The sequence below is a fragment of the Magallana gigas genome, chromosome 5 (genome assembly GCF_963853765.1).
Source record: "Magallana gigas chromosome 5, xbMagGiga1.1, whole genome shotgun sequence".
NCBI classification, from domain to species: domain Eukaryota; kingdom Metazoa; phylum Mollusca; class Bivalvia; order Ostreida; family Ostreidae; genus Magallana; species Magallana gigas.
Window position 1 is genome coordinate 18,229,839 of NC_088857.1, and position 144,179 is coordinate 18,374,017.

A 144,179-nucleotide genomic window follows, 5' to 3' on the forward strand; every position below is an offset into this window, starting at 1 on the left:
TGCGAGAAAAAGTGGGGGGGCTGAACCCTCTATCATGCTATGTTTCTAATGGTTAGGTATCACTTTTCAGCCCCCCCGGTTCCGACGCCTTTGTAAAATTCAAACGTAACGTCAGGCGTATTGATTCGTTTTTGACGTTAGTATTACTATGACGTAGGCAACATTCTCTATACGATATAACAGGTTGAGACCACTCTCCCAAATGGGATATAATAGCCCGTTTGGGATATAATAGCCCAAATGGGATATAAATTTTAAGTGCAAAAAAATATTTTTTTTTATTTTTAAATTTTTGAAATAATTCCGCATTAATGTGAATAAAACGCAACAACTTTTGGTTAAGAAGTTTTTCTTTATTTCTATAGTTTGTAAGATTGATCCCCAAGAAGTTTTGGATAAACTGAGGGATCAATCTCAGTAATTGTACAGCTACAGAAAAAGTTGTTTACCAAAAGTTGTTGTATTTCATCTATTCTAATGCGGATTTATATCAAAAATTTCAAAATCAAATTTTTTTATTTTTTGCACTTAAAATTTATATCCCATTTGGGCTATTATATCCCAAACGGGCTATTATATCCCATTTGGGAGAGTGGTCCCAACCTGTATAAAATAATTTTTTACCCAATCAGAAAGCATGTTACAACCAGAATTAAATTACATACGGATCAAATTTTGGTCAAATCTTTATATGGCAATAATATAATAATTCGAATATTCTTCAAGAAGAAGAAGAAGCCTAGTACGTCATCATGCAGGATTTTCATTAAATACATGTATCACAGTCCAAGACTGGGTGACATACTGATACATGTGACTTTACATTCAAAGTTCAAGAAGATCATTATACTTATCAATGTTCATGAGCATCTAGGGAAGCATAAACCCTGCCATTTGCCTCATAGAAATCAGGTCAGTTATCGCCCAGTTACATTAAGTATGGGTTGTTTGATTTCTTCATTTCTTCATTAAAGATGTTTAGCAGGGGACCTCATATCTATGCAACCAAGTTGTGATCATTTGGAAGAGCCTTGCATTTAGTGCATATCACCAGGATATGTTCAAGACTTAATGGATGAAGTTTTAATTTACTGGCAAGTGGGTAAATTCTTCAGCAGATGTTTCCAGGTGAATAGTTGTTTAACCTGTCAAAGCAAGTGTTTTCTAGCCAAGGTTTGCTTTTGTAATGCTGATGTGATTTAGTACTGTATTTCCCATACACAGGTCGACGCTGGATTGTCAAGTACCCTCCATAAATAACAATTGAAATAATCCCGATCTGTGAATATCTGTTTTCTGTGCCCAATGTTATTGACCTGTTGTTAAAATTCTGCTCAGTTTTGACTGATGTAAGAAAAGAAAAAAACATCATTCTGATAAAGACCTAGCATTTCTTGTCAAACTTTACAAGAGAAAAAATTCTGTTATCGAAATCGTGAAAAGGTTTTTACATGGTGTACATAAGTGTAATGTTTGATATTTGACAAATATACAAGAATGATGAATAATCCAGGTTGAAGGTTTGGTGGGGGGGGGGGGGGATGTGAAAAACCTGAGGGGAATTTGTGGCGCTCTATGGCCAAATTGAAGTTTGGAAATACGTGTACTAACAAATCTGTAGTATTTACAGCATTTTTATGGCTTTCAATTTTTTTTTTAAATTGATTCCTTATATGGCATCGTTATCATGGTTATTGTCAAAATTTATATTGCTGCTGTAAGGCCCTACACTATGAGCTTCGGACTTCTTTCAAATTGGTCTCTTTAATGCAAAATGACATTCAATCTATCATAATCAGAATGCATTAGATATTGCAATTTGATAAACTTTTAACAAAAAAATGAGAGGTTAAAATACATGTATATAGACATGTAGACAACATCAGCATAAATGTAACTTTGTTTTATAAAGTTGATTAGTATTTCATTGGAGGAGGTATTAAAAAACGTTTCAGTAGAGAAGCTCACAGTTTTTGCAGGTCTTGGTACCCCTTGTATTAAAGGTTGGTTTAAGGACACCACACTGTGCAGATTAACCTCTTGTATATGAATTGTCCTTTTATGAATTCAGACAAAATACTGATATCAAATTCAATGGACATGTACACATATATTTAAATGGATGAATTATTGCAAACTTTGAATCTTGCATTGTCGAGCAGGTCATTTAGAAGTATTGAATTTAGTTTTGTTTTAAAAACCCGCGAACATTGACTGAGTCTCGAACATCAGTGTTTGGTGTTATCAATTATGAATTGGAGGCTATTTACTGCTATATAGAGACCCTGGTTTGAGTAAATTGTTTGTCATCTTGATAGCAGTATGAGATCTCGGGTAGACTTGATGAAGTTAAATGCTCTTGCAGGGGCTTTTATGGATTCATGTTTTTAACACTTGGTATATCAGTCGTTTCCGATGGATGGCTGACTAAGAAGTTTAAAAGATAAGCCCCGACAGAAGTATTGTGTCCAGTGCTAATCTCACGCAGGTAGGTTTACCTGCACAGAGCACGCATTTATTCTGGTCGTTAAGTAATCAGCCAATGGAGATTTAATATTGTTTTATCGTGGGGAGCTAATTTGAAGCGGGGTGAGGACGAAGTGTTTAGTGCCTACAGATTGTGTGTGAATGTCATTCCTAGTATTATTCCAGGAATTTTTTTCAGTAATTGTGAAGGAAGTTTCTTCAAAGGTAAGAAATAAACCGGGGTTTCGTTTTTTTAACCCAACCCTGTTCCTGATCTAAGTGATTTTAATTAACTCGATCTATAAGTTTTTGGTATTGTTGTAGCTTTTAAATTTAATATGGATCTCTTCTGAATTTTTTTTTATCTGTTCCAATTTATTCATCGGAATTGATAATGAGCCAAATTTTTTTCCAATGTACAACAAGTTTGAATACCAGATTTTTTGTTCTTGCTATAGTGTTTGTATGGGTAGATTTCGATTATTTCAACATCCGCACTTATTTTATAGCCAAGTGAACAAAAAATTAGTTGAAAGTTAAAAGTCATGTATCAAAATGTCGGCAACTAGGAGGGGTTTAATTTATTTTGATTAGATAAATGATGAAAACATTCTCAAAATTTACATATTATCTCTAGAAATGGATGAGTTGGTCACTGATTGAACAGTTGCTATCAACTTGTGCAGCATAAATGAATTTAAATGAATTTAATTTACATTAATTTTCTAAGTTTGCGTTTTGAATAAAGCATGTTTATATTGATTAAGATAAAATAAATACAGTCCATGTTCTATTCAGAGAAGTTGGCTGTGCTTATACATATATATAATATCATCTATTTAGAGTTTGAAAATTATCTCAAGAAACTTTAGCAATGAATTATTTTCTTACTGAATCATATAATGCACAGTTAATTGTTCAGTAGTTGATGATATACCAGGTACATCTCCCATGATCTGTGATGGTACATAATACATTTATACATTAAGAATATTAACTTTTATCTAACGAGTAACTGTGTGTTTATAATTCTATCTTGTTGAAGAGAGAGAAAAAATTAAGGGGAAGAAAATGCAGCAAGTTAGATAAAAGTGACATAAGCTAATAATCACCAATCTAGGGAGATACATTTTATCCCACTTTTAAACCCTTGCTTTACATATATGAATTCCTTTTTAATAGGCTTTTGAGTACTATAGAAATGATTATAATTTGTCATTGCAAGGGTATTGTGTAAAATTCATTGTCAGCGATGTCATCAGTGTGCATATGGACATGGTATATAAAAAACAGAATATTAAAAAAATTTCTTCATTTTAAACCACTTTATATGCTTAATTAATTAACAAGATTAGGCACTCATTTATGCTAAGTGTGAAAAACAAACCCAGAGCTGAAATTGTTGGAGAAATATATTTCTTTCAATGTTTTACTGATAATGATACGTAGAACTCGTAAAAGTCAGTCCTGTTAGAAAAAACCATTAAATGGCTGATCAGAGCCGTTACCATTTTCATATTTTTAAAAGACTGGAGATAGAAAGCCTGGTAAAGAATACTTAGAAAAAGGGATATCACATCAAAGTTAATGTCTATTTATGTTCGATGGAAATAATGTCCAATATTAAAATGTTCCCAAACAAACTCTGCTCTTTACTGCTTGCTCATTTTTCCTTAGATGTATTTGGAAGAGTAGGAGTCGCTTTTTTCTTTTTATGGCAGACAATTCGATGTACTGAAACATTTAATGTACACCATTTCTTTGATGTCCTCAGATCCCTTTATGCACCATGTTTGGTCATTATAAAAGTATTTTGTCCGCGGATCCTTTATGAAGGCATATATTACTATTCCAAGTTTTAGATTTACAGGTTTCAATGTTTAACTTAACATTGTGATTACCAGATCAGCTGTCTTCACAAGTAACCATGAACACGCTATATTTTTCATGTTTCTTGTTTTATTTTTTTTTAAAGAAACCTGAATCTTCTATTGATCTTGTGTAACTTTTATTTGTCTTGCTCGATTATGACTCAGGTTGTGTTGGAAATCTAGATCTCTTAAGTTGTTCTGTAGTGTTATGTAGTTTATATTACTAAAACTTCTCTTTGAAAATCGTTCTAAAGTGCACATCTATATTACTTAGTACAAGGTATATACCCCTGTAATTCCCCTCCCAAGCTGTAGATTTTCTGTGATGTTCTTTGTACAATGGAGGAAATGGTATCAGTAATGTATTAGGGATTAGATTTACATAATTGTGTGGTATATCAGGACATTTGTCTAGTCCTCAATAATGGCCAACGTGTGTTACTTAAAATATTTTTTCCTGTGTTCCATTGATCTTCAAATCTTTTGGTGTTTACTTTAAATTGGAAGAACTTTCCAAGGAATATAGCATATGGTGTTCTGTTTTTGTTTATGTAAGCTAAAAACCAGTTTACTTGCAGACTTTACATGTATATAGAAACATAACTTCCTGCAAACTGAATAAAATGAAAAAATACAATGAAGTCGCATGAGTCTATTCAGTGTGATTTTGTTAGTGTTGAGCAAAGTTGAAAGCTTATTAAAATAGAGGTCAATATTCTTGACTCATGTTTAAAAAAAAGAATGTTGTTAGAAATTTGTGTCCTAAAGCTGGAGTATGTGGAGTATCAGACATCAAAGATAATGTAAAACATTACAATAGCATACAGACATCAAAGATAATGTAAAACATTACAATAGCATACAGACATCAAAGATAATGTAAAACATTACAATAGCATACAGACATCAAAGATAATGTAAAACATTACAATAGCATACAGACATCAAAGATAATGTAAAACATTACAATAGCATACCAGACATGGACATTAAAAAGCAATCTCTGGTGTTGGCTTAACTTGATAAAATTGGGTACATGTAAATACACAGTCCTTGAAATCTAAATGGAAACTGATAGACCTGTTCAAACTTTAATTATCAAGTGATTTCCTTCCACCCTCACTCTCTCTCTCTTTCTCTCTCTCTCTCTCTCTCTCTCTCTCTCTCTCTCTCTCCTAACAATAACCTGTTAAAACTGCTAGTCTGAAAGAAGCATCATTTCTTAATATTTCATTGATCATTTTGCAAATTTCAATATATAACCGAGCTAGATTAGATAAAAAGCTTGGGACATATTGCATATTAGTCTGTAGCCCTGTTGCAAACTTAACCTTTAAACTCTACAAATTTGAGATTTAGATCTTAAAGGTCAAGGCCAATTATAAAGACTGACCAAGTTCAAGGCTATTTAGGGATAAAATGATCATATATAACTTATCAACTTTGAGCCTGATTACAATGTCACCATGCTTGGGCAAAGTGTTTAAAAGAACACATTGTTTAACTTTAATACCAGGTATTCACATTTTGTTTAACTATGACTTATACAAAATAGAAAAAAAATATAAATACTTGGAGCATTTAATATTCAAGAAAAGATTTTTTTCACACAGTTTAAAATGCTTATCCCTGTTTATCTGTTGTTGTGTGCGATTGGATTGGGTATGCAACAAGGTAGTTTTATCGAATGATAATGCCTAATCTCGGGACTGCTATTGTTTGATTTTCTATATATGTGCGTGATTCTTGTTCACAGTGGGAAAGAGTTGAAAATGTTTTAAAAGTCAAATGCTATCACAAAATAGCCAAGAAAAATTATTGATTTAGTATTCAGAAGGAACATTTATAAAGTAAATAGAAAGCTTATCTTCTCACCTTGTTTCAAACTGGTGGAATTTGAGCTATTAATTTAAAATGTTACATTATTTTTTTTTTTATCTGATATTTGAAATTAATCTCTGCATGCAGTCTTCTATAAAAAGATAGCATGATATTAAACAGTTTAATGGGATCAGTAGGATGGTGAAAGGAAAATTTTTATCCTGATTATAATGATTATATTTTGCTGGAGAATACCTTCATTGCTAATGACTGTCTGTCATCCTCCCAAGATAAATTGATCAGGGTTTGATTTTTTTTATATTTTCGTCTACACAAAAAGTCGAACGAGGTGACGAGAGTACACGGTCATTGTTTCGTCGACAGGACTTAGACTTAAAACTACATGTTCAGCGTTACAAGTTGGGCATGGGGGAAATAGTTTGGGAGTCATACTAGACGAGTCCTTGTCGATAATTAATAACCAATATATGGGGGGCATGGTGCCATGTTTCCTTACATCTGACACTGTTCGCTGGGATATTAATTGATATCCAACTGGCCGCTGTCGTTGTATATGTGAATGTCCCAAAATCTTGACAGACAGTGTCTGCTTTTTAGCTCACCTGAGCTGAAAGCTCAAGTGAGCTATTCTGATCACATTTTGTCCGTCGTCCGTCTGTCCGTCCGTCTGTCTGTCCGTCTGTCCGTCTGTCCGTCTGTCCGTCTGTAAACTTTTTACATTTTGAACTTCTTCTCTAAAACCGCTTATCCAATTTAAACCAAATTTGGCACAAAGCATCCTTATGGGAGGGCGAATATAAATTGCAGAAATAAAAGTCCGATCTGTATTCAAAGCGGAGAAAACCTTGAAACTGTAGAAAAAGGGGGGTGCATTTTTAAAAATCTTCTTCTCAAGAACTACCGAGTTAATCTTAACGTAATTTAGCATAAATCATCCTTAGGGAAAGGAAAATATAAATTGCAAAAATTATAGGCGATTTCTGTTCCAAATTTGAGATAATTGCGAAAATACTTATAAAGAATGGCTCGTTATTCCATATATCGTAGACTGGCAATTCATTGCGATAGACTGGTCTTATGACAGGCATCGCCAGTCTACCGCATCTCTAAAACGAGGTTCTTTGTTTGAAGCTGGCAGTTTGTTGTGCAACAGTTCACGTGCGAATATAATCTATGAAACATGGAAATAACCTTGGTGCCGATTATTGTGAAGTAAATTGAGGTTAAATATTTCAACGCGTTGTCATTTTCACTTGTGATGTTGGTTTTAGTTTGTTTTCATTTTTTCGTTTCATTTTGCTTTTTAACTTGGGAAACAATCGCCTTGTATTTGGAACATAGACTTCGGTAAATGTTTACCTGCGAAAATGATTAAATCTGATGCATTAACAACGTACTAAAGTGCATTTCCCTCTGTTTTTATTGTTTATTGATTAATTTTCTAATTGTTCCAACAAGGATCAAACAAGTGTGTTGGTGTTAGCTTGTTCGGATTTTCGTTTCGTTTTCATTATTTACGCTTTTAAACCTGGAAACTATCGTCTACAGGTATTTCGTGATTTTTACGTATCAATTCAAACAGATACTTCGGTAAATCAAACAGTTAACTGTTTACCTGCGCAAATTAAGCAAAATCTGATGTAGGGGTACTGAAATACAATTCCTTCTATCGGTAATTCGGCATTTTCTTTTGATATCGCTGACGGAAATATGTAGGTATATACATGTATATATATATATGATTCATTTCGAAAAAAATAAATTGTGTTCTTTATTTGTTATAGTGCATGTTTCTTGTGTTTAATTGTTTACAATTTCTATTTACTAACCATATTTGAGTGTTAAGCTTCGAATTATAAGCAAGATACAAAGATTTGCTCACAATTCTATGTTTGTACACAGATCTTAAAAACTAAAGATTAAAAAAGTAAAAAAATTGTCAATATTTATTAAGAAAATGTTCAAAGTCTGTTCTTCCAGAAACCAACTTTAACAACTTATTGTATTGTAAACTTAATCTTTTTAGCTCACCTGAGGGTGGGGCCACAATGGGGGGGGGGGGGTGGAAGTTTTACAAAGGAATATATACAGTATATCTTTAAAAATCTTCTTCTCAGAAACTAATCAGCCAGGAAAGCTGACACTTGTGTGGATGCATCCTCAGGTAGTGTAGATTCATAGTTATGAAAATCATGACCCCCTGGGGTAGGGTGGGGCCACAATGGGGGATCGAAGTTTTACATAGGAATATATACAGTATATCTTTAAAAATCTGCTTCTCAGAAACAAATCAGCCAGAAAAGCTGACACTTGTGTGGATGCATCCTCAGGTAGTGTAAATTTAAAGTTGTGAAAATCATTACCCCCGGGGGTAGGGTGGGGCCACAATGGGGGATCGAAGTTTAACATATGAATCTATAGAGTAAATCTTTAAAAATCTTCTTCTCAGAAACTAATCAGCCGGCAAAGCTGAAACTTGTGTGGAAGCATCCTCAGGTAGTGTAGATTCAAAGTTGTGAAAATAATAACCCCTGGGGGTAGGTTGGGGCCACAATGGGGGATCGAAGTTTAACATATGATTATATAGAGTAAATCTTTAAAAATCTTCTTCTCAGAAACTAATTAGCCAGGAAAGCTGGCACTTGTGTGGAAGCATCCTCAAGTAGTGTAGATTCAAATTTGTGAAAATCATGACCCCTGGGGATAGGTTTGGGCCACAATGGGAGGTCGATATTTTACATAGGAATAAACAGAGTAAATATTTAAAAATCTTCTTCTCAAAAACTAATCAGCCAGGAAAGCTGAAACTTGTGTGAAAGCATCCTCAGGTTGTGTAGATTCAAGGTTGTGAAAATCATGATCCTCAGGGGTAGGGTGGGGCCACAATGGGGGGTCAAAGTTTAACAAAGGAATATATAGGGTAAATCTTTGAAAATCTTCTCAGAAACTAATCAGCCAGATGATTCTTTATAATTATTAAGACTTTGGTCCCAGGACAATTCTTTGGCCTCACGAGAAGGTTCAGAGTTTGATGTACGTTTATATCCGATGTATAAACTATTGTTAAGGATCTTTTTGAGAACTGCAATACTCAACATATGACATGACTATAAAATCATCCTGTCAGAAAGGGGACTAATGATTATAAACATAAGAACATCCAGGGGAAAATGGATTTTATTTATACAGGATCTACATGTATTATTGTACATTGTCCAGATAGTTTGTATTATGACTCCATTAAGCTGATTTTATCATACCTATTGTTCCTCAGGTGAGCGATGTGGCCCATGGGCCTCTTGTTAAACTTGTTGTAAAAGGCATAAAATGGCCTTTTCTTTCTGTTACACCAGATTTGATAACGGTATATAATGTCTAATGATGTCTGGGTATAACAACACCTTGTAACTGATTACGATCAGTGGGACTGCTTTTTTTGTCTTCTTTTCTCTAAAGGCAAATAGATGCATCCATTTTATTGGAGTCGTTTACTGTCGTAAAACACCTAATTTTCAAAAGAACACTTTTGAAAATAAGCAACTTTTAACCTTTAATTAATTATTCTTTTTACAGAAGAGATTAATCAATTCTTTAAAATGCACACTGAAAGCCTTGGGTTGTAAATGCAAATTAACGATTTCACTGCTTGAAATAATATGGCCAGACCTTATTTTTTAAATGCTGCTGTGAATATCAAATTCTCTGATAATTGTATTCTGCTTTAAGTTTTGAACGATATTAGTTTCGAAAGCTAGAATAATTTTTTTGCGAAGTCATAATGAATAACTGAGAGGATAGATGGGTTTTTTGTTATTGTATTATGACAATTTATCCTCACTGCCCTGCAAATTAGAACATTCTGGTCCAGTGATTCAGTTTTGTGCAAATTTTCGTGGAACTCTGAATGAAAAGATTCGAGAGAAAATTAAAATGCATGCTTGGGTTGTTAGCAATTAAAAAGAATATAAATTGCAAATCCCAAAATAATGTTTATATTAAATTACCGGTTAATAGCTTGAATTTATATCAATAAGTCCTGCAGGATGCATAGCAGATAAAAGTTGTGATGAAATGAGATTTAATGTTTATTAAGTTATTTGTTGTGAAATTTAGAGGATCTTGGAAACTAGACATGGCCTATTCTAATAATTTAGCTCAATTATCTTTACATCTGAAAGCAAAAAAAAAAAAAACTCAAGAATTTTTACATCAAGAAATCTAACGAAATTTAACTTTGACAACATTGTCAGCTTCAATGATAAACTGGTATATACATGTACCAAGATGAATGGTTTCTATTGATTGAGTTTAGTGAGGCTAAAGGTTATTGTGGCATAGACTATACAATACAAAAACTGTAAATCTGTATTCTTTTTATGCAATAATGTTTGCTGTGCTAAATGCAGATCTGAAAATTTGTCCTTGTAAAATATGTCAAGGTCATATATCATATAACCTTGACATGAATCTGTTTTGATGGCAAGGATCTTGATTTGTCAAAAGATACCATTGATACTGAAAGTAGATTTTGATATCAGCTGCAATATGAAAGGCAAGAAAATCTTCTTGTGATTTACTGCAGTCAGGTGTGTCTTCGTACAGGGCATTTTGTTATTACCATCTGAAATTGACAATCTCTTGGCCAATGCGAGGATATTCACTGAAGAAGAAAGATTTGTGTTTCTGGTGATAAACAGGACATCAAAAGCTTCACACAACCTCCCCTTAAAAACAAATTAATTTGTGAAACAAAAGCCTGATCAGGCTATGAAGAAAATAAGGTGCAAAAATCAATAGGGTCATTAAATGGGGAGAAAACAAGAAGGTACGGGTAATTGATACTGCTGTAGTCTACAGCCTTGGCTATTTTTGTTTGATAATGATGTGGTGGAATAAAACCAAAATAGCATAGGTCTACAAAAATAAATATTAGTTGATATGGACCGGCTACACACAGTGACAAATCACAATTTTTTTCCTCTCACTGAATGTCCTTTACCCGTCCAGTTGAATCAGTTCATGCATTTTTACTTGAAAATAGCATTATTTTTTTTTTAAGTTAAATGAATTATTTCATATCATGATTGATGTATTTTGTAAATTAGAGATCATGCCATTTTAATTACCAGCCTCCTCCTTTCTTTTGAACATTTAAACTGATTCAAATAGCAAAAGAAATATTAAAAAATCAAAATCTGTTGAAAAATATGAAAATTAACGAATTCTTTTTATTTTTATGTTAAAATATGCATCAGTGTTTAAGTATTATTTCATAATTGATGTAACTCCTTTTTATATCATTATACATTGTATTTTTTTTATTTTTTTTTTTTTTTGGGGGGGGGGGGGATAAAACATCAATCATGAACTAGACTTAACAATCAGAGTGGTTTCTTTAAAAACCTTTCTTCAATGTATATATTCTACTTTCTTATCTATATCACCTCCAGGCAAATGTTTCACATGCTGAAAATAAAAATCAAAAGTTTTGATACCCTTTTCTGAATTATTGATCAAATATTGTTGTTTGATCTATTCTAATTATTGCACTCTCCATAATGGCACCTGATTTCAAAGTCAACATCAATATAAAATATTTTTTAATCCAATACCTATATATGTTCCTCAGATCATTATGATGACTTTTAAAACGCTGACAGACAACTAACTACGAGGCATTATTATAACACCCGTGTACTCAATAAGAATACTTCAAACAAAATGATTTGTTTACTCGCAATCAGATCTTGTAACTGTTTGATAGGGGAAGGTGCCATTGTTGAACAAAAACGGCAATCTCTTTACTCGGCAAACAATGTTGGCGATTTTTAAACAGCAGTAATCAGTCGGAGTAATTGAGGGTGTGTTTGTCCCTGTGTACGGATTGCATGGTATGGAGGAGAATTAACCACCATCGGACAATCAGTGCGAAAGCTTTTGTGTCAGTATTATTTCAAGGTATAACCGAGTGTAATATAAACGTGGTAGTAAAGTTGGCCATGGAACTTCATTTAACTAAGAGGAATATATATATACATAATGTGATACTTATAGATTCCTAATATTTGTAAGTATATATATTGTTTGTTGTGATGGTTACTATATAAATAGTCACTCCCACTCAGTATGCAGTGCTTGCGTTTATGGAATGACATTTGAATCGATCTGCTCGATATACAATGTATACCATATTTCATCGTAAAATTTCAAATTTTTGCTGGTTTTATTCATAATTCAGCTTATAAATTACATGAATAGTTTGCAATTAAAATTATTTCAGTCTATGGTAATTTTTACTTCAAGTATTCTAGGTTACTTGGTTGGTTATTAGATTTAATACACAAGGTAACATTGTAATAGATTAGACTGAAAAAAAGTTTCCCATGCTGAAAATTAACTTTCTCCTGCAATAAATTTTCTTGATTAGTTTAATTTATAAAAAAATTGAAAATATTAATTTACCATTATTTTCTTAAATCATAAATCTGTATAATTTCATAGTAAAAGAATTTTTTTCCTCTTGATATAAGTATAAGCATGTATAATGCTGAACATTTTTGACTGCATTTTGAATGGCAGGTGCATTGGTACAGAGATCGGTTTCACTGGCATTGATTTCCAATGTCCTAGGCACAGAAAGCTCTTTGTAGGTTCAAAAGCTACCTTTTCATCTCCCAAGAATGGAAAGAGACTCTTCTAGCGTTTTAATAAGAGCCTTTATTGATTCAAGACTTCTACTCAAGGGAAATGATGAAGTGAAGTCAAGGAGTAGGGACCGGAAAAATGCTCATGGATCTCATATTAATTGATATTAAATGATTAGTTTTATTGGTATTGTGTCAACAAAATTGGCTGAGAAGTTATTTTGGAACCCCAGGCAAGAGGGCCTACTGACTGAAGTTGGCGTGAGGTGGGGGTATAGTGTGTAAACATATTGTGGTAAAAAATAAACGAAATGGCTCTAAACTGGGTTTGTCTTCTAAGAACTTTTGCTCTTGAACGTTCCCAGATGTATATGATTTGACCTGATACGATTATGGAGGATTACTTGGACACTGCAGCAAAGACTCGCGATTGACATTTCAAGATGTCCATTAAGTCCTTAATCTTTGCTGGGACCACTCGACAAAACGTGGTGGCGTTTGAAGCGAATTCTTTTATGAAAATCTTCAAGTGATCTGGAATTCTGATAAAAAGGTTACTGTTTGGAATTGGCTAATCTCTATGTAGCAAATTTTTATACAAATACTTGCTTGTTTTCCCCATGGGATTGCCTTTTCATTTTGTGAATGGAAAAAAAAAGGTTTGAGAGACTATTTAAGGTTGTATAGAGGGATAAATTCATGTTGAAAGATCCTTTAAATTAAAAGTATTGCAATGTATTTTTGCACTGGCATGCAAAGAATGTCTAGTTCTAAAACGTCATTTTTTGGTTTATGATTGGAAACCTTGCATGTCTGCATTAAGTTTACATATTGATAATATTTATCTGTTTAAAGATTTCCAGTTTGTAATTATGATAATTAAATCTCTGTCATTTTAGTTTATAATCAGTTTGCGTGTGTTAAGTAATATCTAGGAGCAGATTACTGTGTTGACGACCACACAACAATGAAATTGCTGCTCTCATCAAAATCAATGGCTAGTTGTCATAAAGGCCGGTTGTCAAAAAAGCATTGAAGTCCTCAATTAATAGTGTCTATTCAATTGTTATTGTGCATTTCAATGCAGTTTCTTAATTCATTCAACCTCTTTTGAACAATGAATCTCTATCCGGTGGAGATCCCAGTCCGAGATACAGCTTCACACCTCTATGGTAAGTCCGTTCTCAGTGACGAGGGAGTCTTCAATAGAGATCGAGAGAGGGAGAGAAAAAAACTGTTGTGTTGCAATTGGTAATCATTTCTGTAAAGGTTGTATTAACCATTCCTTTAACCTGTTGTGATTGAATGTATAGGATTTTTTTCTACTGAAATAATTTAAACTTTTGGCATTTAAACTGTTTGAAGAAAAAAAAAAGGAATGTTGAATGTTGTGAATGAACAGTGCCTTTTATTTTTTCTCTCTCTAAACATATGACGGTATGTTTAGAAATATGGAATACCAACCAAGGCTGTATTTTGAGGTTGTTACTAAGGGTTTTGAAAAATTTCTTACATGGGCTACTTTCTTATGAAACAGAAGTCATTTATCTAAGAGTTTGGTTCAAGGGACACAAAAAACGTCAAAACATTTGACATTTTCCATCAAAATGAATTTTCTGTTGTTACTTTGAAAAGACTCCACATGGATCATATGTAACATAATTACAAATAATTAATGGGTTCGTTTTCAGAATGATTTTCAAAGTGTCTCGGGTTTCAAGAATATTATTGATGTAAGCTGAGGGAAAAATTAGTAGAAATAAATGATTTCTTTTCTGAGGACTTAACAATTGCAATATCTGGCACCAATCTCTCAGACACCTGGTTATGTGGCAATACATGCAGGTATTGATAATTCCATATTTGTTGAAGTGAAGTTGTTCAAAATAATCCAAATGCACTTACAAAGGTACTACATAGGAGGAAAATACAAATCTTTGTGCAGGTTAAGTGACTGTAATTTGATTTCTTCAATCTTGTACATGTACCTATGTTAACAAGTGCTAGCTGTTCAAGGTTGTTCAACTGTTAAGATATAACGCCTCAATTTAAAATATATTTCAAGATCATGCAATAATATCATGGAATGAAATTATTCTCTGTCTCTAACATGTCTAATCTCAATGAGTATTTGAAAAAAAATGATTTTAAGTAATTAAGTATGTCCTAACAGAAATTCAGTATTCCTAATTGGTTGAAGGTCATCATTTTGTGCCCCTCTTTTTTTTACCCTTATTCAGATGTAATATGGAAATCCCCAATGGTAGATCAGCTGTTAACATTCAAAATGACAACTTCTCAAATCTTTATATTGATAAGAAATATGCATGTCATACTCAAATTTTCAGATCAGGTTTCTGCTTTCAGTATTCATAAATGAGTAAAGGGTATAACATATTTACCAAGGTGTGAATTTTTGGATTGATTAGGTATTTTGTGACATAATGTAATGTAATATATATCTTCTCATTAAACAATTATAGTTTATTGTCGTCCCTCAAAATTTGATCTACTTTTCTTGAAATTATCGACTAATGAGTCGTTATTGGATTCCACAACTGTACTTGTTACCTCATGTAGTAACTACAGTCAAACTTTGATACCTCGAACACTGATATCTTGAATATAATGGATATGTCAAAGTGATTTGTAAGGCCTAACCACTTATTTTTTAAGTATTTTACCCTCAATATCTTGAATGCTCGGATATCTTAAAGTTTTAAACATTCCCATCTAGTTTGAGATAACGAAGTTTTACTGTATTTCTTTATAGGATAATGCCCTTTTTTACACTCAGAGAACATTAGTAATAAGGTCATTTAGTGTCTGAAATAGACCACATTACATTGAATGGCCAAGGAATATCTTAATAACAATTTTAAGTGCTCTCTAATTTAAATGGAATTTGGTATAATGGTCAGCTGGAAGAAAGATTTCAGCAACAATGACATCTTATCTGCCGCCCATTCTTAATGACTTTAAACTTTGATTCCAGCCTGAAGTCTGTAAATGTCTCTTCCTATCTATAAGCCGATGATCAACAGGTTATTTGACGATTTAGATTGAGTATGAAAAGCTCTTTATAATTTGGGGCCAATGAATCAGAGAAAAGTGGATTTTATTTTGGGAAGCAACAAATTGTACATATCAGCTATTAGACTGTACAGGTCTACATGTGTGTGTCCGTTACTGTTTGGAGACAAAAGTACTGATGTTATATAGGAATGTTATAGGAGTTGTTTTGATGTGTCAAGGTATGGTCTTTTTTAGAAAATGGAAAAATTTCAGCAACTGAAAACTACCTGGTTTTAAGCCATACATTGATTAGGCTAATGCTTTCCATCTGCTTGTCTTCTCAACAATTAGTATCCAGGGCATATTTTCTCCCCCCCCCCCCCCCCCCACCCACTCCTTGGCCAAATCTGGCTCATACTTATTCCCCTAAGTGTTTTTGTGTAAAGGATGGACATTGACCTTGAACCAAGTCTCTAGGTCAAAGGTTATCAATGTCAAAGCAGACTTCTGTGTTAAATCCTTGTCCATGCATTGTGTATTCCCCCCCCCCCCCCCTCCCCTACCCTCCCCTCCCCTTGGCACATTCTGCCTCATACTTCACCCACAGAGTGACTATATATAGAGTGTATGTACAGTGACCTTAAAGTTTCTGTGTCAAAGGTCAAGATCATATCAGACCTCTTTGAAAAATCCTTGTCTGAACATAATGTTTTCTCCCCTTTGCCTTATCTGGCTCATGCTCCTCATAATGAGTGCTTGTGGATAAATGGTGAGCCATGAGATATTTGGAGAGGTGAAATGTTAGGTCATAGCAGATTTATTTGAAAACAAGTTTTGTACGTATCATAATTTCTCTCCCTCATGTTTTTATGCAAGTATTATACATTTGTGACTTGACATCTTTAAGATTTATTTCCATTTACTGCAAAAATATCTATGTATACATGTATCCTGTAAACATTATACAGTTCGATCAGTCTAGGACAAATGATGCCACTGTTTAGGTGCTTGGATACCAAAGTAAATAGCAATCGAAAATTTTATCTCCAATTTAAAGGTTAAGAGCAGCTTCACTCTAGAAATTCAGCACTCTGCCACCAACTGAGGGACCAAACTTTACTGCTATCAGATCATATCGTGGTGATTATTGCCATAAACAAGCATCAACAATTCATATATTTTCAAGAGCTTTAAAAGAACTGGTCGATTAACTTCCACATCGGAAGAACAATGTGTTTTTCCAGCACTACGATTGAACTTCCGTGAAACATGTTCTCTCCATGCACTTGGATATTGCATTGGAAACCATGATTTTTTAATCCTTTAGACTGCTTCCCATTATAATTCTGGGGCCAATTTCTTTTGGGTAAGACAGAATTTACAACTTTGCAGGCATATGGGGCCACGGAATCTTTTTAGCTTAGCAGAGGTGTGAATTAAACTCTTGTTTATAGGAAAGCTATCAAGCAGATATGATAGTGATAAATTATGATTGCATGTGACATTGAGGAATCTCTAGATCATTGATGTTGTTATTTATGGACCCTCATTGTCTTGTAGACTGTACGATAGACCATAGAATGGGGATTATAGTACACCTAACTGGCTGTGAAGTTTAACAAGTTCCTACCCGAGTCAGTAGCATTTCTAAAGGTAATTACTGCTTGGATTTTATATTTTGAATTTTATATGAAAATATGTGCACAATCATTTTGCACTGTGTTATTAAAATTGATGTTTAATGCAATTCATGTAGCTGCAATTGAATATACTGAATTGAATTAAAGGTAAATCGAAGTGTCTTTATATTGCACCATATTTTTTTTTTTATTTAAATCTAAATTGAATTATGGAAATTAACCTTTAGAAGATTTCCTTTGAAATGAACAGAATCTATTTGGGTTAGAATGGAGAAGTTTTGTGAAATAGTGTAATGATTTATTTTGGATATATATATGTATATATATATAAATGAATTAGTTGCATTTATAGACACATGCAGTGTTCCATAAAACCTTAAAATAGATTTTGGATTAAAAAGGGGTGGCCGCAAGAAAGAGAGAGAGACAGAGAGAGAGAATATAGGATTGTCTAACGATCTAAATCTAACACATCTTTTCTCCATCTTTCAACATTTGACATAATATATCTAGATAATTGGATTTTTTTTTTATAATAGACCCAATTATTTAACTAACATCTTGTTTCACAGATCAGATTTTTTTTTTCTTTTATATTCAAGTTGTTCTTCATTGGATTTTTAATTTAGGTAGCTAGTTAACTTTTGGTGTACCATTTATCAGGGTATTTTTTTGGGGGGTGGGGGGGGGGGGGGAGTTACGGTGATCTAATTTTTGCGATAATTAACTTGCACAACTTTATTTTTGTACAGTCACAGAAATTATGTCTTCTAATATTGTTTGCTATTAAAACTTTTCAAATGACCAACACCTAAAATAGGTTACAGATTTACAATAAAGGTTACAGATTTACAATAAAGGTTACAAATTTACAATAAAGGTTACATATTTACAATAAAGGTTACAGATTTACTGTAAAGGTTACTGATTTACCACATTTTTGCAAATTTTGTGTTGCTTACGAAAGAAAAAAATGGATATTGATATATGATATGTGGTGATATCTGATAGGCCTCTATAAATCTGTATACTGGTATAGACAACTTTTTATTATTAAAAAAACAATTCTTTCTTTCTAGGGTTTTAGTAAAAGAAAACAATTTTGAGACAGATGAATTTCTGGTTAGATATGCACACCCTTAAATATTTTAACAAAAATCAATTCTCAAGTATATGGTTCCACAGCCAGTGGATTTCAAATACTGTCGTGTACCTTACACCTAACAAACTGCTGACCACGATTTAAACCATTTAAACCTGCAAGGCAGTCAGACTGATTAACTTACGACAGCCCCACTATCATGTAATAGTTTGTCTGGAACGACATTCATCAAATTAATGGAGAGTGACCCCGAGATAAGGTACCTCCCTGCTGAGAATTCCACATTGTTCATGTGTCAATCTCTCCACCCTGTCACCGCATTGAACAGTCCAATATATGTGTAGTACCTACCACCCCCCCCCCCCCCCTTCTTCCTTCTCTCACCCTGGTGAACTTTTCTCTGAACCAGTGTCTGAGTGTATATTAATGACAGGGGGCAAGTACTGGGCCCCCACATGCCTAGATAAATCATCTTGAAATGCAATGATTAATTTAGACATTTTTTTTCGTTTTTTTTTTGCGATTCAAAGAATTGAAAGAGCACACGGTACTTTGGTCTTGATCGTGAGTGTAGATATTTAGACAGATATTAAATCGGAGAGAGAGAGAGATGTTAGGCTGGCCGTTAAAGAATTATATAAGAGCAATTAATACTGTTACTTCATAATAAGCTTTTGAGCAGGTATTTTTGAATCAAACTTTTAATGGATCTTCAGCTTTTGTTTTCTTGAAGGAATCTCTGTTAAGATGTTTTATGCATTGCGTGTCAAAATATTTTGTTCTTTATCTGAGCTAGAACTATTAAAATTGAAACATTCATTTCCCTTTTTTCGAGGGGGGGGGGATTTGCAATGCTTGTTAGAACTAGTTTTACAATATATGTAAAGTATGTTGCAGTAGGAAATAGATTAAATATTGAAACAAGTGACATAACCTCAAACCTGCTGGAATACTTGAGAATGTTGGCAGTGCATTCTGTTATGTATTATCTGGCTTCCTGGATCCTTCACAATGACAGATTGTTTAATTAACAGCTTAATCATTCAGGGTCAAGTTATACCTATATAATTACCCGTATATATGCATGTCTGTACATTCCTGCTGTTGTGTGATCCAATAAGTTAAATGCTTACTACTTTTATAACCTGCAAGGTACCCACAATCTTTCCACATCCCTGGCCCCAAAAGCAACCTCCCATGTACCATTCACCTTCACCTGACCCCCCACCCCCACTAACAAAATTTCATACCCATTGTATATTCCGTACAAATACACTCAATGTACTTGCAGTCATATCCCAATACACAGTAGATCTATTTTTTGGGGTGTATAGATTCATTACATTGATCGGGCTGCTATATCGGGTGGACTGATTTTGTTTGATTAGGCGTACCCAGGGTATTAGCCAATTAACTCCTTTTAAGCATCACAATGGAGTTTCGATGGTATCAGCTGCTATGGTAGATTTCTATGAGGACAGACCTTTTGAATTGTGAAAAAAAAATATAATAGATAGTTTTTCTGTCCCCATGTCATGAAGAGTATCCAAATGTTGAATGTGTGCTGTCGAAGGATTCTGTTATTCCATAGAAAAAAAGGCTTTTTAAAATGTCTAACATGCTAGTATAAAGGGAGACTGTTGAATTAGCCTTTTCATGTCGGAGCCTTTCATTTCGCTGACAGTTTTAACCTCACAGCCTTGTGCTTGAAAAGGTAGTGAGGGGAGTTTAAGGCTATCACCATTCAGCGAATGATTAGGGATTAGTACTGTGAACTTAAAGAGAGGGGGAAAATACAACACTACCAAATGGCTCATTCCCTTATAAGCTGATTGAAAATTAAAACATGGTAAACGGAGTGTACATGGAGTTGATAAGACTGATTATGGATTAGCAGCCAGTGATCTGACTACTGCTTTTGTGAGGTGTTTTTTGGCAGTTTTTTTGTTTTCTCTGTATAAGGATAATTTGTGGTATATCTGGGAAATGCCTTCTAAATCTGTAGCTACAAGCCAGGTGTATTAATAGTCTCTGACTGCATGTTTAGATAGATGCATATATTTGATCATGATTTAGTGAAATGGCTGTAAATTTAAAGATGGACTTTTCAATGGTCTTGTAAATTTATAGTAAGTTGAATCTTATGATACAAGTATCTCTTGCAAAGTTTTGAAAATTTTATTTTATTTGTTGTTAAGGTCATGATATGGACATATTTATTGCTATGATAAAGTCTCTCAAAAATCAATTATTTCATTGTCTGAATGTACTTTAAATAAAAGGTGCACTTCATGAAAGTTTAAGGGCAAAAGTATTAATAATGAAAATATATCTGATTTCTTGTAATAATAATTCATTAGTACATTGTATATTATTATCTGCTTTAATAGAAATCAATTTATCTATTGATTTTTAAGCTTTATTTTTTGGAACGTTGTGATTTTTGTATTGTTTTGTGCCTGTAGGGAAAAAAAGTTAAATGCTGACTATTGTTCATTTCTGAATAGAATACATGATGAGACATAGAATGCCAGGGTCCATGGTTACTATAAAACTCCTGACATCTGTCAAACAGCATCCATCTGAAATATTGATAGGGGTCTTCATATAACTCCCTTTTCTTCTCCGTTTACAGAGCCGATTCTCAATCGTTGTCGTATTCCTGATGGCCGAAGCAGAAAGTGATTCCTAGCACCATGGACTATCAGCAGCATTAATGGTAGACACTGGACGGTGAGTATACAATTCACTTATTAATAAGGTGGTATGGGACTTCTGTCGATATTAATGTACATTAAAGTACATTAAAATTAAAATACTTTCACTGGTTTAGAATTTTCAAATTCTACACTATTTAACCAAAAAATAGCTTTTGAAAATTTTTAAGAGGTAAAAAATATAAAATTCCCAGTGGGATTCAAACTCACGACTTACAGATTTATGATAAACCCTCTAACCCACTGCACTACGCTATTAGGTGACAAAATTAAGAAAGAAACTACTTGTATAAATATACACTTCATTTATTGTTTATTTCGAAAAACAATACGTCACAACATGGAGGTATCCCATACCAGCTTAACAATTTTCTTTTCTTTTACAAAAAAATATTTTTGGTCACCAATGTCCTCTTTCTTCATGAGTTATACTCTGTTGCAGTTTTATGCATTACATTCTAGTTACTGGTAGTGGAATTTTTGCCACGCGATGCCCTATCATTCAAGCCCTCTAGACTCTGATCCTTAATTCTCATAGAAATTTATTACAAAAAGACATCTTTGTATAAGACCATGTATGTCCTCACCTTCTTTGAGTCATCATTTATTGTACAGTTTGTAGTTGTCTGAAGTTGTCTGTAAGACATATAACTGTGGTCCCTGTCTGTTAAACAATGTTGTATTATGTGCATGCCCTTCTCCTGTCGTCCAGACGTCCCCCTTTGCCGTCTCCTAGATCAGCCATTCCTTCCTTGTCTGGTTCCTGTCTTTTCACTGTTTACTTTTTCCATTCACACTTCTCCAAACAATATACACTTTTGAACTGTTTGCGAATATTCACTACTATTTACTTAGATTAAGTTTAAGTCAATAGTGGCATTTCTTTTCCTGTTGAATTCTTTTCCTTTTGGTAAAGTATTTGCATAAAAGGGAATAACCTTTTAGGGTGCAGTTTTGATTTACCTTTTTTCACCAGTGGGAAAAGTCAATTTGATTTGCGCAGTATTTGACCAATTCAGTGATTTCAACAAGTGCTTGACTTCAATTAAAATTTCCAGACGCTCGAATTAATATATTTTTTTTTTCTTGAGTAATGTCAAATAGCAAGGATTTGTTTTATTGCTTAGATAGCACGTATCCAGGATTAACTGGAAGAAATTGATAACATTCATTTTAACTTAAACTCTTGAATCTTCATAGATGTTCACACTGTCCCTTTCCTTTCAGTTTTTTCCCACATAGTTTCTGATTTAAATTGACCACATTTCTGTTACTTTTGTTTATATAACTTTGATAATTCTTTCTAACACCTGTGTATACTAACAAGAGTCCACATGTGTATTGATCTCGGTACCAGTTTGTTTTTGTAAAGATCAGAGTGAAAGAATTTGCCACAAAATGTACAAATATTGAACTTGACTTAGATGTGTTTTGATTGTCCGGGGCTTGTTTTGTTTGCAGGCTTAGGGGCGATAGATATGAAGACACGACAGGTGTCGTCTGCTCCCTTGGCTGGTTCCCCTCTCAGCAGCCGGTCAACCAGCAGCAGCAGCCTGTCGTTCGAGGGGATTCCCGACGAAGTCACTCGCCTCTCCGAGGAAAAAAGCAAAAACCTGAAAGGTAAATGCTCTTTTGATGACAGCTGCTAGAATTTCTTCAAGGGCTTCAATTAAATTTCATTTTGAAATAAATTTCGGCCAACACTGGTTCTTTTTACAATTATATTGTCATGTAAGTACACTTCAAGGGATTAAGAACTTTTGAATATAAATTACATTTTAAATAGCCAGATTTTAAATTTAGAAAAAAATTATTTTTAAAAGCATGGCTTTCTATTCACCTCCAAGTTAATCCTACAGGATTGACAAAAATTGTCGTTTGGAATTTCTGTTAACCAAATCACAAGAAAGTGTTTGTAGAATTCATGCTTAGAGATGAAAATGTATTATATATGCTTTTATAATTGGTTTTAACATTATGTTCTTAATATGTATATTAAAGTACATTTATAAGTCGGTTCACCTATAAGTCAGTCAGTTACTGTTTAAATCCCAAGTTTACGAAATTGCATTTAAAGAAAGATAACTCTTGCATGTCTTGAATTTCAAATTTTCAGTATATTAAAGTAATAAATGAAGCAGAGATTTTTTGTTGGTGTAGTACATGTACATGTATTTTTTTATAGCAGTTAAATGAATAACAGTCAAATGAAATTACTTTGACTATATAGGTATGGAGGGTAATCGTGTTCAAAAATCCAGACATGTAAACTTGTTAATCCGAATATGCAATCGTGTTGATGTGTGAGCCTGAACATGAATATGTGTAATTCTGATCGTGTAACCTATAAAACTCGGGCATAAACACGTGTAAGATTTGACTCAGTTCCTTCGAATGATGCACATTTTGCAACTTTATTGTTTACATTAGTTAATTAAACCTTCAACTTTGCACACTTTCAATCCGTAGTTTCTGCATTTGTAACTTCAGGCTCGGCAATAGCACATCTGACATGATACAAATTGACAAATGTAAAGTCTACAAGTTTGTCGAATTTTGACATGACCTTATATGGAAACAGTGACGTCACTGATAGAAAAAGGCTAGCTGCAGGTAAAGGCATGCCGTAATCGCCGGAATAGGGACGGAATAAATAAAAAAAAATATTAGGTAAGCCTATAATCATGTTATCTCTGGATAACAACATTTCATAGAGTATTATTTTTCGGAAAATTAAATTATGAGATTGGTGTACATTTTATCAAGAGAATGTATAAAAGATGCGAGTAAAGAATTCGATCGGCTTCAGATATCCTCTTAGAACTGAACAAATTACATTTAATGACTTTGGTTGAATACACATGTATAAAGATATATACGCATTTTTATTCAGAGGCGTCTGAACCGGGAGGGCTTGGCTATGGGGGGGGGGACTTAGCCCCCCCCCCCCTTTTTTGCCAAGTTAGACCTAACCATTAGGAACATAGCAACAGGGAGGTTTCAACCCCCCCCCCCCCTACTTTTTTCTCGCAACAAACAAAATTGTTCCTTAAAAGACCTTAAAGAGAATGAACTATTAATAGTGATATTGAAAATTAGAGTCATAGTAGGTATACTAGCACCCCCCCCCCCCCACCACCACCACCACCACCACCACGGATTAGGAATTTCATGATTTGGGGGGGGGGGGGGGGGGGGGGTTGGGCAGGTAAGATTGGAGTTATTGGTATACCCTCCCCCACGGATTAGAATTTTCATGATTATGGGAATTCTTGTCAATATTTTTCATGATTAGTTTAGCCCCCCCCCCCCCCCTTTCAATTTGCTTCCGACGCCACTGTTATTAGAGTACATGCAACAAATTGTTAAAGTATAGGCCTCGGCTGAATTAAGAAAATATCTCCAAATGCATCCTTATCGCTACCACAAAGTTGTGACAACCAACCCCCGCCCCCGCGAAAAATTACACGGGGTCCGTCAGCTGAGTTGCAAAGTTATCGATACGAAAAACAAACTATTTATCCTGAATGTCGGTTCAATACAGACTCACTTTGTGAAGTTAGCTGATAAAAATTTTCTGGAGAGCTAGTATAATACAGCTTTACAGCCACTTGTGAACTAGCTGCAGGTCTGTAGCTTCCTGTCTAAAAATACAGATGGACGATCTTTGAGCTATAGTGCCTCCCATAGTAAAACTTCAACTTACGGCGCACAAAAAATATGCGCTAGTTTTTTTAATTATTTTTGAAGATTGTGTTATTATTTATCTTTCACTTACACAACAACAAAAAGTATAAATACATGTAAATTAAAGTAACATAAATTTTTCCGCGAAAAATTACCAAATCCTTGCAGGTCGTTTATTCTAACTAATTCAGAAAAATAACAAGAGTAAAAATGGGGTACTCTATATGCAATGTTTTTGCCCAAAAATGACTTAAGTTCAACAGCTGATATTTTTATAAATTATCAGAAATCAAAATCCTAGCAATTTGCATACTTCTGATTTATATGTATAAATGATCTGCAAAAGAACAACTTCCTATCTTGAAAACTGTTCGAGGAGTTATCGGTACAATAAAGGTACCTTTTTGACAGCCACTCGCCCATCTGCAATTTTTACTATTTCAATAATTGGAAACCCGGTTAAAAATTCACTCTCAAAATTCTTAGAATTCAGAAGCAATGGAGTTACATGGGACCTCACGGCGGTCTTCGAACCCCATGCTGCTCAAAATATATATACCCCCTTAGGAAATTTCTTGATCCGTCTCATTTCTAGAAAAGAGTACGCATTATTCTTCACATCGGCACGATTTTTGTTTCTACATGAACCTCTTCCTGTTTGGTCCAGTTTCAATCATACCTCAATTTTTTTTCCTAAAAATAATACCGGTGTTTTCGATAAAAAAGGTGTCGTTCATTAAAAGCTTATTGCAATAGTTTAGCTGAATATTATGTTTATTTTTCGTTCATTCCGGTCCGGCGGTTACGGCATGCCTTTTCCCGCAGCAAGGCAGTTGCCATATAAGGTCATGTCAAAATTCGACAAACTTGTAGACTTTACACTTGTCAATTTGTATCATGTCAGATGTGCTATTGCCGAGCCTAAAGTTACAAATGCAGAAACTACGGATTGAAAGTGTGCAAAGTTGAAGGTTTAATTAACTAATGTAAACAATAAAGTTGCAAAATGTGCATCATTCGAAGGAACTGAGTCAATTCTTACACGTGTTTATGCCCGAGTTTTATAGGTTACACGATCAGAATTACACATATTCATGCTCAGGCTCACACATCAACACGATTGCATATTCGGATTTACAAGTTTACATGTCTGGATTTTTGAACACGATTACCCTCCATATATAGGCAATCACCATTTTAAGAAAGATCAGATATAGAGCCTAATGGAGGGCTGAGGATTTTTTCCCTCTGCAGATTTTTATAAAAATGTTTAATATCAGATTGCTTTGATGAGATTGCTGATTTGCACTTTAAGGTTCCCTTATGACATAGTTAGAAAATTTACACAGCAAATTAATAATATTAATAATAATATTTATATAGTGCTTTATCTTTAAAAAACTCTGAAACACTTTACAGAGTAAGTAAAAAATACATTATAAAACAGGACTAGTTTACATTATACCACTAAAACAAACCACATTAAATGGATTAAAATTAAGTAAGATCAGGAAGATTTTGATCAATGTCATCTACAGAATCTGAATAATTATGATATATTAGGCTTGTTTCTCTGCCTTCTTGGCTAACCCTGAAATTACTTCATTTAATTATTGACATCAAAGTGGGTGAGCTGAAAATTATCATTAATTTTTTTTACTCAACAGATCAATAAATTATAAGCTCATTGCTATCTGTTGCTATGCAGAAGAACTTAGTGTTGAATAAGAGCCAAATTTAAGGACTTGGCTGAATGCTGAAAGAAACTATCCTGTAAAATTTGAAATTACATTGTAGTTTACAATACTTTTATTATGGGTGTTTTCAGAAAGCAGTTATATATTTGTAATACGTGGGAGGAAAATTCAAGGAAGTACCCAAACATCAAATTTGTCAATATTGTGACACTCTTGTTTGTGAATTCTCCTTTCTTTTCTACTTTGTAAGAGGCTGCACTAATGCTTGTTCAGCGATAACCTTGGTTTATAAATTATGTGGGAAATGAGGAGGTTTTCTGAACTTAATTAATTTTCTGTATTCAAAATTTTCTTCTCTCTCAAAAGCATTTATCCCAAACAGATCATTGTTGTATGGATTGTAGTCCTAATGGGAGAATGATTCTTGCACTCTTCAATGTCATGTCTAATTCAACAAATCCCATAATTGTACATAAAGTGTTTATAAAAGTTTAAATGTTTGTATAAGGGTGGAGCAGATATTTGTGAAATTTACCGAAGTTATCAAGTGTGTTGACAATTTATGGGACAATAATCTGCTCAAAATCAATTACAATAATTGGTATTATTGCGGGATCCGTTGCTTCGCCTTAGGCTACCTCTCCACATAACAATGACTACAATTTTTTCTGACCCTGTTTCCTGTCACTCTTTGTAGCAAGAAAAATGGATTAATGATTTATGTCCCATTTGTTATTGAGTGTATTTCAGTCATTAAGTTTTCGGTCCCTCCTCCTTTTGAATGCAGTCTTTATTCATTGGAGATACACATCTACGTGTGTATTCAGCAGTTGTCTTTCTTTCCCTGGCAGAACGCCCTTAAATTTTAAGCACCGAGCTATCTGTTGACAGTGCCCAGGATAAAGATTATCCACTTTTAATGCGAGACATTTTTAAATGTCTGCATAGTTCCTGTCACACTTGTTTTACATGGCCGCTTTGTGACTAGTCCCTGCCTTGCCATTATGCCGTTACACAGTCTGTAAGAGAACACTATACTTATCAGTGGCAGAAGGGGTTTTTTTTGGACACTGAAACGTTGGAGCTATTAATTCATTGATAGCTGAAATAATAGAAACGGATGAACTGTGGTGATCGGCCCGGTAACAGTGGGGTAACATTTCTTGGAGACAAGCTGCAGTGTACTTTTGGATTATAGTCGAGACAATACTGTTTATCTTAGTGAGCCGAACGGTGAGTCAGGACTAATTTATGTTGCATACGGTATTTTATGTTGAAAATGTGGTACTGTAATATTTTTGACTTTGGTTTAGAATATTAGATGGTTAAAAAAAAGTTATATTTTTTACTAGGCTTAAAGCTGGTTACAAATTGATAATTGAATTTTGAAATTTCATTGCAGTTTACATAATGTGCCTGAAAGAAGAAAGATTTAGAAATTTTAAATCTAATGCCAAGTGAATCTCACTTTATATTAATTTAGTAAACCTGACTGGTAGTATGAATTCTACTGAACCCATGATTAATATCTACATATAGTGATGTCATGGGATTTTGATACCACAGAATTTTGAACCTCGAGCATGGGCTAAAAAAAAGTTATGCGATATATATTCTGAACCCAGGTTCATATATCAGTTCAAAATATCATATGACAATGCAAATAAACTTGGTTTTGATATTCTACTGCAGTGTTTGTCAGATCATGATTTTAAATTTTTGAAAATCCCCAATTATTGACTTTAGGACCTTGCTGAATTATCTAAAAACTATTTATGATATATAGTGACTTGACAGTAATGCATTCACTATAGAGTATTACCTTGCTAAACTCACTATGATGTATATTATTGATAAGCCTAATTCTGATATCTATGTTAATTGAAATCAACTGTAATATCTACTGAACCTTAATGTAATCTCTCCTGAACATAGCTGTAATATTTAATGGACCTAACCATAATATCTATGGAAACAAAATGTAATATCTACAGAAAATGAATGTAATATCACTGAACCTGACTGATATATATACTGGACCTGACTCACTCACTATAATATCTACTGGACCTGACTGTAATATATACTGAATCTGACTGTTATATCTACTGAATCTGACTGTAATATCTACTGAATCTGACTGTTATATCTACTGAACCTAACTTACTGAACCTGACTGTAATATCTACTGAACCAGACTGTTATATTTACTGAACCTGACTGTAATATCTGCTGAACCAGACTGTTATATTTACTGAACCTGATTCTAATATCTTCTGAACCTGACCATATAACTGCAGAAACTGACTGTGATATCTATTGAACCTGACATATCTACTGAGCCTAAATGTAATATTCATTGAACCTGTATTAATAACTACAGAACTGACTTTAATTTATACTGAACATGACTGTAAAGTTTATTGAAACTGACTGTAATATCTTCTGAACCTGACTGTAATATCTACTAAACTTAAATGTAATATCTACTGAACCTAAATGTAAAATTACTGAACCTAACTGTAAAATAACAAAACCTGACTGTTATATCTAAAACGTCTGACTGATATACCTACTGAACCTGGCTAAAATAAATCTAACTAGGCTGTGATATAATGAAATGAACAGCTTTGTTATATCCAGAGGCAATCACACCAACTCGGGCCTTTCATGTAGAGCTTGGAAAGACACCTTCAGTTGAATGTATTTTTATTGACATCATGCAATGTTTAAATTTTTACAAAATGCAGGGTTGCTCTCAACTGAACTATTGACTTTACAGAGTTAATGTTTATTCTGTAGTAGATATAGGTTTAATGAAGTTTAGCTCCAATCCCAACAGATTACCCAGTCCCTATATTTATTTTGATGTTTATGAAAAGGGGGATTCCCGGGATTGTGATGAACACCTTTGTAATACAACAGGTTTGGGTTTTTTTCTTGTGACCTTGTAAGATTTTCTTTGATCAATCTGAATTGGATCAGACTCCAAGTTATTCTCAAAATATAAAAGTGACCTATAAATATGCTGATCTCCTAAAATTACAGAGGAACATAATTGTGTGAAAATATATACAACACATTAAGAAATGGCAAAATGATGCAACTTAAAATGAAGTTGACAGAAAAGATGGCACATATGATAAGATTTATAACCTTAGTTTTCTGGAATAAATAATATTTTTACCATCGCTTATTATAATTTATTATATATTCTAACTTCAAACAGTTTTAAGTTTTATAACTTAAACTAAAAGAATCAAATTATGCATAATACAGTGTATCTTTGTAAGTACAGATGTATAAGTCCCTATTATAAGTGCTTGTCAATAAAACTACTGCTATCGAATGCTGTTAAAAGAGTGCAATAACATGTACAAATGTATATGAGACTGCAGATTCATCTGATCTCTGAGTGGTCTACAGAGACAGTACCTGTTCTTCACATAAATAAAATCATAATCTTCCAGTCGTGAGTGGACAAGTTTTGGAATCATGAATTTTTAAAGAGTTTAATTGAATTTACGAATCATTGACCCCTTTAAACCCAATAGTGTTCAGAGGTTTTGACATTGTAACTTAATTGTGGTTTATAAAAAAAATCTCTTAAGAAGATATAACTTGTCCTTTTCAAGGTTATTTATTAGATTGTCAGATTATTAAATATATGGTAAATATATCTGAACATTTAAATGTATTTTTACAATTGACAGCTGTATTATAAAGTAAATGCAGACCAGCATGTTCTAAATCTGGACAAATACCGTTATAGCACCCCAATTATATATGACTTTACTCATTTTAGATTAGGGGATATTATTTTTGTCATGTACGTCAATGCAAATGATGATATTAATTTTATTTAGGATTAACTACTTGATTAGTTATTAGTTAAGAAATTGTGCAGTTTGCCAAGCCAATAATGAATTTTCAAAAGCGACTAATTCACTGTTATTCCTGACCACAATGTCTAGAATTATAGATAATACTTTTGATATATCTTAAATATAAATTGATAGAGGTTTGATAATTAATGTAGTGAATTGCATGCAACCTTAAATTTCTCCACTGTTGAAATTTGATTAATGTCAATAAATATTAGATGTAATTACTGGGTGCTGTAATGCAGTGATTTGCAAATATATATCTATTATATGTAAATTTCTCCTCTGTTGGTAGAGGTCTGCCACTTAGTGGGGGTAGATGCCAACAAGTGCAAAATCTGTGTATCTATAAAGCCACAAGAGTATATATCTTCTCAAAGTTTGAAATATTGCAGGTCTTTCTGCATGTATATACTGCAGGCACAGATTAATTTGGTTAGGAGCAGGAGAATTTACTCTGAAGATTGTGTCTTTCCTGTGTATATATCTATCCTTTAAATGACCCCAGCTAGCTTTATACATGGACCAAAATATCAGTTCTTTGAAAAAAGCCTCCCAAACTATTTAGTGAATCATTTATGAAATTCAGTGCGGATTTTGTCTGTCAGTTTTGTTGGCGTATTGATTGTAGGGCTGACGAGAGACAAGATACAGGTGAGATACTGGAGAATGGCCGAGATTTCTGATTTAGAATTAATCGTTTCTAATGTATTCTATTTGGTTGGTTGGAGGATTACCAGCAGATGAGCATTCAGCCATGTTAGTGTTGACATTTATTCAATTAGTTTTATTTACTGAATTCTACAAAACCATTTTGTTGGAGATAATTCTATTTAAACTTTTAATGAAATTTTTTTTTTCTAAACAGCTACTAGCTTATAGTCTACCTAAAATCTGAAAGCTTCCCCATTTTTAATAAAATGGTTGAAGTTGTTGTTTTTGTTTCTTTTAAGGAGGGTGGGGAAGGCCCGCCGCCCGGGGGGTTGCATTACATACTTATTGTTGTTCACATTGATGTAAGCAGGTACGGTCATTATAAATTACATTGACTCTTTTAACTTCAACTTTTCCTAAAATAGAATGTATGATTAAGCTTTTTTCCCTTGCAAATCTGGATTATTTTGTTCATGTAATAAAATTAAACATGTACTTTGATTCATAAATTGATCTCTTTCCTGTTGGGGTAACAAAATGGGATATGGAGTTTATAGCACCACGTACCGGTACATGGAGCATTATTTTTTATAACCCTGGTCTCCAGGGCTCATTATTTTGTTGCTGAGGATTATGATATTTAGAGTTTTAATTATTATGTATTGATATTAATTTTCACTCTCTACGAGAGAGAATATGGTAGGATTCTCCTCTTTATTTTTGGAATATATCGTTGTTCAGTCGGTATGAAGTTAATTAGATGTGTACACTGCGATTTAACAGGTGGGTTTTACAGTAAGTGCATTTACTGCAGAACTAATGACTGCAAGCAAAGTTCATATGCAGTAAGATTTCAATGAAAGCGATTAAAGCATTAATGTGTTTGAAAACCATTACGTACTTAATCTTTGGGGTAGGTTGATAAGATTAGGGGTCAGCTATGCTAAACAATGCCGGTGAATTTGTAGAGGTAATTGCAAGCAAACTTCTGGTTTCAAAGGAGTGTTGAGAAAATATTTTTTCTGTGGAAAGTGAATGCTTTTACTGCGTGTTTTCTCAATCATAGAGACGTGAATTGAGAAGTAAGTGTGCTATTTAATTTTTGAATTTTCATTTGTATAAGAATTAAACTGCTAACTAGTAGGGAGGTTTAATTTCCTTGATTTGTTAGGCTGGGCCCAGTGAGGTTGAATTTTCTTATCAGATGACTCTCATTTCAATAAAGTAAGTTTATCTGCTGATTCAAAGTTAAAACTGGTGCCTATGTAGTGAAAAAATATAATCAATATGATTTTGGAAAGGAAGAAGGTTAGTGATCGAGAGGTATTTGAGTTTATTATGTCAATTACTTATATTATTGATCATTTACTTTAGATAAGATGTATATATTGAATTTGACTGTTTTTCTTTAGATTTGTAATGGCATGAAATGAGCGGTGCTGAACATTTATTTAATAATTTATCAATTGATTAGAGATGGAGGAAGTGATGGTTAATATTAGTATAGAATGAATGAAAAATTTGTCACTTTGATAAATATATTGAATTACTGTAAAACATTAGGCTTTTTGAGGTAGTACCAGGGTGGAACAATTTTGATTCTTATGCATCAGATAACTTTAAGATAAATTCTAAGACTAGAGGGAGTGAAACTTAGTTTAGTTTTCTGTAAGCATGAATTCAATTTAAGCATGTTTGCTGTAACTGTGTTTAACTGTATGTCTTTGAGGTTAATAAAGTGTGGAAATGCCACCTCGCTGAAAAAATTAAAGGAGTTTAAACAATGTTTTAAAACTGCCAATGTCTTGCAACATCACCTGTTACTATGTACATGTACTGATATTCTCAAAGATACATGTCCATAGAATTTTATCAATATTTGACAATGAATTAAGAATGCAAGCTCAGGAAATCTTGCTCAGAGAATTGAATCTAGAACTGCCGGTAGTTAATTATCACTCCTTAATCCAAGATTTTAAATCCATACTAATTGTGGTTTATTAAGATTAATAAGTGGAATTATACACATTCCCAATATATCTCACTCAATTGTTGAGATCATAAGTTATTTCTATTTCTAGGTTTATATAATTCAGAGATAAAAAAAAAACAAAAAAACATTGAAAGTCTGTTTGCATGATCACAGATGAACAGATATTAATCAATGTTAATTGTTCAGTTCAAATACTATTTGTTATTTGACCGTTTATAATATTAAAATGAAACTGTTATATGTAATATATGTATCTTGACTTCGTTTGGCCAAATGATGTAGTATCATGGTCAAATCATTTCTGTTCCAGAGCTTGTAAGTGTTCACAGACTCAACTCATTTGGTTTGTTGTTGAGGTTTTCATAGTTTATGTTCAGTCATTGTTTCAAATTTCATTAAATAATTTGATGATAAAAAATGTGTCAATAATGCGAAAAACAAATTATCATTGGATACTTCTTTTTGATTCAGGAGGAGATGAGACAGTATGGAAGGAGGAAATTCGGAAGCGTATGGAGGATGAGCTGAACGCTCGAGTACGCGAAGCCCTAGAGACCCCTCCACTCGAACGAGCCGAACGCCAGCGACTGTCCAATCAACAACAGCAGCAGAGTGCTCGCAGCAAACTTGAGAAACTCAACTCACATCTCCTGTTTGAACTCAACGACAAAAACCATGCATATCTGAAGGCAAGAAAGTGGCGAGCTCTTCAGGCCAAGAAGCAGATGCAAAACTTGATGAGGATGAATTACACCCTGACCCCCGCTCCAACCAGCACTATAGATGTCATCTTCAAAGACAAACTCTCTAAATCCAATCAAGATGAGTTTCCGGGTGTGTTTGGCCTGCAGACTTTTTCAGAAGGAATTAAAGACAGGAACAGTTTAGATAAATACCCCTCCCTTAAACAAATTCACAGACAGTTCTATACCAAGGATGGTTTCCTGGCTGCCTTAGACTCGGGACATTTTCCTGATGGGTCCAAATTTGACTGTAATGAAAATGGTGCATATAAAGACAGATTTGGGGTGTTGAGAGATCAGCATGGCCCCTTCTGGCCAGGGGAGTGGGGCCCACTCTTTCCCACCCCTAGATTCATGTGGTTTACAGACATACCAGAGGAGCCCTTGTTTACATCTGCTCACAGTAAGTTTTCTTTTCTGGACTGTTTGGACTATTATAATAGAGCTTTAGGGTCTTAAGCTCTCTCTCTCTCTCTCTCTCTCTCTCTCTCTCTCTCTCTCTCTCTCTCTCTCTCTCTCTCTCTCTCTCTATTTTGCCAAAGGAAGAGAATTGGCAGATTAAGCGGACATTTTTATGAGAATGAGTTAAAATAGCAGACTACTTGCAATAGTGAGCAAATTGCGGCTGGAACAAAAAAATATTGAAGTTGAAGATATACAGGTAAGTTATAGAAATTTTCTGTGATAGACAGGTCTGCCAACAGAGAAAGACGACAAGGTAAGGATTTAAAAAGTAGTTGTCTACCTTTGTACAGGCTATGTACAATCATACTGTATCTACTTCTTGACTAAAGATTAGTCTGATTAACATGGATGTTAAAAAGCAGCAGTGATGGTTGATGTATTTACATAATGATAATTAACCCAGCCAAAAAAGGAGACAGATGCATTAACTACTACAAATCACTGATGTGAATGTTTTTGATTTATGTAAACCATAACAAAATTATCAAACAATCTGAAAGTGGTATGATAATTATAGAATTTAAAAGGTTTTTATTAATTGGGCATATAAATATTTTTAAAATGTGACTGTATTTATCTCTAACACATTTCTGAGGTTGTCTAAAAAGCCATGCATTATAACATGCATTTAAGACTTAATTATAAGCCGTTTTCTGTATATAAAAAAATATTTTCTACCAATGAAAATGTATATATTAGGTACAATTAAACTGAATTATCTTTTTTGAAAGTTTGAGGAAACACTATATGAATAATACAATACTGGTCAAAAAGATGTAAATTTTTTAAATGTTCTAGATGCATCATGAACTGATTCATCCAGCTTGATTTTGTAACATTATAATTTCAAATTGTGATGTTAAATACGAACACGGAAAAACGTATGCAAATTTATTTTGTTTCAATTGGAATAAAGTTAATAAATGTGAAATTGGAAAACTATGAAAAGAATTAATTCCAGTAAAATAGTTCTGGGGGACAACTCTTGTTTGCTTATAGATTTATAGGTTTCTCTCCGAGTTATTTAAATTGATCTGGATCCTTTTCTCTGTAGTTGTAGAATGGAGTTATAATGTTAACATTTTATGTTAAATGAAGGACAATATAGAATTTTCTCATTAATGATCATGCACAATTTGATCATCTCTTCATGTTCAACTTCTCAGTTGGATACAAGGATAGTCTCATAGAAAAGGCCACATAATGTAGCAATATTCTCATAGAAAAGGCCACATAATGTAGCAACAGTCAGCAACATAATCTTTGGATACAAGTATAGTCTCATAGAAAAAGCCACATAATGTAGCAATATTCTCATAGAAAAAAGCAACATTATGTAGCAATATTCTCATAGAAAAAGCAACGTAATGTAGCAAAAGTCTCATAGATAAAGCAACGTTATGTAGCAAAAGCCTCATAGAAAAAGCAACATGATTATAAGGTAGCAATATTTGATAAGGAGGTGGATTGTTTGATAAATTTATGAGTTTCGGTTGCCTGGATAAATTCCGTATCCATTGTGTAGATTTTCTTTGGAGCTGACATTCACACGCTGCAGGTGCTGATTATATGTGTAGTTGTGTTGGGCTAATGCCGCTAAAACTATCTCTAGAATTCATGAAATATTCATACTCACTGGGATACCTATCTACGATTTTCACGATTTTGCTTAGAATAATGTTAATTCAAAATTTAATAAATATTTGAAATTAAAGTTCACTGGAATATATACTTGGTTGCTTAGATGATCAAATCCTGTAAAGCCCTATAACGGCTTCTCTGAAGATTTAATAATGTTCCAACCAATTTTATATCCATGTGAACATTGCCTATTAGTTATTTATTTTTTAAAGACATCGTGCCATTTAAAATGAATTTTATAACTATAGTTTTATAAACCGGTACATCCTAGTACTGGGATATATATTAAGGCACCAGACAAGTCAAAAGCTTAATTATACTGGGATGATCATTGTTAACAATTTTATGCAGAAATTACCATTTTTTCTGTTAAGTAGATTCAGGAACTGTAGTTTCCTTATTTTAGGCGAGTACTTAATTCTGCGATTGAACGGATTTCCAACAAACTGCGAGAACATAAAATCGCAATTGCCGAAATTTTATCATAGTTTCATGTAATTTACATATATCCGAAAATTAAAAGCGAGATTTAAAAATTCGCGAGATGGGCTTCTCGCGATTTTACGCGGATATTAATTCCTCGCGTTTAATTAGGAATTTACAGTAATGAAGATATTTACAAAGAAATATCTAAATGATCTGTTGTTCAATAAGGTATGGTGAGGAATTAACTGAGATGATATCGTGGTTTTGACCCAAGATGCCCTTCCTTTCCCCTTTTTTCTTTTTTCTTGATTGACGTTGACATGGCTTATATTGCTTTCATAAACTGTCTTGTGATCAATTTAAACCATTTGATTGATTGCCTGGGTAAAGGTATACTGGTAAATTTCCTTTTACGCCACATTCTATACATTTATTTAAAAGTACAGATTATAAAAACCATCTTCTGGAGTACAGAATTTCATGCCCAATAAAACTTAATGACATAAGTTATCTGAAAAGATAAGTTTCTAAGCAATTATTACTTAGTTATGAAAGTTAGTTTTTTTAAAATCATACATCAATCAATAACACAAAAATGCTCTGTGTATCTAATGATTTAAAACTTTAGCCACTAAATGGTGCATTATGGAAGTAGTCAATCTGCAATGCATTTCTATTTCTTGATACATGTAACAATCTAAATAAGATTCATTTTCCATATATAAAGGATGAAAATTCAAAGTAAAACGTACACATAACTGGTGTAAGAAATAAAGCCACTTTTTCTTTTTTGTATCGATGTGTTTGAACATTAACACGTGATTATGTATACTAGATTTCTGTTCTGATGTTCAACCAACGAATATAATGTAATATTCTTTTCATGATATTTTGTTTTGTTGACTTTTTTTCATTACCTTATAAAACGTGTTTCCAACTTTGACTTTTGACACATTTTCCTATTTTGTTCCTTGTACTTACATTTCATTTCATACCTCTCATTTCTGCAGTGTATGCAAGAGAGGGATCAATATAAGCCCTATGGCTTGTTTCCTGATCTTACAATTGTAATTATCATCATGTAAATGTATTTGAATCTATAATGAATAAATATTGTTTAAACTAAAATTCAAAGTCTAGATAGGTGAAAAAATTCTGGTTGGTATTGTGGGGAATTTTTGCCCTGGGCCAATTTATTCTTGCCCTATTGTCACTTACAGTCTTTGAGAAAAAAGGTTGCTTTTGCTCTATGGAAAATATTAAGGAAGTTGGACTGTCAACAAATTACCCATCAAATTTAAGTTAAAATTTCAAACTTGGTATTTTTGGTCATAATAATTTTTTAGAAATGAAAAATTCCATATATAACTTTAAAATGTGAACATTTTCTAACATAATTTGTTTATTTTTGGAACTTTTCATCCCAAGAAGATTAATATGGTCTAAAGATGGCCACATCCATCCTGCCCTCTAAATGTCCATTTCACCTCATCTTGACTGTCTAGAGCTACCCTTTTCTGTATTAGGGTTACTTGTATCTTCAACCTTTCATTGCTGCTTCAACAATTTGTTGGCTTTTCCCTGATTTGTTTTTTCACTGCTGTGTCTGAAGAAGAAGGGAGAGATTTTGGTATTTCATTTTAAAACATGTTTGTGCATCATGCAAGATGGTTATTCAATTGCTCATAATTATATATTATATGTAAGGTAAAGTAAGAAAATGCATTGTTTCTGAAGTCCAAATATTTGTTTCACTGATAGAAAGTAGATAGACTGTTTTGATAACAAATTTGTATCCAAGGGGCCGGAAACAAAGATTTTGTAGAGCGAGCAGGACAATGCCTCTGTCTTAAAGCTAATATTTAATCAGGCAATAATATTTTGAATTTCAACAGCTGTGAAAAGTTAAAGCCAGCAGAAGACAAAACAAAATTTGGGTCAGCTAGGAGAGGTAGACAAATAAGTAATTAGAATTGTTGTTCTGGTTCATAGAGAAACTATCAAGCCATGGCTTTTTACTCTCCAAAGTCCACTTGCTTTCAATTGACAGCAAATATGAATTATGATTGAAAATTCTTTCTAAGGTATAGAGTTGTTTAAACAGTGCAAATCAAATTTGACCAGGGGTAGATTGCTTCTTTATATTGGAGAATGACAGTTATTTGGTGACCAATGCCATTTTCTTTCATATGTCACCAAAATGCATTAGCTCCGATACCCCCTTATTTGAAAAAAGTTAATCTATAGATTAAATATAATGTGTTTGTTGGTAGGAGGGGAATATCGAAAAGAATAAAGGGAGGGTTAATAAAGTTTACCTTAATATATATTTCAAGTCATTTTAATGCAAAAACTATATTTTACCCTAGCGAGCATGTCTGCAAGTTAACAAAAGAATGTTGGCTGATTTTCTTTGTTATACTAGGAGCTGGGCTATTTCTGAAAGCAAAGTAATTTCCAAAGCAGGGGGGCCTCAATTTATTGAGTGTCAGGGATATTGGAATGGAAGGGGGGGCCAGTTGGTCTATTTGCAAAAGGCATTATTATGGAACTGCAAATTAAAAGTGATTAATACCATAAGTAAAAGACGTAGTCTGAACGGTTTGAAATAACACTTATTGTTCAGAGTTAATGTCTCACACCTTTATTATTTATGAAAAACGCCCATTTATATTCTAGCTAGTGCTCATGTGCCTTTTTTAAACTCTTTTTTAAATTTTGGTGGCTCATCAATCCCAATTTTTATTAGAAGTGTGAAAAAAAATTCATTGAACTGTGTTGTTGTACCATTTTTCATTTACTTAAATCTTAAGCAGCCTAAATGCTTATCATTCAATCATTCAGAAAGAAGGTTTTAATAGGTATATATCTACTGTTTGCAATTGGAATGCAGACAAGAGTGCAAGCTGCTAGCTAGCTACTAGGTAGCAATTTAAAGCCTCTAGTACAAGATTTTTCAAAATTCAAACGAATTCAGCCATTTTCATATTAACTTCCAATATGTTCATGTAAACACAAAATTTGCTTAGCATATATAACTTTATAATGTGAGTGAATGCATTTTGGGGTAGTATTTCAACGTCTGGTTCAAAAGATGTGCAGATTCTGCAGAATTTAAGGTATATTCAAAACCAGAGAACAGCTTTGACTGCAACGATGAATGTTTTAATATGGAGCGAGTCTTCGATAAATCCCCTCCATATCAGAAATGAAAGATTTTCTTGTGTGACGTACGTGTGAAAAGAAGTCTGCATGACTTTCTTCTTTGAATGAGTATGTGAAATGAGCTGTAAATGAACAAATACCTTTAGATTATTGGCTTACTTCTATCCTCATTTGTCTTCAAATAAAGTCGTACATAATTTGTTGTCCATAGGAATTAAAAGAAATATATTTAAGATCAAACTGATAGTTTGCTGAAAGTTGATCAATGAAGCAAAGACCCAAAAGAAAATTCAATTTGTAATGGTATTCATGTAAAAAGGATTTGTTCATAAAGCTGTTACGGACTAGCAGATCTGTTTGAACCATGAAACAACTTTAATATTTCTCTATATACATGTGAAAAAACAAAGTTCCATCTCAGTAATATTTCATTGTAAAGCTGTTTCTCTTAACAGACTCATAACATTTATATTATTGTACTGTTGGCCAATACAGATGTGCTAAATACATTGTACTTCTTCCTATAAACAATGAGTAAGAAATGTTTCTTTGGTTGCCACATGTGCTCTTGGTTTGACTCAATGGTTGCCCAAATGGTGTTAAAATGTTGGTTGTATTTGTTTTACTGTAGATTGAAAAATTGACGTATTTGGTAAGCCTGCTCCCGACTGATCGAGCTAGATCCGCAGGTGTGTATTGTCATTTTGGGTACCGTGTCAATAGACAGAAGTGTGCCAATTTTCTAGAATGGCTAGTGACAGTAGGAGTTCTACAAACAGTCTTCACAATACTGGCTAAATTAGAACCCAAAAACTGTCATCACTAGGGAAAGATCTTTGGAAATTGATAGCACTAACAAGACATTCTTTCCGTTTCTTTTGTTTGCCTTGTTTTGTTTAATTAATGGATCGAAACACAAAGGCTTTTTTTTAAGGGATTGTGTTAAATAGTATACATGAGAGAATGGCATTCTAATTATTAGTAGACCTTTGGAAAGCAAGGTTTTGTTGGAACAACAGGAGTGAATTGATCCAGATAGAAAAACCTTTGTATGAAACTCGCAGCTAGTCACATGACTTGGGTCTCCCCTCTCTCCGTGTTGTGTGGATATAGTCATACACCTTCGATACTTGCCATTTCGTTTAAATGGAAAAAAAGGAACTGATCAATGGATAAACTCAGTATTCATTAGCTTTGGGGATCTTGACAGGATGTCTTGGATTGTCCACTCAGTGGTCAGCAATACAACTATCTGTCTACTAGTGCATACTCAGTGTGTCAATATTTAAATGTGATCGGCAGATCCAGCTGCCAAGTTAAGGGTAGTTTTACAGAAAAACCAAGGAGAAACTTCATGAGAAAGTCAGACCTTTAGGTATGTAGTTTTCTCTGGGGCCTTCGATAAGATGATTAATATGTAAAGAAAAGGATAAAACTTTTATCTATTTATTCAAGAAATTTGTTATAATGGAATCGGATTTTAAATAAATGATCTTCGGGTTGACTCGTTTAATGTCAACATATTTATCTAAAGGCTTTAATATGTTAAGTTATTGTTTCTTTAGATGTTTTAAGGGGTAAGATATGAATCCATTGTCTTGAAATGTTGGACATTTTTTCCACAGGTTTTCATGGTGAGAGAATGAGTGAATATCTTAATGTTTTATCAGTCTATCTTCCGTGCTTGTCACTTGACAATGGGTATTACTTATTTCATTGTGTATTCCTTTTAAAAAGAGTATTTAGCAACCTGAAAAAGAAGGTGTTTTATAAAGTAGCCGGTTGACCTGCTGTTTAAATATAACAGGACTTTTTTGAAAGGGGGTGGGAGGCGAGCAAAAGTGTTCAAAGATCAGACACCAATTTTCTGTGATGTGGTTATTGCTCAGATTGTGAGAAATGCCTTTGGGTTTTTCAAGAGCCTGTCATCATGTCACTGCGTAACAAATAGTGTGCACTGAAGGTTGATTTTTCTTTCAAAAATATTTTAAGGTTCTTTTGATATCAGTTTGGGTGGGATTTTTAGAGAAGGAAGGCATGTGTTTTAATCTGAGTAAAGAAGAGAAACACTGTCTTCAAAGTTCAGATCATCTACTCTGGTCATAAGAAGTATGCTTGTATTAATTAACACCATTTGTATTGATGTATGGTTCAGGTTAAGTAGATTTGTTAGAAAAAAGGTTCTTGAATTCATGGTCCTTAAATTCATGTTCCTATGTATATATTGTATCCCACCTCTAAGCTACTCCATACATGTAAAAAGTACTGTGGACTCATTTTTATTCTTTTGGGGGAGGGTCAGTGTTCATGAATAGCCAAATTTTTCCTGGTTTGTGGGGACGTAATTTCGTTAGTAGAAAATTTGGGATAATTTTGATAAATATTAAACAAATGCTTGTATATACATGTACGTCCATGGGGATGTAAATTGGTGGCCAACGGTTACCAACAAAAGCCATGAATATTGGTCCCCCACGAACAATGATGTTCAGTATTCACAGTATTCTTTCTCATATTCACAATTTCGATACTGGTTGAATGAAAATAATGATCTAATAGATCGTTATTGAAGAGATGCTGTTGAAGTATGTAGATTGCATGGTTTCATTGATGGATTAAACAGAAGTCTTCTTGCTAGCTAATGTTGCAGTATTCTAATGGTGTTCTTTGTTACATGTATGGATTGATAAAGACAATTTTCAGTGGTGAATTGTCAATTAAAGTATTCATAATCATATAAAGCGATTAAGGCTTTAGATCTTATGATCATTGACATATGCTACATGGAGTTAAAAATATATATATCCAAATACTGTAAGTTCGTTATTTTACGCAAGTACTAAGTTCCGTGATATGGCTGTTTATTAATTTATAGTGAGGATATAAAATTGCAATGGCTAATTTATTTGTTATAATTTCCTATAGTTCAAAACCGTCTGAAAAATAAAAGCGAGATTTTAAAATCCGCAAGGGTATAACTTCTTGCGATTTTACACGGATATTAATTCCTCGTGTTTAATTAGGAATCTACAGTAACGTGTAGGAAACTATAAAAGATCATCAAAATATTTCAATGTTTTCAGATTTTTACGGAAACATACCTTGAATTCTACATCAAGTTTTGTGATAAATAGGTATAAATGCTTGTAAGTGCAATTTTGGCAAAACTTGCTTTACAAGGTGTTTCTAAATAGGGAAAGCAAATCTTTACAGCTTTAATCTTTCAGCCAAAAAAAATACTTGTGTCCGGGTGGAGCAAGATATGGCTGAATATTATCGCAAAGCAAACCTTCTGTGCATAGCAGTGTCAGGAATGCCAGATATAGGAAAGTATATCGAAGCCGTCGTAATAAACGACAATTTATACAGACATGACAAGAACCCAGTGACATTCAAGTCAACAAACCCGCGCTGATTATAAACTCTACTCATTTGCACAACTCAGGTTTTTTCCTGTCTATTTGGATGGCAAAGTAATCAAACACGACCAGGAGTTTTCAATTTCAAATTTGTTCAAATTGATTTTTGATAGGAGTAAATATTTGACTTATTTTCAGATTTGTTAAGATTTTTTTTCCTATCATGCATGTTTAAAATTGATGTGTTTGAGGTTCAGGGTTTCTTTAAGTGAAGGTTATATACAAGCTGTTTCTAAGATTGCATAAGAGGAGGTTTTAAAAATTGATTTATAGTGTTTTGAATTACTTCAGAAAAAAAAGGATAATCTCTTCATTATTGAAAAAAAATGTTAAATAGAATGAGGATACTTTCTAAATCTGCAGCATGATTAACAGAATGTTCGAACAATGTTCCATCTAAGATTAAATAGTAAAGGTTTTCGTTTGATAATATGGAATTTAAGTGTCCCAGTTTGAATACGGTAAATATTTGGAACACCCAATTTTATCATTTTATGTAAATAAAAAAAATTTTGTATGAAGGAAAATAGACTGACTGAAGACTGATTTGCACAGTCTTAAATTCGCCCGATGACAACAAGGGCTAAAGGGGTGAATATAAAAAGGAGGGGAATATTTCCCTTATCCACGGGTTAGAGAGGTTTTGTGCATGGCCAACTCCACTTAATTCACAAATGAAGACAAAATTTTGACTTATGGAGGTAAATGGCCTATCTTGACATCCTAACCTATGCTTTGTTTATAAAGACACAAGCCACTTTAAAAGTAAATGTTTAAATAACAAAATTGGACGAACAAGTTTCAATATTGAATTAATTAAGAAACAAAATATGTCATTTAATCTGGCGTACTGATAAAGTGAAATGATATTGAAGAGATGATTGAATTTGGATCGTCTGTTATTGGTAAACATTGTGTTGTTGCTAGTTTCATTGGCAATTTTGCTAGTTTAATGAGCCATCTTATTTGCTGGCTAGGGTATAAAGAAGATTTACCTAAAAAGTTTTTATTACCAGTAGCTCTATGTAACTTGTATGTTGGAAACGCCTAACTTTGGAATTTAATTACTTTTTTGTTTGTCACTGTTGAAGACTTGTAAGCGATTGTAGTATTTTAGAACAATAGTGCCCATGTATTTTCAACAGGAGTTTCCTGTATGCTTCATAAATACTTACGATACAATCGGAAGCCTATAAGGAGAACTGATGTAATTTGGGAATTGTAACTTATTCAGAATCTTCAACAGGCAGATTTGCAAGAGGAAATTCTCCAAGTATATCTCTCTTAGTTCATAAAAATTAAATTGAGTTTTAACTCTCAGAATAAATAAGGACAGGATAATGAGTCAAAACTCTCTCTCTCTCTCTCTCTCTCTCTCTCTCTCTCTCTCTCTCTCAGGGATTAATGCAGAAATTATTTATGCTAACTATTATATAAAATTGATATGAAACTTTTTATATTTTGTCTTTGAAATGGTAATGTATGTGACAAAAGTACATGAACTGGTAAAAATTATTTATGCTAAGGAATTGCAAAACTTGCCGTTTATATATATAAGCTCTAAGTTTATATTTTATATTCAGTTTATAACAAGTGAAAAATCTTTTTCCCCTTTATATATCTGCTCAACTTATGTCGGTGTATGCTAGCTCTGTAGAGAAATTTAAAGCAGTTCTATATTTTTCCCCTTCAGAAGAACACAATACTCCCAAAGGCAAGTTAAGGTGATACACAATTAGCCATTTCTTGCGAATTTGATTTCTATGTACATCTTTTGCTAAATAAACCTCCCTACGACACCTTTTGCATTGACTACCAATAAAGGGAGCATTTCAATAGCTGCCTCAAGCACCCGCACTATATTTTGGTGTAGACTTTTTGCACTTAATTAGGAATTCCTATGCATTTAACATATATTTGTACAGCAGTCTTACATTCAAAATATAGAAAGAATTGTTGAACCAATTTCTTGTGTCAATAAGCCAACACAATAAAAGAGGCCCATATAGTGGAAAGAAAGCCTTTTTCAATGAATGTATGTGTTAAGTGTAAGATGCAAATTCTAATGGTGTTACTGTTCGGTGTAAAATTAAAAGTTATACATCTGTATTTATCGTCTTGTCACGCTTAAAGATTTTTGCATCAGAAGTTGTCAGAATATTTTCACTTACGAAAGTTTCCTTCAATTGAGGTTATGTTGAGTTACATGTATATTACTGAATCTCAGTCGGCACTGTAAAGGGAAGTAAATCTTACCTAAACATTAGATCTTGCATAACATAACCTTTGATTCTCCAAGACATTATGTAAACTTGTTGAAGAGAGGAGAAACATTGTTATTTGGATTTAAGATTGTCTGTATGCGTGTCAATAGCTTGCTTTTGCTTTTAGTAAAATATTTGATCACTTTAGAATCGTTCTTTTATAAAGTTTGTTTTCCTTGTGTCTCAGGCACTCTTATCAAGTACAGGTAAACTTAATTCAGTGAAAATCATGTTTTAAAATTTTTCTTTTAAATAGTTTTTCTTTAAAGCAATTCTCTAAATGATGTGATTTCCTAATCATTTAAATTTTTATTCAAATTTGAACTGTTCATATAAATCCTTGTAGATGAACTGGTATCTACAGAAAATGAATTACCAACTAAAAGCATGATTTGATATTACCATATGAACAAAATGTACTAGCAATCAAATCATAATTCCATATACTGGTACATCTTTTGTAAATTATGTACCGTATACAAACATGTATAGAGTGTTTTATGACTTCAGCTTCTCTCTCTCTCTCTCTCTCTCTCTCTCTCTCTCTCTCTCTCTCTCTCTCTCTCAGGGAATGCAGAAATTATTAATGCTATATACAATTGATTTGAAAATATTTATATTTTGTCATTAAAATGGTAATGTATGTGGCAAAAGTACATGAATTATTTATATTAAAAAATTGCAAAACTTGCCATTTAAGATGAAATAAGTATACAAACATAGTGTTTTATGACTTTGGCTGCTCTTTGATAAGATTTCAGCAATGCGAATTTCAGTTAAAAATGAATGAAGGGAGTTGATGTAATGACAAAGGAGATTGCAAGTGTTGACTTTGCCGATGTTAAATTTGCATTTGATTACAGCGTATAGCCATAATTTGAGGCTTGGAGAATCGTTTGTCTTTTTGTCAATTTTACTTTCAGTGTTTGCAAGACTATTGATTATATTGATCAGTGGAATCGCAGTGTGATTATGTGTTTCAATGGCCCGTTTACCAGCACTTTTCCAAACTAGTAGGCGCCATGTGAACAAAAATGTTGGCAAAATTGAAGGAATATTTTTTGGGCTGATTGCATAACTGTGTAATTAGCTCTGCAATCAATTGGTTGATCAGAAGCAAACTCTTACTGTGAGGGTGGAACATTGGGAATTTCATACAGAAATACTTTTTTCTTTGAAAAATTGGCCCAGTTAGTCCGAAATATGTGTAAAGCACGTGTCTTTACCAGTATTGGCATTGTTCGATGAAATGAGTTTGTGATTGTGAGCTATCTACAACAATGGCTTTCTTTGATGAGATTTCTTCTTCCTAGCACCTGACAATTTGTCTGTTCTGGTATTAAACTAATATTTCATTTTAAATTAATCTTATGAAAAAATCTAAACCTGTTTTCATTTGTGAGAGAATCTTCATAAAGATCATTATCAGTGCAATGGGATTATGTGTCGGTAACAAGCCTTTGCTGTAATTTGTGACGGCATATCTTTGTATCTTTAATAACGATGTGATAAAATAAATAAAATATGATATATGGTGGAGGATTTGTAACAGAGACCCCTCTCTCTCAAGTTGTAATTTAGCTGCCAGTTTATCATTTTGTGATTTGAACTTGCCAGATTATTTCTAGTGAACTTTCTCTGTGGAGTAAATATAAGCGGGATTGTAGATCATGTACAGAGGTGCCGTCAGAAAACGCATTTTCTGAACGTGTCTTTCTTCAAGGACTGACAACTGACAGTCGATCAGATCCGAGTTCGATCTCCTCTGTCACCTAAAGAGGGCCAACACTGGGGGGATTATTGTTTGCTGGGTGAGAAACCAAACCCATTAGAACATGAATGTCAAACTTACAAACAATTTAATTCACTTCATTCAACATTGTCATTTAAATAGGTGGAAAACAAGGCTATAGTGAATTTAACCATGTTGACAAGAATGTCCTAGCTGTGGTGATGCTATTAAGATATGTTTTTAAAAGGACTTATAATCTATAAATAGGGCAGAATTAAGGCCTTTTCAGAGATAATTCTGCATATCTGTGAAAATATTGTTCCTTCTGCTTTTGGTAGTGTTGGGGGGATTACAACCTTTCTTGATATACAGTCGTGTTGTTTCTTTGTTGCACCTGTGAAGTTTTTGTTTTCATTTGCCTTTTGTATCACGGTGTGGGGAAAGGTGGATTTAAACTGAAGTGCACGGACGTGAGTTAGCAGGGAACAGATCTCCCTTTCTAGCAACGAGCAGGGACTTTGTTTTAGCGGGCAGGGAATTTATGGCTGTCATCTTGTTGAAAGGTTTTTGGAACTCTTGAATACACTTTCAAGTTGGCCATATATTTGGCGAGGGAGAGGACAGATAGAGGTGCTAGATTTTCCAACGCGCCATTCCATGTCTAAATTTTTTCTGTCAACGACTGGAGTGTTCCAAGAAGCCGTGAAATGGGATTGAATTTGTCTAATAACTTCTAAAACAACAGTGGACTGAGTCAATATTGGGCCAAATTTCACTTAAGACTAAGTGTTCATAAATTTGTGTAGTGTCTTTTCAAACATTTGGCTCTAAGAGTGCAAGTGCTGTTTGTCAAACGTCGTAGGGCACAAGAATAATTTTTCCAAGGCATTTTTGTTGTTTGGGAACATTGAAGTGGTTCACTTTCAGGGATTAGAGTGGCAGTTTCTGATTTTATTAATGTTCTAGAAATTAATGACTGCAGTTGTAGTGTCATTCAATGATGAATGACTGTTTGCCTTGTGCAAGAGAACTTGGTTTCTTCACTCACTCTCTCACCATGGAAGCCAAAGACAGTGGCCGATTGTCTCCGCACACTACAAAACAGTACGTTAAGATTCACAATATGTCACAGGGTACCGGAGTCACTCGGCGACGTCAGCTGACCTTTGCCCACCTGTATCTCTCGCCAGCCTCTCTTTCACGATGTCCACAACAAACGTCAGCCAATATCAATGTAATGTCCGAGGACCAAAATTTGTTTGAGAAAAAAGTGACCGCTATGCCACAACATTCTAAAAAAAGCATGTTGGAGTGATTTTTTTTTTTTTTTGGATTAATTCATTGTAGGGAGACTAAAGAATATAGAATACTCAATTTTTTGTTTAAACTTTTGTGTTTTGAGGTAAATATAGTACATTTTTGAAGAGTGATGATTAAGTGAATCAACTCTTATGGATAGGATTGTGATATTTATTAAAAGGGTATATTTAATTTGTGATGAAAAATGACATCAGAGATTTTGCAAACGGCAGCCGCTAACAATTTACTAAAGACTAGTTATTGGAATTACTCCGAGCAACTTGAGGACTTTATAGCCAGATACAAGACTCGGCCCCCAGATATCAAATTCTGGCCGTACGGCCCTTACTGGCCAAAGTTTTACGAAGATGAGGTACAAGAGACACCAAAACATCTTGATAATTGGCCTTCGTATGTGGAACCCTTGCTAAGAGGACCTAACAGAGGTAAGTGTTATATAGTACAAGCCCACAAGGACATTGACCACTTTTGACCAATTAACAGTTTACTGGTAAGTTTGTGGCTATTGGTAGGTTTGTTTAAATAATGTGGTCCATGAAAGAATTGATACTTCTCTTGACATAGTGGAAGTAAGGTGTCAATGATTCTTATATTTGCATTTGAAATTCATTAATAATTTATTGTTGGCAGCTGGGGAATAAATATATATTTGTCTAGAACATTATGTGCCAACTCTGCATGCATTCAAAGATATGAAGTGATTTTTATTTTTTTTTTATCATTTAAAAATGTTATCCTTGTTTCAGTTTATTCAATGAGTTAAAACAAACATATCCATTAAATTGATATTAATATAATAGTGTGGATCAATGGTATATCAATATTGCATGCTACTGATATGAGAAAATGGGGTGAAATGGACAGGTTTGGGGGGAGAGAGAATCATTCAAATCTATTGGTAGACCTTTGTTATTCAAACACTTTGAAACGTCTTAAAATCCCGAGTCAATACACTTAATCCCTGGGTGAATATATTGATCATTAAAATGCCAATATTAATATTGACCATATTTTGGATAAGGATGTCATATTCTTTTGATTATTCAATTGTGAGCAGAGAGTAGCTCAACTTTCTATTGCCCCTCGTCATGATCTGGGTAATTAATGTTTTCTCAAGTTTTCATATATCCTGCCATTTACTCCATTTTGTAAGATATCTGTACTCTTTCAGGATCAAAGTTCTACGTCAATTTTAATATTTTCTCATTTCTTTGCGTAAGCAGTAGTCTAGTGTTAATGGAATAAATACAGTATAAGAGGTACTTGTGGGATTCGGATCTTTAGTTCGAAGAAAGGATTTCTAGGGGGGTCTTTGGTAGAAGTACTTTTTGGTCAATGCCGAAATTTATCGCTGTTATCACAAGGAATAAATAAGGGCAAAAGGGGCATTTTCTTTGACACCAATTGAAAAATTAGGACTTTGAAAAATATTGTATCGGATAAATTTTCTGTAGTTTGCATAATAAGATTAGTGGAACACTCAATTTAATAATTTAAAACAATAATATTTTTAAAAAGTGAATAAAAAACATGAAATAGGCAATTTACAAATACTTATAAAGAATCAAAATTTTGACAATTTGAAATTAAATGTATTATAAATTACTTTTTATAGATCAGCAGTTTACAAAAACTTTTGACAACCAGCAGACACCATATACCTCAAAATGGCGGGGAGTGCTGATAGTGTACGATTCGGAGCGAAGCAGTCGCGACCACTCTCCGCAGCCGGTACCGGAGGGGTGCTGTCCGAACCTTGTCTTTGAATCCAGATTTGAAAGCGGAAATTTAAGACAAGCTCGCAGAGTGTAAGTTTAGCTTAGAATCAATTAATGGAAATATTTGATTATTTACAAATTATTTGCATAAAATGTATGTCAATAAAAAAAATTCAAAAGAAAATTTATTTTGAATACGAACATATTGAAACGTATACTACCTGTTTTGTGGGTTACCAAGATAGATGAATGTAAATTTCAACAATTTCAAGAAATTAAGCAAGGTATACCAAATTATTTTGAAGCTGAAAGTGTTACTTGGTAATTCCAATATTTTCTTTCTTTTAAATACCGGTATCAGCAGATTATTTGTAATGCTGATGCCTTTAACTTTGGTATAACCAGTAGAAAACAAAATATGCCAAAATTTGCATTTCATTCAATGAGTTGCTGTTTAGTAAAACAATAATCTGTACATAGTGCCTTTTGAATGTTATGATATGGGGAAAAAAATCAGTCATACCCTATGAGTTTCTTTCAAATATAAATGATTAATTTCATCTTGATTCATCAAGATTGAGCTTTGGCTCTTACAAATATAGCTTTTTGAAACAAGTTAGATCACCAGTAATTCCTCTTGACACATGTTGTAATGATTGTTCCGGCTGGGTTTCAAGTGCTTGATAATTAATTGTACTTTGGACATGATTAACCAAAAAATCAATTAAAGGGGCACTGATAGAGTTCATTGAATTGCTAAATTTAACATAATTAATGATTTAAAAACGATTAGAAAACATTCTCTCTCTCTCTCTCTCTCTCTCTCTCTCTCTCTCTCTCCCTCTCTCTCTTTCTCTCTCTGTTGAATCTTGTACCTATGACTACCTAATTTTTGCATTAGAGAACTCATATATTCTTCAGGGGGGATCTACCAGATATAAGCTAATGGTTTTCTAGTGAGATTGATTGGTGGTGCGACCCATAAAAACCAAGAAATATTGTCGTTATTAAAGCATCCAAAATAGAAACAAATTGAAATTGTGGAATTTATTATCATTTCATTGAGGTCCCTTTAGAGCAGTTTCATAATTCATCAAAATTAGACAGTTAATATTCTTTAAATGAAGCAATGGAAATGATTTTTTCTCTTCGCTTTTATGAGTTTCTTTGTATAGCAAGATCGTTTAAAAGTGATTATTCTTTACAACAGGATCTGAAATTCAGTCATGTAGGCTTTTTAATTGTTACAAAGAGAAGACAGTTTAAATGAAATTACACTCATAAAACCCTTTCTGAAGACATAAAACTATCGAAATTTAGAATGAGTTACGATGATTGCGTGGTCCTTTTAAATTCAAGTAAACCAGTTACTATTATTCTATTTGTCAAGTGTAAAATTTCTGAAGAACACTGAAATTCAAGATGAGGTTTGAACAAGACATGATTAGAGATGAAAAGATTAAGACACTGAGGTAATCCATAGGTTACAGTTATATGTCTGAACAATGCGCCTGCTGACTGCCATTTGTTGCTGAACAATAGAATGTAATGATAATTCCCTTTGACAGCCATTATCTTGACACAGTGTTCTAAGGGGCCTCAGTAGGTAGCCACTTTCTGTCACTGGTTCATCCAAAATATTGACACTACCCCCATTTCTCACAGCAGATGAAAACTACTTAATCTTTTTCTCCATATGGAGAAAATGTTTTCTTTTCTTTCATTTTCACCTCTGTTGCTTTACCTTTGCTCTAGCTAGAGCATGGGAAATACAATTTCAAATACTCTCATGGCAAACATCTTACACTCTGGCCGAAACTCAGAATTTTATGGGAACATTTCATACTCAAAAACAAAATCAATTTCAAGCCTCATGTACCATTGCATGAAAGTTTTAAATTTTTGTACTATTGATATGTTGAAGTCATTAAGTTTTCATGACACATGCACATATGATTTAACATAACCAGGACACAATTATCCCTTATATTCTTTCTCTTTCATAACGGAAAGGTTCACACAAAAGATTGTGCTCTATACATTTGTACTTAAAAATTTTCCTTCATGTAATTTTGGAATTTTTTGATATATCAATGCTGATTTGGTTATACACAAATCAAAGAATATAAGTTCTAGAGCATGTTTTTGATTTCAAATTGGCCTTTTTTTTTACAGGGGTCAGTGTGAATATGAATTGGTGCTAAAAACAGACTTGTACACAAACCGCCACACCCAGTGGTACTACTTCAGGGTCCAGAATGCTGTCCCAGGGGTGGTGTATAAGTTCAGGATTGTCAACCTACTCAAAAAAGACAGTCTATATAATTATGGTCAGTACTCTGTGATACTATTTCAAGTATTATAAATGAAATCATAATAGTAATTTTTGTGTTGCAAATTTTTACCCAGTTTGATAATTTCATCTGTATACTACAAGCTTGATTGCACAGTTTTGTAAGTTGTGAAATGACCCCAAAAATTGAAATTCATTCATTAAATTTTTACTCTCTAGGAATGAGACCCCTCTTATACTCTGAAAGTGATGCTAAGAACAAATCAAAAGGCTGGATCAGAGCGGGCCATCATATTAGGTAGAGAATCTCCTTCTCTCCATCTGTACTTCTCTCTCTCTTTTAAATACAAAATGCTAATTCTGTGTGTACCAGTAATTCATTCAAATGAATTTTCGTTCAATTATTTATCTGTATAATTGCTCCTCTTTTCAGTTATTCTAGGAATATAATGCATTTACACTGCCCCCTGCTCATGAGAGGAATTCCTTACTATGAGTTGGAATGGCAAATGGATTTTCCCAATGCCGAGGACACCTATTATCTTGCCCATTGTTACCCATATACATTTACTGATCTCAAAGAAGATTTAGATGCCATGTTGAACAACCCTGAGAGACGACAGTGGATCAAACGGGAAGTTCTGTGTGAAACCCGCGCCGGGAATAGCTGCTTCCTGGTCACCTGCACCAACTTTGGTAAATATCATGCTATAACTGATTTTGATAGTGTGAAATTATAAAATTTTCTTGGGAACTGGGCTGTGATTTCTATAATCATAATATGTGGTCTTCCTTATTGTATTACCCACGAATTAATTTTATGTCCCCATGGATATTGGACATTTTTTGTATTGGAATGGTGCACTTAATCTGTTAAAAAAAAATCGTTTTTTCTTGTATTATATCTCTGCCAATCTGTAATTTAGGACAAATGGCCCTTAACATGTTAATGAAATGATTCCAGAGTGCAGGGAGAAGCTTAAGAACATCCAGTTTATATCTCTACAAGTTATATGATATGAAGTACTTAGTTTTATAATGCTATGTTCATTAAATTTCATATAGACACGTCCAGAGAGGAGCAGATCAAGAAGAAGGTGGTGGTGGTGACGGCGCGTGTCCACCCCGGGGAGTCCCAGGCCAGCTGGATGATGAAGGGTCTGCTGGACTACATCACCAGCAGTGACACACTCGCAAAGGTAACCACCTGTCTAGCATTTACACTTTTAAAAGTGCATGTTAACTTTTAAATATATAGTGATTTTCTTGTCATTGGTATCTGTTTGGAGAGTAAAGTTGTTTAATTTTCTTATCAAATCACATGAATTTACAATTTGTATTAAATTATGTTTTGCCTTTCAGTACTTTTAGTACTTTGATTTTTGCATTGATACCCAAAGAATTACCTATTTGTTGATTTGGCAACAATTTCTTTACATTTCAGGAACTTCGCAATAGGTTTATATTTAAAGTGGTTCCCATGCTGAACCCTGATGGAGTGATTGTAGGAAATTACCGGTGTTCTTTGGCAGCCAGGGATCTGAACCGGAATTACCGGCATCCCAGGAAGGAGAGTTTCCCCACAGTCTGGTTCACAAAGAGCATGATGGAGAAAATCCTAGAGAGACATGATGTAGGTTTGAGTAGAAGACAAATCTCAGACAAACGCAAAAATTGTATTTTTAGTGGAGGCATATTGTGAGTGGAAAGATATAGCTATTTACGGTAATTGAATTTTAAATTAAAAATTGAGTCTTGAGAATGAGAAAAAAATTGAACCCTATGGATTGTTTTATTGCAGATTCTCCTTTACTGTGACCTGCATGGACACAGTAGAAAACATAATGTGTTCATGTACGGCAACAACACCTCCGAAGTGGAAGCAGAGGATGGCATTGGTGCTGCCCAGGCTTATCTCAGAGAGCGGCTCTTCCCTTGGCTCATGTCTCAGAGAGTATGTATTGATCGTTTACATTCTATTGAAATACACAATGGATAGTTCATTATGAAATTCTGCATTATACACAAATATGGAATCATTCACACTTTATGATACTCCTACCAGAGCATGTTTCATAGCAGTAATGATCTATGACTTTTGTTACTAGCTTTTGCATATCGTACTTCAAATGTAAAGGAATTGCATGGTGACACTAGACATTGAAATATTTTACATACAATAATTCTGGGTTTCTTTTTAGTCTCCAGACAAGTTTTCCTTTCCTTCCTGTAAATTCCAAATCAAAAGATGCAAAGAGTCCACAGGTCGTGTGGTGATGTGGCGCCAGATGCGGGTCCTCAACAGCTTCACACTGGAGGCCACATTTAGCGGGACCATTCTCAACAGGTAAAGGACAAGGCTCAATTTTACAAGAGAAGTTTCAACTATAAAGGCCAAATTTATAAAGATCTATTATTCATAAGTTTTCAAAAGGTTCACGTTCACTTGACACCAGTAAAACATATAATGCCAGGGGTTGAATTAGTAAAGAACAAATTGTTCCAAATATTGTTTCAATTTTTTGTGTCAGGACTGGAAAAAAGTAAACTTACAACATTATTATAAGTTTGGGGTTTTTTTTTTAGTAAAATGCAGCCTAGGTTTTTTAAGAAGCTGAACATCTTTGTAAACAGAAGCTTTTATTATTAAGAAAGTCAGGATGAACTATATCTAATTCTTTTGCTTTGTTTTTTTTTTAAATAATAGGAAAGAATTGCGTCATTTCAATATTGGGGACTACATGGAGATGGGTCGAGTGTTGTCACAAGTGGTGCTAGATTATGAATTAGCTCAGGAAAACAAATCGTAAGTGTCCATGTGATGCTATCGCATTGTGATGAGTGCCAGGGACTTCCTATCTCTTCTACATAATGCTTTATTTACGCTTCATTTTGATACTAGGTGATATAAGTTGCTCCTCTTATTTTTAACAGCTTTTTTGAAAATCAGTTTTTGTATCGTTTTGAAGATTTTTTTTCAAGCACTTAATTAAAAACAACTGTTTTCTTGTAATTGAAATTATTAGTGGCAGATAAGGACTTAAAGATAAAAATATGTCTTTTATTTTAGTTTTAAGAAAAATTCTAAAAAGAAAAATTTATGGTGGAGGTATGCATGCAACTAAATTTGTAAAAATTGATGAAATTAATTTGCACGTGTTCCACCTTGTTTAACTTTATCATGATGCAGAGGTCCCTATTGGGATATTGTTTTGTCTTATAAAATTGCAACATCACTTTTCTTGAACACAATTTAAGTATTCAAGGTTAATTCTCTCACTTTCAAGTACATGAGCATGTGTTTTTCAAGTTGTAGCAACATTATTTTTGTTGTTGTAATTTTATTACACCATTTTGGTCTTATAAAAAGGAAAAGGTATTATTCTAGCAAGGCTTTGAATTCTAAGAAATATTTTAAATTAAAGGTTTTGGAATGATCTGCGTTGGTATCATATACAAAGACTTATGAATTATTCTTTTGTGAGTGGTTTTTAATCAAAATTTGATTTTGATTTGTTGCAGTAAGCAAACTGAGGTTGTGTTGGACATGACTCGATATATCACAAACCAAGTGCTAGAACAGAGAGGCATGATTGGTGCACGCATTCCTAACCTTCATACGCTGTCCAAAAACAGCGATGCAGGTAGATTCATTTCACTGATTGTTAGGATTATTTTTAACTGAAAACACATCACATTTTTCAATCAAATTACAATATCAAGTGATCTTACTATGCTTATATATAATTGATGTTAAAAATATTGAAGAAAAAAAAACAATTTCACAAAAAACACCATGCGTAAATAAAACATAAGGTATACATGATGGTTCTGTAAGACTTATACATAATGATTCTGTGACAGACTCTGGAATTGATGCTAGTCAAGACAATGGTTCCACTATGGAGGGAAGGTTGAGTGCTATGGAAGACCAACTCCTAGCCCAGGAGGACTCGGGAGATGACTTCGGACGCAAAACGGACAGGAAGAGGAAGCCCGACTCCAAGAGTCACGCCAACCTCAGTCGGAGGGAGGTGGACAGTCTGATAGACAACGAGTCGTTGAAGACGATGGATGGATGCCTGAAAATACTCTCTGACCTCAATGTTCGCGAGGCCCTCCTGGAATCTGAGTAAGAATCAAACATTTCTACATGCCATTGTTGATGTAATGAAAAAAAGATACTGTATGAGCAGAAATATTCGTTGAGGATTTATTTTCGTTTGAAGTATAAATCAAGGAAATTAAATCCATGATGAATTTTTAACCCAAGTAGAAATGAATACTAAGAGATTACGATATGATGAAATTAAATGCCAACAAAATCTTATTTTGTTTAAAAACAACAAAATTTTGACTGAACAAAAATATGTACTTCTACAGTAGGTAGACGCAAAGGATATTTTAGGTTGAAAGAAATGGGTGTCTGTACTTGGAAATCAATGTATGATTATATCTTTGTAGTTCGAGTGACAGTGATAGTGAATCAGAACCTGAGATGAAAGCAATGGAACCCAAACCAAAGAAGAAGAAACGCAGGTCGAAAAAGCAGCGAGACAAGGAACACCAGGAGAGGAAGGGCGGGTCGGGAGGGACCGAGAAGAAATCGGACGAACGCTCCAAGTCCCTGACGGTAAGTGCTCTGGTCATCCACCATGTCTTGTCGCTAGGGTAATTAGCAGTGTCTCGGTAGACATCTTGTACCATCTAAAAATGGTCTTTTATTCAAGAAAGGGTGTTGGGTCTTCTCTCTTTATCTTTAGACAAGGACAGAAACTTTTTCAAACCTTACTTTTGTTATGAAGTTAGTTGTACATGTTTTTATAGAAAATTTGGATGTTGTGTTTGTACCGGTACTTGCATTAAACTGAATTTATATTAGCTGCAATATTTTTTTTCTATTTTTCTTCGTATAGCATTGTTTCCAATGTAGTAGAAATTTACATGGGGTAAGTGGGATGGTATTTGTCAAAAGTATATATCTCCATTTATCTTTAACTCAGCCTGATCACAAGGTGGCCTTTAGATCATTTGGTTTGGGTACAAGGGTTGCACTTAATTATCCTACTTGTAGATCACTTACATTAGGTCTTTGCCAGCTCTTATCCATGACACACCGACCTTCTTACAAACATCATTCCAAATGTACTTTGTGTCCATATTTTGATGTTTTTGGTGTATTGTGTAACTTACGATGTGTATATATATATGTACTGTATGTATAGTTACCCAAAGAGAGATACCACAGGGACAAAGATTCCACCACCCATTTAAACCTTATGACCGGCCAGGTAGTCCAGTGATAATCAAACTCATTGCATGTAATAAAACCCCACGAAAAGGACACTGGTTTTATTGTAACAGATGTAATCAGAATGTAATGAAAGAATACTACAATACTCAATTGGCACAGCGTAATTTCAAACATGTACCATTTTTTCTAACGTGACATTCTCTAACAATTTTATCACTGCATTGTCATGCACATTGCATAATGCATTTTGCTGATGCACCAACACTTGCATTTATTAATTAATTTTTCAGTATCTTTTTTTTTGTGGAATTTCTTTAAAATCTTTTGATCTTTGATATCATAGGGAGAGAATACACTCGGCTGTTGACTACGGTATATTTATGACTGTAATGTATATGATATAGCCATATGAATGATATACAAAATGACATATAACCTAAATTATCAGTATATTCTTTGCTGGGGGGATTTTTTTTGGTCATAAAACATGGTGACTGGTATTGTTGCATGCATTTTCTGAAAGACAGATTTCAGTTCGAATATTTTTGTTTATCTTCTTTTTTTAATTTGTTGTATATTATAATATGTTGCTCATTTTATATACTGATATATATTTCCCATTCCTATTTGAGAAATCCAATATCTATACACTTGTATTCTTTTCCTATCTTAACCCCTGTTGTATGACATATAATGTTTGATATGAATGTAACCATTTTGTTATCTAATTTGCATGTTGTTGACTGATTGGTCTACTGTAAACTATGACCTTCTTTCTGATTGGCTCTCTAACAGGCCTTGCCTTCTATTTCTTGTTCTGATGCTCAACATGATGCCCTTGGTAACCCTGGCAACCTTAATAAAAAGGTGAGTTTAGATGTTCCACTGACCTGTCCTCCATATTAACCCTCGAGATGAACTATTTCTGATCAATAACTCTCTTCGCTCTCAAACGATCAAATGCGACATATTGGTTGTTTCATGTTAGCTTTATGCTTACTTATATATGGCTCTTAACAAAATTACCTTTTATATGGTAGCTTTTTATTGCTAACATTTGCTTATTGTATAACCGCGTATTGTAGTGTTTTTGCATGTGCATGAAATTTAGTTTTTGGAGATTTTACAGTGGAAACAATACCAGTCGGGCACAATTGCCTCACAGAAGAAAGTTGTCAGAAACACACCACAAATATCCCCAGCAAAACAAACGCACAAATTATCAACTCTCATGCAACAAGCTCAGAACGAGGACTTCATCAATAGAGGAACCATGCAATTAGCCAGTTCACAGATAGAATTTAATGAAGATGATGTTTACAATAGAAGGGTAGCTGTGTCTAACCCCAGCAGAAGTGGATCCAGGAAGTCACTTCTGTTGAAAATGCAAGAAGATTTTCCAGAACCCAAAAATAATGCAAAGCGACTCGAGAAAGAGCTAGATGATATTCTGACAAAGACTTCTTTTGAATTCAGTGGTTTAGACAGAGACAGTTCAACATTTGATTTTCGTAGAAAAGAGCTTGGTTATTCCAATTACAAGGGTAAATTTGAAAAAACATTCTTTGTCAAGAGTCCAATTCAAGACTATGAAAGTATTGTTGTACCAATCTGTAGACCTGCTATATTTGATTCGAGCAATGTGGTTGCCCATAGCAGCAGTAAGTTCCCTAGTGGTAGGACTGTGGATACCAAGTCTAAGGCAGGAACTGTGAGGACAAAAATGGAATGGTCGTCAAAGACCTCAAAACAGACCGAGGACATCAGCAAGAGGACCAGGACCTCATGGATTGATAGACTAACACAGCTGAAGCAAGATACATCAATCAAACATGCCTCCTCACACAGTAAAGATGTGATGCTAGTGGAGAGAGAAAAGGGGTTGTTGAAATCTTTTGTGAATAATGAGGAGATAACTCTAGTTAAGCAACGAAACAAAAAAAGGTTATCTGCCCTTCAGCTCTGCAGTAAATCAAGGACAAGTCTAAAATTCTGATAAACTTGCATTTCTTCTGATCTTCACATGTCCTCTCCTGCTAAAAGTTTGCATGTATCGGGTATCCCTCCAAATTAAATGTATATGTAATTCTTTTTTTTTTCATTTAATCTGCTTTTAAAATGCTTCACATTTTCTCAAAGTGTTTTGAGGTTTTATTTTCATCAATGGCTGTGTTCAATTCATTATAATACAGAAGTCTCACCTGATTCATTGATTGCATGGACAGCTCCTGGTCAGTTGTTTGTAAGTGCTAAATGGGTGTGTGTTTTACATAGGATTTTTTGTTTGTTTTGTGTTTCTTCTCCAAGAAAGGATTGACATTTATGCAAACTCAGAAAGTGCAACCATGTACATGTTGTTGTTATTATACATCAAATACATATATTTTGATTGCATTGTTCATCAACAATTTTTTTGTGAAATTGTGCTTTTTCTTTTATACTTGTATATAAGGTGCATAAATGTCGCTTTAGTACAGCACTTAATTTGTGTAGATTTTAATTGGTTTTTCTTTCTCTATCTCTTTTCTGATTTTTTATTTTATTTTATTGCGCTTTCTATGCTGATTCCAATGCTCAATACTAGTCATTCAAGTTGCTATAGTTGTTAATTATCACTAGTAGGCCAAAAGCATAAAATATACTGCTATTGCAGCATGCAGCATACTTCCATTTTAAAGGCAATGCTTTTTGTATTAAACACCAAAAAAAAGACTGTTAAACTAAACATTTCTAAATGATTTTACTATAGAAGTTATGTTTGTATAACTACAATTAGTTTTATTTGGTTTTATTTTTTTTTACACTAAATAATTTGTTCTAGAATTATATTACTATATTTTTAAAGATTTTTATTCAATTTTGAACATATTGGGGAATGATTCAAAATTTTCTCATAAGTTACATTTTAATGTACCATTAAAAGTCAGTTCAACTATTATAAATGATGAGAATTTCACCCCTACCAACACCCCCCCCCCCCCTTTCCCCCCCCAAAAAAAAATAAATTATGTAACTTTTGCTTTAATTGAGAGTTTTGTAGATTGTGTGTTTTACATGTATTGAAATTTTAGTATGCCCCCATTCAAAAAAATTCTAAAGAAAAATACAATGAATCATTAACCCAGGAACATTTTGGGGTTTTTTCTGTTTGTGGAAGGAGGAGAACTTTTACCCTATATCTATGAGTATCTTATAATCTTGACTGTTTAACATGCATCACAGAATTGAGCACTGCACTTTATGTGATATGGTTCATTAATAACCAGGTTTTTTTGGTTTTATTTTTAACTCTTCAGGCTTTCCAAGGTTCATTTGTCTTGCACAGATCCAAGGTTTGTGAGACGACAATATATAATAATTAAAATAACCTGCTTGATGTTGTTGTGTTGTTTGTGCAGGCCAAGACTGAACGCAGATTATGCTTTAGAGTTTGTTGTTCTTAAAAAAAAAAATCATAATGACCCTGCTTTAATCCTTTTATGGTTAAAAAGAGTAAGTAAATAACCAACCATCGCCAGTTTTCCATGCAAACTTGACGTATGTACTCATGAGCATGTCTCTGCATAAAATGTAATTAATTAATAAGATGGAGCTTTAATTTATCACTTTGATGAAAAATAAAATGTGAGAAGAAATATATGCATCTCATATTGATAGCTTAAAACTTACTCTTGAAGAATTTCTATAACAAAGCATGTCAATGAATGTGTTTTTCTGTTATGAGTCAATTAATAAAGAGATGTAAAGATCTTATGGAATTTGAAAATGATTGCAGAAGAAAATAATTGCAAGAGAGTGACTGAAAGTAGAAGCCTTTAGTTTCTGTTTGGTTGAAATGATGATTTTCAGTTTGACCTGTGTTTTTGAATTGAGTTAAAATTTGGGTTCAAAGTTTACATGTAGGTGTAGTAAGTAGATGAGATTGAGACATTTAAATGAATTTTGATATTTTTTTCAAAAAACAAATTTTGTTTGTAGAGATTAAATTAGATGAAGTACCATACATTTTGAGAGTGTAATTAGTACTACACTTAATGCTAGTCAAATAAAGATATATCAAAATCTAACATTAAAATGAGCTCTCATGTCAATTTCAGAAGTATAAACACTCGTTCTTGAGGAAATTGTGAACCTTAATTTATAAATCTTGAATTGGTTATAAACTAATGTGAAATGGATGCAGTATGAGACTAAGTGTTACATGATTTGTCTTGATGCTTTGCAGACAACCTCTAATCTGGAAAAATACAAGAAACAGACTCTGGACAGTCGATTTGTCAGCAAGTATGAAGGAAGGCGAAACGGGGGCATTCCATGCTTCTCAGAGGAGCGAAGCATAGAGAGGGCAGCAAAGGTATGGGTATATTGTATCTAGTACTGGGGTGTGCAAAAGTTTGGGACCAAAGTCAGTATATCAATTCATTTATCTTCTCTATTTCACTTTCATTGTATAGATAAAATCAACCATCTAGAAATAGAATTTCTATATTTTTACCTTGACATAATAATCCATTATTTCATAATATCAATGGCCAAGGGGGGAATATTTATGACCGAGATAAAGTCAAATTGTTTTGTTATACTTTCATGTTAAATACTGAAATCTGATTGGTTAAGACGCAGTTAATAATATTTACTATTACCCTCAGCGTTAGCAACGCACTTGGCAACGGGTAACATTAAAAAATGTTACATGCGCGAAAGTTATGCGCGTACGGTTCGCTGTAGAATTCACGTAATTCCTATATAAAAGCAGTAAAATTTTCTTAAAATTTTTTAAAAAGACATTCAGTATAACAAAATAAATAGTGCCTGTTTGGGAGGATAACAGTTGAAATTGACACCCCTCGAAAACCATTGTCAACCTCCGCTTCGCGTCGGTTGACAATGGTTTTCTCGGGGTGTCAATTTCAACTGTTACCCTCCCAAACAGGCACTATTTATATAAGATAGATGTCCCAGTGACCTGCTTAGGTTTATTTTAGTGGGTATATTGGTTTATGATTTGATTTCTATATCAATGCTGTTGATTTAGAAATTTAAAAGTAAAAAATTGACATTTTCCTGATGAATTTATTAAATAAAGTTTAAAATGACAGAGTATGATCGTCATAAGAAAAGAAAATAGGTATCCTGTACTATATATGTTTCATCATATTTAAATGTTGCAAAAAAAATCTATTAAGCAGATTTTAAGATTACTTAATAACTTCTTTTACCATTGATATACTTACTATTTGTTCTTTTACTGGACCATTTGAGTCTAAAAACAGATTTCATTGATACTGTTGTAGAGAATGGCAGAGATGAAAAAAAGGACTGATGATGAAAAGCAGAGAGACATGGCCTTCTTTGTAAGTGATTCTTTATGATCCGAGGGAAGGTAACCGCAAATGATTGAAATGAAACGTCAGTTGAAAGACAAAACTCAATCACTTCAATCTGACTTTAATCAGGCATTTTGTACACAGTTTGAATGAGTTGTATGTGTTGCAACACTGAATTGGGTGTAATTCGTATTGCACTCAGGATTGCATATTTTGATATTTTTTTAATTATTAAGAATATTTTCAAGTGTGGTATGAAAACTCAAAGATTTTGAAAAATTTTGTGTCAGACATTTTTGCTTAATCTTCAGTCAAATTATCAGCAAATGATGGAGTACTTGAATCGATCGGGAGCATCTCCCTCTCTCGACGCAAATAGTCAACCTTCTAGTCGAGTATGTAAGAGTGTGGCTAAAACACACTGGTGACAATTCTAAACCTTCATCATGTTCTATAGAAATATCCAATATTTGTTATCAAGTATTCATTTTGAAATTTATTTCTTGTTGTTCAGATATTGATTCTATTAAGACTTGCTGACTTCAATCTTTTGTTAAAATCAGGCAAACGAAAGCAATTTTGTAAACTTAGAAGAAAAAAATTTAACTTTTTCATGTTTCTTGAATATTGTTTAGACTGGGTTTACATTTTGCAACAAGCTACTCTGAAGAATTTTCACCGTTGGGCGGTGGAGGAGATGTATAAACTTGTATATATGTGGCTGACTATTGGTTATTTAAGTTTACTAATATCAGTAATTTGACAAAATGCTTTGTTGTATTGTAAGACACTTGAAAAATAGGAACCCTTTTGATGTGGGAAGAAGGGAGGGCATTTGAATCATACATGTACTATTATTTTGAACCCATGGAAAATATTTTCATTAATTAATATAGGTTTACTTTTATGTTTTTTGTATAAATCATTCCTTACACTTGTATGTAACAAAACTTCAGAATAAAATTTTCTGGAACCAACTGGATAAACTGGTGATAATTTGCACTCATATTTGAAACTTAGAGTATTTTATGTACAAAACAGCAGACAGTAGATTACAGTGTGATATATGACAGAAAGTTTGATATGTGTGCCCTGTTTTGTCATTTCCTGCTGCCTGACGTTGTATAGTGTGACGAAGGAGACCCGCTTTGTCCATGTAGTCGACCAATAATGTCAATGCAGATACGTCCTTCTTTAACGCATGATGAATTGCAACATCGTCTACAGGTAGCGCTCCGAGAGGGTACCCCTAATATAGCCCAGACTCTGGTAGGCTTGAATGTGCGGACCAGCTACACACACGCAGGTAGGTTCAGCGGTTGGTTCCTGCCATTTTGGTGGTCGCCATGGAGATGCTGCAGATGTATCACTTTCTTCTGATTTGTTGGAGCCTCCAGAGCTTTGGGTCCTTCACCAGCCATCTTTTTTATATCCTTTATGTAACAGCGCACTGCACTCTAGATTGCTGTCAGAAATGCACACACCATCATGCATGATCTTTGAAAAAGAGCAAACTAATTTGCATGTATTTTAGTTTTTTTAAAACCATTGGGTGTGAATTATTTTGGTTTTTGGTGTGTTTATTTCCCAGACAGTATTCTAAGTCTCCACTAGTGGGGGGGAATTTCCTGAACTTTTCCTCGAGTGCTCACTATTTGTCTCACTCTCTCTCTCCTCTAGTGCTCCGACACAGAAATGCCTGAAGCCACACTTGCACGTTTCCCGCGGAGAATCGTAACTCTTCAACAAGACCGGCCCATGTCTCCCCACTCCCTACGACGCCACATTCCCATCTCCCTTGTGGAAGGTGTCCCAACCATAGCTGAAACTCTGGCCAGAATCCGGCCACGAGACCATTTTATGTCTCAATGTGAGATATATCAGAAAACTTAGTGTTTGGCATTGGCAGTTTGAAGTTGATTTTTGTCTTGGCTAGATGTCTCGTTCAAAATTTACTTGTCGAATTCGTTCCATGTTAGCTAAGGGTGAAAGGCTTTGGCATTGCATATAATACATGTACTGCATGGCTTCTTCTCTAGATGCTAGGACAGCTAGTAGTTATTTAGTGTATAATTCATTTAAAAGATAGCTATGGTTAATGAAAAGCTTTTTGAACTTGAAAAAAAAATTGATATTTGAATTTACAAGAAAGATAAATATTGAAAACTTTTTATAAGAACAAGAACTATGAAGAGATTTGGTTCTCAAACATTTAACATTTTAATTGTGAATTGATTTGTGTGTGGTCCCCGAGTGTTTAACCCCCGTCCTAACCATTGTGTGGCTTACTCCTGACAGGGACCAGAGAGTGGATCTGTAACACAACTTTTGATATCTCCTCTACCTCTAACAGTTAAGTCTCATCTGTAACACTACTTTTGATCTATCCTGTACCTCTAATAGTTCTATAATCCTGATGCATCCTGCTAACCTCCTAAGAGTGTTGAAGTATTGCTAATCTTTCACACCTCTCAAGTACCTGCTTTTATGTACCAGTACACAAACACTTATCAGAAAATTATATTTATTCGAACATTGTAATCATTTTCACTGAGTAATCGTTTAAATATATATATGATTTTTTTTGAAAAACGACAAGTGTAATGGAAATTAAGTCAGAACGGTTTTTAGTAAGTAAATTCGACAACAACTGAAAATCCAATTTGACATGTGCTTAAATGTATGAAGAGATACAAACAGAGCGACGACTGTTTGTAACAATTTTCTTGGTTTTTTAGCCGAGTCCTTCCGAGATATGACCCCTAATTGCCTTCCAGCCACGATGCCTGCAGTTCGGGACATTAGGTGTGTATTAAATGGAGATATCCTGTTTGGGTGATCCAGAATTCTAGATTTGTTAAAACACTCTTAATATTTATATATCTTCTTTTCTCCCTTTAAGTGTGCATATGTCTTTTGTTAAGTAGAATGTTTGCCCTGACACTCATTATACTTGATTCAAGTTGTATAGATTAATTTGGTTGTTTGAAAATCGTTTTAAAATTATGTGACGGGAAAAACAGTTGTTTTCCGTTTCATATCATTGTAGTATAGAGTCACAGTGGGGAAATTTTACATCCTACATTTTACAAAAAAGAAAGTAGCTGGGGCACTTGTTAATAAATCATGAGTTATATGTTAATTTATGGGACACTTTTTATAGTTACAGCATAAATTGCTTGAAAATGTCCAAATTAGTCTAAGATATTTTTCTATCAATTTACTCTGACATAGTTTTCTTTCAATTCAATTCGTGGCAAGAACAAAATCTGGTTAATTTAAAAAGTGATTTTAGCTTTTTATCTTGGATATAGACAAAATGACAAAATTAGCTATTGATTGAAAAGCTACCTCTTTGTATTTGGGAGGTTGGGGAGGGGGTATTTTCTATTGCTGAATCTTCAGTGTGTGTTTGTGTGTTTATATATACACTTATATATTTTTTAAGCATGCAAGCTTTCTATTGTTGTGTTTGGTTCATTTGTACTAATACTTGACCTGATTTGTTTTTTACTTTTGTCTTTATTTATGAGGGGATTCAAAGTCTTTCGACCAAACATCCTTTGTCTTTTAAGAGGCAAAGTTTAACATTAACGTCATCCATGTTCAAGGATTTGACACTCAAAATTTCCATTAAAAAATTTATTGTCATATCCTCCTTAAAAAAGAATATTTTTATAAAAACATCGTGACTTTGAAGAACCTTGTACTTTATATCGAATTTAGACATGAATTAGTGGCAAATATTATTTGATTTTTCCATATCAGACACGCATGCTTGTCTTTTTTTGTTTATTATACTAACTGCTGTTTCTGTAGCTCTGAGGAAGCGAGTGATAGTGATGTTCCTTCCTCCTCTACCATCACGCTCGCCGCCCGCTCTAACCCCTATAACCAGCATATAGAAGCCAGTAGCAATCTGCATCTCGCTGGCATTGCTGCGCAAAAACGACATATGAGGTAAATGGTCACTGGTTCATCATCACCAGGCACATGATAGATATAGTTGTAATACACAAAGTCACTCCAAAGGCAATTGACTCATCAAGTTTTAGGTGGACTAATATAACACTTGTATTTTGTCTTAGTCTGCATCAGTACTAAGAGAAATGTTCGTTTCGTGATTAAAAAGATGACAATTTCTGAGTTAGAGATCCTATATGTAACACTCTGTCTTTGGTACAAAGAAGAAAAATATGAGAAATGTAGAGCCTGCAAAATTAGTAGATCTTGGTTCAACTTTATTTACATATACCATTAACATTTCTCCCACTAATCTCCAGATTATTCTTTCAGCCATCATGTGTAGATTTTATCGTTGTTACTGTTAACATCAACACCACTTGATGTTGAATGTGTCTGTGTTTTCCATATTTTATGTTGTTCGCGATAACTGTTGTAAATTCTATTTTTAAAACCTAGCATTGCTAATCAGATTGAGAAAACACCTTATCTGAATATCCTCAATATGAATTGTACCACAGCATTACTGGGCAACTTTTCTATGCAATGAAACAAAATTTAATGACATTTGAAAAATAATTAAATTTTCATTTATTTTTTGTTTTATTCTAATCGGATCAAAACTCTAAAAGTCAGTGCGGATATCACTGTTAAATGCAGTGCGACCTTTGACCTGTTATTTCTGCTTGTTTTTCCAGGAGTGGTTCCGTCCTGAAGACCATCACACGGCATATTCCGTCCAGCTCTTCCACTCCTTCCCCCTTCTTGCCTCATAGCATCACCCCCATCTCCGCGGAAATGGAGACCACGAAAATTGAAAAGCGTTCCCGCATTAGCCGCACCCCAGGTCCACTGGTAAGATCATTCCACCAATTAGTGATCAGATAACATGCCCATTCCACCAATCAGAAATCAGATAACATCTATATTTAAAGGCTAGAATTTGATTTAGCAAGTTTGAAAATTACTGTTAGCTAACATATGCACATAGATTGTTAACATAATTTATTTGGAAAGTAATTTGTAGTGGTTAATGTATCTTTGAGTTTTTTATGAGAATGGTTTTTTGATTTTTAGATTTTTCTCTATTTTTTATTGGCTATCATATGAGAGTTTTTTATTAGTTTTGATTATTATTGAATTAGTATGCGTGATTTTAAATTTTCTAGACTATTTATGGGGAAGAAACTATGCCTAAGGTATCATGTAAGATTTCTTGATCCTCTGTAATTCAAAAGTCTGGTTTGATTTGTTTTTCCCCTCAAATATTTTGATCAATGGCTTTATTATTAACTATTAAAATATTGAAATGCAAAATCCTGATTTGCTATTGATTTTCCCAAAACATTTCATTGCTTTATTAATTATTGATAAATTTTTCATTATGAAATTGTGTCCATTTCAGGTTTTAATGTGATATGTGCATGTATTTTATATTTTGTCTGCCGTGTGTTTTTAACACTTTGATTTTTTTATCCCAATTAAATTACGGGGTTCTGATTTGGGTATAAAATATTTATTAAACTGAATTCAGTTTTGTTTTCGTAATGATTTTTTAAAATTTTCAACCTAATGTTTGATTTCCATAAAATGTCTTTCTAATATTAGAGTGGAGTGACCCAGGAAGCAATTAACAGAGTTTTGGGTACGAACGCGCGAGGCAGTCCACGTATGGGCACTATGGATCTGACTAAGATCTCTCCCTCGGTGCTCCATAGGGAGTATCTCAATGTCATGCTTGAACGCCTGAAAAAACGCTCACCAACACCAGTTTGAGTGCCAAAGGTTTTAGACTTTTCCTAAGGTGTTGGTGTGGAAACTCCTCGATCCTTCAATTTATTTTTTTATTGTTCTCTGTAGTTAGATAGTCATAGTTTTACATAGAATCCTAGAGATTTTTTAATAAATTTTTTTTCTCTCACTTGATCTGTACGAGCTTCCACCTAAGAGAGACTGCCAGGCATATTTAAAAGTGGTAGATAGGACAGTGTCTAGTATTTAGGCCACCTACGAGACTGGTTGTGGTTAAACGCTGCACCGACCTAGTCTCTGTACTTTTGTTGTCACTGTAGTGTTCTAGACTAGATCCATTTTTTTTATGTTGTTCACAGTCTTTTGTTAGACAGATTTCTCGACACTTTACCCCCCTGGTAGATTGAATGCCAATTTCAACTTTTACAGTTTTGTCACTTAGTCCTTTTTCTTGCACACAAATGCATCATCATTTTGGTTGAAGAAATATCCACAAAGTCATACTTAGGACTAGCTGTTTGAACCAAATACCACATAAATAAACATTGGTTTGTTCTCATGATATTTTTTGAAAATTTCCTTTTGTCTGATTTACTCAATTTTGATTATATATGTTATATTTCTTAACACAAAAGTTCTAATCAAGTTAAAAAAATCATCTGTGCATTTGATTTTAAAGAAATTCATTCTATAATAAGAGAAATTCTTAATTTGGCTTCTTTTTTTCAGGTAAGGGGATTCAAGGCCAAAGTCGATTCTTGACCCTTCTACTTGGTAGACAGCGTAAAAGACCGTCCGTCCCCAAATCCACTCAAGCTGTTCCCTAAATAAAGGGGGAACCTGTACTGTACTAGTCATTTGGTGATGACGTCACTAGTCATGTGACAACAATACGGAGATACCTCATGTTCATTGCCAAAGCCATGCATCGAGAAAAACGGTTCTGGTATGACATCATTGCATAAAACTTGCCATTCATTGGATAAGAATGGGAGAGGAACGCCTTGTGTTGATTTCAGCAAATATTTTTTATTTTTGAAATTCTTCAAAGAAAATAACACTAATAGGATGAAAGTGCTATAAAAGTTTGAATCAACAGAGCAGGCTTTAGCCAGTGGTCTTTCAGAGTTTGTTTAGAAATCTTTGATAAACACATGTCAGTGATGAATGATTTTACGTGAATGCAGTATATATTTAGGTCACTACAGCAATATCATAACACCTAAGTGTAATACATGTAGTTGTGTGACAAACACAAAATAAAGAACTTGTTGATCAGTCCAAGCCACAACAACCCATTCTATTCAACCGTGTTGACTTGTTTACAGAAAAATACACTGTTTGATTGTATATTCATCCTCAAAAGTTTAAAAAATAAACAGTACAGAGGTTTATAGATAACTGATGAATAAATGTACAAAAAAGTTTCTGTTTATAAAACGGAATATTGTATATGTTAAATGAATGAAATATTATGTGATATATTTATTATGATATGAATTATTTGTATTTGATAATTTTATCTAGTTTATTGAATATTAATAAAAATACAGAAATATTTTTAAAAATTGTCTGTCTTGATATAACACTCAAGGTTTATTTCATGCTTGGAATTTCTTATAATATCTTCCTGGTGTCTGCCATGTTTGATTTTGTTTTGGGGCGGTTTTTTATTTGCAAAGTACAAAATCAGAATAGGGATTTCCTTGGGTGTAGCCAGACGTGCGCAAGTGCTTTGTAAAGCTTTGCTCTTGAAGAATTATGAAGAATAAAAAAAACATTCTAGTATCCATTTTGGTGTAGCGTATCTACACTGAAAAGCAGCTGTTACATTGCCTCAGCATTTTTTAGAAAAGGTTTCTGTTGGACAAAAATATTTAAAAAAAAGAAATCCAAAATTAGTAATGTGTTGTATTCTTACGAATGCGATATAAATGTCGCTCTCGATTTACACACATGTAGAAATATGCTGTTCTCTTCATTTATACCGGACATTGATGATTTATTTAGTGTAAACACATACCGCTTCTTCTCTTTCTTCTCTACCGTAAAAGAACGCGGTGTAGTAAAATTAAGGGTTATGATTCAAATACAGTGACAATACTGGGTCGCAATGAAGGTAAATCTCATTTAACATAAAAACGAAAATTCGTTATTAATTGTAAAAAATAACAGTACAGTAATCTATAATTATAATTTACGATAAGTGTTGGTTGTTTTTGGTTGGGGGGGGGGGGGATTCGGTCAAATTAAGCTAACAAGCCGGGGTATTGAGGGGAGGGGGGGGGGGGCACCGTGAGACTCGCACATCCCCCTTCCCGACCTTCACCTGGTCAAGCAACTTATTTATTTCTCATGATGTAAAAGATCCCTCAAGTCTTGTTTCGAAGTTGATATCAATATTTTTTCCCCCAATGATGAAACAAAGGAAAACTGATGCGAATATTAATTTCCAATGCTGGTTTGTCAATTGTTTCACCGTCAAGTCAATTGTTTTTTTGTCAAGCATTGAGGGTAATGAGGGTCCCGTTCATGAGAAGTGGGGGGGGGGGGGTCATATACATGTAGAAACATTTGTAGTATATTGTATAAAGCAATAAAACATTATATTAATATTAGCTTACTTGATATGTAAATAATCGTTTCCTTCAAATTTGAAAATGAAGTATGGTTACACTATCTTTGATTTAAGGATTTTAAAACAACTGTATTGCTGCTCTTACTTGTACTAAAGATAAAAATTCAAGAGATTCTTAAAGGAAACCTGCTTTGAAATGTTTAATTTGATGCATTTTGGTCAATGTCTGTTGTACGATTTAAAACCATTATTTTTGTCGTTGTTAACAGTTACAATATGTCACTGTATTATCCCAACTAGATTTAAACAAAAAAAACGTGTAGTTGATGGTGGTGGAATTTTTTATTTATTTATATAATTATACACTTTATTTTCTAAACAAATGGATTTTTCTAATTTTTTCTGGGACACTTTTAAATGGAGCAAGAACAAAAATTCATGGCGATAAAATCTACACGAAAAAGATGATGGAAAGAAATCAAAATAATTTGGGTCAATGTTTACGCAGGTTATCATACTCATCACAGACGGGAAATTTTACTTTGAATGAATACGGAAATCATTATTTATTACAATATACATTCTGAATTTTATTACTCATTATTTTACGGAAAATAGGGAAAAAAAACAATTATCTTTTTATACAATATTGACGATACTACCAATGTGTGATCATTGAATCATCACGAATGTCCCAATTTTCCTTGATATCCTTTTAAGGGAATCCCTGATTTGTTTGACCTCTCTCGATCAGTTATTTTGATTCGATGTGTTATGCTTTTGATTAGTACTCTGGTTAATTTGGAGAGTTTTTTTTTTAAATTATCAAAGTGTATTTGAAATAGAATAGGATTATATCATTGCATGCTGTTGTTAGAGCTACGTGTATTTAATGCGATTTGAATCCATTTTTAGGTTTGATTTAACAACTATTTTAATATGCAAATAGATAAATATATATATATATAAGGATTGGACATCAGGCAGTGCCTATGTTAATCATCTCCCCCATCAATCCTCTCATAGTATACATTGCAAGAATATATAAAGTCTTTGCAAAGACTAATTTCCAGATTTATAATCAACTTCCTTGAAGACCCTGGTTATATTTTTGATATCGCTTTACAGATCATAAAACACTCATCATGGGCGAATTCAGCCAGAAACACACACACACAATCGAACCGATCCTAATATTTTTTAACAGTTTATAAAAATGTCTTTCAAATAATACATGTAAATGCATCATAGAATAAAAATATCATGAACATTATTTCAAGAAAAATTAGTAATGATTTTTTTGGGGGGAAAGCTACTTAGAAATGAACTGCAGCATGGGATTTGAATTCCTTCTACATGGACCCGTCAAACTTTAATGTATTTTCTATCAAGTCGTAGCCTGATTATATGCGGTATATGAATTATTTTGGTCCAGCGGCCGCCATGTCAATACCTTAATTCACGAACAATTACCATTTTAAACCATGATAAAATTCTTGGAAGGGTGTTTGCTCCCTTTCCAGTTCCCAATGTATTATAGTCTGTCCCAAGATATTTATGCAGCACATTTGGACGATTTTTATTAAAAATACACATACCTGTGAAAGAAGTGCAATTGAAATAGTTGAAAGGGATATTTTCCAAGATAATTTCATTGACACATTATCATCTTTCACTCGGAAAAATTCACAGGAACAAAAACAGATTCCTTACGGAGATTTATAATGGGGAATGTTTACATCTTTTCTCCATTCGGAATACATCGCGCAATTTTTCAACGTTATCATCCGGGCTTGCTGCAATACAAAATCTCCGTGGACATCACATTTTTTAGCATTGTATTGAAACCTGGTACGCTAACAGGGGCGTTTCGGCTGAGAAATCTTGGAAATTTTTCATACTTTTGAATGAACATCGTTTGAATCCTGAGGTATTTATAAATATCAAGCATTTAAGCCAAATGTGAATCCAGATATCTTGGGACAGAGTTTTTTTTATAAGTGGAAACCCCTTACTTGCCTACGATCCTTTACCCATTTCACCACACCTTTTTATTCCGTAACTGTGCATGCTCAAATAGATTAGTATTTCCACCCTGAAAGTTTAAAGCAATATGAGCTGCATTCATGTTTAATTTTTTTTTTAATAAAATGTCTTTTTCTCTACTTAAATGACAAAAATATCATGGTTTTTAAATTTCTGTTCGCCATATTTTTGTGGAAGAGGCCGTTAAGAAGCCTCAATTGGAACAAAATTGAATTATTGTCGTCCAGTACAAAAATTGATTCCTTAGAAGAGAAACATTTCCTTTGACAAAAATTGATGATTTTTTCAAATCTTATTTATCATAAACGTTTTAAGTTATATGCAGACTTATCATGCTAGCAGGTTTTTGCAGCAAGAGAAAATTCTAAAAAAAAAATACAGCTGGTATTGCTTTAAAGGTCTTTAATCAAAATATGGTAGAAAAGACGGATTTGTCTTGTTTTAAATTTTGAATTTACCGGGTGGCAGTAAATACAAAATCCACAGCTCGATAACTAGTGAAGATTTACAAGATCTAGTTGTCATGTTGTAAGTTTTGTATTTCCTGCCACCCGGTAAATACAAATTCCACAACCTGTCATGAAAATGTTATTTTTTGCTGTGTTACTATAGTTTATTATTCCGTTATAGATATTTCGATACTTGCCTAACACATGCTGCATGTACAGCCTGTGAACAAGGACTGCGATAAAGGCTGAAACATTGCCAAGTGGTGAAAAATCACTTAAGGATTTATCACTCAAATCATCTTGAAGAGGGTAGAAATGCAACAGCAGTGTGACATAATAATTGTGCGACGTGTACGTAGCCCCTAAACGTAACCAACATGCACAGAAATGACTATGGAGATTCAATGCATCTTGATAGCCAAAATGAGATTTTTTTTATTTTAAAATAACAAAATATGTAAAGTACACATGTATTAACTTCATGATAATAACAAAAAATATTCTAATAATTTGGTTTATGAAGGTTTACAACACGTAAATTTGTCAAACATTTCACGCATAGAACAACTGACAGCTTTCCTGAATCGCCTGTCAAAAATAGAGTAAATGATTGGATTAACAGCCGCACTGATGTAATAGGATCGTAGGAAGAAGCGGTAGGCCGTTCTCTCAGGATCTGACATGTTCTCAACGAAGTCCTTCTTCAGTTCTCTAATCAGAACCAGAGTCAGAACAGGCACGAAATTCAGAATGAACACAACCGATATAATGAACATGAGATAGGTCGTGTTTCGAGCCAGGCTCTTCCGGCACTTTGCCTGCTTGGCCACGATAGGAGCGTTCAGATTGACCGAGTCGTTCCGGCTTAAGGTAGATGCACTCGGTTTCATATCAACGGCATTGTTCCCCATTCCGGACGATAGAGTAAAACTGATTTTGCTTTTCAGTGGCGAGTTTTTAATGACAGAGGATTTCGTTTCTGTTGAGGCATTGGATTCGCCTTCTGACGACGAACACTCGCTTTGAAGTTTCTGCAGTCTCTCTCGCCTCGTTTTTCGACTTTTATTTCGCTGGTCCGTTGCATCCAATCCATTGGAGGAGCTAGCTCTTCGGGCTTCGTGTCGATGTGCAAAAAAACGAACACGTCTTCCTATCAGAATGTACAAAATTACAAGAGAAAAGACTCCAACCAGAAACACTAAGGTGTGCAATGCTTCGTACACCAGCGGAAGTGACGTGTTTTTGGACGAATCATCGATCGAACACTCGGTTGATGTGCCGTTTACAATGGGTGACAGCACCAGTTCTGTCGACTTTATTCCATACAGAGGAAGAGCTGGCCAAGATAACACAAGGCCCGCAACTACAGAAGAAACACACAAAATTTTTGAATGTTTGTCCGTGATTTGCCACTCAAGGGAGCGACAGATCTTTCTGTAACGGTCCATTGCAATTAGCACAAGCACGACAGCAGACGTAATGGTCGTGAAAATATTCGTAAACCGCGAGATTTTACAAACCCAGGGGGAATGGAACTGATACTGATCCATTGACGTCACCAGTTCCATAGGAATTCCAATGGCACACGTGAATAAATCAACAACTGCAAGGCAAATGATAAATGTGCGAGAGTTTGAAATTTTGTAGACTCTACCATAGATAAAACAGACTAAAATATTTCCTAAGAATCCCGTCACGGAGAGAACGATTAAAAACAAAGCCAAGGGGATCTGTCGAATTTTTTCTTCTTCATTCATCCGTGAGAGGAGGGAGTTGGCGAGGCTCTCCAAGTGGTGTCCGGGGTTTGACGGGACACTGGTGGAAGTAGCCAACTCCGGGGTTCCGACTGTTCCATTCATTGCATCCAGCATGTTAGAGGACAAATTTGAAAGTGTCATTTTGACACAGAAAAGCTCCCCTCACTTTGATTTAACTCACTTCCTATATGCTTTTAAAATAGACACAATTTGTTTTAAATTACTCCCACTTTACAGCGACGTCGGATCATTTACTGTTGAATTCGCCATGTCAAGGATGATATTTTAAGCTTGCGTCATCACGTAACCCCACGAAAAAAAGAATATTTCCCTGTTTCCAATTTTGTTTCTTTTAACGATTAAATCCAACTCGAGTTAAAAAGAAACAAAAACAGTACACACAGCATATGTCGAGCAAAAATCCACTTTTTTTTTCTAAAGACGTCGCGAATAGTCTGGGAAATCTACAAGAATCGTGGCGTGTAAAAGCGAGTTATGACAACAACAAATAGAACAATGCACTGTCATTAATGTCCAGTAGTATCTGCTTGTGTGAGGGACTGACACTTAACGGTCCCAAAGTATCGGCCTAGACAGCTCGCTCATTAAGCTCTGGCGTCCCCTTTGTTGTGTAGTTTTGTGTTATGATGGGCTAGCTGATTCACACATCGCTTATACCAGAGTTGGTGACTAATTGCCACCGTGTCCCTCTAAGTGGGGGATGAAAAAATGTTGCAGGTCTATAAATGATTTTTATTTTAGTTATCAATGCTGTAATACGTACATGTAACATGTGATGACAAGTATAGGGTTTTTTTCAAAGTTTCATATCAGGGATGGTTATTTGTTTTTTTCGGTACAATAATTGTACAGTAAAACATTTACATTTTAGAAAAATGACAAGAAAAGTGAGATCAAACAAAGACAGAAGTTTTCTGGGAGCGATTTTAGGGTAATTAATCACAGCATTAACGACATCTGACTGTTTACGGTCTAGATGTCTCTGTCAAGGAAACAAAAAAAATTAATTAATTCGTTCCGGATTGTGGTCAGGAACAGGGGTAGTTTAGGTTTGTTGTTATCGAGTCCAAGTGTACGTGTATACCTAAAACAATTGTCAATCCACGATAAATAAGACCTTATGATGATATACTGGAGTTCGAAGGTTACACCGCGCGCTTAAACCTTAGGCCAGGGGGTGGGAGGAAAAGTGAAGGCCGGTTGGATAGTTGTTCATTAACACTTTGTAAAGAATTTTTTTTTGATGTTTTCTATAATTTTTTTATTTTTTGAAAATACATAAAATCTGTTCCTTGCTGCGTAATGATCAAACTATAAAGAAAATTAAAGGACATCCAATTTTAATTTTTGGGATTTCCGAGGAGCGGAATGATATAATGTGATCCAATATATAAAGAACTCTCCCACCGTGAAGATCTTGGTGGAATAAAGTTATTATTCACAATGAAACCTTATGAAGTGTAGGCGGGCTTTGGTTGATTTGACAGTCACGCCTGATTTGTTGTGTGACGTCAGAGGCAAACGGCAATTGTTAACGTGTTGCTTTGGTAATTTTAAAAAATGGAACATCCTGAATGACCGCACCTGACGCCCTGTTACACGAATGTGTCGTAATCCAAATAGAAGGAACATAAGTAAATAGATAAATACTTACAAAGGGTTTGAAATTGGTAGAGGACTTTCGATTAAACTATTAATGACATTTAATTTGTCCACATTCAGTGTGTCTAGACCTTTATCCCGTCATTGAAATTATAAAGGGCTATCAATTACTAGTAAACTAAATGAAATCTAATTTTGTCCACATTCAGTGCGTCTAGTATTGTGCAGGAAACTTAAAATCCCGCATTTATCATGTCTTGTTCCGAAAAACAAATTTCATTTTGTGACAGTTGTAAATTGAATCCTTCGTGATGCAAGAGTTCCAATTTTTATTTAAGGGGACAGAATATGGTCAATATTAATCAACCATCAGATTGGTCTAAAATTTTAAGATATGATTTATTCTGCTGTCGAAAGTGCGACGGCCAAAGTGGCCCCATCGGAACACCATACTCATACGCTATCTATGTAACACAGGTGTATTTTGCTTTTGCAATAACAAGTGTTCTTGGGTCTAAATGAATACAACTAAAAGTCTTAGTCTTAACTTGAAAACCAAAACTTGTTGAGCAATATATAGAGTCCTTTTGATCCGCAAGTAAAAATGCTGATCTAAGTACATGTATCTTAACGCGATGATCAGTTTTAAATAACTGTGTATTTCATTTTAAGCCTTGGGTGGCTGTGTAAGCAGTGAAAAAATGATCATTAAACGTCATGAAGAACATGAAATTGTAAGCAATAAATATTTTTTTGCTATTCTTTATTTTAAATAAAGTAGGATCTATCAGGAAATAAAGACTGAAATATATCATAGATACACCACAGGAAGCTGATGTATAGATTACATAAAAACTGTTGTTAAATTGGTATGAATGAGAGATACATGTACTATATAAATAGTGCCTGTTTGGGAGGGTAACTGTTGAAATTGACACACCGAGACAACCATGGTCAACCGACGCGAAGCGAAGTCGACAATGGTTTTCGAGGGGTGTCAATTTCAACAGTTACCCTCCCAAACAGGCACTATTTATTTTATTATACTGAATGTCTTAATTTAAAAATTTTTTTTACTGCTTTTATATAGAAATGAAGTGAATTCTACGGAGAACCGTACCGCATAATTTACGCGCATGTAACAATTCGTTGTGTTACCCGTTGCCAATTGTTTTGCTAACGCTGAGGGTAATAGAACGGATTACCAACTGCGTCTAAACCAATCAGATTTCATTTTTTTACATGAAAGTATATTAATAGTAAATGTATCATCGGTTGGAGCAAATGTACAGTATATAAATCGACCATAACAGCTGCTATTATGTTGATATTCAGCGATTCCGCAGAATTGGCATGAATAAATAGAATTTTTTCCAATACCTTCACTATATGTATAATGTAAAGATATTTGAGAATTCGAAGTAAACTGTACCCCTGGGCCACACCCCCTACTCTGTGGATTGACTGTAAAGTTTCTTTTTTCACCTAGAACCACACAATACTAGTAGAACCTTGGACTTTTGGTAGGACGTAACAATCTATTTCTTGCATTTAAAAAAGTTGATAATGACGCTGCTTTCGAGTAAAATATACACAGATTGCGTAGTCTTAGCTCATAAACCAGACAAATCTTGTTGATTTCAAAGAGCCATGGCTTAGTGGCCTACATTAAAATAGACAGGCCTATATGGAACGCCTCAACTGCCTTATGTAGATAATATTCATAATATGATGATACTTCAACATTACATGCTGATACTTTAACATGACATGATGGTATTTTAACATTACGTGCTGATACTTCAACATTACATGCTGATATTTTAACATTACATGATGGTACTTTAACATTATATGCTGATACTTTAACATTACATGCTGATACTTCAACATTACATGCTGATACTTCATAATATGATGATACTTCACTATGCGGTGGTTCTAAAAATAGGGAAGTTTTAACATTGGGCTGTTTCTCTGTTTCAGAGATTGATCATATAGGACTAAGGTCCACTGAGACTAGTTTGGATCATGTCAAAAAGCTGGAACTACAAATAATAAAAAACAGGATGCTGCTTGAAAATATATGTTATTGAAAAACTGTAAGTTAGATACTCAAATTATGAAAACCACTGGCAAACAATTTGTGAGAAATTATAACAAGTTTTATTCCTTATTCCTTATGTAACTATTTGCTAGGTCTTTAAATTATGGCATGACTATACATGTATACATGTTAATAACATTGTATGAACACAAGATGTACATCTATTTAGCAGTTTATGTAAATGTTCAGCATGCATGCTGTCTTAAACTTGTTCTACTATGCCTTACTGTTTCCTTTCCCAATTGGATATTTTGGAAAACCTTATTGCTATGACATCAAAGCTAAATTTCACCAATACCAGTAGTATAGACTCTTCACTGAAAAATTTTGTCAATCATTTACACTGGAAAGGCTACTATATAGGGTTAAACTCGGTTAAAAACTAAGTACGGCTGTCATGGCCTGCAGTTTGAGAACAATGTTCACTGTTCTGAGATATGTTTACTCTTGCCCTTAACAGATTCAGGTTCAGTGATTAATCAATTAACACTTCCCATTTAAAAAAAGAAGTGACCAGACTTCTGTGTAACATAATTGCCAGTATTTGTATATCACAAAACACGCTCTCGTCGCATTGCAGGGGTATTCTATATAATGTCAAGATACACAAAAGGAGAGAGAGAGAGGAATGTCCCTGTGTTGCAGCTTTGAGGCGTAATTTCGCGCAGACAGGGGACATAAACTTAAGATTTATTTCTTTTACCACACATATAATATATGATCAATAAATCACTAGCAATTTAACTCTTTCCCTCGAAGCTGTTTTGAATGGGAATTCGATCTCCACCAATCTACGGACGATTGGTTCACTGAATGTGTTTAAATAATAATAAGTTTAAATTCCGGCGAATAAAAACAACCTTTGTGCGTGTACCTACATCTTTAAATGCTTTCAGATCTGTGTAACCATCCAGCAGGATTACATGTGAAGGAAACCCTTGACGAAAAACTGTTTACTGCCATCGGATCAGAGAACAAGGAAGACCGTATATATGTACTAGTGTGGGATTTAGGAGAATTTGGAAGCCATGAAGAGAGGGGCGAACTCGTGCCTACAGAAGACAGTGTTTGCCTTCCTCTTTGTGGGATATGTGTTGTTTGTGGTGGCTTTCTTCATTCCGCGGTGGTTTCAGTTCACACAGACGGGTACGGGGAAGCAGTACAACTATGGCATCTTCATGGCATGTATCCGAGATGATGATGGGAGCAGTCGGTGCCAATACACGCATTTCAAAAACGTCGAAGGTATAATCACAATTTCATGACTTGATACTCAATGGCAAATTATGTATTATTTTGGGATATGAGAAGAGCTACGTTTATGTTGGTCGAAAGAATATTTTTCACAATTGTCATTTTCATTTGAATTGACATGGGATTTCCAAAATGTGCCTGAAAAGCTAAGATGACATTATATGGAATAATCGACATCTGTTATAAAAAGATAGTTCTATTACATCGGAATATCATTACATCGTATATGATAGGATATATCTATTTTATCATCAATGTCATATATAGTAATTAGTTTATAGCGACTTTGAATTTAAAACAGGGAATTCTTTGGCAATTCATAGAACAATATTTATTTATATCCTTCTAGCGGGCACCATTCTTGCACTAAAAGTATTGGCCAGTTTTGGACTCGTTTCCTACACGGTTGCTATGGCAACTGGATTTTTGGCGCTCTGTTGGATCAAGGAGAAGAGACAACGTCTGTTCTATGTGTCGGTCGTCTGCTCCATTATAGCAGGTGGGTTCAAAATTTAAAAACACATCTTAAGACCAAAACCAGTGTGTTGTCATGTTGAACATTTTGAATTTGCTGGGTGGGTGCAAATACAAAATTTACAACATGACAACTACAGTATTATAAAACTCCTCTAGTTTAATTGATTGGTTTCATGTTGCTTAATGTCAAATCCATGACACCAGATGCGTGTTCAACAGAGTGTGTGCTCGCGAGAGCTCGCCAAAATTCCCTATGCCTGCAACACAAATTTTGGCGAGCGCCGATCGCGAGCACTTGCTGTGCTGAATACGCGTCTAGTACTTCGCAAATTTCAAGATGTTTAAAATCCTCTTTGATACTCACTGCATTACATTTTTATACGTTATCACAACACTGGAAAACCTTATATATTTGCAGCGATCTTTATCATTATATCAGTGGCTATACACAAATCTCATCGATCGTACGATAACGGAAGTGACGATGTGGCATTTTATATAGCAATAGTCAGCATATTTCCTTTGGTCTATGGGGCGTTCATGGGGTTCTTAGTGGCACGAACCATGACATTTGATGACGAGAAAGAAGACGAAGAAAAAATACACCAGGAGCAGCGACAAAGACGTCGGAAGAAACGAGACAGAGAACCTGTATTCATGTTCCCGCCGACCGGAACAATGATTCCCGAGATAAAAAAGAAACCCATTTCCGGCATCGTTGTTACGAGCGACGACTTTGAAAGGCCGGAAAGCGAAGACCCATTTTTCTTCAAACCTTTGACCGTAAAGAATGATAAATACGAAGCTAAACAGCAAGACAGAGAAGTCGAAGAACTTAGTGGTAAATTAGATCAATATGACATTGACCCAAATCTGGACGAAAACGAGGCTTCTATGGATAATGTTGATGTCTATAACCCAAGTACTGGACTGACGTCACCAAATCCTCCCCCAGCAGTGACACCCGTAGATGCCCATGAAGAAATTACGTCAGAACCTTGGAATGAGGACCAAGAACAGAAGAAAGAAAAACGCAAAAAGAAAGGACTCATAAACTTAACAACGATTAATGCTCCCTTAAAAATTGCCGATCTTATGAAGAAAACTCGAGCCTTAAACAAGACTAAGAAAGAGTCTAAAAAACAGAAAAAGAAAATGGAGGAAGGTCGGTCCAACTCGGCTTTCGAGATCGAGGAAATCGAAACGGGTAAAGTCGACGTTCACGGACAGACAAAAATACACGGCCATAGGGTTGAACAATTACCCGATGTTGAGAAGTGATAACTGTGGTGCACAAAACATTGTCGCTTCTATTTGGCCGTGCCCATGATTTGGTTATGAAATATAATGACAAATTGGCACGCAAATAGAAGTTATCTATATTGCATTGTTATGTTTTCAAAGAGTCTGGCGTACAAAGACGTTCGCTTTATATTATGCATGTATTGTGAACGAAACGAGAGAAATGTTCTGATTTTGGGGATGGTGGTTGAAATTTAATAGAGTGAAAACATGGAACAGGATATCCAAGTTTTATTTCCTTTATTCTTTGGTAATAAAAGCATTTAACAGTGAAAGGTAATTACTTTCGTAAAAATTCCATTTCTCAATGTTATTGTTGGTTTGAGCGATTTAAAAAACAGATTAGAATATGTATGATGTAGGTAAAGATTTAAAGCCTCTACGCAAACAAAATTTGGTCATGGTCATATTATATGAACGTTCTAAACTGATTGATACCTTTATTATAGAGGATCGAGTCTAGAAACTTAATTTTCATTTTTAAGGAGACTGGATGGTCAACGGGTTTTTAATCGGATCTACCTTCAAATTTTATTGATAATTTTTAGCCGAATCCAAATATACAAGCTTCAAAATTTGAATATTTTTCTATATCAATCGTTATACAGAGCTCTTCATCTCAATAGAATTAAATTTAAAAAAAAAGAGTTTAAAAATGACTATGGCCATCCACCCCTCGTAAAACGTTTCTGGGGACAAGCTGTATTACCGGGATTTGCCATCGAGTGCTTCCTTGTATATTACCCCCCCCCCCCCCCCCCCAAAAAAAAAAAGGCTGCTTGTCTACCGCTTCCACGTGTCCTGGAAAAATCATCATCGTCATCGCCGTTAATTCAATTAATCATTATTATTACTGATATCATAAAACGTATGTTCATTGAACATGAAATGTGTGTTCTTTATTGCATATAAAGTTTTTTGATTAAGAGTATCGTTGCACACAACACACGATGCATGAAACATAAATTTCAAAGCATAAATCATGCTCTTGGTAGAATTATGGCGAGCACCATGGCAACAACGCATACACAAAAAACATCCTGGTAATTTGTATTGCATCCAAGTTATGGTCTGCTAAGAAGTAAAAGAATACAAAGTACACATTAACCGAGAGATTGAAACATGTATTGCAGTCAGGGAATTTTATTTCTAGCTGGTGTTCTTACCGATTGTCTCGGGCATGGTTCGAGACCTTTTCTCTGTAAGCGACACAAAAAATACTTAATTTCAAATATCTGATTTCAGGATAACATCAAATACAAAAGAAGCCAGAAAGCTTAATTCCCGCTATCAAATTTAATGGTTTTAAGAAAATAAAAGTGGGGATTATTTTAATCATAAAAGACTGTCTATGTATTGATATCAGATCAATTCATTTTCTCTCTCGAAACCATATAAATAGTACAAGAGGAACAGTCATATAAACATACATGTATTTACATACATGTATATACAAAACAGTCTGAATGATGAGAAGACCATATATACAAATTAACAGTCTGAAATTTGATATCAACGATCTGGACACCTACATATAAATTTGCAAAAAATCGTAGAATAAAAAAACAAATACTCTGTCAAGATTTAATTTACCAAATTTATTGCCAAATTGCCGATAGGTAGTCACTCGGTCATCTTTTATGATGGATTCATTAGAAGACAATGAACCAATCGCCTTCTAAGCTCCGGTTTATTGTCGTGCACCACGAACTATTGACATTTTCTGGTCAGCACCTACGTGCAAGCTTTTCAAATACATGTACCCAGGGGACCTTTTTAAAGGTCCAAGACTTAATCTTGCTTTTTTAGCTTGATTGTGAATGAAATCAAAATATGATAAGTGAAATTTTAAGAAGTGAAAATAGGATCCACGTAGCAACAGTTGATAAAACAGATTTGATTTTTCTACTGCATTAATGTAATTGTTTATTCGACTCCTACGTGCATGGCTTTTTCAGTTTACGGCGGAATGGTTGGCAAATCACATGGAACCGTTTCTTTAGCTCTGCTACAGAAACACTGACACTGCATATCCTCAACTTTCAAATGCCTCAAAGAAATACCGTATTACATTAAACGAAGTCACTACTAGTAGTTCATTGGTGATCTATGATAACTCAGCTCGGGTACCTGCTCCTTCATTCATTGTTCATCTACGGGCACTTTACATTTCAATTGTTGGTATCTAATATCAATCATATCGAAACACTAGGACCCACGTGAAGGTGAAAATATTAAAAGGTAAATCACAACTAAAATGTATTTTTCAAGTGGAATCCGATAGGATGGAATTTTCATGGATTTCGTAGGTGCCCCTTACCTACGATTTATTACCCCCTATAGATTATGAAATATACTTTATATGATTATATGTAAAAACGAAACCACGAAATTACATCCCAAAAACCTTTAAAAGCATTACAGTCCTCAAAAATTGCCCCCACGAAATTAAATGATTTCACAAAAGCGTGGCCACAAACCCTCAATCAATATATTATTCGTCTTAGTGTGGTTGAGGTGGTCTTTGCGCATGGTATGAAAGTAGTTAGGCAACGTTAATTTCATTTCATTGTCAAATACTATTAACTGCGTTTTCTGTGATACCAATAATTAAATATATCATTAAATAATAAAAAAAAAACCAAATAGGTGTAATATACTGCACGTTGTCATTGATAAATGGGTCTTGGTAACAATGTGTTTAACCCTTCCATATTAAACCCCCCAACTCCTCATACCTAGAGCCGACTTTAATTCTCTAAAGTCAACCGACTATGCTAGAACAATCGTAATGAATAAATTTTGATTGGAAGATAAGTTGATTAAAACTTCTGATATCTCCCCAAATGCCTAACAATGAAGTCTCCAAAGGACATAGATACGGTACTCTGAACAGTAACCAAAAATGTAGCCATAAGTGTCTAGGGAAATCTAAGGTGGAAATATGAAACCATGAACCAAAAAGCACGAGCGCTCTTGCGCAAAATCACTTTTCTGTTCATCCTCCTGGGATTCATAGACTATGTGGTGGCCTACGGACTACCACACTGGGCAAAGTACACCAGCGCGGCGGGGCAGATACATCGGTATGGTCTGTTTATGACCTGTATCGAGGACTTTATCAAATCGGAGTGTGACACATTCCATATAGAAAGTGTGGATGGTAAGACATCGTTATCATAAAAATTTCACTTTATTTTTTGAGTGATTTCTACTTACAAAAGTCGTAATACATTCAATTGTATGTATTTTTGTTTTTACATTATGAAGGGCATTGTATTTAACTCACATACAGTAATTTATGTACTATATGCTGTCCTTGCGCGCGGATCATATTCTTCTTTTTTGGAAAGATGCGTCATGGCATACTAATGCTATAAGAAGAGTGAAAACTATATAACACAGAGTCTTTATATCATCTGACATTTTTTTTTCAAATATTTTTACATGGTATAATCTTAAGGACATATCCACTTGGATTTAAGCATGAAAACATTTGTTAACGAGCAAAACGATTTCTACCCCTGGTCATCGCACGGTATTCGGAGAAACAGAAAAAAACTTCTCGATCTTCAGGGATTTCTACTATTAATTCCCGGTGTTCCATATTTGGTAGTTAAAAATTCGCTGTTTTGTGGGGACGCACGTCATGTATTTTGTGGATATTACACTCACGGTAAAAATAAGGAATTCTGTGTAATTCTGAATGCATGTTTAAAGAGTCTCCGAGAAGTGCACAAATCTTGAGCCGCTGAAACAATGATAATTCAATTCTACCCAAAAAAAATCTCATGTTTTTGACACACCAGTATGTCTCGGGAATTGGCTCTGTTCCCACTATCTATATGACCTGTTAAGCGTTATTGTCGGAGTACACTCTGTACATAATGATAAACCATGTGGGAATTTCCTATTTATTATGCTAATCGAGTAATCCTCTATGGGAACTTGTGCTGATCAGTTTTCCACGTAGCTAGCAATTGACATGTATTACTAGTTGTGATGCACTGAACTGACCGAGAAAAATCATTTTACATAGAATACTTATTCTATCTAGAACACTATAATACAGCTTTTTTTTTGTAAATGTGTTCGCAGCAAATATCTTAGTAAAAAGTGCTGGAGTAACTCCATGTAGTCCTGAACATCAAACAATATCTTTAAAAAGTAAAACTTGAAAAAGCATTTTAAAAACTCTTATCGGAAAGACCGAGTGAGATGTTAAAACATCCGTTAACCTTTGACATACCCTGTGGACCCTAGAGCAGCAAAGGAGAGCAACAAACAATTATGTACATGCTTCAAAGTTAATAAACATACTACGTATTAATATTGTACATCTCCCGTTTTAGTGAGTTTTTAAATGCGTAAAAGCATCTATGTCAGATGTCTTGTTTGTTGTTTGTACTGTTTGAACTTTCTGCAAAATACTTCAATAAGGTTAGATCAAACCATATTTATAATATTGATTAATTACCGATATCTTGCTAAGAGAAATACTTGTTTAGTCCTTAACAACGACGGATTTTATCACAATTGTTATATTTTTTAATCTCTGTTTTTTGTTCATTTTTAATGGTTATGTTGCTGATCATGACGTTGTAGTGACGTATTTCCTGTCTTACAGGATCATGGGTGGGCTTTGCCCAGGCCATGTCCAGCCTGGGTCTTTTCTTCTACTTTATTTCGACGGGAACAGGATTCCTCCAGTTCTACTGGGAATACAGAAAGAAAAGGAGGCTGCTTTATGGGTCCGCCGTCACTGGGCTTCTAGCAGGTCAGAGAAATTGAACTTAGCATGGTCAGAGAGCCTTAGAGCATTATAGAATCAGTGTAAACATGCCGTGGTTTTTAAAATTAATCCAGAGGCAAATTTTAGCGTATACATAGTACATACTCAAAAGAAATTTAGATTGTGTATTATAATATATAAGCACTAACATAATTGATGTTTTTTTTTAGGTCTCCTGCTTTGCATTGCAGCTTACTCTTTCGCTTCCAACAACACCGGAAGGCAAATCTCTCTTGAATATGGATTTTTCATGGCCATCATTAGCATCGTACCTGTTATCATGTGTAGTTTCTTAAACCTTTTCAATGCTGTTTTGGTGCGCACTAGCAAGAAACGGAAGCACCTGGGGAGTGGTTTTGATATTCGTCAACATATGTTTGACTTTAGCGTGAAGCCACCAGTTGGCACGCATCTAAAAGACCATGTACAAATTAGTGAAGATGAGTACGAGGAATATCTCCGGCCCACCACCAGGCAGAGTAAAAAATCCCAAAAGAAGCCCCCGCCCAATTTTGATTACTTTAATGAAATGTTGGATGAACTTATGGATGATGATAGCAAACAAACGGAAACAACAACTGATGGCGGAAGTTCTTGCAAAAAAGAAGAAGCAGACGACTCAAAGAAAATAATCGAGGAGGAAATGGAAATGAAAGAATCAGACGAGATCTCAAAACGAAGTCAAGAGGAAATTCAAGAAAACATCTCAGATGGAGAGGACAAGACACAACCAAAGAGTGAAACACCGGCTGTTCGCTCGGGGGTGTCTTTCAATGACTTTCCCGTGGTGTTTACAGATAGAGCTCAGAAATTGAAGCCCGCCAAAAGCGCAAAAACTGTTGATAAAAAGAGACAGTTGGCTCATGAAATGCGGGTGGCACAGAAAAACAATAGAATAGCCATAATGAAAGTCACCTGCAACAAATGCCCCTTCGATCACACCGTCATAAAGCTTGTGGAAAATCTAAAGACAGAGGATTATCCCAAAATCGTCAAGTACGTCGAAGGTCCCGAACATCTGGCATTTTGCCCTGGAGATCACTGTCTTCATAATAAGGTGACGCCCATAAAGCAACCAAGCAAACTTTCACATAAAGAGGAACTGATGTTGAAAGCTAGTGCCTTGCAAGCATTGCCCACGATAAGAAAACAACGTTTATCTAAAATGCTTTCTCCTAGGGGAATAGATGTTGGGCCCAAAAAGAAGAAAATCAATAAAATTTCGCACGTCGATGAAGAAAAAAGTTCCGTTAGTAAACTTAGTTATAAGGATAAGGATGGAACATTAAGTGAGGAAGACGAAAACATGGAGAAAATTATCGATGAAATAGATAGAACGATGGACAATCAAAGCAAACTGTCTTCCATTTACATAGATACGTCTTTAAAAATGGTCGAAAAGGCTAACAGACCGCCGTCTCAGGTCATCTTTGACGAGGACGAGCATGTGAACGAGTCAACCACAGTGGAAAGTATCAAAGAAGATGAGGTCCACGATCAAAGTGGGAAAAAAGATGAAGACGAAAACCTAAAGGAAACAATTGACGACATCTTGAAGGATGACGAAGTAAACAATGAGACGGAAGAGGGCGCTATTGCTGATAACGAGGAAGAAGCTACCAGTGAAGAGGAAATAATAGACGATGCCGGACATGGACCGGGGCTTTCCGACAACGAATCGGAAACCGATCTAGACTTTCGTACTGACGGAGTTTCCCGAAAAACCAATCCCACACAGCCGTCTGCAAAGACGTATTCTTCCGGAAACGCCACATCGGCTTTGTATCATCGGCCGCTAGTCTCTTTCGACGACCCGAAAACATCCCCAAGTGTGAAGAAGAAAAAGAAGAGGCAAGTGAAACGAGCCAAGACTTCGTTTCCAAAAATAGACATGTCTTTAGAAGGTCGTAGTCACAAGAGCGCGTCTCTTACCAAGCAAAGACGCGCAAACAAGGAACAACGGGTAGCGATCGTCCATGATCGCTGCAGAAAATGCTGTTACGAACTATCGGTGCCAAAGTATGAGGAAGATCTGACAAAAGAGGAGAAAAGTAAAGTCGAATTTATCATAGATCGATCCAAAAGTGCCAAAAACTAGACGACAATTCCCCGTTGAATGAAACTACACTATTTATCTATGTAAATAATTATTTATTTTTTTTAATGAATGCGATGCTTGGTTCATGTCTTTCAATTAAATATTTTGTAAATTAAAATATACTTATTATGATCTATAAAAATCCTCTGATATAAAGTGGATTCATTTAAAGGGCGTAAAAGGATAAGTAGACCAACATCCCTTAGATATGTAAAAGTTGCCACCAACCGACCCCCCACCGCCTCATCTGCGGGTAAAAAACGAAAAGGAAAAAGAAAGAAATGGGACAATGGCTATTACAAAGGAGGAATATTATTAATTTCCATGTGGTTGTCGAGCTTTTCGTGACCTCTTTGAAATTTCGACATTCACGTGTTTCGGACACAAACATCCCCTCAAGATTTTTCCTGGTTCTTGCATTGCCACTTCATCTATGAAAATGTGGAACATTCATATAATGATTATAAAGCACAAATTAAAAGAATTACATGAAGTTTATGTGGTGTTAATGACACCATTTAATAATTAGAAATTATCATTAACAATAAAAAAATAATCACAAAAGCGCAATAAATAAATACATGTGGTGAATAAGTATTGACATTCATATTTTTCTAAACAAGAATTTAAATAAATTATTTTCATTCTGAAATACTGTGAAAGTTTTCTTATTTTAGAAATTTGTGTACCGTTAATGTATATTTGACACTGTGAGCATAATGCTTTAAACTTACATGATTTTTTTTTAAATTCCCCATTCTAATGAAATGAAATTTTATCCAAGATGCTGATGCAAAAATAAACTTGTTCATATAATACCTAACACTCATTTATATTGATAAAAAGAGTGAAAACATTGTTTTCAAATATTCAATAACTATTTTATATCTTAAAACATATAATATTTGCCATTAGCTTTTTCAGATTCAGAAATATTTGTTCATGATAATAAAACTACATAACTATCTCAGACCAAAAACTACATAACTATCTCAGACAATGTCAGAGACAAATTGACCAAAAAATTGACATATACATGTAATCTACATGTATCGTAGTGAACTTCGTTATAGATTACAAAATTTTCCAAGGAAATGTATTCACTTGTAAGTATTTATAGACAGTGCTAATAATCGAGTTGTCCCCCATCTTTACAAAATAAATCAAATTAAAAAATGTAAATTTTAAAAATTATTAAAAAAAAAGAATGAAAAAAGGAAAATCACCAAGCAAACTCTTTTTGGTTGAAAATTTTGTTGGCTTTGTTAAGCTTTGCTTTTAAGGTTTGCAAGTATTGTCCTTGAATAATGAGGCCCCACAATATTTCTGGTTGTTCAAATATTATTTAGGATCCCATGAAATCCCTCTATGCTTACTTTAGCTGGTATTGATTATGCAATGAAGACTGAGTGAAATGTTATTGCAAAGATTCTTTTGAAAATTAATTAATGACACATGTATCGGGTACATAAATTTCATGCTACAATGAATATGTCAATTATTATTAAATGGTTTTTAAAAAAATGCATCTGTGACCTCTATCATGAAAGGTATAAAAAAAGTCTCATACAAAAGCCAAGTACACATTGAATTTGCAAATATTCTCAACATGATATCATACAAGTACACATATACATGTATATATATGCAATGAATTAAACTTCTGCTTACAATGATTTTATTATAATATTTTTGGTTACATGTATGTAGTTTTGTGTCTTCAACATCAAGAGAAAGTGCATATCATACCATTCTATGCATCAACACAATTTTGAAGTGCATACCATAGTAGCATCATTAGCATGTCATGAAAATAGCATATCTCTTTTCAAAATTAGATGTATTTATAAGCACTGATGAAAAAACAAAATTGAAAGGATTTCTTCTTTTCTTCATAAAAAAAAACATGTATATGAAAACAAGTACCACAGTATCAGATTATATAGTTTAGGTCTACATTTTCTTCTTATCACATGACCATGTGTAATTGTCCAATGATTTACAGTTTGGAATCGCCTATCATTAGGTTGTTGTTTCCAAAGATGTTGTCAGGGTCAATGTAATTCTTGATGGCACGCATTGATCCTAAGCCAACCTCTCCAACAGTTTTCTTGAGCCATGGCTTCCTCAGCTTACCAACTAGAACATTGAATGAAAAAAAAAATGAAAAGAAATCCTAGAAAGCATTGAAAGAATTCTTTTACACATGAATTTTTAAATCTGTTTTTAAAACATCTTTCACCCTTTTTAATAAAAATTTGCTAGGAATGAAGACTTTAATCATGCATGAAATCATTCCTGATATACCAAACTTACCACCATGATGATGTGAAATACTTCCTCCATTTGCCAGAATTTCATCTCTTGCGGAGGCCTATAAAACATCGAATATTCCTGATTAACATATTCATCTTTGTCAATTAACCAGAAATGACTTTTTACCGATATGAAAGAAAGAAAGATATTTCAATTTACATTACATTGGAGTTTCAATATTGACAATTAACTGCATTAAAGTCAAGAATATCAAGATAAATGATGACAGGTATAAAGGTAGTAAGCGTAGATGACCTTTCAACAATTCACTATATAAAATACTTCTAGGAAATTATTTTACCTCTATTTCTTCATACAACTGGACTGGGTTCTGGATGCCTCGGTAATTGAACCCAAAGTAGAAATAAACGCAAGCACCGGCATCATAGGTCTGTGTTACCCTACAGAAGAACAGTTTCTCATGAAAACAAATTGATCAGCATTACATCCCATCTATTTTGTAACTCATTCATAATTATTCCCAAAGGACTATATATGATAAGGGCCTAAAATGGCCCCCTAAAATGAACATCATCATTTTACTATCATTCTTTGTTTTCTTAGTACAGATATGTATGTGATGTGTTTACATAATATTCATTTTGGTTCAAGTGCCCACAATTTAGAAATATGACATTGTAAAGACAACCTTTTCCTGCCATTTTTGAATTTTTAGCGTAAACCAGCGTGTTTTCAAGCAGTTTTTCCTTCTGAAAACATAGAGCCCATTCTTGAACAAATAAAATATTTTAATCAGAGATGTATCTAGCCAAGAATAATAAGTGACAAAAAAATTTTCCTTGTTCAAGCATGCGCTCTATATTTCCCATTCGTAAATAGATAAGAAAAATGTCGATTTTTCGCTAATTTTGATTGAATTATAGAAATGGCGTCACTTCTGACGTCATATACTGCCAGTGAGTGCAAAGAAATCAAATAAATAGATGAAAAATATATTTTATATCAACTCTTCTAAATAATAAGTTAACATTTTATTGTACCCGAAACACTTAAAAAATGGCGAATTATGGGGGCCAAATTTAACTCTTATCATATAGTTCTTTACTAAAAATAATTTGTTTTTTTTACATGTATTGTATTCAATGTCATTGTCCAAGTATAATGCATCAAACGTCCTCTTAAATCATTCCAGAAAGGCAAATCTTAGAAAATATTACTAGACCATGACAAAAACTTCACTTTCAAATAGAGAAACATTTTCCCCCACTAACCTGCATGTAATGTAAGGAGGAAATTGAATCCCTTTCTCTTTGCATTCTCTGTGTAGTCTGTCTTTGACATTTTGGCACAGATCAAGACACCTGAGAGGATAAATATATTTAGAATGGTCTAAACAACCAGCTCATCTGTGTATATCGACAATGCTATAATCTCATTCATCGAACCTTGTACAAGCATGCTACTGTGTTTGACCAGAGTATTAAATTTTTTTTACCTATCCCATGGAACAGACGTCTCAAAGGACTCAGCTACGATGTAGTACTCAAAGCCAAGATCCTGAAAACACAAAGTTTGATATCATCAAACATTTACATCTTAGTCGGGATGAAAACAATCAAAACAAAAAACAATATCAAGTTATTAACACTCTCTCTTAATGTCTGCATTTAGAACAAATATTGTCAAATCAAATTGATATTCAAAATGATTTTTTTCAAATTTTGTTTTGTTTGTTATACAGGCATTTTTGCAATTTCTAAGAACAAATCTGAATAGACTCTGAATCAACTTGATCGATGGAAATCATTCAGGATTCAAGGTTACCAGGTCCCACCGTCACCAACTTTTCTCAAATCAATACTCAGCTTAAAGTCTGAGTTTTTTACCTCAAATTTATGCAAGGACTTGAGTTGAGGACTCAGTTGAGTGATTTGAAAAGTTAGGTGACGGTGGGGCCAGGAACCTGAGACTGAGTGGCTTTATTCTGACGATCTGATACCTACCCTGAGATAGGCTATCACAAAGGTTAACATGTAACCTCTCTCTCCATTGTCAGTGCCAGCTGGCAACCCTCTGGAAAAAAAATAAAATCATTATATACCGGTAAACTCTGGTTGTATATTTCATTCAGCACACTGATTTAACTAATCTTTAAATTTTTGGTGGATATTCTTTGGTGTACACATTATTTTTACTTCCATTACAATTTATAAGATATTACATTACTAAAGTCTTCAATTATTTTGATAAAAAGAGAATAGAAGAGAGAGAAAGAGAGTGTGTGTGTGTGTGGGGGGGGGGGGGGGGGGGGGGGGTTTACATGCAGAAACCAGCAAAACTTACCCAAATTGAGCAGCAATCTCATATACCCTCTTTTCTTGTGCTGCTACTTCCTGTAAAAGCATAAAGTCAATAAAGCATACAGCAAAACACAGACGATCAGAATCATGGGCCATAACTCAAAAAGAAATTAGTCCAAGTAATAATGGTCTTTGTTCAAGAAATATACATGAAAGAGTTAAATGCATTTACGAACCTGTTTTGTTCCCTCAAAAAGAAGAGTAGCAACTGCCATCTGTGAAGTATCAAAACCTTTGAGTTTTGTTATGTAAAACTTTTTGATCCCTTCAACAAAACTATTCAGCAGAGATTTGGATTCGGGTTTCAAGGCATGACCTATAATAAAAGAAAAGGAAATCTTTTCTTCAGCAACTTACAAAATTCCTTCACATAAGATGTGGAACAAATTCTAAAATTACCGTTAAATTTTCCTGAAAACATAAAGAGTTTTTACCAAACTGGAATTGCTGATTGTCCATCAGTCGGATGGATGCTGGGGCACATCTCTGCTTGGCTATCTCTCTGAGACAGTTGACACCATTCACAAACTCCGGAAACACAATGGAGCCATACTTCCTACAGGGAGGAAGTGGGCGGATCTTCAGAGTGACCTCCGTCACCACGCCCAGCGTTCCTGTAAAATTTAATAATCTCTGAATAGTGTAGTTGTCACAACTGTATGAAAAATGCAAGATGTAAAAATCTACAAGCTTTATAATTTTATGCTGACATTATTACTCGCAATAAATTAGGAATCCACAATAAATGTTAATATAAAGTCAGACGATATCCCTTTTCCTTCTTTCTTTTTTTTTCACGAATATGAAAATAGCATGGTGAAAAATTCAACGCCTGATCAAATTAGCTGGAGGGGAAAACAAGAACTTACCCTCCGACCCTAGGATGAAATGGTGGATGTCGGGGCCAGATGATAGGCGGGGTACTTGACAACTTTTCTCCATCACTCCCTTGGGGGTCACAAACTTTATATGAACTACCTGAAAACAAGGAAAAAAGAACATGTAGAATTGGAGACATATATCGGTAAAACTTCTAATGATCTCTCATGCTGAAATTCAGCAACTCTGCACCATCAGTAATTAATTCATTTGTTAATTCAACCATTAATTCAACTATTAACAGCAAATGAATGTTCAAAATTATCTGATAAAAACGACAGAACTTGTTTTTTACAAGATACAGGTAGGCTATCAATACTCATCATCAGAAACCAACTGTTGGTTTGCATCTCTTACAGGAGGTAAGAGAAGTGAGACCTACCCTGGGTTTCCGATGATGTCAATAATTGGTATTTTGAAAGTTTGAAACTAGTTTTGCTAAGAGCAACCCTCAAACAATGAGCATTTATCCTCACTCACCATATCTTCAATATTGCCATAAATATTTTTCTTCATTCCTGAAGCTCTGGTGGCGACCCAGCCACCCAGGGAACTAAACTCCATTGAGTCTGGCTCATGTCCTGTGCAGAAGCCCTTTTCTGCTAGCTAAAGAGATTAAAGAACAAACTTTAAGTCTTTAAAAAAATATGAGTACTTACATTTCAAAGACACAAAAGTAAAATTCTTTCGATTTTTAATGAGTTCATTTATCATTAAAGCTCTGCTTTGCACAAAGTGAAACAAAAGACAAAGTTTGATGATGGACGAAAATGTATAGGAGGTGTCATGCTATAATTACATAAATTTTATTACACCAGATTTATGTTATTTTTATTCAGTCAGACTTGTGAAGGGCAAATGAGAAAAAAATAAGTAGGGTGCAGAAATGACAAAGGTACAGGACAAGACTTATTCTCAACACCGTGTAAACTTCAATGCATAGGCTCCAAGTCACAAACCATGTGAGAAATAAGCCATTGATTTCACATCCATACACTACTGACAAGACACAAACTAACACAAAAGCAGACCTCAAAAGCTGACCCTGGGTCTGTTTTGGGTCTGGTCAGTGTCTGCTTTGTGTCTTTGTGTCAAATTTGTGTCTGCCCTGGGTCTGTCTTAGCAGACCCTTAGAAGACACAGCAAGTAGACCTGGGGTTTGGTTGGGGTCTGCTTTCTGTTAGGTTGGGTCTGGTTGGTACTGTACACTCAGTACCCTAAGGTACTGTACACTCAGTACCCTAAGCTTACCCTCCTCTCCAGGTCCTGACCGATGATACCAGACTCACAGTGGGCGGTCAGGTTCTTCTCATCAATCCACAGAATCTTGTTCTGAAATCCACAAAGAAATGTGTTACTTGTTGTCATATGAAATAATTCTTTGAAAGCAAAAGTTGGGGTGGGTTTTGAGGGCTTGTAAGACTTTACATAATTTACCATTTGTGATGTATCAAGGGAGACAATCATTCGACGTTCTTCTGCTGGGCACTCGAGAGCTCCGGACACACTGGTTCCTCCTGAAATGTCAAAATTTATAGAGAGATTCAAATACTTATCCTTTCAGGTACGTATCATTAAATTTTTTTGTTCACAATTTTACTTGGTCTTTTATTTACCGGTATATATGTACATGTGAATACTGTACAAAGGGTTATTTTTGCCCCATGTTATTTTCGCTCCTCTTCACTTGCAAACAGTTTTGCCCCGTCTTGAATTCGCCCAAAGTTGTGTTCAAAAAGAGATATTTTGAGCCAATGCAATTCGCCAAGTCTTAAATTCACCCGTAGACAAAGAGGGCAAAAAGGACGAAAATAAAACGGGGGTGAATATTTACCTGTATACAGTACTATAGTTCTAAAGTCAGTGACAACATGCAATGATTGTCATCTCAATGTAAAATCAAAAATTTATAACATGGGAAATATCTATCTAAATGATGTCACCTTGGCAAGAGGCAACAAACAACAAAATTCATACATTTATACATCAGAACTGTAAATGGAAACTGGGAAATCTCCATTCACATCAGAACTATAAATAGAAACGTAGAAAAAACAATTGCCACCAACTTACCTCCAAATGGAATGATGACAACATTGTGTTTACAACATAGGGCTGTAATCTTTACAACATCATCATGGCACTCTGCAAAACAAAAACCAACAAATAATTAAAAGTTCTGTTGTTATTATTATGACATCGTTATCACTTTAAATCACATTTTCCAGTGAAAAACACATGACAGTTTCATATTTAAACATGGATCATTTTATTTGGTGTTTATAACCATCTGAATGCAAGCTTCTCAATAAGTGAGAAATCAATAACTGTTTTAATAATTGATATCTCTGTAAGTAAATACTGTAGATTCTTTATACCAGAGGAGGAATAATTAGTCTGAGACATGTAAAATTTCCTTTTGTCTCGCAATTTGATAAAAAACAGCAGAATTGCAGAATAATCATAAAAATTGGAGTCTACAGTACATGTACTTTAGATGTACTTACGAGGCCAAACAACAAGGTCTGGAATTCTGTTGAACATTCCTTCCCTCAGAACAAAAATTTCATGCAAAGTGTGCCCTAAAAGAGAGTAAGAAAATAATATTAAACATGGGTTTTATCAAATGTCATAGACCACATTATTACGGTAATTCAAAAGACTTGTAACAGTTTTTCATTCAAAATCACATTCAAGATTCTTTGTTATATACATGTATGAAAGGAGTTATGAATTAGAAAATTTCATATTGGATTTAATTTACCATGAGCTCTAAATAGTCTGTCCTGACAATCGTCAGTGAATGGTATGCTGGTTTTTCTGAGGTCAGAGATGAATTCCTCATTTCTTTTTGGAGCATTGATATCTTTAGCTGTCAGAGGTGGCTAAAATACAAAATGACAAATGTTAGAGAGATGAATTTAGCAAGGCTAAGATAAATATTGTGCTTCCAATGCCTTCTTTTAATTACTCTACTGCAATACACATTAATATTGTATTTTGAACAGATTTAAGGCACATTTTGGATGATCTGCATGATCAATGACCAAAAATATCTTTGAAAATTTACTTTTCTTATTTTTTACCTGAGCTGGTGTTTTGTGGTCAAGACTAATTCCTACTGTAGCCATCATCCAGTCTCGAAGCTGAGGCATTACTTGTCCACTCAAACGATACCTTAAGATAAAAAACAGCAAGTCAAAGATACTGTAGATTCCTTTTTTTACGTGAGTACTTAATTCCGTGACTCTACCATTTTCCATCCAATCGAGAGAACATAAAATCGTGAATGTCAAATTTTTATCATAGTTTTATGTAGTTAACATATGTCCAAAAAATATACCGTAAGTGAGTTTTAAATTTGCGAGATGAAATTTTTACAATCTTACGCAGATATTTATTCCTCACATTGAATTTGGAATCTTAAGTATACACCAGATATCAAAACACATATTTTTTATACATAAAATTATAATATTTGTTTGAACTTTTGTACAATATTTGTGTACAAAAGTCTATCTATTCTAAAATCACCTGTCCCCTGTGAATTCAACCTGTCCATCTTTGTTCAGAATAAATTTGGAATCGCTGTATCCCCAACCATTCCATTTTAACAGTTCCTGTCTGAAAAACAAAACAATTCAACTGAATTTTGTGATGATCTTTCTTACAATGACTATCACTATATAATCTTTCAACACTCAACCCAAATCAAATTGAAAATTGGATTGATATTTTTGCTTATCCAAAACAATCATGTTTACTGTAGATTCCTTATTTTATGCGAGTACTTAATTCTGCGATTCAACGATTTACCATCAAATCGCGAGAACATAAAATCGCGAATGCCGAAATTTTATCTTACTTTCATGTTGTTTACATGTGTCCCAAAATTAAAAGCGAGATTTTAAAATTCGCAAGACGGGCTTCTCGCTATTTTACGCGGATATTAATTCCTCGCGTTTAATTAGGAATTTACAGTATATGATGATACAATATGAAGAGATTATTGGCATCTGAATTTATATACAGTATTTAGATCATAATTTCTGCTTCCTGGCCGCTAATCCCATAGATCTACACCTTTTCCCAGGCAGGTACAGTCCCCAAAATGTTCTACTTTCCCATTATTTCATGTGTTCGTCGTGCGGCTCACAGTGCATTCCACATGTATTCACTTAAGGTCAGACGACACGTTCCTCGAGAATCTTTTTTGTATCTCCTCATAATAAAGAGTCCAATAAAAAAATATTAATTTTATAATTACTTTAGAAATCATCAAAATTTACTTAGATATGGTTATATGTCTTGATGGTCGAGTGTTTAGAACCGTGACCGCTCACTGTCAGAAGCGTACAGATTCTAGAGGTGGTGAGTTCAAATCCCCGCCCAGACGGAGATATAGTTCTAATACAGTGAATTTCACTGTGGTGTAGGTGTATTTATTTTTATATCAGCAATTCAAGTGTATTTTCAAGAAGATTATATAGGAAATTGCATACTCTAGTATTTTGCAGAAATGCCTGGTAAGGTACTCTAATTTTTTGCAAGAAGGCTTGTCAAAGTAGTAGTAAACCATTAACAAATTCCTGGAAAAAGTTATCTAAAATTGAGGAACGTGTCGTCTGACCTTAAGCTCTCTGCTCTGCTCCATTCGAGCTCATCGTTCGCAAAGCATTCACAGTGCGTCCACAAAGTGTTCAACTTGCGCTTACCGTTTATTAATTAACATCCACTTATGCTTCAGTCAGATAATATTATATTTAGGCTTATAACAATACATATATGTAGTTTATAAGTTATTTTTGGGAGTTGATTTTAATCAACTCTCCTATGCAGTTACTCTGGCAAACCAAAAGTGAAACAGTGTTTGGACCTACACACAAATCATCACTGCTGACAAGACTTAGTTCTTGAAAATAATAGAAAAATTCATTGTAATGTATGCTGAAGCAATGTTTTTCAAGGAAACTTATCTATAAACACTTAGAAAATAGTCAGATTTTATATAATATAAACAATTTAGATATTTTTTTGTAGTCTTATGTGTTCCTACACCAGAGTTTAAAAAAGTCTCGTTCAACCAGACGCTCGGCTGTCCCCGTAAATTTCCGACAAGCAGAGAGGCTCTCTTGCCTGTTGGAGATTAACGGAGACAGCCGAGCGTCTGGTTGAACAAGACTAGAGTTCGATATCAATAGTGCCTGGATCCATACAATTCTTAGAATTGTTTCGATTACTAATACATAGTTTGAAATTTATCTTTAAATATTACACAACATGATTCATGTGGGGTTTCTCAAAATTCTTGTCGGAAAAGTCTAAAAATTTGTACAATAAAAAAAAAGCATAATTTAAATACAGACAAGAAAATAATTGCCATGCAAGATAAGTTGATTTTAAAATAAATGATAATCAATAAAATCAACTCCCGTCAGTACTTCAGTACTTTGATTCCTGATTACCAACGAAACACAATGTAAAGCTAAGTCCAAATATATTTTTCGACTTGCGGTCACATAGCGTTCACCATACGTTCACCGTTCACTTTGCACTCATGTTTGTGCTCTGCGCTCACTAACAAAATTTCCATTCAGTGTGCACTCACTTTTGCTCACTGTTCACTCATCATGGAAGTAGGAAAGTACCGCTAGAAAATTTCAGGGACTATACATGTATTTACCTGTCAGTTCCAGGGGACAGCATGGAGTTATGTATCAATATTGATGATATTGACAATATCGTATTGATATCATTTCACCATCATCAACACCATTCTAATTAATTTCATATATTAATAGATGTTATTTGCAACAATGTTGTCTTACATAGGTTTCAATATCAATGATATTGAATTGGTATCGCTTGGTGAATGTCAACAACTGTAGTTTCCGAAACATTTCATATTTAAAGGTGTCTTTACTTATGTTGATATCGTAAATATTACATCAATATTGCTTCGACAACATCAACAACTGTAGCTGTAGAGACACTGCATAACTTTGCTCTACATATCCATACTTTGTGTGGATACAGACAACATCAACTTCATATTTCACAATCATGAATCTCCATTATCATTATTTAGCATGAATGTCTTATTTTAGGCCTGCATCAAATAGTAATATACCAATAATCATCTATGATATCAAAATCAATATCATCATATTGTGTATGATATCGTCGATATCGGTATCATAAATGTAATTCAACTTATTAAATTTCTTGTTAGATATCAATGCCGATCATTTTGTGTACAATTCCGACAAAAATGTATTGCAACTTATCAGGTTGGATATCAAAGTTTAACTGTCATTTTGTGTACAATATCGACATCATATCGTGGCACAGCATCAAATGTAACTGCTAAACTGGAAGGGCTAAATATTGATGAAAAATGACAAATCAGACAAGGATTCAAACCCAGGCCCCTTTAATATTGGCACCAGATAGTTCAATTATTAGAGCACCTGACTAGAAATTCAGGAGGCCAGGGTTCTAATCCGGGCCGGTCTGCCCCCCCCCCCCCCATTATAAAGTTTCTTCCATCCGGCAGAATCTGATTAAAATTTGTTTGAATAAACGAAATCCAACTCCATAACATACGTGCATGTTAAGACTTCTTTTCTTGAAATATTATATATTACTTGGTAATTCAAAAGTCAGTTTTTAGTTAATTTTTTTACTTTTCATTTATTATTTTATCACACAGTAATCCTATGCCCATTGCCCAGGTCCGGTTTCGTAATCGCCAACTTACCGGCGTTTTGGAATCGTAGGAGTTTCTGCATTCATAGGTACTCTCCCGTTTACACTTTGAACATCGATTGTACTTCTGCTTTTAGTGTCCTTTTCTTCCTTTGGTAGATTGTCCCCTGTTTTTGACATTTTTGCACGTTGTCGTTGGTCGCGTTATCAACGATAACGCCACTTTTGGGTTAAAGGTTGATTTTCGATCCCGACTCAAATTGTTAGAAGTGGGGTAAATATAGGCTTAATTATTCTTATAAGTCGGAGAATCTTTTATAAATTTCTTTGATGTGTTTCAATTAAAATGTAAGAGCTTTTGGAATTAATGAATTTTAGAAAATCTCGCGTGTGGTTCTTTTACTAGTGACACAAAAATCAAAACCCTGAGCATTTCTAGAATTACCCTATTCATTCCCAGATTTGGATTTTCCCAATTCCCTGCACCTTTGACTTAGGATTCTCGTAGACCGAACATTAAAAGAAAAAATGGTAATACCGTAACTTGACATTTAACAAAATGTTAAAACATTATTTTTTTAATTGTAAATCGGTTGCTTTTTACATCAAAAATACAGTTGACAAGCTTCTACTTGCATTTTCAGACTTCAACCAAAGACGGCGTTCTTGTGGCAGCGAAGCAGTTTCTAAACTTTGTCAACAAAAGCCCGTCACCTTTTCATGGTAACTTAGGGTCAATCAAACTGTTTGGCGGGTTTACGACATAAATATTTGTCAATTAATCTCAATGCGATTATTTTAGCCCCCCCCCCCCCCGCCCCCCAAAGAAACACAGAGAGCTGATCAATATGGGATTCGAACCCAGGTTCCTATAGAAATAATAATTTTACCATGACCAGGCTACGCTCAGGTCACAATAAGCATTCGTCACATATACGTGCAATGTAGCAGCCACAGAGCGTATCTGCTTCGCGTCAATTGTAAGGCTGTTCAAAATAATCTGCACATTTTTATACATTACAAACCTTTTTGAACATGCATATGTAGAGAAGTCCACAAAATATCCATTTAATGGGTCTTAACAAGGCAATTTGTTTAATATACATGTTTGAATTTGCCTGCCATTTTGGCGGAAATTTCACTCAGATTTTATCATTAACAAGGCGACCATAAACAGCGAATTTTTAAACGTAAAGTTAAAAGTGGCAATGATTTCGTTGTTAAAACAGTTAATTTGGTAAAATGGGACTATAAAAGAGCAACATAGGTATTTGAGACCAATCATATCCAAATTTTGGTGATATACAATGCGGTATTTTTTTTCATTTGGTACGAAGCAAGTATAGGGAACGAATTCTATCGTTAAACAGGGTCCATATGACATCTGTCATTTTAACGATAGAACATATTCTATCTAAATAGAGCAGTATCTTATAGTTCTGAATGTTGAAGGTTGCGTTTCAGGTATCCCAACACACTGGAGCTTTCTTGCAGATGTTATCTATGTATAAGTTGTATTTCAAGTTGTCACTGAGTTCAACTCCTGAGTATAGATAGTGATCTACTATCTCGAGTGGCTCCCCCTTCAAGGTGTAGTTGAAGGCTTTCTTTCTTGTTGATATTCCAAAATGCATGATTGCACACTTCTTGATGTAAACTTCCTCTTGCCAGATGTCGCTCCACTTCACTTAGTCTAGTGTATTCAAGTCCCTCTGCAGCATTTCATGCATGGTCTAGGCAAAGTACGGGTTTATACAGTCATCAGCTAATAGTGGAGTAGTTGAAGTGATGTCTGCAATGTTGTTAATATGGATGAGAAACAGTGTTGGCCTGAGCACAGTTCCTTGTGGGACCTCAGGTGTTACAGGTTTCATGCTACCGGTAGTTGTTGCATTACCAACTACTACCTGTTGTTGTCGGTCCTTTTAGAGGTTATCCATCTCTGTATTGTTCACTGTATTATTGTAATTTATTCAACAGACATATGTGTGGAACTGTCGAATGCTTTTGAAAAGTCCAGTATTCCCATATTGCCTTCCTTGCTCTAAGTGTTTGGTGATATCATCAATTAATTGTCATCAGCAACTGGGATTCACATGATTGTCTAGCACGGAATCCATGTTGAATCGTTAACTTTCATGCAAGATGTTTGCTCTGTTTAGATGGTCCAATATCTGAGAGACTATGGTGTGCTCTAGTAATTTGGATATAGCAGCTCTGAGTGATACTGGTCTATAATTTGCTGGAGTTGTTCTATCACCTTTCTTATAAATTGGCACTATGTTCGCATTTTTCCAGTTTGCTGATATTTCTCCTCGGTCCAATGATTGTTGAAATATAACTGATATTACTGGTGTTATAATGTTGATTGTTTGTACATGTATTAAGAATGTGATGGGCATCTTATTTGGTCCACTTGCTTTCTTCTTGTTTAGGCGTTTGATGCTCTCTCTTACACTAGAGTCTGAGATGCTGATATTTCTCATTGAAGTGAGTGGTAATGGTCCTTTTTCCAGGATGTTGTTTTTGTCCTCCTTGGTAAATATGGATGCAAGTTGTTCATTTAATATGTTTGCTTTTTCCTATGGTGTTTCTGCTATCTTCCCTTTAGCTTTACAGTGTGCCCTCTTCTATGTATAATAACGTGTTCATGTTATGATCATGTTATGATAGTCATCCATATAAACATTCTGTATTCTTTAAAAGCTGTTGACTGCCTGCTGTTTTTTTCCATGTTTCAAAACTTGTTTGTACATTCGCTTTTTCCTTGCGTATCATTTGCTTTATCTTCCTTGTCATCCGCGGTACAAAGCTTTTTTCTTCACTGTATTTTTGGGAATCCATGTGTCCGATCCTGACGTGTTGGTAATGAATTGACTTGATCCTGCTGAAACAGTTTGGTATTGACACAAGTTTATCACGGTGTGATTATAATCTGTGGCTCCTTGAATGCTGCAACCTATAGTTCAGTTGATATCCCCAAGGTTGGAATCTCCTCCCAGGAATATTTGAGAGTTCTTATTTGTAGCTGACATGAATACTTTAGACATTGATAAATCGAGTTGTTGCAAAGCTTCAATTAATGACCTTGGTTCTTGGTGATGAGTACCAATTACTTAGGACTGCATCTTTCCTATGTGTGGTTATCTTGACCCAGTTTAGTTCGCATGCAGTATCAAGATCTGGGCAGTCTTCACAATTGTAAATTGGCTTTATTCTACCATGATGATCACATATCCCCCACGTTTATCAATAAGAGTCCACCTATCTTTCCTGTATACTTCATCCAAAAGCATTTATACAGTGTTTGCATGTACAGGTATCTCCTAGCTATTTTGATTTCTGTTTTCATAATTAATTATAATGTAAACTGGAAAGCTTGCTGCATATGTTTATTTCAATATTCATCTCAATTTCTCAACAACCAATTTCAAAGTAGAATATAGATCTTAATAACATTGCCATTATGTGGTTTATGTGAACTTCTTTTTTGTTGTTGTTTAGTTGTCCAAGAGGTGAAAGCTCTTCTCCTGTCATCTGGATTCAAAGAACTGAGTGAAACAGAGCCATGGTCAATCAAGCCATTAGACAAGGTAGGCAATTCTGTCAAATACATGTACAACAATTTGATATGAAGAAAGTTTTAAATACCGTATAACGGGTAATTTTTACTGCTGTGATTTTTTACGAATTTGTCTTAAAATAGGGCGATTTGAATTTTTACGCGTAATATTTTTACGAATTGGACATGTCCGTAAAAATTAAAATCATTCGGGTAAAAGGGGGTGAAATTTCGCCGTGACTTTGTTACAGTTAACCCACATACAAATCAGAAAATCGTTTTTCTGTTAACGAGTCCTTAATTATTATGATTGTGTTTATTCAGTGAATAATATTCATTTTTATTGACTGAGTGATTGAAATCTAACGTGGCATTATACGTAGTTTTAAAAAATACTCAAGACTAGATAGAAAGATCTGAACTGTTATCACCACTTGACCAAAAACACTCAAATATACCTACATGTACAGCCGTCAGGGACTGAGCTGAAGGTCATGAACATTACTCTCATAAGTACGATGTGGAAAATTAATGTGCTGTGTTTTTTTTTTTACTTCTGTTAAAATTTACGCCTTTAATTTTTACGGATTTATAAAACTCGTAAAAATTAGTAAAAATTAGCAGCACGTAAAAAATACCCATTATACGGTATTATGAGCTTAAAATTTCTTCCTCCCCCCCCTTTACAATAAGTTGTCATCCTTTATGAATCCCCCCCCCTTCAACCACCAATCAATAAGCATCCTTTGTTACACTCGCGTGAAAGGCATGAAAAAAGATTTATTTAGCATTTGCTTAGTCAAATTTAAATTCATTTTCTTTCTATCTTATTGATTTATCAAGAAATTAATACAATTAATTCTGACCTCTGACTGGAATGGCAAACATGGTAGCTAGGTTTTCTTGTTCATGCCAGTGTTTGAGATATAAGTATACATATTCAGTTATGTGTGTTAGAAACTGTTTTTAGCATCCATTTAATTTCAGTGTTTTTTGACTCGGAACCACTCTACCATAATAGCTTTTGCTGTTGGTGGAAAATTCAAGCCTGGGAATGGATTTAGTATCATTGGAGCACATACTGACAGTCCATGTTTAAAGGTACGTGGATTGCATGTTTCTCTGTTTACTGTTATCTTAACATGGTCTACTCTTTAGCAAATCCATAGAAGAATTGCATGTATTTTTAATATCATAGACTTTTGCATTTATGCTAGAAAATGTGTAGTTGCACTTTTGTTATTAAGAATACAGATTGTTAAACCACAAGTTATGAAACCACAAATTGTATGAATTCAGAGATTGAAGTACAATGCACCCGTGTATACCAAGAAACTGGTCTCAGTAATGATTTCTTATTAACCTGTGCAGGTAAAGCCCCGCTCCAAGACGGACAAGAGTGGGTATCAGATGGTGGGGGTGCAGTGTTATGGGGGAGGTATATGGCACACCTGGTTTGACAGGGACCTGACACTCGCTGGCAGAGTCATCACCAAGGTGAGTGATATCAACTCAAACATGACTATAGTATCATTGAACTACATGTATGTGCTAATAAGTAAAGAAAATATGCCATGCTTTTTCTTTTGGAGGAATTGATCAAATTAATGTACCCGGTAAATAAATAGAAGGTAACATTCAACCTTGACTTGGACTATTTGTGATTTGAGACTAAGCCTCTATTTTATCATTCTGATTGGACTTATGAATACGTGTATATTTTTGTTATGCAAGTGCATTGTCTTACAAAAAATTGAGTTACATTGTTATTCCATCTTGGTTTAACAGTTGGCGATGTAACTCGCACTTTCATGTAACAAGAATTTGGTCTTGAATATATTTTAGTATTTTACATGTACATTACCAATATACTGGTAGTGGAGGCAAGCCATGTACAAGATGAATTAAAAAGCACACCCATTGATGAAATATTAAAGATTTGTTTAATTTTGCAGAATGGCGATAAACTAGAGCACCGGTTACTTAATGTAGAGAAACCAATCCTGAAGATTCCCAACATTTGTATCCATTTAATGAGAGACCACAACGAAAAGTTCTCCCCTAATAAAGAATCTCACCTGTAAGTACCAGTTCTGTGAATGGATAATCAACAGAGTACTGTTGTCTCCCTCCTTCAATTTATTTACCGGTAATTAATGAAGAATAATTTCTCAGGCACCTTAGCAAGAATTAATCACATTGGAAAGGGGAATAACTCAGTTTTTCAATTAGAATAAAATACATTCAAATTGAGTTTATTGCAATGTAAGCCTTGTATTTAAAGATTTGTGGCCAGAGAAAGTAAAGGTTAATTTTTGAGGCCAAATTTTAAACAATTTATTCCAGTTGAACTTATCTGCCTTATGAGTGGAGCATTGCACCTTAAATCTTTTAAGCAAACAGGTATTTAATACCATTTTATATCTATGAATTCTTTATAGAATACCTGTGTTGGCAACAGCAGTGCAAGCAGAACTTCAGGGTGGTTCTCCAAAGCCTTCTGGAGAAAACAACAAAGATGCTCTCAAAGAAGAGGTAAGAAGGGTGTTTTATTAATATCAACACAGTTTCATTTGTTTGAAATGAAGGAACATGTGTGAATATAATTTGATATTTTAAATATTTTTTTAACCTGTATGAATATGTTTGAATATGGATATTAAACACTGTGTTGGCTCCTTATTATTAGGCAATGTCAAACCATTGCATTTTAGTGATTATTTTTTAGAAAAAATGAAATCCGTAACATAAAATCCCTTTAATAAATGTCTCTTTTAGCATGAGCACCCATCTTGTTGGGAACTTATCATTAAAAAAAACTCTGCACTTGTCTGGAAGTCATTTTGATTGAAAGGAAACCCCTTAGACATAGTGAAGGCTAATAACTGCATGTGTATAAACTATTATACTGGTTTTTTCTTTAACAGAAAGACAAGCATCAACCATTATTAGTGAAGCTTATCTGTGATAAACTGAACATTCAGCCAGAGCAGATGATGGACTTTGAACTTTGTTTGGCAGACACTCAACCAGCTGTAAGTATAAGTGAAGAAGCTCGCTATTAAAAAATAACGTGCACGATGATTTTCTTTATAAATGTAGAATTGCTTTTATAGTGAGATATGTTTTGTAAACGATAATGCAAAATGACTGTATATAATGCAAAAAATTAAATCATAATGATTAAGTTTTTGCAAAGCATTACTTTATTTCAATTAAAACTGAAGTACATGTATTCCAAGAGATGAATAAATGTGCAAGTGTACTGTATACATGAACATGTATGTTGTTACATTGCAGGCTATTGGTGGTGTATTAGACGAGTTCATTTTCTCCCCCAGATTGGACAACTTGCTCAATGCATACTGTGCCACCACTGTATGTTAATTTACAAACAACTCAGTTATACATATAGAACTTAAAATAGTCTAAGAGTATATCTTTGAGTTTGACAGCATTAAATTTGAAAATTAATTGTCTCTGTTTTGATTGAAAGAATTAAATAAGAACCATGATTCAATTTCAGGCTTTGGCAGAATCTTGCAATGGAAATGGTTTGGCTGCTGACCCAAACATCAGGCTCATCTGTCTGTTTGACAATGAAGAAGTAATGTTCCGTTATAAAGATTTCAGATAAATATTTGTGTTGAATTATGCCTACCTGTATATGGAATAATTTTTTCCCCCAATTTTTTACATCAGTTCACTTATAGATAATTCCTGAAATTCTATGAAACACCCATCTTCCCAAGTCAAGGGTTTCTGATCTGCATCGCTTTTCACAAACGTTTGTTAAAAGCGATGCGGATCAAGAAACCCATGACTTGGGAAGATGTGAAACACCCTTCAGGGAGTTTAGATTTTTGGTACATGAAAAAATTTGATATTTGTTGTTTGGTGTAAAATCTTATAACTTTCATTTACGGTATGTAAATCTCCTGAGTGAAATTCCAGTATATGAAGGTACAAATGGTTCTGTTGACTGGGTCCTCATTCTCTTGTATGTTCATGTACCCTTTAGGTTGGTTCAGAGAGTGCCCAGGGTGCTGCTTCCACCCTACAGGAACTTGTTCTCAGGCGTCTGAGTGCTGGGGGGACCAGCACGGCTTTTGAGGAGGCTATCCCAAAGTCCTACATGGTCAGTGCTGACCAAGCTCATGCCGTCCATCCTAATTACCCGTAAGTTCACATCGACCTCTTCTTTAAGAATTAAAATCTGTCTTATTTGTTTCATCATTTTTTTTAATTTTAATTTTTTTTTATTTAAAGATGTAACAGATAGGTACCTTACTATTTTTTTTTCTAGAGAAAAACATGAAGATAACCACAAAATTGGACTTCACAAGGCAAGTGGTTCTTTGATTTATATCAGCTGTACAATAGTAATATTTATAGTTTTATAATTCGACAAGTTTATTGTTTGTGCTCCGTTTCTTTTGGTTATTAGCCATGCTGAAGTCATGATGACAATGCTTTAATTTGCAGGGTGTTGCTGTCAAATTTAATGCCAATCAGAGGTATGCCACCACTGCGATGACGGCATCCATTCTGAGGGAGATTGCTCGCCGTGAACAGTGCCCTCTTCAGGTAAACAAGCTTGTCCCTGTGTAACAAAGTGACAGCTTAATTTCACAATTATTATAGGGATTGGAGGCTAAATTGAATCTATCATCAATAAGGTTTCTGCTTGTAAAGGAAAGAGATATTAAAGGATAGAGATGAATCTGCTTTAAAATACCGGTATGTCACAAAAATGAGAACTTGATTGTGTGAGGTTGAATTTAAACAGAATTAATTTTTTGATGACATTATGTTGGCCTATTTGAAGTTAATCACCAATGACATACATTTACTTATACATTGTATAGAAAAAATTGTTTGCATACACATTTTCATATGTTAGCATTGATTGAGATTTTTCTTATCTTACTGTTAATAATAATAATAAAGAATATGTATGTATGTCTTAAAAAACATGAAGAAAATGGTACACACTAGTATTTCGTGGTATTTTGTAGGAAATTGTTGTGAGGAATGACTCTGCCTGTGGATCTACGATAGGACCCATCATGTCTGCCAAGCTAGGAATCCCCACCATTGATGTGGGAGCTCCCCAGCTCAGCATGCACTCCATCCGAGAAATGTGCTGCACCAGTAGTGTGTTACAAACATCGCAGCTCTTCAAGGTAAAGATAAAGTTTGCCACTATGATTTATTGATAACTGTCCATACGTGCCAACTTTTGAAAATCTTCATGGGGGATTTTACGCGCGACGACACTTTCCTAGAAGGAAATTTCGCGGCATTTTGTCGTCTAATTGCTTTGCATAAACAATTGAACTCTTAAACATTCATCTATTTCTTTATCTATTTATCATTTATCCTAATGTGTTTATCAATCAATCTCCTCTTTCAAATGAAATCAAGAATAATGTACATAACTTTATTTTCTATATTATAAAATCAATCTTTAAAATCTCAACAAACAATAAATAGTATGGTATAGCAGCACAAAAAGCCGTAAGTTCTGCAACGAAGTTGGCAAAGTTGCCCATGTATCTAAGGTTTTTATTTGGATATACACATGTACCAAAAACCATATGCATCCCATTGATAGAACTGCATCTGAAATTAATGTATTGTTTCTTTTTCCCCAGGCATTCTTTGAACATTACCCTAGTGTTTTTGCATCCCTGCAATGAACTTGGTTCCACTAAAGAGGACTTCTGCATCAAAATTAAAAAAGAAGAAATGATTCTGTGAAATGCTTACATGTATACAAGCTTACATATGTTATACAAGATTTTTTGTAATAATGAAAGAAAATTTACCAAGTCCCTGTGCACTAAGCTATTATTATGATGAAAATTAGGGTGGAGCTGTCATCCATGTTTTCTGTAAAACTGTTTTGCTCCACAGCTATAAAACTCTACATATTACTTATTATATGTATGCATATCCTATGGATAACTCCACAGGATTTTAGGATCATATTTTTTTTTTCAAGATATATTTTTACAATAATGTAGTTCTTAAATTACTTTATCAAATGACTTCAGGTTTTATAAATGCAGGTGTACAAGTATTTCATGAACATTCCTACTGAATTTCAGGTCGAGCACTGTAAGATCACTTACATGCAGATATTTATCAGGGATTGTGAAGTTACTGTTTAATTAGCATAAATAAGAATTATTTAATTTTTTTGATAAATATTTAAGGAGTTGGCAAATTTAATATTAATTTATGCATGAATTGATTACACACTAAAACATGGATAATGCAGAGTCCCTGGGACCTGTGGATTCACTTCTCTATAATTTAAAAGACTTTTCATGTCTGAGTAACAAATTGGTAATACAATTGCACAGTAATGGCAATAACAAAAGCAAATTTGTAATAAACTGTTTTCTTACAAGGTATTCTCACAAAGGTATTACCTAGCATGATTTAAAGTTATTGGGTGGTAAAGCTGAAGAATTTTATGAACATTAATATTAACTTATGGGATTTTGAAAACGATATTATTTTGCCTTGAACAAATATAAAACTTTGCCATATCCATGATTTTACTACCGGGTATATCCATGTTTATATTTAACCAGCTTTTTTGTACTGGTGGTCTTCTAGTAATTTGACATTCAATCTGTATTCTGAAAAGATATGCTATTAAGTGTTAAAACTAATTTTATAGCATTTTGGTGCATATGAATTGAAATTAAAAATCATTTACAGATGATCATGTTCATATGTTGTATTCTTGTACATGTAAATTGTATATGGCTGAAAGACTGATTTCTCATTCATCCAGACAGTTTGGTAGATTGTGAATTAATAAATAGATATTATCACATCAGTGGAGGTTATTTCTTGCGATCATGTCAAAAATACTGTTTAATAAATACAGTTAATGTTAAAATATCTGCATGAGAGGACATTTACAGTATATACCCCAGTACTAGTGCATTGAAGAAAGTTGTCACTTGTTCTTACCCGAGTGGTAAGGTTATTAAAAAAATAATTCATAGAAAAAAGTCAACATTTGTAGTGAAATGATTTAAGAGCAGTTGGTATTAAATATCACCCCTGTGAATGTTTTCTTTATCGTTGCTATTACTAGGTCAGGCGCGGGTCGAAAATAAACCCTTAGGGGGATCTCTACTAAGCATGTTAATTGTTGCAACAGCAGAAAAAAAACTATTTTTTGTAATATGTTACATTCATTTCTAGAACATATTTTATCCACCAATTAATGAAGATAAAGTTTAAAATCAATAAACGTTTAGATTTTATATTTGACTACAAGTACCTAGATCCTATGATATTGACTACAAACACAAGGAACGATTTTCACTGCAAAACTGAAAGGGTCAAATATAACCACGTGGTCTAAAATTTAAATGACAATACATGTAACATTCGCAGACGTGAATATATCGACCTGTAAAAATTGTTGAGGAAAATATGATGCAACACTTTCAAACCTAGGCTACTAGCCTGCATTTTTGTTTGCCATAATTGAAATCTTCCCAATAGTTCCCATACTAGTAATTAGTATGTACTTTAAATCAAAGTCACGAACATTGTAAGGACTCATTAAAAACTCAGTATTTTCTTAATTTTGTTTTTAATAAAAGTCGCATCAGAATACAATTTCATGTAAAGTAGAGTGAACAAAAAATACATGTATAATTGAAATAAATCACCAAGATGATCTTGTAACCCCAGAAAGATTATTATAGTCTGCAAGACTGCGAAACATAATCCGACTAATGTGCCATCTTTTTAGCACAGCACGGGGACGTGAAGTCAATATACACCTGTTGTGCAGTCTCACAGGTGCACTGTTTAATGGGAACTCCCTGATCTCTTTGTCAGCAATTTCCTGAAATGGAACAGATCATTTTACAGACATGGTTCATAATTTCAAGATGTTTGTATTCCAAGAGTTTATAGTAAAGTATAGATATAATATGGTGTATAATTTCAAAACGTTTGGTATTTTAAGAGTACAGTAAAGTATAAATTTATTATGGTACATAATTTCAAGGCATTTGATATTCCTATAGTACATATTAAAGTATAAATATATTATGGTACATGATTTCAAACTAATAAGGCGTTTGGTATTCCAAGAGTACAGTAAAGTAAAAATATGTCGTAGGTATGTACTGGTACATGTATTCCAAAATTGATGAGTGTGCTTAGAGGCCCCCTTCTGAATACAATCCAAATTTAATACAATACACTGCTTATCAATAGAATGTACCAGTTTATAAACATCATACCATAAAAACAGTATATATTAAAGGGTCTTTGTTAAGGGGCCTGTATAAAAATATTACAGGAAGTACCTTTATTTCCCTTGGAATAATTTTGCTTTTGCGGACCATGTTAATTCGGAACCTCTCTGGGCCATACTCCTGAACCGTTTTCCTCCTTTTGTTGTCCCTGATCATTCTGAAGTCCACCATTTTAGTTCTAACATGGTTCAACTGATTCTGTTGATTGGCTAACAGGCTGGATTGCTGAGTCACATGCGAATTTACAGGCTGAAAATAAGGAACATTCAAATTTCAAATAAATCATTATGCTTTAAAGACATTTTTAATTACCAACTTCGGTGCTGTAGCTGTACAGAAATTTTGGTCAAATTTTACCGGGACAAGAGATTCAGGTACAGTTCTAACTGTTCCATGCATGCAAAAATTTGCAACTGACTGCACACAAATTTTTTATTTTTATTTTGGACCTAACTATCTAGTTTTGTAGTGTGTTATCATGTGCCTCCAAAATGTTTAAATCACTCACAAACCTCTTCAACTAACTTGGAAGGAAAGTGTGTTCAATTAACTTGGCAATCAATTGATTGGCACTATTTTCGCATGAAAGCAAAACCAATTTCTTTACTTTGGTTAAAGATTTTTTTAAATAAACTTCTGTGCCAAGTAATGCATCAGTAAAATGTTTTTTTTTAAAATTATAATATTTTGTAATTATTTAGGATTCCACAGGATTTGTTAAAGACAATTAGAGACATATGGGCGTTCAAACTAGTGAACATTTAAATGCTCTGTAAATCAGGCTATAAGGTCTTTAAACTTAAATATTCCAGTTAAGCAAGTTATTTAAGTTAACTTCATAGATTTAAGTTTAAGTTAATTTAAGTTAATTTCATAGAAGTCAGACAAGCGTCAGAGGAAATTAGGAATACCAGACAGCTGCAACTTTACCAGGAAACTGCCAATTTAATTATAATGGTTGATTTGACGTTTACATCCATACACAAAAATGCTTTTTATGGGTGTGTGTCAATCAAACACATATATATTGAGGCGAGAACTCACATCGGTCAACAGGCGAGGAGTTTTACATTTTCAACTGATAACAAATTAGTATAAAAAAGGAAACATTTACAAAAAATATTCATTTAATTCTCGGTTAGCATAAACGTATAAACACATTTGTTGTATTAAGTCTCGAAAATACCTCTCTATAACTTTAATGTTACCTTTGCAAGGTTAAAAAACCACTTTCCAACACGGCTTGCAGCCATGTTTATCTTTGAAGTGTTTCTCGAACCCGACTTTCTTTTTTAACAACGTGCTCGAGGGCCTTAATGCTCACCAGTTCTAAAATCCATTTTAAAATTATACTTTGGCAGTGAAAATAATACCACACTCTACAAAAAGCCACTTTCTTACAGTTGTCATTATCCTACATATATGAAAGCTGGACCAACCACATTTGGCATAAATGACACGCGGGTAACTATATGTACATATATTTGCAGAAATTTATGATTATAGTCATTTTTTAATTATTGGGGGGGGGGGGATCTTAATCCCCGTGTGCAAACTATCTGACTTCAACTGTTCAATAACATTTCATCGATATATGTGTTCGGATAAATAAGATTACGTTTGTTTCTCGATCGAATGAACTAATATGGTTGTCGACATGAAGGTCGCCGATAATCCCCAAACTCTTTTGCATCAATAAAATAGCTGAGGCGGTAAGCGATTTCTTACATTGACGTATTGCAACGGACCTCGAAACATGACTTTTTACTTCCAATGCTTTGATTAATCCAAAGGGAATTAATAAGATTCCCTTTGATTATAATTCAGTCTGTTCATCCGAGAAAATATTTATTGTGCATCGCTAGGTAAATGAAAATCTAATAAAACCATTCTTGGGGGTTTTTATCCTAGAGGATGTTTGGTCGAGTTCTAAAAAGTGTTGCGTGTGTTTAAAAAATATTGGAATTCTAGATGATTAAATCTGCGAAATAGACTTCGCATACATTTTTATGCATGTATGGTAAAGCAAGCCACATTCCATAAAAGAATCCATAAATTCTCTGAATTAATATAGTGTTAGCTTGTTTATGATAAATACCTTTTCACTGACTATTTTTAGGAGCCATGTCTATGAGTAATTAGCCGGGTTAATAGAAACGAGTATAAATGGAATGATCAATGTCAACATTGTCCTAGCTGGTATTGCTTGTAATGAAATCAGGTTCTAGGAAATGGATAAACTTACTTTGCTGTTGTTTGTTTTGGTCCATTGGAATGCCACTCACATTCAAGGTAAGATTATCATAGAATAATACCTGCATTGTAAACGAATCTTTGTGAAATGTATATATGTGTGTCTTTTTTTTTTTTAAATAAATACCGCTATGGTGATAATGTATTACATGTACGTGCGAACAAAAAAGGAGGAGGACAATTCACTTCGGAGGTATACACGTGATTCCATTTTTTTCTTTACTCGGCCATCAATTCTAGCAATGATTACGTTTAAGACCCAAATATACTTTGAGTGTCCCACGAATAGAAAAATGTATCTTTGTAGTAAATCTGACAGCAGCTTGCACAGACATCTTCCGGCCCCTGACTGGGCTGTACGACTACTGTTACTGGATGATTACAACTTTCCAGAATAGTACCGACAGCAGCAAGCTGTGTGCGAAAGATGGCGGAACTCTGGCCTGGGTGAATAGTGCGGAGGCACAGGCTTTTGTAGAGAAAACTTTCACCGGGACGTTGTACGTATCTCAGAGAGAGAGAGAGAGAGAGAGAGAGAGAGAGAGAGAGAGAGAGAGAGAGAGAGAGAGAGAGAGAGAGAGAGAGAGAGAGAGAGAGAGAGAGAGAGATTTATTTAAAAAAAATGTATAATAGAGCACACAATACATGTATTTGCTTGGAAAGGCAAGCACGCATGCAAGTCACTTTTTCACGAATTAATTATTAATTTCCAACCTAACATGCATGTAGATATTTATGCAGCTGCAGTTTGACATGTTTCAAACCCCGATGTCATGACGATATTTGAGATTTGTTTAAGAAGAAGTGTGTTTAGTTTGGCCATATTTAGAAAATTTCCATATAAATCAGACAATATTGATAAAATACTGACAAATGACAAGGGCGATCTTACTATTTTATTTGTTTGTACATCGTAATTTATTGGCCAATTGTCATTATTGCCGGAATATTATCATACATGAACATTGTATTCACCATTGATGTTGATTTAAAAAAATAAAAATAAAGACTTGATTCCTATAGAACTTAAGAGAAAAAAAAATGTTGTAATGTTAATAAATCTTATTGTGACAGTTAAAAAAAAAGAAAAGACAACAACAAAAAACCCACAAAAACAAAACAAAAAATAAAACAAAAACAAAAAACAAAACAAAACGTGATTCCAGAAAATTGTTGTGTTTGCTTATCCCTATTTCCAAATGCATGCCTCATTTTAAGGTTTCTCTTAAGAGGCAGAAAGGACGTTTGTTAAAATGGGCTGCAATATATTTTTAAAATAAGTGGATTTATGGGGACGAATCCCCCCAAAAAAAAAAATTCCAAAATTTCCTGCCTTTTTCAAATAATATGCAAGAACATCGCATTTTAAAAATCAAATCGACGAAACGCCCGTTTTGGTTGGAATTTGTTATTTTCCTCTATAGGTTGCTGCCTGAGGAATTAAGATTTTCTAGACAGAGATTATATATGAAATTGTGAATTAATCCTGTACTCTCAATACCGGGCAGGACGGCTGGGAGCATGTTTTACATTGGAGTCCAGGACCCGGTGAGTGAGGAATACTATACATATACGGGGGAGAGACAGTACTACTTCAACTGGGACGCCGTCTACAGTCCAATCACAGACTGGCATTGTGTGATGATCAACTACGACAGCTTCAAATGGCGGGAAGTCAAGTGCCTCTTTCCCAAACTAGCGCTGTGTTCGAAAACAATTTTGAGAGGTATTTTTCTTTTCTTTCAGTAATTGTTTAAAATAATATGAGCTGTATTTTTTAGAATTTTATTTTGCTGCAAAAACCTGCTAGTATATATGATCAGTCTGCATGTAAATTAGACTCTTATGATAAAAAATTTTTTAAAAGAATCATGAATTTTCGTCAGAAGAAAGATTTTTCTTCTAAGGTATATAAAGCAAATCAATTTTTGTTCAGGACGACAATAATTCAATTTTGGTTCATTGAAGGCTTCTATACGGCTTTTCAAATAAAGATATGGCTAACAAAACTTTAAAAACAATGATATTTTTGTCATTTTAGTAGGAAATAACATTTTCCGTAAAAAGAATTTCAGCATGAAAATTGCAGCTCATATTGCTTTAAAATAACCAACATAGCAAAGGTAGTGTGTTTATTAAGGTTTAATTTTGTATTACGGTATGAAAATATGACAGACGTAAAATGTGATTACAGACGGGGAACGTCAGTTTAAGGTGGTATGGGATACCTCCACATTGTGACGTAATTTCAATAGAAATTAAAAATAAAATCAAGTAAAGTTATGTATTTTTTTTCTTTCTAAAAATTATTAACTAACGGCGTAGCGCAATGGGTTGAAGAGTTTCATACGAATCTATAAGCCATGATTTCGAATCCCACTGGGGATTTTAAAATTTTTACCTATCCAAATATCTTTGGTCAGATACTACAAAATTTGAAAATCAATGCTAAAAATGTTGAAAGTATTTTGTGTATTGTGTACTTTAATCCACATTGATATCGACAGGTGTACCATACCACTTTAGAATATGATTATTTGAATGTAGTCTCTTCCTAATCTGATTTTAGGAAAACAAGCAATAAGTTATTGTCAATAACCAAGGATGAAAATCATGATGATGTTTAGATTTAAACAAAAATTCCGAATAAAAGGTGGAAAAGTTCAGAGAATTAAATCAAGAGAATACTAATTCGCAAATGTTCTTTAAATGCATGGATATCTTTATGAAATTTCTCATCATTGAACGTTTTTACGTCTTTCTCTAGCGTATATACATACCGGTATGTAAAACACAACATATAACATAAGATATACACTTTTGTTTTTTTTTAAAGTTTATAGTCAAGAATACCGGTTAGGCCGCCCAAAGTTAATTCTACGTTTATCGCCACCTTCTACATACAGAACCAACGCGGGAGTGCGATAAACATAAAAATAAACAAAATTTTTCAAACAAATGATGTAGGCCTATGTATATTTACATTTATACAAATACAGTGAGTATTCAAGCTACATGTAGGCTATCTCTTTAATGGTCCTTCCTGTCTGCTACCAAGACAATCCCATGAGTATCCGATATATAATCCATAATTTGCTCTAATCATTTCGAGTGTTTACAGGTTGCAAAAAAGAAAAATCAAATTCGGAAAGAGAAAATTGAAATTGAAATAGGGGTTTGTTTTTTTGTTTAAAACTCATTTTCTCCTAATCCACTCGGGCGTTGGTAACGTTAAAAACAGAATTTACTTTGAACAGCATTATCTTTGCAATTTAATTTTTGAAAGCACTTTTCAGTTGCCTATAAATTGGATAAAAAGGTAACTCGTCGAATTTTGAATTATATTCATATAATCTTGATTTTGTTTTAAACAGAATATTTGTCCTCCTACTTTGATCGAGTTCTCGTTGGAAAGGCCTTGACTGGCTACGAGGCGTCTGTGCTGGAAAACCTGAGCTTTATACGTTGTGCATTTGCTTGTCAAATGAATGTCAGATGTAAATCAATCAACCATGACGTCACCAGCAGACGATGTACCATCAACAGCGAAACTGCCGAAACTTACCCGTCGAATGTAGCAATAGCACCAACCGTCAGTTATTATACCGTTTTCATTTGACAAGGTCATGAGTTCAAGTTATGTTTATCGTTGTATAAACCATGTTCACCTAAACAAACAAAAGCACCAACAAAAACAATTCTTTGTGCTTTTTTTTTCAAACATCGTATTGCTATGCTGCAAACCATTTTAGTATACGTTCATGTTAAATACTGAAATCTGATTGGTTTAGACGCAGTTAATAATCCGTTTTGTTATACTTTCATGTTAAATACTGAAATCTGATTGGTTAAGACGCAGTTAATAATATTTACTATTACCCTCAGCGTTAGCAACGCACTTGGCAACGGGTAACATTAAAAAATATTACATGCGCGAAAATTATGCGCGTACGGTTCACTGTAGAATTCACGTTATTCCTATATAAAAGCAGTAAAATTTTCTTAAAAATTTTAAAAAAGACATTCAGTATAACAAAATAAATAGTGCCTGTTTGGGAGGATAACAGTTGAAATTGACACCCCTCGAAAACCATTGTCAACCTCCGCTTCGCGTCGGTTGACAATGGTTTTCTCGGGGTGTCAATTTCAACTGTTACCCTCCCAAACAGGCACTATTTATATACTATTACCCTTAGTGTTAGCAACACACAAACAACGAAATGTTACATGCACGTAAATTATGCGCGTACGGTTTGCCGTAGAATTCAAGTCATTCCAAAAAAAGCAGTAAAGTTAAACCGTTCTCTTTAAAATTAAGACATTCAGTATAATAAAATAAATAGTGCCTGTTTGGGAGAGTAACAGTATATAAATAGTGCCTGTTTGGGAGGGTAACAGTTGAAATTGACACCCCGAGAAAACCATTGTCAACCGACGCGAAGCGGAGGTTGACAATGGTTTTCGAGGGGTGTCAATTTCAACTGTTATCCTCCCAAACAGGCACTATTTATTTTGTTATACTGATTGTCTTAATTTTTAAGAAAATTTTACTGCTTTTATATAGGAATAACGTGAATTCTACAGCGAACCGTACGCGCATTATTTTCGCGCATGTAACATTTTTTAATGTTACCCGTTGCTAAGTGCGTTACTAACGCTGAGGATAATAGAAAATATTATTAACCGCGTCTTAACCAATCAGATTTCAGTATTTAACATGAAAGTATAACAATTGAAATTGATACCCCTAGAAAACCGTTGTCAACCTCCGCTTCGCATCGGTTGACAATGGTTCGCAGAGGTTGACAATTGTTTTCGAGGGTTGTCAATTTCTCAACTGTTACCCTCCTAAACAGGCACTATTTATAAACTGTTATATTCTTTTAAGTTAGCAAAAGTGTATACGTGCAGTGGCTATTTGACTGTATCACCAGGGTCATTAAGTCCAATATAATTGACATTTTTAAACTATATGTACAATGTATACAGTGCCACCAATTTGGTATTAATTAAATCTGAAGCTTAAAAAGATGGCCATGTTACCTCGTAAAACATAAATCGACTAAATACAATATAGAAGTATATAACGTGAGTTTAATATTAAGGTCAGACGACACGTTCCTCAATTTTATATAACTTTTTCCAGGAATTTGTTATTGATTTACTACTACTTTGACAAGCTTTCTTGCAAAAAATTAGGATAAATTACCAGGCATTTCTGCCAAATTCTAGAATATGCAATCTCCTATATAATTTTTTTTGAAAATACACTTGAATTACTGATATTGAAAAATAAACAACACAGGAAAAATCACTATATTGTAGGTTCACCGGGGCCGGGGCTTGAACTCATGACTTATGAAACCTGGCCCCGGGGCCATAAAACTTAGACGAGTTCACTTTTGATCTCAGTCTCACTTTTCCACTATATGTTCCTTTTGAAAAAGCGAGACTTAGATCAAAAGTAAGCTCGTCTAAGTTTTATGCCACCGGGGCCAGGCCCAGGGGCCATAAAACTTAGACGAGCTCACTTTTGATCTCAGTCTCACTTTTCCACTATATATTCCTTTTGTAAAAGTGAGACTGAGATCAAAAGTGAGCTCGTCTAACTTTTATGGCCCCGGGGCCTGCTCTCCTAGCAGAGAGGCCACCGCTCTAACCACTTGGCCATCTAGGCATATATCTATATACAAATAAAATTTTAATCAAATTAAGGACGACTTTAAATAAAAATAATTTTACTGGAACTCTTTATAACGAGGAGATGCAAAACAGATGCTCGAGCCAGTCGAGGAACGTGTCGTCTGACCTTAACATTTTAAAAAACTGTGGTTTCTTTGACACTAGTATTTGTGTGCATAGTTTTCGTGGATAAAGTGAAAATCACAGTTTCAATGAAGTATATTTACATTATCGATTGTCTTTTCTAATACATTTCATCTATGACTATTTCAATATTTTTTGTTCAATTGCTTAAAAATTATATAAATATAATTAATAAGGAACCATGTATCAACAGTATGGGGTGTTGAAATACGGTTGGAGTGATTCAGATTTTATTTTTTTCCCCGGACTTTATTGGATTTTATTATCCCAACCGTATTATCACCTCAAAATACTCAAAGAATGATTCCCTATTCCTTAAAGAAATTTGTAGCCAATGATCCTATCAGTACAATATGATTTTGAGTTTTGCAATTCAATGAACATTGAAATTCGTGAATCAACTCAAAAGCGAAATCTACAAAAAATAGGATTCAACGAATATTGAAAAAAACCACAGTTCCAAAGAGAAACAATTTCAACAATAAGGCACGGTTTAAAACAATTTATTAAGCATTCACATTAATAAATATGACATGTATCTGTAATGACGTCAGAGTACAGGTTTATTTTCATTCAAAATAAATACGTATATTACAAATAGATTACAAGTAGAATACTCCTTTAAAGTATACAAAAGAAATATAGTATTGTTAAAGTCTTTGACTACCTACATTGTATATAAATATATTCATAAAGTTACGCATAATATATACTTGGCGTCTGTAATATTAGTCTCTATACAGTATTCAGCTCAGAAAAAGAAATGAACATATTTTTACTAAGTTATTTGTTTAGTCTAGAAATAAGTAAATACAATTTTTAAATAGCATTGTAGCAAAAAGTCGGAAACCAATAAAAAATGAGTAAACAACAATGACCATGTGATATACCACTTGTTCTTACGGCTGATGTGATTGGCTAGAGCTTTAATCCCTGTCAAGGAACTTTGTAACTTCTCCTTGGTAACATGGCATCACTTTTTTGGAATTGGCCTGCATCGAAATTGAAATTTTTTAAAAGGATGTTTGATAGTAAAGAAAAGAATTTTTTAGACCCTCCCCATAATTTTTGCCATTTATTATAATTTTTTCAAATGACAAACATTTTCAATCCTCCATGGGAAATCATTAATATTACAAATGAGAGAGAGAGAGAGAGAGAGAGAGAGAGAGAGAGAGAGAGAGAGAGAGAGAGAGAGAGAGAGAGAGAGAGAATAAATATACTCACAACAAAGCCCAGACTGTGAAGACAGTTAATGACGTTCAAAAAGGGTCCTTTCCTTACTTCCCACAGATCTCCACTCTGGAATTCAAATTCTTTGGCTAGACCAAACTCCAAGCATCCCTTGTTAAAGTTTTCAATGTTTGTCATGGCTACAAAGGGTGACATTACTTTTTTCTGGAACTGGACGGGGTTCCTACCTTCTTGTTTCAAAAGCTTGTTGATAAGCCTGAAATATTTGAAGACAGGGATTGCTATTAGTTATAGGTCCATGATTTACTACCTAAAAAGTGATTTTGAAAAAGAGCCAGTTTTGAAAAAGAGTTGAATGTTAAATTTAAAAGAAGTTTTTCTTAAAAAAAATATAGACTATTGCTTGCTCCTTACATTATGAAAAAATGTTTTTGTTTTAAAAAAAAAAGGACATGCATAGGAACTGAAGGCCAGCCTACTGAGGGCTTATTGCAACGTTGGGGATTTAAGGATGATGCATATACATGTATATAAGATGATATTAGATATATAAAAACGTTTATATGGTATGGATTGAAAATGATGTGCAGAACAAATTGGCAAGCGTGCATTCTCTGGGTTTCATACCAAGTTCAGTGATAAAATAGTCAAATAACTGAAAACAACTTAAAAAAAAACCAGATTTCATAACGGAAGTTATGTTATAAAAAACGCGTTAAATATTGGTCAAATAGATTTTGTTATTAGATAATCGCTACGCATTTGTAAACTGTGTAAAAATTGAAAAGATATTTGTATTTCCTTTATGAAAAGACGGTTATATTTTACATTATGTCGTCCTGTACATAATTCGTTTGCTATATTCTGCAATAAAAATCGTCTGAAGAAATTCAAGGCTTTTATAAATATATTCAATTAAATCACACGGATGTTTAATAATGACACGTGTTTTTTTTTCTTCATTAAAATATTATGTAAATTTTAAGATTTGTCCCTGGATAAATTATATTACAAATTTTGATCTTTGTATCTTAATTGGAATTTTGTTAATGGATATTTTAATAATAAACTTAAATCTTCCCGCTCAAAGAAATATACCCCGGTATTTCGTCTGACTGCTCGTGCATAAAATACATTTCTTTCTCACTTTGGTAAAAAGGTTAGCAGAGGTATTTTGGTGCAAATTGTACACATTATCAAATACACAAACCTCATAAAAGTCGACCGATAAACTCTCATCTAAAATTTTAGGCAAATACAAATTTAGGAATATAATTTTTAATCCTTCTATCATATTATTCCATGACAATTTGCAGATGTTATTCATTATCTATTGAAAACAAATATTTTGAATTAAATTTCGTTTTCTTTTGATAAATAACGAAAGTTACAACAAATAGAATATACACTACTCTTTGAACATACAGTTCATCAATATTCAATGAACACTTGTTTTCGTATTATAATTGGATTTTGTTGTTGAGTAGATCAACAAAATTAGATTATTAAACAAAGTATTGTAAAAGTAGATTTTATTGACACTACTTTTGTCCAAGAAAATACATATCCTCAAAACAGTAAATTTTTCGAAATCCTTGAAATTTATTGCCCACGAATATCAATGAAAATAAAGTACATTTTTATGATATATAACGATGCAAGTCAAAATATGCTACACAAATAAAGCTTGCAGCGAAACAGTCACCGAAGGGTAAAAAATGAAATACCTCTTTTTTACTTCATCATTTCGAAATGCAACAATCAAGATACATATATGCGAAAATGATACACGTGTATGCAATTATAAAGCGAGTAAATCTTTTATATATTTCAATGCTTTGCTAGGCAAATTTAACAGATACACTTAAACTTACTTGCATAGTGCTACTCCGTCTCTGAGGTAATTGCAAATGGATTTCCAGTCAGTGCTTTCCTGTAAAAATGTGTAATATAACTTTCATTCATTAGATATTCCAGATATGGAGAACTTGAGTTATAGTTTATCGAACCTTGTGTTACAGTTAAGTAATACACTTACGCATTTTGGATGTTCCCCTTCTAACATTTGATTCAGCCAGTTGACAATGTGCACTGGAGTTCCTGCTTCCTCCTCCCGATCATAGTTCTAAAACATACCGATATTTCAATATAATATCCTGGCCACGGCACCAATTTTGCTACATTTATGTCAAACTGTTAAAGGTCGATAGTTTCTTTAAAAAATAATACAAAGAAGAAAGAAAGTATTTCACTTTTATTTGATTAAATTTATCTTTTTATCGTTACACTTTATTGAAAAAGCTGATATTTTCCATTAAACTTTTGATATTGTTATTTTGCCTTTGTTTTACAAAAGAAAAATAATCCGTTAGTTTCACACAATTAAGAATAGAGATACTACTTTTGAAGAAAGAGACGAGCTATGAACGTAACAACACACAGAAAATGATATAATGAATGAAATAATGATCATAGTTCTTGTATATAAAATGAATTTAAAAAAATAGTATGCATGCATTTAACCAGGAAAATCGACTAAAAACGTGGTCTACTATGGTTCCTACGTCAAATGAAAAAAAAAATCAAAAATATATACTATTTAAAGTAAAGACATGCAGCCGGATCTTTATAAGGACATGTAATATAATTTGTATTCTAGTATATTTTCAGAAAAGACAATGCTATCACTAAGAATGTTAAAACGACACAAATGGTGATGATGATTTGCGTCAACCAACAACAGGAAACAAGGCTAGTTAAAGATCGTCCGAATAAACTTATCATTAAATGATTGAGAACCATAATTTATAATTCGCGTTGCTGTGAACTATAAACATTGGATACAAGTTTGAATAAATCATTGTTACAATGAATATTTTCTGCATGTTGGTAGCCACCCCCCCCCCCCTAATTAGAAATAAATCTTACTATTTTCTGTGGATCTTCTAACAGATAAACATAAACTGACTTGAAAGGATTTTTCCAAATTTGTTTGCGGGAGGAAGATGTTAAAATTTTTGCAGAGACATAAGATAAATTTGACGAGGAAACACGCAGCTTGCCATAGAAAACTGTAAAAAGCGTGATAAAGCACATTGCTTCATGCCGGACAAAAGCAATGATGGTATTTATTAAATCTGAACACATGCAGTGATAGCATTGTCTTTTCTGTCTGTACTGTGATAAAGCTAATAGATAGTGAGCTAGTAACTGTTCTATATATATTACAAGGATATAGGTTTTGCAGTCTTACGGCTTCCAATTTCTTTTGAACTTCATAGCCCAACCCCGATTTGGAGGCTCGAAAGGACATCGTTGGCCCTCAATTTTTATAATTTTTTTGTGTGTCAAGAACCTGAGGTAAAGACCAGTTTCTGTGGAAAAACGTTCATGAGAAAAGAAATTATGGTCAGTGATTCAGAATATTGTGTCACGTGGGTTAGTTGTAACCTTTTTGTGTCTCGTAGTGAAAACCACACATGTTGCTTTAAACTTGCATGGAATGAGGGGTAAAACCCATCGATAAAAGAGAACATAAGCAAGAGCGATGTTTGAAAAAAAATGAATTTTGTCGTCGAGGTTAGTTTTAAAAAAAAAATCCCTTTTTTCCCTCCGAGACAAAAAAGGGAGGAAACAAAGGGTGTCAAACGCCACTCCTATAGTCCTCTTACTGCTTCCATTTTCTTGTCTACTTCATATCCTAAGCCTGACTTTGCCGCGCGATCACCCATGTTTTGTGTCTTTTCCTGGTTTTCACTCTAGATATGAAAATGAAAATGTGCAAAATGCTTAAACATTTAGCTTACTAATTCCATTTTGTGATCGACGTCACGGCCGAAACCGGATTTGGAGGCGCGCACTTTTTCAGACATCTTTGCTTTATAGTCTAGTCTCACAGCAAACGGGCTGAAAATTTATCAAAAATGAAAAGGAAATGTTTGGAAATGGACATAACTAACTTTGGGGTGGAAATATTGACAATTTCTATCTGAATATGAATAGGTCGTCTTGTTGTTTTTTTGTTATATTTTTTTTTAAAGTACAATAGTAAAAATATTGATTAGTTTTATTTTATTAAACCGAGCAATCAAAATTCAAACAATTCTATCAGTAATATTTGATAATAAGTTAACAAACACTGCTGAAATGCTTTATCTCTGTATGTGAACAAAGATTCATCAATTAAATCCATCGTATCTTAAAGCCAAGAAACCATTAAACATACGTCACAAAACTAACTGCCGAATGGTTTTGTATTTGATCAATTAAAACGCACTCGGGATCTTCTTTTTAACTGTTGCATTTCGTAATTAAGCACCACACCTGGCTTTTTCTTTTCTTTTAACATTTTTTTTTGGCAGTGGATTTTAACCGAAACAGAAACGTTGGTTGTTCTCCAAAAGTTATTTACTTCCTAAAGATTTATTTACGGACATGCAAGATTCTGAATTATCCTTACTTTATTAAATGGTCATTAATTTGTATCTTTTTAACTTTACGATCAAACTCTTTGCATACATTTTCCAGAAAATTCCAGTGTCTTAAAATGAACACGATTTGGCAGCTCGCAGAGGCATGACTCATGGTGTGTTTTGTGATAAGATTTTAAAACTCCCATCAGTTGGTATTTAGTATTATACAGAAACCATCTCTAGCTAAGAGCAAAGTTTTCTTCGCGTTTAAATTAACAAGCAAAAAATTTATAACGAGTGAATTTTTTTTTAAAATAATTATTTTACCCTTTCAAAAGTTGGTTCATTAATTGATATCACAATGTAAAAGGGAAATCAATAGTTAACAAACAAAAAATGTTGAGAAATTATCATACATACCCCTGTCCTGTCTGATAATATTTTCAGGTATAAATGTAAGCAAAATTCTTAGCTCTGCGTGCTTTTATTGTTTAGGTATGCTAATTGGAGCCGACAGAGGCATATCTTTCCTCCAATCACATTTACCAAGAATCTACAACTACGCATCGCGTCCTTCACCCCTCGCCGGATTAACAAGATCATAAAGATGCTTCCATATACTGTTCACACAAAACCGGTTTGGGCTGACTCATGGCTTCTTCAAATTCTCGTCAGCATAATTGACCTGCGTTCATATAGCTATAACCCCCCCCCCCCTTTTCCCCTTCCCCTTTCTGGTCAGATTTCAAACATTTTACTTTTTTTTTAAATATGCGTTTCAAAGAAGTGAAACTTTCCATCTGACGTGTATGTTTAACTAAAAGTTTATCATACTTTGGGTTTGATCATTGGGATCAAATTGATTTTCATTGAAAATTGTCAAGCATTTAAAAAACAAAATACGATGAAAATATGCAACAATATTCTACTATAAAAATCTTAAATGATATCCATTCGTTTGTTCTATTTTGATTTGGAATTAGAATTTCATTTTAAAAAATAATAAAATCAAACAATTTGATTAGATATGTAATTTCATGGACATTATTTTCAAATTTGAAAAATATCTTTATATATAAATCATAAAAAAATTGGATTTACTTACATGAGGAAACAAAACAGACAACCTGTACGCTTGAAAAGTATTGGTACACACGGAAGCGGAGAATTGCTTGGCTTACGATAAAATTCTGGTTTTCAACCCCAGCATCCCTTGCATTAGAACTCCATTTATAGACACGCCGCCCAACGGCACGCGCACATCTCGTCTGCTCGCCGCGATGAGTAACCCGAGATCTTGAGAGGCCCGATTGTAACTTTTACCTATCTAAAAATTTGACTGACTGATCTTGTGAAAGGTTGTTGTGCTCACCCAAAGAAAAAAAAAAACACGGTTAAAAATAGCCACCCCCTAACAACACATTGTTGGGAAGACTGGAGATTCATTCGTATTTCAAGCATTGTGCGTTTTGTGAGTAATAATAATAACGTCTGCAGCTCTCAGCATTCTGAAAATATTTCAGATACTTACGAGTTTTTCACACTTAGCATGTGTGTCTTCTTGAAAAACAGATAGATTTGTCTATGCCATTATCGCTGGCTTTTTCTTTTCGAATACATTAAAACAGCAGGCATAGAAGATATTTAATTCAATCTTTATCTTTCTTTGAACGAATGTTATCACAGAGATTAAACTTTGCATCATAAAGCCTCATTGAAAATTTTAACCCCAATTTATATATTTGATTTCTGATAGCTATTTTTCTTTATTATTTTGAGAGAGAGAGAGAGAGAGAGAGAGAGAGAGAGGGAGGGAGGGAGGGGGTCGGGTTCGTGTAAATTGTGGTAATGACGATATCTATTAAACATCTATGATATCCACCAAAGAGATTTTATGACCATTTATAAGCTGACATCGGTTTGCGCATTAACAAGCAGAAAATACCTAAAGGTAGCACTCAAGGCCAGCTAACTCTGCAGAAATGCTAATAACTGCTATGTAGGGGCGGATTTAATGTCTAGATGAATCCTACCGGGTTCATCTAAGTGCATCTCGTGTACTCTTATGACAGCTATACAGCATCTTGAGGAGATCAGTTATTTCGCTACCAGCAGACGATCATTTAGTGTGTGTTTTCTGAAGACCTCAAGATATTCTTTTCTCGGTTATCTAATATCGCCATGTAATGAACATAGTTAACTTCCTACCTATTGTTGTACACATGAAAATACATAACAGGCAAAAACCTTTTACATACTATTTAATTATATATGTATGCTATTAATTGCCGTTTCATTTGTAACGTTTGTAGTTTGATCTAACATAATTATCTATCTGTACGAGCAAATAAAGCAAAATAGAAGAGAAGTTGAAAAAATGAACCAAACAGTCCACAGAGATAAACAATATCAAAACCGGGCAAGCCTCACAAATCCAAAACAGTTAAGCGTTTTATTTAATTATGGTTTATTTGGGGATGAAGGTGTCGGACGCTGTCGTGAAGATACATGATTCGAATCAGCAGTATCCTATTTATTCTGCAATGATCGCTATCTCCAAATCCCGAAAAAACCTCAAAGGAATATGAGGAATAAGAAATATGATACACTGGCCTTTCCCATATCTTACCTGGAATCTCGCCAAAAGCATGCATATAAAGTAAGTAAAAGTACTTCAAAATACTGTATCACAGAACAACCAAACTTTTTGAAATATGAATGAATAAAAGCTTTTTTTTTTTATTAATATTTTTTACCTAGAAATGATTATTTTGTATATCTATTCAAGAAGGATCAGTAAAAAAAAATCCAAATATAGAATGCACTGAAAATCCCGAGTTAACATTATAATGCTGTAATATAATAACATATAATTATGTGTCATTCTGCTTAATTACAGTACAACTATTTATCTGAATAACGGTATGAGGTGAAAAAATATGTAATTCAATAAAACATGGCTTTTTTTAGTCAGCCGTATAGTCAACAAAGTCATAAATAAAAATTCCAATTAGAGCAAATAAAAAAAAAACCCACTTAAAAAACACCCCAAAACATTCCTCCTTCCCCACCCCCCCCCCCCCAAAAAAAAATACACACACACAAAGCAACTGTAAGAGTATCAAATGTATACAAAAAGAATTTTACAATTGACATAAAAAACACTCGTAATATTAAAAAACAAGAGGCCCAGGGGCCACATCGCTCACCTGAGCAACAATTGCCTTAATTCTGATCAAATTAGCATAATGATTACAGTATCAAAATATCTTGACAACTGAATACAGTAGATCTTGCTAAAAAAAATGAAAATCTGCCAATTTTTATCCACCTCTTATTTTTTGGTAAATACCAAGCCCCTTTTGTTGTTGTACCTGTAAGAAGATTTTTCTCTATTCCTATATACCCCCCCCCCCCATTTCTTGGCCCCACTTTTCTCTAGGGAATCATGGTTTCATCATACTTAAATCTGCATAACCTGTGCTTTCACACTAAGTATTGAGTTTTGGACCGAAAACTTTCCCAGAATATTTTTAAAGATTTTCTCTATAGATTCCTATGTAAAAATTCAAACTGCCATCACGGTCCCGCCCTACCACTAGGGACTGTGATTTTGCAAACTTGAATTTACACTACCCGAGGATGCCTCTACACAAGTTAAAGCTTTTCTGGCCAAAAAGTCTTTAAAAAGATTTTTAAAGATTTTCTCTATATATTCCTAAGTCCCCCATTGTGGCCTCACCCTACCCCTGGACTATTATTTAAACAAACTTGAATCTACATTATCTGGGGATGCTTCCACTCAAATTTGGGCCTTCCTGGCCTAATAGTTTTGAGAAGAAGACTTCTAAAGATTTTCTCTATATATAAAAATTTATCCCCAAATTGTGGCCTCGCCCTACCCCCAGGGACCATGATTTGATAACTTGAATCTACAATATCTGAGGATGGTTACACGCCAATTTGAGCTTTCTTGGCCAAATTGTTTTTAAAAGATGTTTTTAAAAGATTTTCTCTGTATACTCCTATATAAAAATTTATCCCACAATTGTGGCCCCACCCTACCCCCGGGAACCATGATTTGAACAAACTTGAATCTACACTATCTAAGGATGCTTCCACTCAAAGTTGAGCTTTCCTGGCCTTATAGTTTATTAGAAGAAGATTTTTAAAGATTTTCTCTATATATTCCTATGTAAAACTTGATCCCCCAAGTGTGGCCCCACCCTACCCCTGAGGACCATGATTTGAACAAACTTGAATCTACACTTTCTGAGGATGCTTCCATTTTAATTTGAGCTTTTCTGGCCTAATAGGTTTTGAGAAGAAGATTTTTAAAGATTTTCTCTATATATTCCTATGTAAAATTTGATCCCCCAATTGTGGCCCCACCCTACCCCCGGGGACCATGATTTGAACAAACTTGAATCTACACTACATGAAGATGCTTCCATTTTAATTTGAGCTTTTCTGGCCTAATAGTTTTTGAGAAGAAGATTTTTAAAGATTTTCTTAATATATTCTTATGTAAAAATTGATCCCCCAATTGTGGCCCCACCCTACCCCTGGGGACCATGATTTGAACAAACTTGAATCTACACTACATGAGGATGCTTCCATTTTAATTTGAGCTTTTCTGGCCTAATAGGTTTTGAGAAGAAGATTTTTAAAGATTTTCTCTATATATTCCTATGTAAAATTTGATCCCCCAATTGTGGCCCCACCCTACCCCCGGGGACCATGATTTGAACAAACTTGAATCTACACTACATGAAGATGCTTCCATTTTAATTTGAGCTTTTCTGGCCTAATAGTTTTTGAGAAGAAGATTTTTAAAGATTTTCTTTATATATTCTTATGTAAAAATTGATCCCCCAATTGTGGCCCCACCCTACCCCTGGGGACCATGATTTGAACAAACTTGAATCTACACTACATGAGGATGCTTCCATTTTAATTTGAGCTTTTCTGGCCTAATAGGTTTTGAGAAGAAGATTTTTAAAGATTTTCTCTATATATTCCTATGTAAAATTTGATCCCCCAATTGTGGCCCCACCCTACCCCCGGGGACCATGATTTGAACAAACTTGAATCTACACTACATGAAGATGCTTCCATTTTAATTTGAGCTTTTCTGGCCTAATAGTTTTTGAGAAGAAGATTTTTAAAGATTTTCTTTATATATTCTTATGTAAAAATTGATCCCCCAATTGTGGCCCCACCCTACCCCTGGGGACCATGATTTGAACAAACTTGAATCTACACTACATGAGGATGCTTCCATTTTAATTTGAGCTTTTCTGGCCTAATAGTTTTTGAGAAGAAGATTTTTAAAGCTGCTTGGTCCGATTTATTTTGTAATTACAGTATCAAAATTTGTTCCATACAAATCATTTATCTCAGAAAGTTATGGACTTTCTCCTATTTACACCAGCAGAATCAGTCTCCTTTCAAAGTTAGAAATATTCAAAGTAAATAAAAATAATTTCTCTTTGGGCAAACGAAAAAACAAACCAAAATGCATCACGGGAATGTTTGGAAAAGGAAACCGCTTGGTTTCGTCCCCCGAATGATTGGGGTTATTCAACCTGCATGCTATGCATCGATTGTAAAGAAAGCAGACTTTGGAAATATTAGCGAACAAAACGTACACATGTTTATTTGTAATTTGTCTGATCATTTCGACCTTTATTTAGAGCGATGTCAAAGTCGTAATACAACCATTCCCGTCTCGTCGCCAGGGGTGAAATTTAACATGAGGCGAAATAACGCGGTACCTTTTAATGTCGTTTGTTTTGTTAGCAAATTTTGTACGTATTTTTCTTCATTGAAATTTGGCATAATTGACGGGTAAAACTACTGCAATGTCTATTATTATACATATATTAAGCATAGCCATCGTTTAAAAGCGTGCATAAAATTTTATATAAAATCGGACCAAGCAGCTTTAAAGATTTTCTCTATATATTCCTATGTAAAACTTGATCCCCCAATTGTGGCCCCACCCTACCTCCGGGGACCATGATTTGAACAAAATTGAATCTACACTATCTGAGGATGCTTCCACTCAAATTTGAGCTCTGCTGGCCTAATAGTTTTTGAAAAGAAGATTTTTAAAGATTTTCCCTATATATTCCAATGTAAAACTTGATCCCCCAATTGTGGCCCCACCCTACCCCTGGGGACCATGATTTGAACAAACTTGAATCTACACTTTCTGAGGATGCTTCCATTTTAATTTGAGCTTTTCTGGCCTGATAGTTTTTGAAAAGAAGATTTTTAAAGATTTTCCCTATATATTCCAATGTAAAACTTGATCCCCCAATTGTGGCCCCACCCTACCCCTGGGGACCATGATTTGAACAAACTTGAATCTACACTACCTGATGGTGCATCTACACAAGTTTAAGCTTTTCAGGCCAAATAGTTTTTTAGAAGAAGATTTTTGAAAAATACCAACAAATTTTCAATAATTCTCAATTATCTCCCCTTTAAAGAGGGCGTGGCACTTCATTTGAACAAACTTGAATCCCCTTTACCTAGTGGTGTTTTGTGCCAAATTTGCTTAAAATCTGCCCAGTGGTTCTTGAGAAGAAGATGAAAATGTGAAAAGTTTACAACAACGACGACGACAACAACGACGACGACGACAACGACTGACAACGGACAAATTGTGATCAGAAAAGCTCACTTGAGCCTTTGGCTCAGGTGAGCTAAAAAGTATCCGATTCTTTTTTTAGATCCCTAGAAAATGTTTAATGATAATATGATTAATGTCATATCGTCAGGAGTAGAATGTATATACATATGTTGAGTATTTTTTCCATTATTTCTCAAGAAATCCTATTGTATTCATGCAGCGACTGACAAGACAGAATTACGCTCTGACCAGTTCAGGGCCCGGGGCCATAAAACTTAGACGAGCTCACTTTTGATCTCAGTCTCACTTTTCCACTATATATTCCTTTTTCTAAAAGTGAGACTGAGATCAAAAGTGAGCTCGTCTAACTTTTATGGCCCCGGGGCCAGGTCAATTTGTCCGCGTATGATTCTCGATATTGGTTATTCTTCATATTACAAAAAATAATGCATTAACTACTTTTGCTCAGTGGTAGCACAAATAAATGAGCGAGAGGCTTTCAAATCAAATTGCAATAGCAATAATACCCGAGCAATAATAACACCGTTGACCAAATCAACTAACTAGCTCTATATAGTGAATAAATGCAATACATATACTTTCTTGGTGCATAAAAATCATTGTATTAAGGTAGCCAAGGACACCTTACCCCAAATTAACAAAATGACAATCTTCATGATCTTCTGGTTTACCAAACAAACTGCTAACCAGCTTGCCTGATCTCATTTCAATTTAACAGAATTCATCCATTACACATTTTGATATAGAAAGTCAATTACTGAGTTAAAAGGGTATCACCACCATTACAAGCAATATTACATTAAATATGAACACTGTGAGAGGAATAGATGTGCATGCAAAAATGCAATTATCACATACTACCCTACATATCTTACAACATTAGCAGAAAGTCTGCCAGTTGGCAATAAAAAACCCAAATAAATAAACTTGTCAGTAATTAATTGTTAAAAAATATTTTTGGTCCAGAGCATCAATGTATTGAAGAGTATAATAAAGTTGCAACATCACTGGCGTTTACACCCCTTCTTTCTACTGTATAACAAACATTGTTGGGTCAAGTGAGCAGGCCTGTTGTACCTTCTCAACAGTTGCTGGTGCATCTAAAATGTAAATATATTAGTAAAATAATTATTATAGAAACATCCATATTTGGTTTCTTTTATGATTTGTTCATTTGCATACCCAGAGCAAAGTACGTGTTTTGAACCGAACAGAGCGGAGCAACTCTTACACAAAGGAGGCTCACCATAGGCTGCCGAAAAGTTTCATAATTAAAATATGACACAAATAATTTTTAATGTCATTGGCTTTTGAACAGATGAACAAAAGTATAAGATCTTGATTGATTTGCTATCACTTTAATGCCGACCTTGATTGGATGTGAGCATATGGCAAGCAGAGCAGGCTTATTTATGTTTTTGTATGCATAATACTTTATCGATAATGTAACGTATTCGTCTTTTTAAGCTTGTTTTAAGAATAGCAGGGGTTTTTTTTTTGGTCAAAGGAAAAATTCGAATTTTAAAAACAGCTCAGGCGTCTGTCAAACAATTGTCAAACCTACGACCTATACGTTTTCAAATCAGTCCATTGCCTCTTTTTTTTTTAACTCAATTGTAGAAATTCCTTCAAGAGAGTGTGAAGGAACTAATAAATCAAAGTACTGAAAACCGGGCTCTTTTTATGTGTCTTTATGCATATTGTATAGTAAAGACCGACAATCTCTCTCTCACACACACACACGCTTTTAATGTCGGCAAAGCGTCAGAGAGCGACTAAATTTTGCAAGCGGCTATTAACAAAAATATGTTTGTCTAGCGGTAAAAACACACAACAGTGCATTGAATTTGGAAACAAGCGTTATGAAAATCAATCCCCTATTTCCTCTATGTGCAGCCGAATATCAATGCTTTGTAAACTTTAGTTCACGGAAATTAATGTACATTGTATGTGTCCAAAATGCATATTCTTGTTTTTAAGATAGTACAATAACCTGAGTTTAACTATAAGAATGGTACCATTTGAAATTATGCTGTGAAATTATATTATTAAATGCGTACACCACATAGCTTCAATCGCAAATTCCCTATATTTTCGATAAGCAGAAAACAACATAAGACGCGTTACAAAAGTAAGAAAGCGTAATATGCTCAACTGATTTTTCTTCGATTCTCAGAAAAGCAAACAACAACTAATCAACAAGAAATTTAATTCACATTCTATTAAACATTAAATTTTAGGACAAAATCACTCACAAAGTATTCCTTTTTATCACAGCTGAATACATATTAAATCATTACATGTGTAAAATATTTTACAAACAATTTATAAAAACAACATACAATCAACAAATGTCCCTAACACATGAAAATTAGTTTAATTTCAGAAGTAAAACTGACAAAGTAACAAACGTTCACACAGATAGATGTACAAGTATTATCTGGAAAGTTTAATTAATCCCCAAATTAATCCTGAAAAGTAACTATTATGAAAAAGAGAGAAATTGAAAGCAACAAAATGTTTTCCAAATATACAGTAATATGTCCATTAACTCAACACAATTGCTTTTTAGGAGTAATAATCTTTATCTTAATCACATGAAAAAATATAATATACTAATTCAGCATTTGGCATCATATCATAGCTAATTTTAACACACAGCAAACTAAATAAGTACCACAGTCTGGAATATAAGGAGAATTGGGCAAAGCAGACACAAAATGTTACTCAAATTTGTTTTTATATATAAATCACCATAAAGATGACATCAACAATAGATTTATTAATTACGGTCAATTTTCTTGCCTTGTAAGGAATATACAGTGTGTATGTAAATCATATAAATGACCTCCCTGTCCTGTAATAATGAATTCTTATGACACGAATCTTCAGTGATTATTTGCAATCAAAAAAATGATTTTCTGGAATTGATTTACAATAGACACAAAAGTTATGATAATTGTAGTACGTTGAAGAACCAAAAATATTGTCATTTCTATCACATCAAGATACTTTCATTTCGACTAGAATAGGACAGCAAAAACAAATTACATGTTAGATTTTTTTTAGGAAAATTTCATTTATCAATCTTAAGAGGTGCTCTATAACATAAGCAAGTACTGTAAATAGTTACTTTCTTGGCATCCAAGAGAAATACAATGCACCCTATTTTACCCCCTCCCCCCTTACCCCCAACCATCTGGGAATCGCAACATTTCATAAAAAATTTCAGTTTGAAAAGATTTTCAGAAAATCATGGCTATATATCTTGGAATTTTTTTAATCATTTATCATTTGGCACATCTAGGTAAATATTGATAAGAGAAAAAATGAAAGTGACTGTATACAATACAGTTTTTTATTTGTTAAGTGGAATGACAGTTAGCGTTTTTATTCAATGACAAACTGGGCAGTGTCACTTGAACAGGCTAGCTGAACTCTCTCCACTGTAGCTGGTGCATCTAGATAAAAAAAAAATCAAAGTATGATTGATATAATACAATTCACAGGGAATCTAACACAAACAGCCTAAAATTCATAAATGAGCAAAGATCTCAAATGAAATCCATGAATCAATGAATATGATTATATATTAATACCGTATATCCGGTAATTTTCGCTATGATAAAATTTTCGCTTTTTCGCGATCTCTGTTAAATCGCAAAATATTGAATATGCAGTAATTATATTCTATATTATTTTCTATCAGAAACTTTTTAAATAGCAAAATTTGACTGACGCAAATTAAAAATACTACGCATTTTTCCAATTTTCGCAAATTTTGTGACACGCATAAAAAACCCGGATATACATGTAAGGTATAATAGTACACTTACTGGAATACCCTAGAGTTTTTAATGTTTTTGAAATGAATTGTACTATCACCAGATACAAGTCAGATACAAGCAAATAAACATGGATACCAAAAAAGATTTGTCTTACCCAGTGCAAAGTACGTATCTTTTCCAATATCCTTTCTGAAGGCCTCAATCGCATGTTTAATGGCAAACAGAGCGGAACAACTCATACACAAAGGGGGCTCACCACAGGCTGTTGATACAAAATACACAATGTACATGTTTGCATACAAAAACACAATGTACATGTTTGCATTCAAAGTTTACTGAGAAATCTTTAAATAAGTAAAGAATAAAAATAATCTAATTTAGTACAAATTGTAACATCACATAAAGGCATTGATGTAAAGTGGTGGAAATAGCTCCATTTGGTCTCTTGAGCAAACAAGAGGCCCATGGGCCATATCGCTCACCTGAGGAACAATAGGTATGATAAAGTCAGCTTAATGGAGTCTTAATACAAACAATCTGGACAATGTACAATAATACATGTAGATCCTGTATAAATAAAATCCATTTTCCCCCCTGGATATTCTTATGTTTATAATCATTAGACAGTCCCTTTTCTAACAGGATGAATGCCAATATTTACAAGAGCAGACTTTAATCACCGCTCCTGCACATATATAGGGACTCAACGTTACGCAGGCAGGGATGACCGCACACCTACGCAACTTAACAGGTACCAACGTTAACGCAAGCATGGAGTGCCGCCACCACCACCACCATTACAAGCAGGGATGACCCCACTCTTGTATTAATGCGATACATGGCAGGGATGACCGCATACTCTGTATCGTAGGTTAGAAAACACGAAATTAGATAGAGCAGGGATGTCCACACACTCAATCTATCCCAACCTATTCAAGTTTAACCCCAAACAGTCGCTCAATGTAACTCAATAGACACTGTCCCTATATATGTGCCGGCCTAAAATAATTCATAGTATCTAAAAATTGGAAATCAAAAATAAACAAACTAACCGTCCTAACCCAAAAATACTTATGCAGAACAACTTATATACATTGAATATTATTGTATAACAAGAGGCCCATGGGCCACATCGCTCACCTGAGGAACAATAGGTATGATAAAGTCAGCTTAATGGAGTCATAATACAAACAATCTGGACAATGTACAATAATACATGTAGATCCTGTATAAATAAAATCCATTTTCCCCCCTTGGAACTCGGATAGCCCTGATTGCTGCCAATATTTACAAGAGCAGACTTTAATCACCGCTCCTGCACATATATAGGGACTCAAAGTTACGCAGGCAGGGATGACCGCACACCTACGCAACTCACAGGTACCAACGTTAACGCAAGCAGGGATGACCGCACACTTGCGCTAGAAAGGCCAGAACACCAGAAGGGATGACCATACACTAGTGCTCCGCCGCAACCACCACCAAGACAAGCAGGTATGACCGCACACTTGTATTAATGCGATACAGGGCAGGAAGGACCGCACACTCTGTATCGTAGGTTAGAAAAACACGAAGATTAGATAGAGCAGGGATGTCCACACCCTCAATCTCTCCGTACCTGTTCAAGTTTAACCCCAAACAGTCGCTAGTCACAATGTGATATACACTGTCCCTATATATGTGCCGGCCTAAAATAATTCATAGTATCTAAAAATTGGAAATCAAAAATAAACAAACTAATCCGGCCTAACCCAAAACTACTTATGCAGAACAACTTATATACATTGAATATTTATTATTGTATAAAAATAATCATCACAATAATTGGTTAACAGTGGATGCATTAATTAAAATAATCAAGAATCAATAAATCAAGGGCAATAACTCAAAACAGTAATACAAAAAGATTCAAATGAAAAAATAGCTGCCTGCTTCAATTTTATAGTCATATCACATGTTGAGTATTGCAGTTCTCAAAAAGATCCTTTACAATTGTTTATATATGGGATATTTAGCTACATCAAACTCTGAACCTTCTTGTGAGGTCGAAGAATTGTCCTGGAGCCAAAGTCTTAACAATTATAAAGAATCATCTTGCTGATTAGTTTCTGAGAAGAAGATTTTTAAAGATTTACTCTATATATATTCCTATGTAAAACTTTAACACCCCCCCCCCCTTATGTGGCCTCACCCTACCCCCAAGGGTCATGATTTTCACAACTTTGAATCTACACTACCTGAGGATACTTCCCACAAGTTTCAGCTTTCCTGGCTGATTAGTTTCTGAGAAGAAGATTTTTAAATATTTCCTCTTTATATTCCTATGTAAAACTTCGACCCCCCCCCCCCATTGTGTCCCACCCTACCCCCAGGGATCATGATTTTCACAACTTTGAATCTACACTACCTGAGGATGCTTCCACACAAGTTTCAGCTTTCCTGGCTGATTAATTTCTGGGAAGAAGATTTTTAAAGATTTACTCTATATATTCCTATGTAAAATTTTAACACCCCCCCCCCCCCAATGTGGCCTCACCCTACCCCCAGGGATCATGATTTTCACAACTTTGAATCTACACTACCTGAGGATGCTTCCACACAAGTTTCAGCTTTCCTGGCTGTTTAGTTTCTGAGAAGAAGATTTTTAAAGATTTACTCTATATATTCCTGTGTAAAACTTCGACCCCCCATTGTGGCCCCAACCTTACCCCGGGGGTCATGAATTTCACAACTTTGAATCTACACTACCTGAGGATGCTTCCACACAAGTTTCAGCTTTCCTGGCTGTTTAGTTTCTGAGAAGAAGATTTTTAAAGATTTACTCTATATATTCCTATGTAAAACTTCGACCCCCCATTGTGGCCCCACCCTACCCCCGGGGGTCATGAATTTCACAACTTTGAATCTACACTACCTGAGGATGCTTCCACACAAGTTTCAGCTTTCCTGGCTTTCTGGTTCTTGAGAAGAAGATTTTTGAAAATTTCTCGAAATTTTTCATTAATTTCTAATTATCTCCCCTTGAAAACGGGTGTGGCCCTTAATTTTCACAACTTTGAATCCCCTTTGCCTAAGGATGATTTGTGCCAAGTTTGGTTGAAATTGGCCTAGTAGTTCTTGAGGAGATGTTGAAAATGTGAAAAGTTTACGGACAGACGGACGGACAGACGGACGGACGGACGGACAGACGGACGACAGACAAAATGTGATCAGAATAGCTCACTTGAGCTTTCAGCTCAGGTGAGCTAAAAATAATCATCACAATAATTGGATAACAGTGGATGTATTAATTAAAATAATCAAGAATCATTAAATCAAGGGCAATAACTCAATACAGTAATGCAAAAAGATTCTAATGAAAAAATAGCTGCCTGCTTTAATTTTATAGTCATATCACATGTTGAGTATTGCAGTTCTCAAAAAGACCCTTTACAATTGTTTATATATGGGATATTTAGCTACATCAAACTCTGAACCTTCTTGTGAGGCCAAAGAATTGTCCTGGAAAAAATAGCTGCCTGCTTTAATTTTATAGTCATATCACATGTTGAGTATTGCAGTTCTCAAAAAGACCCTTTACAATTGTTTATATATGGGATATTTAGCTACATCAAACTCTGAACCTTCTTGTGAGGCCAAAGAATTGTCCTGGAGCCAAAGTCTTAACAATTACAAAGAATCATCTTGCTGATTAGTTTCTGAGAAGAAGATTCTTAAAGATTTACTCTATATATTCCTATGTAAAACTTTAACACCCCCCCCCCAATGTGGCCTCACCCTACCCCCAGGGATCATGATTTTCACAGCTTTGAATCTACACTACCTGAGGATACTTCCACACAAGTTTCAGCTTTCCTGGCTGATTAGTTTCTGAGAAGAAGATTTTTAAATATTTACTCTATATATTCCTATGTAAAACTTCGACCCCCCATTGTGCCCCATCCTACCCCCAGGGATCATGATTTTCACAACTTTGAATCTACACTGCCTGATGATGCTTTCACACAAGTTTTAGCTTGCCTGGCTGATTAGTTTCTGAGAAGAAGATTTTTAAAGATTTACTCTATATTTTCCTATGTAAAACTTCGACCCACCATTGTGGCCCCACCCTACCCCCGGGGGTCATGATTTTCACAATTTAGTATCTACACTACCTGAGGATACTTCCACACAAGTTTCAGCTTTCCTGGCTGATTATTTTCTGAGAAGAAGAATTTTAAAGATTTACTCTATATATTCCTATGTAAAACTTCGTCCCCCATTGTGGCCCCACCCTACACTCGGGGGTTATGATTTTCACAACTTTGAATCTACACTACCTGATGATGCTTTCACACAAGTTTTAGCTTTCCTGGCTGATTAGTTTCTGAGAAAAAGATTTTTAAAGATTTACTCTATATATTCCTTTGTAAAACTTCGACCCCCCCATTGTGGCCCCACCCTACAACCGGGGATCATGATTTTCACAATTTTGAATCTACACTACCTAAGGATGCTTCCACACAAGTGTCATCTTTCCTGGCCGATTAGTTTCTGAGAAGAAGATTTTTAAAGATATACTCTATATATTCATATGTTAAAATTCGACCCCCCATTGTGGCCCCACCCTACCCCCGGGGGTCATGATTTTCACAATTTAGTATCTACACTACCTGAGAATGCTTCCACACAAGTTTCAGCTTTCCTGGCTGATTATTTTCTGAGAAGAAGAATTTTAAAGATTTACTCTATATATTCCTATGTAAAACTTCGACCCCCCATTGTGGCCCCACCCTACACCCGGGGGTCATGATTTTCACAACTATGAATCTACACTACCTGATGATGCTTTCACACAAGTTTAAGCTTTCCTGGCTGATTATTTTCTGAGAAGAAGATTTTTAAAGATTTACTCTATATATTCCTTTGTAAAACTTCGACCCCCCATTGTGGCCCCACCCTACCCCCGGGGATCCTGATTTTCACAATTTTGAATCTACACTACCTGAGGATGCTTCCACACAAGTGTCAGCTTTCCTGGCCGATTAGTTTCTGAGAAGAAGATTTTTAAAGATATACTCTATATATTCATATGTTAAAATTCGACCCCCCATTGTGGCCCTACCCTACCCCCGGGGGTCATGATTTTCACAATTTAGTATCTACACTACCTGAGAATGCTTCCACACAAGTTTCAGCGTTCCTGGTCTTATGGTTCATGAGAAGAAGATTTTTGAAAATTTCTCGAAAATTTTCATAAATTCCTAATTATCTCCCTTTGCAAAAGGGCGTGATCCTTAATTTTCACAACTTTGAATCCCCTTAGGCAAAGGATGCTTTGTGCCAAGTTTGGTTGAAATTGGCCCGGTGGTTCTTGGAAGATGTTGAAAATGTGAAAAGTTTACAGACAGACGGACAGACAGACAGACGGACGACAGACAAAATGTGATCAGAATAGCTCACTTGAGCTTTCAGCTCAGGTGAGCTAAAAAAGGCATTCAGTATTATGATCAGTTTTCATTTTATTGAAAAGAAAGTATAATGATTGACCTTGACCTATGACCTTTAGCCTAGAATAAGTCCCTACATTTATGTTTATAAAAATGTAGAGCAATAAGGAGATTTCTTTCATATTTAACCTCTCAAAGGTACTAGTATGTACATATGGTGTGCAAATTCATATTTCTTTCAGAAAATTAATGTCATAATCATGGCAACATTTCGTACCTTTTGCCCTCAGAATCCCAATTGGATTTGGTGCATTCTTCAGCAAATTGATCCTAAAATCAACAGGAATGTCTTTTGCCAGTGGAACTTTGTACTCCTATGCCAAAAAAATAAATAGAAATAATTTAACAAACCACAACCATGACGTAAATATACCATGTATAATAATGCTGATAAGGTAGTAAGTAAGGTGACAACATGTTTAGCTGTACCATCCATTTTGTTCAGTCTTAAGAGTTTACGGTAATTAGAAAAAAGAGGACACTGTATGTTAGAGGAATTTATGTTTCATTTAATGGAGATACCCATGTGCCATCAGTGAGCTGTTCTCCTGTGTTCTGATTGTATTTGATTTCTTCATGCAGGAAGTATCCCAGGCCCATAACAAAGGCTCCCTCGCACTGACCAATGTCTATTTCTGGATTCATACTGTCAAATGCAAAGAAAATATTCTCAATCACCATGGCTACTCATTGTTCCCACAAACCTTAGAATTGGGTTTATTAATAATATGAGCTGTCATATTTTGAAAACAATAATTTTTCAATAAAGATATATTTGTAATCTAAATATGTTAGGCAAAATCAAAATGATTATTTGTTAAAATAGGTTGGCAGACTGAATCCAGCCATAAGGAATTTACAATGCATTTTTGTTTTTGAAAATTCATCATTTTATGCTATATTTGTAAACTACTGAATTTTTTTTTTTTATCTTAATTTGTTCCTTTTGTACACAGGTTTCCTTTCCAGTTGTAAAAATTTGTTTTTCTCAGTGCATGTACATGAACAACAAATGAGGGTTTTCTGCTTCAAAATACTTCATAGATACATGTATAATATGTCTATCTATATTCATACCTTTCTCCACAATCAAACAACATGTCGACCCTATCAATGCAATGCTGTCCGGTAATTAGGTCAAGGGTGACCTCGGTCAAGGTCACACCGTAAGAGCTATATGCGAAAGTGTATTGAGTGTTGGGGGCCTCCCTAAGAAAATAAAAGAAGAAATATTAAAGCTCATTCTTTTTTTTATTAAATTTGCAGAACCAAATTCTTCATAATACCGTT

The 144,179-nt window shown here is 34.2% G+C and overlaps 10 protein-coding genes across 55 annotated transcripts in view; 5 read left to right on the forward strand and 5 right to left on the reverse strand.

The window, feature by feature from the left end:
* Positions 1–2,307: 2,307 nt before the first annotated feature.
* Positions 2,308–70,254, forward strand: LOC105338947 (cytosolic carboxypeptidase 2). Of its 39 annotated transcripts, none has more exons than XM_066086005.1 (31): positions 2,308–2,488; positions 17,399–17,491; positions 21,216–21,313; positions 22,759–22,917; positions 33,684–34,358; positions 50,003–50,195; positions 52,281–52,435; positions 52,618–52,696; positions 52,832–53,094; positions 53,464–53,597; positions 53,843–54,031; positions 54,200–54,352; positions 54,600–54,745; positions 55,106–55,204; positions 55,469–55,507; positions 55,921–56,042; positions 56,263–56,530; positions 56,863–57,031; positions 57,315–57,347; positions 57,624–57,689; positions 58,448–58,519; positions 60,949–60,984; positions 61,878–62,006; positions 62,947–63,006; positions 64,660–64,849; positions 65,278–65,331; positions 65,718–65,784; positions 66,799–66,939; positions 67,641–67,797; positions 68,551–68,727; positions 69,424–70,254. In XM_066086005.1, exons 4-30 carry the CDS (start codon positions 22,776–22,778, stop codon positions 68,716–68,718), a joined length of 3,999 nt encoding a protein of 1,332 aa, XP_065942077.1. In that variant the 5' UTR covers positions 2,308–2,488; positions 17,399–17,491; positions 21,216–21,313; positions 22,759–22,775; the 3' UTR covers positions 68,719–68,727; positions 69,424–70,254. The 39 variants fall into 39 exon arrangements, with proteins under 39 accessions (XP_065942077.1, XP_065942097.1, XP_065942109.1 ...); XM_066086022.1 differs by lacking the exons at positions 2,308–2,488; positions 64,660–64,849 and adding exons at positions 2,515–2,691; positions 64,207–64,285; XM_066086004.1 differs by lacking the exon at positions 2,308–2,488 and adding an exon at positions 2,515–2,691.
* A 3,918-nt stretch (positions 70,255–74,172) lies between these two features.
* Positions 74,173–76,212, reverse strand: LOC105338949 (alpha-2 adrenergic receptor). Its single transcript, XM_034444209.2, has one exon. It carries the CDS (start codon positions 75,663–75,665, stop codon positions 74,283–74,285), a length of 1,383 nt encoding a protein of 460 aa, XP_034300100.2. The 5' UTR covers positions 75,666–76,212; the 3' UTR covers positions 74,173–74,282.
* A 3,836-nt stretch (positions 76,213–80,048) lies between these two features.
* LOC105338950 (uncharacterized) lies at positions 80,049–82,583 on the forward strand. Its single transcript, XM_011444292.4, has 3 exons — positions 80,049–80,499; positions 80,858–81,007; positions 81,404–82,583. The coding sequence occupies exons 1-3, from the start codon at positions 80,283–80,285 to the stop codon at positions 82,264–82,266; spliced, it is 1,230 nt and encodes a 409-aa protein (XP_011442594.2). The 5' UTR covers positions 80,049–80,282; the 3' UTR covers positions 82,267–82,583.
* A 2,535-nt stretch (positions 82,584–85,118) lies between these two features.
* Positions 85,119–89,295, forward strand: LOC105338963 (DNA ligase 1). 2 transcript variants are annotated; one of them, XM_011444307.4, is made up of 3 exons: positions 85,119–85,450; positions 86,915–87,064; positions 87,250–89,295. In XM_011444307.4, the coding sequence occupies exons 1-3, from the start codon at positions 85,240–85,242 to the stop codon at positions 89,175–89,177; spliced, it is 2,289 nt and encodes a 762-aa protein (XP_011442609.3). In that variant the 5' UTR covers positions 85,119–85,239; the 3' UTR covers positions 89,178–89,295. The 2 variants fall into 2 exon arrangements, with proteins under 2 accessions (XP_011442609.3, XP_019927261.3); XM_020071702.3 differs by lacking the exon at positions 85,119–85,450 and adding an exon at positions 86,708–86,727.
* A 371-nt stretch (positions 89,296–89,666) lies between these two features.
* LOC105338951 (alkyldihydroxyacetonephosphate synthase, peroxisomal) lies at positions 89,667–101,652 on the reverse strand. Its single transcript, XM_011444293.4, has 19 exons — positions 101,454–101,652; positions 98,228–98,317; positions 97,780–97,870; positions 97,458–97,578; positions 97,201–97,275; positions 96,767–96,838; positions 96,131–96,210; positions 95,945–96,025; positions 95,174–95,299; positions 94,684–94,792; positions 94,249–94,428; positions 93,991–94,130; positions 93,798–93,847; positions 93,458–93,527; positions 92,950–93,011; positions 92,726–92,815; positions 91,795–91,894; positions 91,494–91,551; positions 89,667–91,316 (listed from the first exon to the last, which is right to left on the reverse strand). The coding sequence occupies exons 1-19, from the start codon at positions 101,579–101,581 to the stop codon at positions 91,177–91,179; spliced, it is 1,863 nt and encodes a 620-aa protein (XP_011442595.3). The 5' UTR covers positions 101,582–101,652; the 3' UTR covers positions 89,667–91,176.
* Positions 101,653–101,855: 203 nt separating this feature from the next.
* LOC105338965 (aspartyl aminopeptidase) lies at positions 101,856–111,819 on the forward strand. Its single transcript, XM_066086047.1, has 15 exons — positions 101,856–101,932; positions 102,046–102,124; positions 104,906–104,994; positions 105,951–106,064; positions 106,335–106,460; positions 106,919–107,043; positions 107,405–107,498; positions 107,891–107,998; positions 108,264–108,341; positions 108,490–108,570; positions 108,985–109,142; positions 109,270–109,309; positions 109,449–109,550; positions 109,982–110,149; positions 110,621–111,819. Exons 1-15 carry the CDS (start codon positions 101,930–101,932, stop codon positions 110,663–110,665), a joined length of 1,410 nt encoding a protein of 469 aa, XP_065942119.1. The 5' UTR covers positions 101,856–101,929; the 3' UTR covers positions 110,666–111,819.
* A 754-nt stretch (positions 111,820–112,573) lies between these two features.
* LOC105338952 (small ribosomal subunit protein uS14m) lies at positions 112,574–114,610 on the reverse strand. The gene is made up of 3 exons (XM_011444294.4): positions 114,475–114,610; positions 113,318–113,515; positions 112,574–112,848 (listed from the first exon to the last, which is right to left on the reverse strand). The coding sequence occupies exons 1-3, from the start codon at positions 114,517–114,519 to the stop codon at positions 112,666–112,668; spliced, it is 426 nt and encodes a 141-aa protein (XP_011442596.2). The 5' UTR covers positions 114,520–114,610; the 3' UTR covers positions 112,574–112,665.
* A 701-nt stretch (positions 114,611–115,311) lies between these two features.
* On the forward strand, positions 115,312–119,251 carry LOC105338953 (uncharacterized). 2 transcript variants are annotated; one of them, XM_066086048.1, is made up of 5 exons: positions 115,312–115,558; positions 115,827–116,019; positions 117,028–117,245; positions 118,641–118,694; positions 118,894–119,251. In XM_066086048.1, exons 1-4 carry the CDS (start codon positions 115,498–115,500, stop codon positions 118,679–118,681), a joined length of 513 nt encoding a protein of 170 aa, XP_065942120.1. In that variant the 5' UTR covers positions 115,312–115,497; the 3' UTR covers positions 118,682–118,694; positions 118,894–119,251. The 2 variants fall into 2 exon arrangements, with proteins under 2 accessions (XP_065942120.1, XP_019927252.3); XM_020071693.3 differs by lacking the exon at positions 118,641–118,694 and having other exon boundaries at positions 115,317–115,558; positions 118,894–119,248.
* Positions 119,252–121,832: 2,581 nt separating this feature from the next.
* Positions 121,833–128,211, reverse strand: LOC105338955 (transgelin-3). Of its 6 annotated transcripts, none has more exons than XM_011444301.4 (6): positions 128,057–128,211; positions 125,793–125,913; positions 124,578–124,664; positions 124,414–124,472; positions 122,573–122,795; positions 121,833–122,337 (listed from the first exon to the last, which is right to left on the reverse strand). In XM_011444301.4, the coding sequence occupies exons 2-6, from the start codon at positions 125,850–125,852 to the stop codon at positions 122,272–122,274; spliced, it is 495 nt and encodes a 164-aa protein (XP_011442603.1). In that variant the 5' UTR covers positions 125,853–125,913; positions 128,057–128,211; the 3' UTR covers positions 121,833–122,271. The 6 variants fall into 6 exon arrangements, with proteins under 6 accessions (XP_011442603.1, XP_011442600.1, XP_011442598.1 ...); XM_011444298.4 differs by lacking the exon at positions 125,793–125,913 and adding an exon at positions 126,211–126,297 and having other exon boundaries at positions 128,057–128,198; XM_011444296.4 differs by lacking the exon at positions 125,793–125,913 and adding an exon at positions 126,346–126,445 and having other exon boundaries at positions 128,057–128,198.
* An 8,687-nt stretch (positions 128,212–136,898) lies between these two features.
* The window catches only part of LOC105338956 (uncharacterized), a 23,644-nt gene continuing 16,363 nt past the window's right edge, over positions 136,899–144,179 (reverse strand). Inside the window, exons 31-35 of the mRNA XM_034444255.2 lie at positions 143,967–144,098; positions 143,412–143,535; positions 143,107–143,203; positions 137,555–137,662; positions 136,899–137,073 (exon numbers count right to left, since the gene is read on the reverse strand). Of these exons, the coding sequence (XP_034300146.2) occupies positions 137,003–137,073; positions 137,555–137,662; positions 143,107–143,203; positions 143,412–143,535; positions 143,967–144,098 (532 nt within the window). The 3' untranslated portion in view covers positions 136,899–137,002. The remainder of the gene's footprint in view (positions 137,074–137,554; positions 137,663–143,106; positions 143,204–143,411; positions 143,536–143,966; positions 144,099–144,179) is intronic.

Coding starts and splice junctions, on each gene's coding strand:
- LOC105338947 (XM_066086005.1), top strand. CDS start 22,776: ATGAAGACACGACAGGTGTCGTCTGCTCCCTTGGCTGGTTCCCCTCTC. Junction 55,205..55,468: donor TTAGCTCAGGAAAACAAATC/GTAAGTGTCCAT, acceptor CTTTTATTTTAG/TTTTAAGAAAAATTCTAAAA. Junction 60,985..61,877: donor TTGTCTTGCACAGATCCAAG/GTTTGTGAGACG, acceptor GATGCTTTGCAG/ACAACCTCTAATCTGGAAAA.
- LOC105338949 (XM_034444209.2), bottom strand. CDS start 75,665: ATGACACTTTCAAATTTGTCCTCTAACATGCTGGATGCAATGAATGGA.
- LOC105338950 (XM_011444292.4), top strand. CDS start 80,283: ATGAAGAGAGGGGCGAACTCGTGCCTACAGAAGACAGTGTTTGCCTTC. Junction 80,500..80,857: donor GCATTTCAAAAACGTCGAAG/GTATAATCACAA, acceptor ATATCCTTCTAG/CGGGCACCATTCTTGCACTA. Junction 81,008..81,403: donor CGTCTGCTCCATTATAGCAG/GTGGGTTCAAAA, acceptor ATATATTTGCAG/CGATCTTTATCATTATATCA.
- LOC105338963 (XM_011444307.4), top strand. CDS start 85,240: ATGAACCAAAAAGCACGAGCGCTCTTGCGCAAAATCACTTTTCTGTTC. Junction 85,451..86,914: donor CCATATAGAAAGTGTGGATG/GTAAGACATCGT, acceptor CCTGTCTTACAG/GATCATGGGTGGGCTTTGCC. Junction 87,065..87,249: donor CGTCACTGGGCTTCTAGCAG/GTCAGAGAAATT, acceptor GTTTTTTTTTAG/GTCTCCTGCTTTGCATTGCA.
- LOC105338951 (XM_011444293.4), bottom strand. CDS start 101,581: ATGTCAAAAACAGGGGACAATCTACCAAAGGAAGAAAAGGACACTAAA. Junction 91,552..91,794: donor AGTTGTATGAAGAAATAGAG/GTAAAATAATTT, acceptor GATGTTTTATAG/GCCTCCGCAAGAGATGAAAT. Junction 91,317..91,493: donor TATTTCACATCATCATGGTG/GTAAGTTTGGTA, acceptor TCAATGTTCTAG/TTGGTAAGCTGAGGAAGCCA.
- LOC105338965 (XM_066086047.1), top strand. Junction 108,571..108,984: donor GTCTGTTTGACAATGAAGAA/GTAATGTTCCGT, acceptor TGTACCCTTTAG/GTTGGTTCAGAGAGTGCCCA. Junction 109,551..109,981: donor GTGAACAGTGCCCTCTTCAG/GTAAACAAGCTT, acceptor GGTATTTTGTAG/GAAATTGTTGTGAGGAATGA.
- LOC105338952 (XM_011444294.4), bottom strand. CDS start 114,519: ATGGCTGCAAGCCGTGTTGGAAAGTGGTTTTTTAACCTTGCAAAG. Junction 113,516..114,474: donor GGTTTTTTAACCTTGCAAAG/GTAACATTAAAG, acceptor CCTTATTTTCAG/CCTGTAAATTCGCATGTGAC. Junction 112,849..113,317: donor TTATTCCAAGGGAAATAAAG/GTACTTCCTGTA, acceptor GTTCCATTTCAG/GAAATTGCTGACAAAGAGAT.
- LOC105338953 (XM_020071693.3), top strand. CDS start 115,498: ATGGATAAACTTACTTTGCTGTTGTTTGTTTTGGTCCATTGGAATGCC. Junction 115,559..115,826: donor GAATGCCACTCACATTCAAG/GTAAGATTATCA, acceptor GTATCTTTGTAG/TAAATCTGACAGCAGCTTGC. Junction 116,020..117,027: donor AAAACTTTCACCGGGACGTT/GTACGTATCTCA, acceptor AATACCGGGCAG/GACGGCTGGGAGCATGTTTT.
- LOC105338955 (XM_011444296.4), bottom strand. CDS start 126,411: ATGTCTGAAAAAGTGCGCGCCTCCAAATCCGGTTTCGGCCGTGACGTC. Junction 124,473..124,577: donor AAGGGGAACATCCAAAATGC/GTAAGTGTATTA, acceptor ACATTTTTACAG/GAAAGCACTGACTGGAAATC. Junction 122,796..124,413: donor GACGGAGTAGCACTATGCAA/GTAAGTTTAAGT, acceptor CAAATATTTCAG/GCTTATCAACAAGCTTTTGA.